This window comes from Eublepharis macularius, chromosome 5 (genome assembly GCF_028583425.1).
Source record: "Eublepharis macularius isolate TG4126 chromosome 5, MPM_Emac_v1.0, whole genome shotgun sequence".
NCBI lineage: Eukaryota > Metazoa > Chordata > Lepidosauria > Squamata > Eublepharidae > Eublepharis > Eublepharis macularius.
The window spans coordinates 61,552,970-61,697,148 of record NC_072794.1 but is presented as its reverse complement, the minus strand read 5'-3'; the positions used below and the strand labels follow the sequence as shown (position 1 = coordinate 61,697,148).

General features: G+C 42.6%; 1 long non-coding RNA gene across 1 annotated transcript; it reads right to left on the bottom strand.

Annotated features, from left to right (window-relative positions):
• Window positions 1-35,933: 35,933 nt before the first annotated feature.
• On the bottom strand, window positions 35,934-109,473 carry LOC129330995 (uncharacterized). The gene is made up of 3 exons (XR_008597089.1): window positions 109,374-109,473; window positions 36,628-36,734; window positions 35,934-36,073 (listed from the first exon to the last, which is right to left on the bottom strand). It is a non-coding gene; the product is annotated as an uncharacterized LOC129330995 (long non-coding RNA).
• Window positions 109,474-144,179: the final 34,706 nt, after the last annotated feature.

Below are 144,179 nucleotides of genomic sequence, written 5' to 3'. Positions count from 1 at the left end.
CACACCTGTTGTGTTTCAACTCTATTTACTTTAAATCATTTTCCTAATTGCCTATCTTCTAATAGTTTTTGTATGTAAGAGTAACCAAATATTCTTTGAAAAACAGATTATTGGAACATTGGAGTAAAATTAGGAATCGTAATTTTTAAGCTTCTTTGGGTTCTGATTTTATTGAAAAACATCATTTATCAACTGATTTTAAAATTTTTGTTTATGAGAAAATTCAGTCCAGGCCTTATCATTTTTACAATATAGACAAGCTGTTAATTGGAAAGATAATCTTATTGAGTTTTTATTTTGGACACGTTATCTCCAAAGGGCCTTAAGGATCAATTGGATTTGTATGTTTTTGTTTAATATGGCTTTTTTTACTATAGTCTCTACCTAAAGAAGACCTGAGTCATCATTATTAGAATTTTCCATATGATTGCTGATCCTTCCATATGATTGCTGATGCTAAGTGCATACATAAATGGCATTGACACAATTCTTTTTCACCTCTTTGCTACTTCAACAATTATGGAACTTTTGGGGTTCTCAATGTGAATTTCTTATCTCTTGTTGTTACAGTTTTCTCTTTCTTTTTATCATATTTTACAATGAATAAGTGCATGTTTTATATGTTGCAGATTTTCATTTCTTTAAGTTTTTATTTTCTTTATGATTGGCTGACACAATGAGTAAGTGTGATTTTCTGTTAGTGATTTAAAATTGTGTTGTTTTGTCACATGTTTATTTAATTACAGATCTACTAGTTTGATATCACAAAGCCAGGCTGCAAAGGCAAACAATTTTGAAAAGGTTTACAAACAACATATTTAGCCGTCAGACCATCAATTGTTTGCTTTTTGGACTGCAGAGCTGAATGTTTGCCCATTGAACCATGTAGCTAATATTCTGACTATAAGCTCTGTGTTTAATGTATGTCACTGTCCTGCACATGATATATATATATTTAATTTTTCGGTTTTTGGACCACATTGCTGATTATGCTTCTTGGGTTGTGCAGCCATTTTCCTGACTATAAAGTTCCTTGTTTAATGTATGCCACTGCTCTGCATATTATATACATATGTTAACATATCTCGGTATTTATTTCTTTTCATCTAATTATTCTTTCAGTCACTCCCACTTATCAATAATATTTATTCACATGCTATTCAGGACTCGTTCTTCTTTTTTCCATCATTACCTTTCGTACAGAGTACTTTCTGTTTTTGGTTTTTCAGGTGTTTTCCCCTCTTCCCCCCTTCTGTCATTACAACAGTGTGCATGTGGATCTTTTTCTCATCACTGGGAGAAAAATTACCAAATAAATGAATACAAGATAATGCTTTTGTAATCATTTTGTGTAACAATGTGGCCAAAAAAAGAAGCATTCTCTTTAAACTTAGAGAATTAAATTTTTAAACCTGGATTAAAAAATCCTATCAGAAAATTATAAAAATTTATATTTTTGAAAGGATGGTCTAGCCAAATAAGGAGAGGTTTTAAAGCAAGCTTTTAAAATAAAGATGGTTCCACAAATGTTATTTTTTGCAATTAAAGTTTAATGAAAACTGGAAGACACTTCTATATAATTATTCACCCAAGAGAAATTTACAACTACTGTATGTCAGGTTGTATCATAGCTGCAGTCATCACTCATGACATAATCATGGCAACTTGATGTGATATGTTTCCTGATATATTTGAAACAAGATCCATAGTTCCAAGTAAATCATAGCTTCAGAAAACGTTGTGAAGGGTTTTCTAGCCTTTGGACTTTTTTAAAGTCAGATTTTCTTTGTAACTTTCCCAGATAATTATTGCAACTCATGTGCATGTGCATGTGCATGTGGTCCTTTGACTTTTGGAATCACCCTCAAGCTTAGCTGAGTGATTTTCTTCATTGTAACCTCCAGCTCAGAATATGTGAGGTATGAAATTTGATACTGGTAGTTGGGCAAAGCTGAATATCCACTAAAGACTGCTGGAGGGGGGAGGAGTATGCCCTTATAGGAGGCTTCAGGAGACAGCAGTGGATAGTACATCACTTGCTGGTGTAAGATGCTGTTAGCCACTCAATAGCTGCATGCCAGTATGATGTTACAACTACATTAGCAATGCTTTAGTTGCTGCCTTCTAGTACCTTCCATTAGTGTTGGATTGAGGAGAACATTTTCCTTGCTATAGTGAGCCATCCTTCCCTATGCCTCCAATTTACAGCCTCCCCACTTTGGCCTAGGGTAGCCTTGGTGGAAGGGTGGCCCTGGGTTTAGGTGAATTCAGAAAGAGGCAGCCCCGAAGACTATTGGCCCACCAGGACTCTTCCTGGTGGTCTTACTGTCTAATCTACTCCTGCCTTCCAGTAGGGCATCAGTCCCCTTCAGTGGAACTCAGTGGTGGGAAGTTCAATTCTAGAAGTGCCTCACCACATAATACCATTTGATTTATATCCCGCCCTTCAGGACAACTTAATGCCCACTCGGACTGGTTTACAAAGTATGTTGTTATTATCCTCACAACAATCATCCTGTGAGAAGAGTGGAGCTGAGAGAGCTGTGCATGATCCAAGGTCACCCAGGTGGCTTCAAGAGGAGGAGAAGGGAATAAAACCCAGTTCTCCAGGTTAGAGTCCTGCTGCTCTTAACCACTACACCAAACTGAGCCATCGCTAATCTCCACAAAAGAGTGAAGTTTTGGTGAGTGGACTGAGGTGAATTTCTGATAAATAAACTTCTTATGTGAAGAATGAATATTACGTTAAGTATAAAATTAAAGTAATCATCAATGGCATGTGGTATATGCTTATTTTACATTTACAATGAACAAGCATTATAAAACAGGTATTCAAAGAATGGATGAAAGTATGGATTTTTAAATGAAAGCCCCACAACTGGATCCTTGATCAGCCCACTTCTTCCACTTCCAAACCCAGTGCTGTCCACTGTAGCACTATATCATTTTCAAAACTGGTTCAGTAATGCCAAGCTAAGCTGGGTTATGCCTTCTCAGCCAATTGCCTTCAGTCTCTGTTTAGGATTTCTGAAGCTGAAGGTGTTGTCCTATAAAGTTTGGGAAAAGGAGTGTTGGTTTGTTGGAGTTTAAAGGGCAGCCCCAAGTACAGCCTACCCATCATTTTTTTGTATAAAACAAGGAAAATATAGAACAGGTCCTTTTAATACAATATGTTTTCCCCAATGGCACAAGGTAGTTGCTTCAGGCACTGCTGAAGACATTATAGAGGCCTATAATGCACTATTCTGTTTTCCCTATCAAAAAAGCATTTAAAGCCAAGTCATTTTACGCTGCTCATGCAAAAAGCATATGAATTTTTGAAATATATATATAATAGCTTTAAGTCAGGATTTAAAGTTAAATGACACTACCTTGACCTCCATCTTGTTGTGATCCATAGGCTACATAGCCTGGGCCAGGGTCGCCTCCAGGGTGTTATGCTAATGACTACAAGGCTTACCATAGTAAAGAAAATTGTGCTTTTAATGGAACATTCTAGGTGTACATTATTATTCCTTAACTATTCATGGTGAGGTGCTTGATGGAATTCAATGCTCTCTATGCAGGCAGGCTTGAGCAAGATAGCTTAGCAATCTGTTTGATGCTTTTTACACCCATGTGTGAGCGAAAACAGATTTTCTCTTTGCACACTTAAGTACACTGTTGTATGAATAGTTCATTTTTGAAAAATGAACATCACCATCCCTAAAATGGAAATTACTTATTTCATTAGTTATAACTGTGCTATTAAATGCAGATGTGCTAGGAAATGGGGGAAAGGTGCATAAGCACAGGGAGGTATCATTGGGGAATCACTCCCATTTGTTCTCACACAGACCAAATTAAAACTATTGAAATCTGCTAAAGTGATCCCTGTTCAACTCAAGGCCTGTTTAGTAGCATTCTTTAAAATGCAATCAGAAATACTGCTTTAGCAGAACGTACTGTGGGGCTCTAGCTGCTTCTCCTAAGGGAGCATCATACGATGTGTTAAAGCTTCGACGTTTGTGAGCAAATTCAAGATCCTCAGCATCAGTTTATATCTAGCTGGTACAAAAGATACGGGGGTGGGGGTGGTCCTATGGGAAATGTCGAACTGCACATGAGTGATTGGTGAACTTTAGCTGGTGGAATTGTACTGTGGATGCATATATGTTAAACACATGTTCCACATTTGTGTGCATAGTGCACCCAGCAAAAGCATATCTATTATGTTTCCTTGTGCGGTTGTGTACATTTTTGGACAAACCTATCTTCTTTCTCCCAGTGACTAATCAGCCCCAGCCATCCTTCTCCAATTCACCTGCTCAATCTGAATGCTGTTACTGTGAACACAACTCTAGCTTGCATTCTTACCACCAAGCCACATGGCAAAGATGCAAAGCATCTGATCATCCCAATTACATGCTTAAGTTCTGAGAAGCATCCAATTAGATATCACACAACATGCTGCCCTTTTGTATGCAGGGCCCTGGGCCAGCAATACTATCCGGAGAACAAACAAGTGCATCTCATAATTGATAGACCAAATGACATCCATGTTTCCATAGTATCTTTCATGAGTATAATTCTAAAAGAGGAATTTTAGAAGCTGAGCTCAACATGTCTGAGGACAAGTCTAAAAGGAGCCACAACCACAAGATGAAAGCCAAAAGATTTGAGAATTACAGTAACAGAAAATAAAAAAGAACAAATTATATGCCTTGCAAGATGCAATATATTTGTTGAATAAACAAGTATGTTTTCTGCTTATTTCTTCTCTGTGTTTAACTAGTGATTCAGAATGGAACAAATTTCTCACCAGAAAGGCAGGCAATGTCTTCCCAAGCCTTCCTATCTTCCTGCTACAGCACCAACCTGGGGTTTATAACATAAAACAGCTACAAGAGCTAACATTGCAAAAAGGTGCCTTGTTTTCTCTTCAAGAGAAATGAAAGAGAAATCTTGCTCTTAAAAGAGAAAAAAGAGAATAAGAGGAAACAATAGCTCTATCTTAAAAAGTACATTTCAGAAAAAGCAGTTCCCCACTCCGTAACAACACTAGCAGCAATCATGAAGCTCAGTAGGCAGCTGCAGGGAATGCTCTGTATGAATGTGCCTGTGTATGCTCATACAGAAGGAGAAAGTTGTTCAACAAGCAGCTTTTCCTCCTCCCCATCACCAAACCTCCTCTCTGTCTCTTTGTCCCCCCGCCCCAGTTTCCCCTGGGAGCTTATTCCCATATTACATAATAATCTTAGGCACAATTTCCTGGATGGAAACCCCACTCAACAGCACAAGTAAACATGCCTAGGATAGGGCTGCAGGTCACTCTGGGAGGCAGAGGTATTTTAGGTACTCCACAGCTACGTCTCCACTGTTCTGACCCCTATCTTCTCCTCCTTGTCACCAGTTTGTTAGATGGGACAGAAATACTGTTGTATAACTGTGAGGTACTACCAAAAGATGGGTAGATATTCAAAAAAGGCAAAAAAATGACATTTTAAACACACACACACTTCTGAGACAACTAAGTTTAATCCTGCATAAATATCCCCTCTCCACTCTGTATAAAATAAAAAGACAGAAAATGAATTCCTATTGCCCTTGGTACAAACCACATTCAAAGCAGGCAGTTGGCTGATTCAAATGGTTTTACTGATTACTTTTATAGGGGATTCTTTTTCCCACTAGAAAAAAGCTGGATGATTTTGAGGTTACCAAACAAAGATATTACGGATTGTGACAGTAGAGAGCTAGATTACAGAAAAGATGTTCTTTAACATTTTAGGGCCCATAGATTGTTTAAAGAAAGAATTGAATGCCATCATAAGAATCTCAAAACCTTTATTGTGTAAAAGTAGATCACTTAATGATGGCTAGAAAGGATAAGAAAGGATGAAGTACATCTCTGGGACCATGAAGGATGACAGTTTTCAAGCCCATAAGTGCTGGAGATATTTTTCTTCTCATTCCTCATTTTTCACAAAGAAAGTGCTCTTGCTGAAATGGATAGCTAGTCTCAATGTAATGATTCAGACCAAAGTGATGGGGTATCTGGAAATAACCATTTCAGAATCATAAAATACCCCTAGTGATTGAGATATAAAAGAGTCACTTTTAAGTGTTTCATTAAAATCCCAGCAAACATGATGCATAACAATTTACAATACTTCACAGTGAACCCATGAAGCTGCTTGTTTAATAAATGAGGTTCATCTGTAGTAAATGACTTGGTGCAACACAAGTGACTCTAATCAAATTGGGGGACAGATGAATCCTGTAGCCTCAGTTTATTCTGCTAATTTACTACTGTTTAGCACTCATGGTGGATGGTCAATTGATATTATTTGTGACACAATGCTAAATAAAATAAGCAAAGGGGAAATAAGGTATGTGATGTATTACCAAGATAAATCACAATGCAGAAGGTGGGCAGATGAAAGCCTACGGCAGCTCCACTTAGCACACTCCATTTGATTCTCATTCGTCAGCTTCACTGCCAGTGGCTCAAAAGAGAATGCAAAGGTAAATGAGCACCCAGAAGTATGATTTACAACACTTGAAAAGAGTTCCAGAGATATAAATCAAAATTCTAAGATTTTGCAGGCATCTGATTGCTCAGAATATGAGTTTTAAAAAAACAATAATATATAGAAATCTCACAGACTTCTCCACAGTTCAGGATCTCTGCCAGGACATGACATATAGGCTCTGATTCCTTTTAAACCCATAAATATTGATGTATTAGCATTGCCTTAAATAGCATCAGCAGTGTCTTAACTAAAGTAATAAGGCTTTCTGGATGTCGGACTTCCGGTTTGGATTCACGGCGGTCTGAAGCAGCCTAAGACTTGGGCTGTCCAAGACACTGTTTTTCTTGGAAAGCGAGGCACCTCAATGCCCATTTCCACCCCAACTTCAGGGAGAAGTTGGGCTCAAACGCTACGCACCCCTGAGAGAGTGTGATCTCGGTGAGGGAGGGGGTTCTGAATCAAGGACTCCCACCACCACCTTGAGGTCCCCTCAGAGAAGGGTGAGCTTCTATCTCTGCAGTGCCTCAGGAGTCATTAAATTGGCATAAGATAGTCAGAACCAAGCTTCAGCAACAGCTTTTACCAAAGAATAAGCAAAGGAAACAACACAGACAACCCGCAGAATCGGCAAAGGTAAAGATCGTTATTGGACTTTTAAAAATGGAATGGCAGTAAAAAGACCAAGGGAAAATAAAGTAATGGACAGAATATGAAAGAAGAGACGTTTAGTAATAGAAGCAGAGTAAAATTGAAGGCGCTGGGGAAGTAAATAAGGACTAAAAATCTGAAAATAAATATTGTTGATACTTACTGCGGTTAGAACTGAGATAACCAGCGTGAGAAAGCAGAGGGGGGACTGGAGAAACATCGCGAGATGGGAAGTTAACAGCAGAGCAGACAATTGGATTCCTAGCAAGGACAGTAAAGCGAAAGGGAAGAGGATTGACGGAAAAAGGAAGCAAAACAAGTATACCACTGGGAGGCTACGAAGGCAACAGGAACAGGAAGTGCGCCATCTTAAGTAAGGTACGAAGCTAAGCCAGAAATCATAGAGACGTTGCAATGGTACCATAGAGAAAAAACACCCGACATTTTGGATTTTAAAGAGACTTTCCCCCCCTTTTTTAAAGAAATTTTAAGAAAGGGCAAGGTTTAAACGATTCAATACAGATTTGAGGAAAATAGCAGACACGTGGGGAGGCTCGAAACCGAGCCCCACGATGGCTGGGGGAAAAGAAGCAGATAAGGAATGGCAGATCTTGGTGGATGCTGCGATCGAAGGACTGGGGGAAAAAGTGGCAGAGAATCACAAAGAGTTGTTATAGAAGATGCAAGAAATGCTGGCAAATGGTTTTAAAGAGATGAGAGATGTTATTCAAGCCGATGTAGCTGCACTGGCAAAAAAGATAGAGGGAGTAAAGGAAGATTTGCAAGTGACAACTAAAAAAGTGGAGCAGGTGGAACAAAAGACAAATGATATAAAAGCAGAAATGAAACATGAAAATCAAGTGATTCAGACAAGAGTGGCAATGATGGAGTGTAAGGCAACGGAAAAGCAGTTAAGATTTCGTGGCATTCAGGAATCTGAGACTCAAACCATACAAGAGCAGATGACAGAGATATTGGCAGAATTCTTAGGGAAAGAGAAGGATGAAATAACAGCAAATACGGATTTGGCGTACAGAATCAATTCGGGTTTTGCACAACAGAGAAATCTACCAAGAGATATTATTGTGCAATTAGTGACAAAGAGAATGCAGGAAGAGATACTTAAGAGGCATTTTGAAAAACCCCTAATAAAGGAGGGGAGTAGAATTAAGATCATGAAAGAAGTCCCAAAACGGATTCTCCAAGAGCCAAAACACACGTTAAGAAAAACCTAGGTTCAGCACGTGTTCTCTTACCTCAAGGTTTGCCGGGATCTGTAGGAGTCCTGGAAGCTTAAAGTAGGCGTCCTGGAAGCTTAAAGATCTGTAGGGGTCCTGGAAGCTTAAAGTCCTGGAAGCTTAAAGGATCTGTAAGCGTCCTGGAAGCTTAAAGGCGTCCTGGAAGCTTAAAGCTTAAAATACAGGCGCCTGTATTTCCCTTTCCCTTTTTGCTGCTCTGTAAATGCTAAACTTTAAGCTTCCAGGACGCCTACAGATCCCAGCAAACCTTGAGGTAAGAGAACACGTGCTGAACCTAGGTTTTTCTTAACGTGTGTTTTGGCTCTAACCGGGTGTAGGCCATCTTGGGAATGGCTGCAACCTGGCCAGCTAGGCCCTCGGATCCCCACTCAAGCACCTGTTGCGCCCCAGCCGCCCAAGCATGAGGTTAGGCCTTGTTCCCAGTGATCCACTCAGGTGTCTGCCCTTCCTGACGGTAGCCGCCCAGGCATACCGCCCTAACAGCAGACCCTGTTCCCCAACCATGGGGAATGCCACAGGGGCTCACCAATTCGCACCCTAGTCCCCCAAACTCCTGCCACTGCAAGGGTCAAGCCTCTGCTTAGACCCTCGCGCCCCACAGGTGGCCTAGCGCCACCTGAAGCCCTTGCCGTAGGTCATCCAAAAATATATCATTGCCCTCAGGTGACAGATGGACACTGTCCCCTCTGTAGAGGTGGGCAAGGTCGGCCCTAATCTGGGGGTGTGGCAGGTAAATGACCAAGCCTTTCCCTAAAGCCTTCTTAATGTTGTGATTAGTCTTCCGGCGGGCCCTCTCTACAGCCCTGGGATTCAATGCCTCCTGCCAAACCCGACGTTGCAGCATCTCAGACCATATTATCAGTACCCCAGGCCATCATCTGCCTATGTACTCCATGTCTAGAGCTGCCTGAAGCGACAGGGCTCTACCCTGTATCAGCCCAAGGTCATTCCCGCCCAGGTGAATGACCACAATCTGCGGGGGAGGATGCAACCCTCCCCCAAACAAAAGGGGGAGCAGACCAGGCCACCTAAGGCCCCGCCGTCCCAACCACTCCACTGTGGCCACAGCGCTCAATCCCAATTGGGATCCGACCAGCGTGATCCTGGCTTGATTGGCCGCCCAAAACACCATGCTGTGGCCACATATCAGAATCCTCTTCATCTCCCGGCCCAACGCAGCTCCTGAGGAGAGAGCAATTAGTTCGCCTATTAAAATCACTGTACATCACTAATTACGTCCCCCATCCCAGCTCCCACAGTTTCTGTGGCATCCTGGCTGGCTGCCTGTCGGCCCACGGGGCAAGCTGCCAGAATCGTGTCATCTGTTGGCAAGACAAAGCGTCTGCCACACCATTGCTAATGCCTGGAACGTGCCTGGCCCTAAACAGTATGTTTAGCTGTAAATATTTAAGTACAAAGGCCCTCACAAGCCTCATCACCCTGGGGGATCTAGAGGTCATGGTGTTGACCACGTGTACCACCGCCAAGTTGTCACACCAAAAGTGGACAGCATGGTTTGCAAGCTGAGACCCCCACAGCCAAACGGCCACTAACATGGGAAAAAATTCCAAAAACATAAGGTCTTTGGATAACCCTTGGGCAACCCAGTCAGAGGGCCATTGGTCAGCACACCAATACCCCCTGAAAAAGACTCTGAAACCAGTGGAACCGGAGGCATCAGAGGTGACTTGGAGCTCCGCTTCTAGCAACAAATCTTCCCTCCAAAAGGTCACCCCGTTGAATGTGGCAAGGAATTCCCTCCACACTAACAAATCCTCCCGCATACCCTTATTAATCCGTAAGCGATGATGAGGGAGCCGTAAGTTCCCCATGGCATCGCACAGCCGTCTGAGAAAGGGCCTGCCGGGCGCAACTGCCTTGCAGGCAAAATTTAAATGGCCAACTAACTGCTGCAACTCAAGGAGGGACACTTTGTCCCTACCCAAGCAGGCCTCCAACCTCCCTCTAAGGTCTACCACCTTCTCAAGTGGCAACTGCAGAGTTTGTCGCATGGTATCAAGCTTGATACCTAAAAACGTCAGGATCACAGCTGGTCCTTCGGTTTTTTCATGGGCCAAGGAAACCCCTAGCTCCTCAGCAAGCTCAATGAAGGCTGCCAACAACCTGGCACACTGCCCTGTACCCGCAGGCCCAGACACCATAAAATCATCTAAATAGTGACAGGTGTCCTTACAAGCACAGCGGCGACGCAGCTCCCATTCCAAAAAGGAACTGAAGCGCTCAAAGGCAGAGCAAGATATGGAACACCCCATGGGCAGGGCCCTGTCCATATACAACTTGCCCTCAAAAGCAAAACCCAGGAGATTAAAGTCTCCTGGGTGCACAGGGAGCAGGCGAAAGGCAGACTTGATGTCGCACTTTGCCATCTCGGCTCCCACCCCACAGCGTCGCACCACCTTGCCTGCTTGGTCAAAGGAGGTGTAATGCACTGAACAGAGCTCATCGGGTATGCCATCATTCACCGAGGCCCCTCTTGGGAAAGAGAGGTGATGAATGAGGCGGATCTCCGCCGGCACCACCCCAAAGGAGAAACCCTGAGGGACGGGATGGGGGGGCTGCAAAAGGGCCCAATACCCTACCCTCAGCACATTCCTTTAATATCTTACTGCGCACCACATCTTCCATGCCAGCCACTGATTTAAGGTTGGCTGCCATGAAAGGTGTCCTAGGGCCCTGAAATGGAATTCGAAAACCAAACTTAAAACCTAACAATAGGTAAGCAGCGTCCTGGCGCCGGGGGTACAGTTGAAGCAACCGCTCAAGTACCCTCAGCTTTACCGGACTGGGTCCCTTTACCAGACCCCTGCTGCTGACTTCCCCCGCCTTGCTGCTGTCCTCCACCGCCACCAAAGCGCTTTCCGCCCTGTCCGCCCTGCCGGCCACTGGGACAGGCGAAATGGGCGTGTGGACCCCCACAGCTGGGGCATTCATGGCGAAATTTGCATGGCCACCTCTGACACACCCCTCTGGACATAAAGTCCCAGCAGAGCAGCCATGATTGAACCTGCTGCCCCGCAGGGGTGCGGGAGCCCGTTCCCTGAACTGGCCTAATAATCAAATGCCCACTATCAGTCCTATCCCCCGTAGTAGACTTAGAGGGTGTCATAACCTGCACCCAGAGCTGGACCCAAATCTGGTCCCATGGCAAGCTAGGAGTTAATGCTTCCCGCATCCGAAACTCCTCATCATAGCGCATCCAGGCCCCACCCTCGAAATCAGTGTAACCCCGGTATATAATATTAACATATTGAAACAGGGGAAGGGCCCTGTGTGGCTGAGCCCTGGCCAGGACACCAGCGTATACTAAAAACCCCAGAAGCCAGTGGGACCAAGATCTATCAATCCGCCAACGGCGGATCTTCTCCTTATCTCGGGCCTCGAGATTGTCTTTATCCCTCTTCTCCAGCTCCCTGAAGAGAAGGCTAAAGATGTCCACATACTCCCCCCGAAGAATCTTATCCCGGGTGGCCTGTGTCAGATGATCCCCTAATGGTAAGGCCGTATCCCCGGGAGGTAGGGCCCTATAAGGGACTGTGCCAAATGCGTGAGTCCCCTGTGTCCCATGGGGGGACAAGCTAAGCTGAGTACCATAACCATACGGCCAACCCGTGGATGAGGAAGGGTATCCAGGCCCTTCCCAGGCAGTGGCCCCACCCACCGGTGGTAGGGGAGGTGGCTGATGATACAGGGAACCACTGGTGCCGCGGGGCCAAACTGGTTGTCCCAATGGAGGCCAAACTTGTGCGTTGTAACCCATGGAAGGCAGAGACGCCTCAGTAGGAGCGGTCTGCCCAGCAGCACCCCATGGCCACACAGTACTCTGATGTGCTTGTGACTGTGAATGTTGCTGTGAATGTTGCTCCTTACTATCCACCACAGGGAAATCCAATGCAACAGCCACCTGCCCTCCGTCATCCGTTCCCAACAGGTCACCTGTCCCTCCAGTGTCGGGCCCAGTGGAATGATCCTGATTCGCGCTGGCTTCAGCCACCGGAACACCTGCAAGGTTTTCCAGGGCAGAAAGACAAGAAGCAAATTCCTTGTTAAAGCCAACTTTTGCAACCTGCTTGCCACCCTTATGAGTCTGAGGTACCTGTCCCACTACCCCCAAGCCCACCGCCCTCTTCTCCAGGGCAGCTATACGTTCCAACAATTCCTCCCTACTGGGGCCATCCTCCTCATCTGATGAAGACAGGGCTGGCGGCGGTTTCCGGGGTGCAGGCCGTTTTAACAGGCCATTTCCCTTTAGAGGGCCCTCCTCCTTTCTTGGATGGCATTCTCAACCGCAGACAGTAATAGCACTCAGGTAATGCCAATCTCTCCCAATAGGAGGCAACAGGATAAAAACCCTGGTCAGAGCAGTAAACCCAATTCCCCAACAGGTGTCACCCAAAACTTTGCCTAGCAACCGCCTGACTGAGTCCCTCCCCAACTTTGCCCAGCAACTTTGCCCAGCAACACCCTAGGCACGCCAATACCTGCAGAGTGCCACCAGGTCGCGCTAATCCCGCAAATAGTGAGATGTGGAGGGGGGGTAATGGTGTCCTGAAACCACTACCAGCCTTGCCAAGCAAAGCTGGGAGCCAGAAGCCAGGCCGCCCCAGGCCAGCGCAGGCCGAGCCCACCCAACAACAGGCGGCAAGGCCTGCAGGGAAGCAACAAACACCCCCCACCTGAACCGGGAAGCACACTCCACCGCCCTCACCACAGCAGTGGACAAACCCAGCACCCTCTGCCACCGTTACCGCGGCGGCGGACAAAGAATGAAAGGAGCCCCCCTGGCACACCCTGCTGCCGAAACTGCAGCGGCGGAGAAGAAGTTAAAGAAGGGGCCGTCCAGCAAGCGGCGGGCAAAGGCCTGGTGGCGTCGGGAAACGGAGCAAAGCACCCGTTTGCTCCGAGCGCTTCAACCGACTGCCCTGGGAAGGGGGCAGAGCACACGCAAATCAGCACCAAACTCTGCCCCCTCCCAGTACCCGGATGGGAAGGGAGGGAGTCTGTCTCCCTCTCCTTCCATGGCCGCAAAAACTGGCTCCCAGCCAACGCGGCTGACGCCGCAGCTGGTAGAACCACCTTGTTGTGGTTAGGCTGAATTGCCACAATTAAAATGAATGTACTGCCCAGAGTGATGTTTTTAATGCAAACAATTCCAATTGTGAAAGATAAGAAACAATTTGAAAAATGGCAGAGGAAGATATCAGAATTTGTCTGGGCAGGAAAGAAACCAAGAGTCAAGATGAAAGTTCTTTGTGACGCTAAGGAAAGAGGAGGAATGCAGTTACCTGATTTAAGACTTTACCGTGAAGCGATATGTTTGATGTGGCTAAAAGAATGGGTGTCTTTGACCAATCATAAGCTATTAATGTTGGAAGGATATAATAAATTATTTGGATGGCACGCATATATGTGGTATGGAAAGTATAATATGGATGCAATGTTTCAGCACCACTACCTTAGAAGAAATCTACTGTCAACCTGGCTCAAGTACAAGAAATTTATAGAGCTAAAGAAACCACTTTGGATTGTTCCAGCTGAAGTAATCAACCCAAATATGGAATATCGGGGAAAGGAATGGCTTACCCTCAAAAAAATTAACAGTATTAGAAAATGATGGGTTGAAACTCAAGCGAAACGAGGAGTTGCCATTTAAATATGGTTGTTTACAATATAGACAAATTAAAGATTTATTTGATTCAGAACATAGAAAGAATGGTTTTAGAATTAAAAATTCAGAACTAGAGGAACTATTATTGGGGGATAATAGTAAAGCAATATCTAAAATGTATACGTTATTGAAGTGGTTTACAGAAGATGAAACAGTCAAGGTGCAAATGGTAAAGTGGGCCATAAATTGTAATAAGGAAATAGCGATGGAAGCATGGGAACAATTATGGGAAAATACCTTTAAAATATCAACTTGTACCAGTATTAAAGAGAACGGTTACAAAATGCTGTATATTTTTTTTATAAGATTTTTTATTTTTGTTATTAGCTACATTGACTAACAATACAGAGGGAAAGAAAGGGGGCAGGGAAAGGAAAGAAAAAAAAACAGCAACATATAACAACACTACACTACACATGCTTTCCCTTCATACTGCCATTATTAAAGAATTAAAACTTTGTATGATATTGATGGAGTGGTTGGCCTTGCAAAATACAAATTACAATTCAAATTAAGTCTTCTTCCCCCCCCCCCCCCGGGCCTCGGACGCAATTCTCTCTGAGCAACTGCAGCCGCAGTGCTCATTCCCTCCCCCCCCCTTCAGACTTCGCCTTTTCTTCTTGCTTGGTGTCTTGCTGAAATTCTTGATTTTTGTCCTCAAAATCCCTTAGTTGATCTTCTGATGTTATCTTGTAAGCTTGATCTTTGTAACTGAACCAGATACCTTCCGGAAATAGCCATTTGTACTTTATTCCACGTTCCCTCAGAAGAGCTGCGAGCTTTTTATACTTAAATCTTCTTTTCCGAACTAAAAATGGGACGTCCTTCAGTATCTTGACTTTATTACCCAGAAAGTCCAGATCTGCATTGTATGAGTTGTATAGGATAGTGTCTCGGATCCTTTTAGATGAAAAATCGATGATGATCTCGCGAGGCAGCTGACGCTTCGTTGCATATTTTGAAGAAGCCCGACGGACTTCCAAAATGGCGCTTTTTACCTCTTCTTTAGTTGCCTTCGCGGGTGTCACCAATAGTTCCGAGGCCAGACCCCATAAATCCTCATTTTCCTCCTCTTTCACATTCTGGAGGCGCAAAATTGTCTGTGTTCGTTCCACTTGTAGCCCGATCAGCTGGTTCTCCACCAGCTTGAACTCTTTATTCGTTGCCCTCACGAGTGACGCATTTTCCCGGGCAGACTTCTCTGCCCCCCCGCTGTTTCCTTAATGGTTTTCACTTCGCTCTCAATTAAGCCCACCCTTTGATCTGTTTCATTCAGCTTGTCAACAAAGGGCTTTATGGCTTCGATTACCGATCTCTTCACCAAGTCCTCGAGCGACTCTCCTTTCCCCTGCAGGGCAGCTGAAATTGACTTGCCCAAAGTGGGACTCTGCTTTTTCGCTGCCATTTTAGGGGGGGGGGAACCGCCAACCAAATTCTGAAACTCAGCGAGGGGGAAGAATGAGCCTTCTTAGCTTCAGATCCCACCACTCCTTCGTGTGCGCTTGTAATAACAGAAGGGATTCGCTTACTTACAGGCTTCCGCCTAGTTCTGCTCTTTGCCGTTTTCCATGGCCCAGTAGCACTCAAGGTGCCGCGCACGTCTGCCGGCCTCCATAGGGACAAACGGGCAATTTACCCCCCGCATCGATTTCAGGGGGCTCTTCCCGCCGCGTCCCGGACCCTGCCTCCCTCACTGGGAGTCCTGGGGGCTAATCTTCGCAGATCAGCCACCCGGTCAGGCTGCTCGGGCGCTTCCTCCCGGACCTGCGGAGAGGAGTGCCCGACATGGCCAAGAAAACAAAACTGAATCGGTTACAAAATGCTGTATAGATGGTACTTAACACTGACTGTGAGTTATCACCTTAGCATGTGGTGTGTTCCAAGTAGTAATGCTGTTTTGCAACTGTCGAACTGGTATCCTGTCTATGCCAATACCACGTAGATGTTTAGTGAATCCTTCCAGAATTATGCCTAGTGGTCTTATAACTACTGGAATAATCATTATATGATTCTCCCAGAGATGCTGAACTGAAAATCTTAGATCTTGATATTTTATTATCTTTTTAATTCTTTTTTCTTTTATCCGACTATTACCTGAGATTGCCATATTGATCAGTTTGACCTTCTTACTTTCAACCACAGTAATAACTGGAGTACTATATTCTAACTTCTTATCTGTTTGGATTTTGAAATCCCACAAGATCTTAACTTTATAAATTTCAACAACTTTCTTAGGCTTATGTTCTCACCAATATTTCACAGATGGTAGCTCATACTTTTTGCATAAATTCCAATGCAGCATTGCAGCAACTTTATTATGGCGTTTTTTATAGTTTGTACACCCCGCTGATGAGACAGTCAACTGTTTTAGTCCTCTTTGTTGTATAATTTACACTTCTTGTAATTTGAGGTCTTTTCAATTTTTGCTTTCATACAGTTTGTTCTTAATGCCTGTTCTTGCATGGCTAAGATAAGTACTTCCGTCTTTTTTCAATATCCCTTGGGTTAGCCATTTCCAGTTGTTACTCTTGTCGATTTTACCTTCTTCATGTATTAACCATGGAGTGGTTTACTTTGCCATGTCTCCATGTGGTTTTTCAGCATTTCTTTCCTATATCCATCATTTGTACCCTTAACTTTAATTATTCCTTCTCTGTAAATGTGTCCCAGCATCTTCTCTTTCTTGATCTTGATATAATCATTCAACATCCTTTTTTCTTCTACTATGGTTTGTTTTATTTGTAACAATCCTCAACCACCATTACTTCATGGCAAATAGAGTCAATCTATGTCACTTCAAGGATGTAGGGTGTGATTTGCTGTCACAACTTCCTTGTTTAGTAATCTAGTGTATCCAATTTGACTTGTGTCCAATCTACAATTTCAGCACCATATCAAATCACTGGGATGCCCCAGGTGTTTATAGCACAAATTATATTTTCACCAATTTGAGTATTTTTTCAGACCCTTTTTATGTATTCAGTACAAGTCTTTTTACTATTGTATACTGAATATCATCATTACTACTACTACTACTACTACTACTACTACTACTACTACTACTACTCTTACTGTTACTAAAATTCACTTTCTAATTTGTATTAGCACTTATATCTTAGAATTCTTTTAAAAATGAAATTCAACAATATTTCTGTTAAATACTATTAGCTATGTTGGCTAAATAAAATATTCATGTATAGACAGTTTACTTCTGAATACCAGCTGTTGGGGGGGGGGGTAGATAAACAGGTGTGTGTTAAACAGGAAGGGTTTCTTTATTAACAGAGAGGTAAAAGATAGCCATACAGGAAAACACACCCAGCATACACACAGAGCTAGTTAAGAAAATAGGGAGGAAGAGGGAGAAAGAGTCAGGATTGAGCAATATTTACCAGTCCATAGAGAGTAGTGGCTGAGCGACTGGCACTTCATAGCAAAGAGAAGACTCAGATATTTGTCTGAGAGTATGTATAGGATCCCAGGACGCACACACTGAGCACATGGCAGGGTAGCCCAATTATACTGTGCAATATACCTTGAGGCAGGATCACATCATCTGCTTCAAGAACAATAGCTTAATGACAGACTCTGGTGAGATAATCAATTGGGAAGAGATTGATTGAGCATATCTGGTTGGAACTATAGGTAAAAAAGGTGATTTATGACCTGCAATTAGCAGAAGGGAAGAGTTATCAAGTCCCTGAATAACTCTGATTAGGAAATTGGGAGGGGAAAGATTGGAAAGGTGTGGATGAGATTAATTCCAGAATTTCTGGAAGACATCTTTTTCTTAAGTCTTTGCACATCTCCAGAGTGTGGGGCAGCTAGCAAGCCTTGCCTAGCCAGGACACAAGAGAAGAAGGGGTTTATGATATTACCATATTTATAAATTGCCCTTTCACTGTGAGGAAGGGTTTGACTGCTAACACAACTACCAACAGACACTTTTTGCAACCGCTCAGCTGGCTGGCAGGGAGAAAATGGTAGGAAATGTGGGGGATCTCAGCAGCATCCTGATGCACTAACATCACACCTTGTGCTCCAGGAAGTGATGTCAGGATGTTATCAAGGGTGCTTTGGCATTTTGGTAAAACTCCATGATTAATTTTGCTCAAATGTTGCACTGTCCTGGCGTGCCCAGTGACACACTCATGTCACTTCCAGATTCTTAGGGAATGATGTTAGCACATTGTTGGTGACACACAACCTGATAATCCCCACCCCACCACCGCCAGTTGCCAGGGTACCAGGCATCACTATCAGTTTCAAAGAGGCTTCTGGTTGGGGTTCCATCTAGGGCATACTCCAAAACAAAAACATATAAAACTGTTTATCAGGCCTGGCCAAACTAGCAAAAAGCAACGTGAAAGCATTCAAGGTCTCCTGAAGTTAGTCAAGGGATTTTCAATCAATCGATACTTTTATTGGCATAAAAACAGTGATAATCTACAGTCAGAGATAAACACAAAAAACCTAACTAAATAATAAAAACAAGAGCATAAAACAGTCAAATAAAATAATGGCCAATGATAAAAATGAATAAGTGACCAACAGTTAAGATACAATAGTGTGCTTGGACTTAATTTTGTAAACTTCTGCTAAAAATTTTGTGACATATGTAGTAATTTGGGGATTAACATGTTCTAGAAGATAAAATAAGGTTTTCCCTTTGGTAAGAGCGCTGTGCTGAAGATAATTCAATCAAGAATTGTTTATGTTGTGAGGCAAGGAGAGGACACTCTAGAATAATATGAGACAATGAATCAAGAACTCCTAAGTCACATGGATGTGAGGGCAATCTAGCTGCGACATCTATCACCTCATTCATCTCCAGGGTTCATTTGGCTGATCTGGCTGGCTAGGCGGGCGTCCCCTTCCTCCCTCACCGCTCCATGTGCATCCCTTCCGAAGCTGCACACTCGGTGGAAGAGGATGACCATCCCAGATAGAAGAAGTGTACCGTTCTTTGGACAAGGGATTTTAAGGTAAGCATCAGCACTAGAAATTTAGCTCAGAAGCCTCTTAGTAACCAGTGGTGCCCATATATAATGCTCTCAGAAACTAATACTAGCAGAAAATCTGACTTTTATATTCTGGATCAGTTTGTAGCTTTTTAAGAGCTTTCAACAACAGCCTTACGTTGAGTGCATTACAGTCTTCCAGGTTGCTGTCACCCATTTAGGAGGTTACCAAGGCATACACCACTGCTATTAAAACCTTCTATTCTAGGAAACAGCATAGTAGGGGAATCAGCTTCATCTAGGCCTGCTCTATTTCTGATTCATCAAATGAGATACAGTCTGCCAGCCACATAGAAAAACATATCATATGCCTGAGATGATATCTCCATCCTTACGGAGCTCCACAGAAGGGGGTAACTGGGAAAATTTGCCCTATTCAACCCACAAAACACAAGGTTACCTGTCTCAACTCGTGTGCATAGCATAGCCCCCTGCCCCAGCCCTCTCACATTGTTTACCAGAATTTTTGGTATTTTGCTTAAAGTTTTCATACAAATGAGGAAATGATGTATTAGACACTAAATTTCAGCAAGCAATGGTGACATAATGGGACTCATTCCCAACCATGATTTAATAACTTGTATATTTATTTGTGTGTGAAGCAAAATAAATTCTGATGGTTGTTGTGGGTTTTCCGGGCTGTATTGCCGTGGTCTTGGCATTGTAGTTCCTGACGTTTCGCCAGCAGCTGTGGCTGGCATCTTCAGAGGTGTAGCACCAAAAGACAGTCTTTTGGTGCTACACCTCTGAAGATGCCAGCCACAGCTGCTGGCGAAACGTCAGGAACTACAATGCCAAGACCACGGCAATACAGCCCGGAAAACCCACAACAACCATCGTTCTCCGGCCGTGAAAGCCTTCGACAATACATCAAAATAAATTCTAATTTGATACTTGTGATTGTTTAAAACATTGATTTGCATATACGTTGGAATAGGTTAAATTACCTTTCCTCCCTCCTTGTATGGGGTAATTGAAGGCAGCCCTGCTTCAGGTGCCTTAAACTCCCTCTACCATTTTGTTTTTGCATGTGTGCTGGGAGGCAGCAAACTAGGAGGAACAAACTACTGCTGGGCTGCTTCATGTGACCACGAAAAAGGAGGGGCCACCCCTGTTGTTGCTAACAATGTTCGCCAAATCATGTGACCACGAGGCTGTATTAGTTTGCCTGCATTACAGGTTGTGCAACCTGGACTGAAGTTTAATCAGAGAACATTTTAGGGCATGGACAATAAATATGCAATAACATGCAATAGGGAAAAGCATAACATTCCATTATATATCTTTTATAAAAGAAAAGACAAAAAAATCAACAGAAGTTTATCCATACAAAAATCAATACAGATTTCAATCAAAATTGCACACTCCAATCAGACAGTGGTATATGTAAATAATTCATACCTAATATCTTATTCAACAATATTCACCTTTCTTTTAATAAGCTGCCTGATTTCAGCTTATCCTGTATCTTTTTTGGTCTTGACTTTGCTTTTCCTTTATCCAGTATTGATATATAATCAAACTTTTCAACTTGTGACTGATGGGATATCTTAAGCAACTATACATTCATGTACACCATTTGTATTAGCACAACCTCAGTGGAGGTTGTGCTAATACGTTGAGCACATAAGGGCTTTACTCTGCCAATTCTTGTGTATGTTCTGTAGAATTTTTTAAAAAATTGTATCAAGAAAGAAGCCTTTCAGAATATGACAGTCAGTGTTGCAACTGTGTGGGAAAATGAAGTCTTATTTGCTTGGACGAACATCCCATACAGTATGGTGTTGGACTGGGAAGCCTGATGGACAGTGAGCCAATAGTCCATGAAATCTGTGAGTGAAGGTTTCTAGATAGTAAGTATTAATTCTATTGTTCTAGTCACTAGTAAAGTTTAGACTGAGATGATATACAAGAATGTTCTAAGAGCCCTAGTGAAAGGCAGAAATTGTATAAAATTGTAACTGGTCCTATGCCATGGAAGTATGGAGGAATTGTAGTTCAGTAATACAACATTTGCTTAGCAAGCAGAAGGTTCCAAGTTCAATCCCCTAGCATCTCAATTTAAAAGGATCAGGTAATATGAAAGACCTCTGCCTCAGACTCTAGAGAGCTACTGCTGATCAGAGTAAACAGTACTGACCTTGATAGAACAATGATCTGATTCAGTATAAGATAGTTCATGTGAGAGGTAAAATTTCATAAGTGTTTGCTTCAAAGAACTTTTCCATTTAATTGTAAACTGGAATGACAATTCAAGGATAAGATAGGGGAAGTGTACAATTTACTGAAGATAATATAAAAGATATTTTCTCCTAAGGTTTTGACACAAATGATGCGTTTATAGGCCATTCTGGAGTTACTTCTTGGACTTCTGAACCAAGATTAATGAGCCTGGAATGAATAAACATCTAGACTTTTGTACGCAAACCATCAATCAAATACTCAGCAGAATCATTAGCTTAAAAGATCAGGGTTAGAGATTGAGGCCAAACTATGAGCCATCTATAAACTAAATCAATAACTGTCTAATTAGCTGATGCCCAGTACTACAAAAAAAATTATGACAAGCTGACTGGAGACATGTGAACATCGATAAGATGCTTTGTGATTATAATGTACTTTGAAGCAGGTCCTAAAACAAGGAGGCCTCTGGTACAGCAACAAATTTCTGGGTCTTACTTGAAACAGACTAGTTAATAGCAGTTTGTGGGAATTTCATTTAAATAAAATTCATTATTTATTTGTATTGCATTGTGCCCTGACCTGGATAGCCCAGGCTAGCTTGATCTCACTAGATCTAGGAAGCTAAGCATGGTTGGCCTTGGTTACTAACTGGATGGTAGATCTCAAACAAAGACCAGGGTTGCAGAGTCAGGCAATGGCAAGCTGCCTTTGTTAGTCTCTTGCCATTGAAAACCCCACCATGGGTCACCATAAATCAGCTATGACTTGATGGCACTCTCCACCACCACCATATTGCATTGTAAAAGTATCTGGCAATTCTGATAGAACAGAACATTAGAAAGCAAAAGAAGGAAGGAAGATAATTTAACATATCTGTTGGCAAACAAATTTGTCTGCCCACTTAATGGAGCCAAAGACATGAAGTTAGTATGGGCTGATACAAACATGAGTGACGATACCTTGATTTGTCATCATTTGGTGACTTCTGAATCAATAGCATTTAAGATTATAAGAAGAGCGCTGCTGGATCATACCAGTGGTCTATCTAATCCAGCAAACTGTTTCATACAGTGACAACCAGTTGCCCCAGAGGGCTGACAAACAGGGTATAGAGGCCAAGGCCTTGCCCTGACGTTGTCCCTAGCACAGATATAGCCTTTATAGGCCTACATTGCTAGGAGGCCCTACCCTAGATAGCACAGTTTGGCCCAAGCTCATCAGATCTTGGAAATTGTAATGTGTACAAGCAACCTCTAGAGGACAGCTTTCTGCTTTGCATGTCCTTCAGTTTTGGTCCATCAAGGTTCCTGTAGCAAACTGGTAACTGCTGAGTCTCAACTGAGAGGCTGACTAGAAATGCAGGCTGAGCTCGAGTGAGAGTTGAATAATAAAGCTGGTGTGTCATGGTGTTCCAGATACAATATACGGCAGTGAAGATAAACTGAAGCCCCATCTTAGCAAACAACTGGCATCAGAAGGGAGCATTCTCTATTTTTTGGTAGATATTTTAAGTAATTGTTCAAGATAGGAGAAAATGGCTGCTACTGTGGGGACTGTGTCACATGATTTGATCTGCAGCAACAAACTTGGGAAGAATACTGTGAAATTATCAAACATTTATTCACTGCAAATGATGTAAAAAATGAGGATAAAAAGAAAGCGATTCTGCTCAACAGTGTTGGGCCTTCCACTTATAGTTTAATGAGAAATCTGTCACTACCTGAAAAATCCAGCAGTAAAACTTTTGGAGACTAAATTTGTTGAAAAACTACTTTAATCCTTCTCCTAGTGAGATAGTGGAGTGTTTTAAATTTAATTCACAATCCAGAAAGTCTGAGGAGTCCATTATAATAGTAATAATAATAACATTCAATTTATATACTGCCCTTCAGGATGACTTAACACCCACTCAGAGTGGTTTACAAAGTATGGTATTATCATTCCCCACAACACCCTATGAGGTGAGTGGGGCTGAGAGAGCTCTAGACGCTGTGACTGACCCAAGGTCACCCAGCTGGCTTCAAGTGGAGGAGTGGAGAATCAAACCCAATTATCCATAGGGGAATTGGTGAATGAACTGAGGAAGCTGTCTTAACTGCAATTATGGTACCACATTGACAAAGATGTTAAGAGATCGTTTAGTCTGTGGAGTAAATTATGAGAAAATCCAGAGGTGACTACTGTCTGAATCCACCTTGACCTTTGATTCAGCTTTGGCATTGGGCCTGCATATAGAATCTGTGATTAAAAATATACAGGACTTGCAGGCACCACCCCTATACCAGGATCTCATGCTAGGGATGCTTGAATGTGTTTTGAAAGTTGTCAAAGAATCAGAAAAGAGAAAGAAAGGTCAGGACAGCTGTTATCATTGTGCTGGATTCCATGCCTCCACAAACTGTAGATTTAAAAATGCAAACTGTTACAATTGTGATGTCACTGGCCACATTAGAAGAATCTGCAGATCTATGACCAAAAGTAATGTGAAACATCAATCCTTAACTCATAGGATGCGTACAGTAGAAGATGAAAATCCTGTAAATGTGGCTGAGGATGTAGCCTATATCATTTAGAATCTGACTGGAACAAAAATTCCTAAGGTGGACTCTATTTGCATTTCAGTGGATGTAAACAGGAAGGTATCCTTTGAACTGGACATAGATTACAGTGTGACTTTTATGAGTCAAGCCTCATTTGAGGCATTATGGCAGGAGGGGGAGGTGCCCTTATTGCAGTTAGTAAAATTAAATTGAGAACATATACAGGAGAAATACTTAAGTTACTAGTTGATGTTAAGGTCACTGAGTCCTACAAAGGTAAAGTAAAACTGTGACCACTGGTACTGATTTCAGGCAGTTGCTCCAATTTACTAGGAAGGGGATGGTTAGTTCATTTGGGGTTAATACACACAAAGGTCTCTTCAGGTATCATTGCTTACCTTTTGGAGTATCTTCTGCTTCAGCAATCTTTCAAAGTACCATGGAAGGATTGCCTCAGGAGATCTCTCATGTAGTCATTTACTTGAATGGCATATTAATCATGGGGACCACAACACATGAACATTTACAAGATGTGATGGAAGTTTTAAACAGAATGGAGGGGGCAGGATTGCACCTTAAGAGAAACAAGTGTTCCTTTTTGAAGTCAGAGTTGATCTATTTAGGATATAAAGTGGATGCACAAGGGCTACACCCAGTGATAGAAAAAATCCAAGCAATTCAAATGCTCCCAGACCAAAGAATGTTTCTGAGCCAAAAGCTTACTTAGGATTGCTTAATTATTATACTAGCATTCCTATTCATATCTCAAAATTCAGTCTGTTGAGATCTAGATGTGGATGAAATGCACAGATGTAGTGTTTTCAATGCCAAGAATGGAAGCAAAAGTCAAGATGTGAATGAACTTTCTGCATGACGCTGCAAGAGGACCATTTGAAACTAATAAATGATAAACAATAATTTATTTGTTCACAATCTTCATTCATGTTTCAACCTCTGAATGTAACATCCACATTCGACATAGATTTACTGTTACTGCTACATGCAGAAAGAGTTGTGAGAATAAAGCCCAATTGCCTTGTTTTTCCAGTTCCTGTTATATCATTTCAAACTTATTTGCTTTTGGTAATCGATTGTTTTCATGATTATTCAATTATTATGAATTTTTCTCATATACCTGCAGTACAATAAACATGATGGCCAGATTGATTTAATAAATAGCACACACACCATTCAAGTACATGTATATAAAGTGTTTGTGTTATATTAACAGAAGATCAATTTTAAACTTTGCTTATACACCCTGTACCTGTTTGGTGAATTTCTGGACCTGTGTATAACTTCTCCCTTGCCCCCCATTTAAAATATCACTTTATTTCCTGTTGATTGTCATATTTGCTGTATGTTAAACATCATAACATTATTGATTTTAAAAAGACATATCCTTTGAATCAGACCAAGAACATGGAAGTATACTAAAGATTAAACCCTCAGTATCTGATTATACAATATATTAAATGTAAGTTGAGTTGAGGAAATCCCCACTAAACTTGTGTTTAACATGTGACTCACCTTAAAAATAGCAGGGAGGGGGAATCTTCTCCTGAGTGCAGCATGGCAACAAGAGGGAATTCATCATTCCCTCCCTTCCAGAGGATTAGACTTTCTTCTTTAGCAAATACTTTCATCATAAATATCACTTTTGCAACATTTATTTTGCTTAAAGCTTGACAAATTGGAGGAGGGAGTCAATGCTGGGTTTTGCCTAAGAGTTCTGTGTTGCTTACCCACGGTTAGCAACGTGAAAATTTGGGATCAAATTATTATTAAATTTGGAATCAAATTATGAACACTAACATGCTCAGCTTTGAGAGTTAGGCCAGTACAATAAGCATGATGACTGGACTGCTTTTTAAAAGGCATTCATTGAATTGATAGTAGGAATGTACATAATGAAAAAGATAAACCAAAATTACAAAAATACTCACTTATTTGGCTTGTTAAAGTAGCTTCTGAAACACTGAACAAGTTCTGGGAAACTAAATTGTAACAAGTCTCTCCTGCCCAAAAGTGTTTGTGTTTCATTTTGGTTTGTACCTTCCAGCAGCAGAGAGGCACTGGGCTTGACTGGCAGGGCAGCAGCTTATTTTCCAGAAAAGCATTCACCAATCAGATCCCAAGGGGAGAGGAACCTTATGCTATTAAAGAACTCTCTTGGAAAGGGGGAATGAGACCAATGTGTGTGACATGAGTACATCTCAGAACCCCGTAGCTACCCATGAAATGGCATTCTCTGCCTCCCTGCCAATCAGGACTTCACAAGGGGAGACCCCACAACTGCCCTCCAATCAACTTTGGAAATGTTTGGGAGATGTCAATCATAGATTGCAATTCAAAGACACTTCCCTGGAAGTAAGCACCATTAAATAACATGAGACTTACAGGTCTGAGTCTGTTTAGAATTGCTTTTATAGTCTTTCTGGGATCTCTCTTTTTCTGAGTCAAATGCCAAACATGTACTCCACCCTTTCAAAAACATTCCTTCCTGCCCCATAGCAAAAAAAAAAAAAAAACTTATGGAAAAAGCATAGGTCTCTTTGGGAAGGGGCAGGGTTCAGCCAATCATACTGTCTGCCTGCCTGACTTGGGCAATGGAAAAGATTGGAAGCGAGAACGTGTCATTTTGCAGATGAACACTAAGCATCAAAAGTTAGGATTCTGATTCATTTCTCATTGTGGGAACAAAACTACAAAACCCAAGGAAACACAAAACCAACAAACAACATCAGAACGCAAAGGCAATATGTTGTTGGCGGTATAGAAAAAGAAAAAAATGAACATGAAGCAGGCTTGTTTTTAATGTTGCGGATTGCACTTGTTGGAGTGCTCTCCTGCTTGGAAAAGCCTGCTGTTCCACTCACCAACACTTACCTTCTATGGGTCTCTTGTTGTGTGCGTATGTTTAAAACCATTGATCCACTGAGTTTTTCCTCAAGCACAATGAGGGAGGACTAATGGTTGATGCTGTTTTGTGGTTAACAGTGAAAACAGTTGCCCCAGAGCCTTGCTTACCAACCTCCTTTAAAACGAAAGTGATCCATTTGGGTTTTTTTGTTTGTTTGTTTCATTCCATTGCATGCACGTTGGCTGCACATGCACATACACAAAAAATCCCAGAATGGATCAGTTCCAAGCCGGCACCGGTAGAACAAACTAGTAATGGGACAGAAGTGTTTCAGAATCCCCTGGAACTGAAACAGAAACTTTCTTGGTGCACACTCCTGATTATATTGGGGACAACAGGTGTTAGCCAAACTGCCTCAAAGATGGGGAATTAATAGGCAATGGGCATATATTATGGGATCATAACCTGTGTATACCAGGGTCAGAGTTTCCAGACCATGCACAATAAAGAGGGAGACTAACACTTTAAAATGAATCATGGCTTTTACTTAAGAACCTTTAAGCTTACAGGGTCTAAGAATCACATACACATTCAATACCGGACTAGGAAATCAAAGGGTGGAAAGGGTATAGAGACAGTTGCATTAGCAGGAAGTTTGTTGGTGGGTGATACGTACCTGTCCGTCAAGAAGCAGAGATTCAGCAGCAAGGAGCAGAATGCCTTCTAGAGTGACCAGTATTACATGAGGAGGAGAGGAATGGGAGTGAGATCTCGAGCATCTGATCTGTGACCAGAAAGGGTGATCTTAAATAGCCAATTTCTATCCTGAGGCAAGACCCGGGGTAGGTTTCACACTTCATAAGTGGTTCTCAGGCAATTTAACAAAAGTAATTAATGTATCGTAAGAAATCTGGGGTGGAAACTTTGGAATCTAATGTTTGTTTTTGTGACACCTCTGAAGGGACAAAAGGGCAAGGAAGAAGGATGAGTGGGGAATGATTGGGTTTTCTGATAGTCCATAGCTTGATGGGTAGAAGTGATTATCTCGATGTGTGATTAACAGAATCCAAAGGCTTCACATCTTTGTCTTTGGCTGGACAATGACATCAGCATGCCAGGAGGCACACCTGGAAAGTGGTGCCTGACAGGAGCCCTGGCATGTCATGGCTCCCACAGGAAAATAGTTGTCCTTTTTAAACTGTCTCTGGGACATGGCTTCTCCTTGGCCCACTACTGGTCCCTGTTTCGGTAGGGATCTCAGCAGCGGCTAGCATCTCGGCAAGTGGGCACGTCGATCTGGGTGCAAAGTGGCTACTCCAGAATGGGCCCAGGGAGGATTGCTTGTGGGCACTGGCTGGGGGGTGCCCTACCAGTCCCATGAAGTTCCCTTTCCATACATAGGATTGGCCTCAGTGCCAAGTTGTATACAGTTCATATAAAGTCCATGTCCAGGTTCTGGAAGGGGGTTCCAGGCAACACAAGAACTTGCAAATGCCAAACATTTGCAGCACAATGTAGAGCAATTTCAAGACAGTAGCTAAAATGCAAATCATTTTTGTTTGTGAAGTAAACATAGAAAAGCTCATCCACCCCTGAAGGAGCATAGTTTTTGTGGACATGGGTGATTGTGTTTGGGACAGAAGTAAAGCTAGCCTGGATTCCCATACTGAACAGTTGTGTGACATTGCCCCTTTTCATTCTCTCTCTTTTACACAAACATCATTACACCCCATTAATGATATTTTCAAATTATGTGAATCACAGTAGAACTGCTTCTTTTCAGCTAGTAAAGAGTAGAGTGGAAGTCAATGTGAAGGTAAAGTTGGAGAAAGACTCTGAAAACAGAAAGATCACAAAAATAATCTGAGGTTATTTCTAATGGATGTGAGAAACGGCTTTCTAGAACAATCATTGATTGTTAAGATTCTTGTGGTCTTAACAACAGCAGCTAATATTATGTTTTTCCTTTGTACTGAGACTGAGAAAAAGGTAACTTTCTATACTGTGTGCTTCATTGACAATAGGTAGTTTTGTTCAACATTTTTCCTATGAGAAAAAAATATGTTTCTTCTACCATGGTAAAAGCTTTGTTCTTCATAGGTATTATTAAATGATATTTTTACAGAGTAAAAAGGGCATGGCTTTGGACAAAATATGCTCTGTTTGCTCTGTTGGAGAATAAAGCACATAAAACACTCCATGTGTTTTTTTTAAAAAAAGAGAGAAGCAAAACTTAAAAATAAGGCCTGAGTGAAATCACCCTCCTACTCAGTTTATAAAAGAGAACAAAGTGATACATGTGATTTTAAAATGTGGAACTGGGAAATTATGCAGGTTGAAAAAGAAATGGAAATGTAACAAAGAGAAAATTGAATGAACGAACAAACGAATGAATGAATGAATTTGCCTTGCAATCTTCGTTTTAGGTCACTATTCTCATCACTTTACTGAGGAATATGATCATCAGAGAGAAAAAGACCTGTCTACTATCAAACAATGAAAATACTACTGAAGCTCTCTCAAGCTATTAATCAAAAGATACACTTAGACTGAATGGATCCCCAGGCTCTATCATCTGTATGTGTGTGTTATGTGCCATCAAGTTGCTTCCAACTTACGGTGACCGTATGAATGAACGAACTCCAAAATGTCCTATCATTAACAGACTTGCGCAGATCCTGCAAACTATAAAATGTGGCTTTCTTTATCAAATCAAGCCATCTTGTTTTAGGTCTTCCTCTTTTCCTTCTGATTTTGACTTTTCCCAGCATTATTGAATTTTCCAAAAAGTCTTGTCTTCTCATGATGTGACCAAAGTACAATAGCTTCAATTTTGTCATTTTGGCTTCTAGGGAGAATTCAGGCTTGATTTTTCATAGAACTCACTTACTTGTCTTTATGACCATGCAAGGTAACCGCAAAAGTCTCCTCCAGCACTAAATTTCAAATAAATTAATTTTCTTCCTGTTGGCTTTCTTCATTGTTTATCTTTCCCATCCATACATAGTAATGGATTATTTTGGTCCCTAGAGATACATCCTTATTTTTAAGGATCTTTTCTAGTTCCCTCATGGCTGCTCTTCCAAGTCTTCTTCAGATTTCTTGGGTGCAGTATCCCTTTTGGTTGTTGATTGAGCCAAGGAATAGAAATTCTTGAACAATTTCAATTTCCTCATTGGCAGCTTTAAAATTGTGTAATTCTTCAGTAGTCATTATCTTCTTGATGTTCAGATGCAATCCTACTTTGGTGCTTTCTCCTTTAACCTTCATCAATAATTGTTTCAAGGCTTCACTATTTTCTGCCAGTAATGTGGTGTCATCTGCGTATCTCAAATTGTTCATGTTCCTTCCACCAATTTTCACTCCACCTTTTCTAAATCTATTCCAGCTTTCCTTATGATATGCTCTGCATAGAGGTTAACCGGGCGGGGAGATAATATGCATCTTTGTCTGACACTTTTGCTAACTGGAAACCATTCTGTTTCCCCATATTCTGTCCTGACAGTAGCCTCTTGTCCAGAGTACAGGTTGCACATCAAAACAATCAGATGTTGGATTGGTTAACATACAAGGAAATATTGTTGATAGAAAAGGATAATATTAGAATGAAGAAAGAAGAAGATTTATCTTTTAAATATGGATGGCTACTATATAGACAAATTAAAGACTTACTTGAATTAGATAAAAGAAAAATAGGTTTTAGAAGAAGAAATTCTGAACTAGAAGATCTTTTACTTGGAGAGGGAACAAAGATAATATCTAAGTTTTATAAACTGCTACTGAAATGGTATACAGAAGATGAAGTGGTTAAGACACAAATGGTGAAATGGGCATTACATTTTAATAAAGGGATTACAATGGAGGCTTGGGAATATTTGTGGAAAAATACTATGAAAATATCTACATGTGTTAATTTAAAAGAGAATGGTTATAAAATGATGTACGGATGGTATTTAACACCGAAAAAAATTAGCAAATATGAGTAATGCTATGTCAAATAAGTGTTGGAAATGTAAACAACATGAAGGCTCGTTTTATCATATGTGGTGGACTTGTGATAAGGCAAAGCAATTTTGGTCTAAGATATATGCAGAAATGTTGATAATTATAAAAGGCAATTTGCCAAAAAGCCCTGAATTGTTTTTGCTTGGACTTAACATGGAAAAAATTAAAGTAATGGATAGAATACTATTATGGTACATGACGGTAGCAGCAAGACTACTTTATGCGCAATACTGGAAGCAAGAGGAAGTACCAGAAATTGAAGAATGGATATGAATGCTGTTGTACATGGTGGAGATGGACAAGCTAACCAGAAAATTAAGGGAACAAAGCTCAAATGAATTTTTAAAAGATTGAGAAAAATTTAAAGAATATCTAGAAAATAAGTGGGATGTAAAAGGACAGTTATGGTCTATAGATAATTACTGATGTATATATGATAATGGAACTAGAATATATGTAAGAACTTTACCTTGGAGAACTGGGAGAAGTAATAGAATAGAAGGGACTTGTTAAGAGATAAAAAGGTTTTAGTGCTGTTGGGGGTCTAAGGAGGGAGGGGGAGGGAGGGTGGGAAGTGCTTATATCAAATGATAATTGTAAGACAATTAGTATGTAGAAGATAAAAGGATAATGGATGATATATGTAATTTATAATACTTATTTTAACCTATCCAATAAAATTTTCTTTTAAAAAAAATCAGATGTTGGGTACCCTCATTTCTTTTAATTCTATCTGTAGCTTTTCCACATAGTCAAAAGCTTGATGTGATCTGATTTTCTTCTAAATTCCCCAGTATGTTCCATTAGCCATTGTAAATTTGCAATGTGATCTCTAGTGCCTCTTCTTTTCCTGAATCCAGCTTGAACATCTGGCATTTTTTGTTCCATATATGGTAAAAGTCATTGCTGTAGAATTTTGAGCATCAGTTTGCTTGCATGGGAAACTAATGCAATAGTCTGATCGTTTTAAATTTAAATTAATTTTAAAATTTAATTTAATTTATTAGATTTTTTCCCCACCTCCCTGGAAGTGGGCTCAGGGCAGATTAATACATTATACAGTAATACAATAAATTAAAACAACAATACACAATAAAAAATAAAATACACATTTTCATAGTTCCAATACAAACGTTAAAATAATTTTTTGGAATTGGAATGTAGACATAACTTTTCCAGTGTGTGGGCAATTATTTTGTTTTCCATATTTGTTGACAGATTCTTGTTAAGATTTTGATGGACTCCGTTTCTGTAGCTTGAAATAGCTCTGTTAGCATTCCATCTAGTCCAGGTGCTTTGTTTCTCCCAGCTGCTTTGAGGATAGTGTTTACTTCACTTTCTGGTTCTTCAGCAAAAGATTCTTCTTCAAAGGTATCTGCCATCCTTCTATCTCTTCTCTATAGTTCCTTAGTGTGTTATTTCTGTCTTTCCTTTATTTTGTCCTGATCAGATACTGTATTTCCACGTTGATCTTTCAGCATCCGAAGCCATGGCTTGAATTTCCCTTTGATTTCCCAGATTTTGTGGAACAGATCTCTTGTTCTTTCTTTTTTGTTTTCTTCTGTATTTCTTTGCACTGGTTATTATAATAGATTCTTTGTCTTTGCATACAAGTTGCTGAAAAACTGTATTTAGAATTCTATTTCTGTCACCTTTTGTTTTTGCTTCTCATCTGTCTTTAGCAATTTTAAGAGTTTTCTCAATCATCCATTTAGGCTTCTCCTTTCTTTTGGCTACAGGAATAGTCTTTGTACATTCTTCCTTGATAATATTTCTGGTTTTAGCCCATAGATCGTCTGGTTCACAATCAATTATACTTAGCATTGCAAATCTGTTCTTTACATGGTCTTTACAGTCTACAGTTCAATTTAGATTGTACTTTGGTAATATCATTCTTTTAGTGTTTCTCTTCAGCTTTATTATAATTTTAATATTAACAACTCATGATCTGTATCACAATCAATTCCTGGTCTTGTTTTAGCAGAGAGAATAGAGCTTCTCCATCTTCTGCTTCCAATTATGTAATCTATTTGGATCCTGTATTGGTCACCCAGTGATTTCCATGTATACAATTGTCTTTTTGGTTGCATGAAGCGTGTGTTAGCAATGAACAGGTTGTTGGCTTCACAAAATTCTAGGAGTCGCTCTCCTGTGATCCTAGTCCAAATTTTCTAACTATGTTTGATTCTGGTTTATCTCCTACTTTTGCATTCTAATCACCTATAAATATAAGCATATCTTGTTTAGCTGTATGATCAATTTCTTCTTGGATACTTGCATAAACGTTTTCGATTTCTTCCTCCTCAGCATCTGTAACTGGAATATAAACATGAATTATGGGTATGTTAACTCGACTTCCATGAAGTTTTATTGATATTAATCAGTAATCAGTAAGACTTGCACTGTAGCTCTTGACTGCTATGTCTCACCTCACTATTAGAGCAAACCATGTTTGTTGCTTATCTGACTGAAAATGTCCCAAGTTGGTCCACATTAGTTCATTCACATCCAGGATTGCAATGTTTAAACTTCCATTTCTTGATTTATGATTTCTGCTTAATGGCTTCATACTTCTCATGTTCTATGTGCCTATTATTTGTGTTACACAGCTTTGGACATTCTTTTTGCATCTATTCACATCCACAACTGGACGTCCTTTCAGCTTTAATCCAGTCTCATTATTGAGAATAGCGATATATGTACTTGTCTTCAGCTCTTCCCAGTAGCCAATTGAGTACCAACCAACCTAGGGTCCTATCTTCCAGCACAGTATCTTCTTTCATTTTGGATTGTCTTATCATAGGGTTTTCAAGGTAAGAGATTAGCAAAAGTGGTTTACTATTGCCTTCTTCTGCATAGTACTAACCAGGGTAGCTGAAGTGACACTACTGTTGGCTGTGAAAGATCCTCTGCCAATGTCATCTTCCACTACTGCTATGGTGCAGTAGCTAACCTTCAAGTATTCCTACACTCCCATCACCAGTGGAACAGTCAAATCTCTTCTGCTGATCTATTGATTCCTGAAGTGGGTGGATGCATCTTCTTCTGGCGTCTCAGCTTTGACTATTCCACTTTGAGTGACTCATCTAGGACATTAGACTCTTAAACAAGACTGCACTTCTGACTGTGTTGCTCTCAGCTTCACTGACACACTCAAACCCCCTCATCATGTTAAGGTGTGTATCTAAGATGCCTGCTTACAACAAACGATATATTAGTATTTCCCACTTAAAACACAGTTCTACAGAGGATGCCTCCAGCATGCCTCCTCTCCACTCAGAATAAACCTGCCTATATTCTTTAGTTAGAAATACCTCCAGAAGTCTGGAATTCCCTCCTATTCCACTTCAGCCAACCAGGAAGTATACTAGTTAGTTCACATGGATTACTACCTTTCATTCCAAGCCAGGAGAAAAGTGAATATACCTGAAATATAACTGAAACATAAATCTGTCCTCCTATATTGTACTTCTAGTCTACGGGGTTCTGTTGGCCCTCTACTCCTTCTATGTACCCTGAGGAGCAGTGCTGTGTTTTTACACAAATAAAGAGTTGTTTCCCACTAAACACTACCATTAACTGCTGAGTGAAAAAGTCCTGTTTTCTGTATGTTACATGTTGTTGCCTTTTTCATTGCCCTTGGATTTATCAATTGGCTTGTTTATTAACTAAACACCTGGATCTATGCTTTGGGATTTGGACTCTTCCTAAAATCTATTATAATCCAGATCCAGAAATCTGAGTGCATAGGTAAAGTATAAGGTCAAGGGGTTTTTTTTCTTTCCACCTCTTCACCTCTTGCCTCTCACACCACATTTTGATAGAATATTTAAACCATGTGTGAAGAGGGGTGTTTGTAATACTTGATACCTAACATGGGAGTTTAAGGTATTTTGCTGCATGCTGGATATTATTTTACTTGAGTTCATGAATTCTCCAGGCCAAACACACAGATTATTCCCCTTAACAAACTTTATTTCTGATCTCATGCTACCCCCACTGTATTCCTTACTAGAAGTGTTATAATTTTTTTTCAGTGAACCTACCTGGCAGTCAAATATACCCTGTTCACCTTTCATGATTAAAACCTGAGTCAGTCAAAGATATGTCCACCTTGCATCCGGCAACTTGTAAGGATGCTAAATAGGTTTGCAGCTCCTGTTGGTCAGATGCTGGCTCATAGTTAATCAAGGGATTAGCTGGGAGTTGAGTTCTGATCTCCCAGCACTTCTTTGTACCCTAGCCTTGTTGGGTACGAATGCAAGAAAACTTAAGGGGGGGGGGATCAGAAACTGACTCATAGCTACCAGTAGATCCCTTTTACTGTTTGTGTATGTCACTAAGGTGCTCCCTTAGACATGTGTAGAACTTCAGGCAGTATTTGTGTTAGCACACGAGACACTGAACAAGAGTTTTCCGCCTTACCACGTTCAGGCTACCCTAATGTGAATTTAGGCAAAATTTGAAAATCTTGTTTGCCTTGACTACACATGGTAATACTGAGCACATTGCAGCAGTATAGGAAGATTGTCTTTTCTATTGGAAGGCTGAAAGAAACAAGAATAAGATAAACTGAGGGATTGTGCCCAAACCAGGATTTGTACTTACATCTAGTAGGCGTGCCAGAATTTGTTGTATAAACCATGGGTTAGATGGATCCAGCCAGTTTTTTTTCTTTTTAACTGCATTTTTGGCCAGTTCTCCTTATTTCAGTACCCATTTCACATGGCTTTTGCTTATGCTTGTCCAATGATCCCAAACATATCCTGTTTGGTTGTCCTCCTTTTTTCACCAGTGGAAAAATTGTCTGGATCCGATTTAGAAACCAAAGTTTACTGTAAAATCTGAGTGCAGTTTAATACCAGATTGAGAATTCAACCTTGGTCTCCAAGTTCCAGATCCAATAATTATAAATAATAATAACATTTGATTTATATACCATCCTTCAGGACAACTTAATATCACACTCAGAGCAGTTTACAAAGTGTGTTATTATCCTCATGACAATGCAGCACTCCCAGCCAGCAGTAGAGCTGCTTTGGTTGGGGGGGGGCGCTATTTGCCTCCCTGGAGGAGGGGGAGCTAGGCAGCAATTTCCTGGTCATCTGGGAGCATTGTGAGGGGTGGAGCCAGAGGCCTTATAAAGCTGCTCTACCTCTCAGCGTCCAGTTGCAACTTGTGCTCAGTGAGAGATCACATACTCACAGCTTCCACACCCAGCGCAAGGCGATGAGGCTCAGACATTGGCTTCACCTTACAAATCCAGGGTCAGATGGCTTGTTAGTTGCATGGCTGCAGGCAAGGTTTTGCTCTCCATGGTGGCATTCCGGCAGCTGGCTCTGCTCTAGTAACCTAAATGGAACCCACACTCAGGGATAAATGAAAAGTTCTTCAACTCTACTTTTTCTACTAAATTTATCTCTATATGTGTAAAGTGCTAAGTGCAATTTATATAAATACAATTAATAAGTCTCATATACAATAAATACAATATACATAAGTCATCAACACAATAAATACCATTTACATATACATTCAATAATCCATTATTCCGTTCTGAGAAGGCAAGTTTATAAGGAGCAAATTTTCAAAACATTTAAAGGAAATCATTCCAAAAGGATCTTTCAGTGCTGGTTCAAGGGTCTTATAAATAAATAATAATTAATTCTTCAATATTTAAGTGACTGTCCTGGCATGAAATACTCCCATGTAGCTGCCAAATCAGTAAGTGTGTGGGTCCTTATAATGTATCTGGAATCCAAAGTAACCACTTCTTGCTTTGTATTCTCTATTTTAGGTGAAGCCAAAAAAGAGAGCCAGAGGACCCCAGAGGATCCCTCACTCGTCACAATCAGCTGTTATCTTGAGGTGGGTGTAACGTTGTGTCAACCAAAAGTAATGCTTACTCTATAATTTTCTTATAGGTTGAGCCACAAAGACTGGAAGGGGAACCCATGATCACCTTCTTTGGAACCCTCAGAGTCAGTGAACTTGTGCTTCAGTCCTTTAGAGCCTGGAGTGAAGAGCAGAGAATTAACAATTATTTATTGTTAATTAAGGAACAGCTCAAGCACCATAAAGTGACCAGAACCTGGGCTAACTGGCTGCCTGGATTTTTAATTTATGCAGGAGTCATCGCTCAGGACCAGCCCTGGAGGGCAGCTTCCCTGTTCCAGTATATGGATATCATTTACAGGGGATATTCTGACTTCACTGGCTTGGCTGCAATATAACAAAGAGTTCAGAATGCAGGCTGCCCTTAATCTTTTCATGCCCTGGGACCAAGTGCACTCGCTGTTATGGCCATAGGTGTAAACTACGGGGGGGGGGCTGAGGGCCTCGAGCCCCCCTGGATTTGGCTGGAAGGGGTTGAGCACTTCCCCGGGCAACTGGTGAACTACATGGGGGCTTAGGAGCTCAAGCCCCCTCGGATTGGCCAGAGGAGCAAGCAGTGACAAACTCACATGAGGGACTCAGTTATAATGGCAGATGAAACACAGTACCGTCCACTCTTCCTATTGTATCATATTACAATTTCCATGATTCTTCGGAGTTTTGTTCCTGGTTTTTGCTCTTATGTATTTCTGTGTTTATTACAAATTTATAATTTTAAAAAGGAGTTGCAGTTTATATAAACAATTTAAAAATAAATGTTACAGAAGAATTAAGAGACTCTGATGGAAGATATATGATTTTGAAAATCAGGCTCCTGGAAGGCAAGATTTACACACTAGCAACAATATATGAGCCAAACAATGCAAGAGAAAAAAAATTATGGAAATGTTTTCCAATTCATTTTTGATTTTCAAGAAGATAGTGATCTTCAGAGACATGAATGTACTAATGGATCTTTAAAAAAGATAGGTTAAAAAAACCAAAGAAGGCAAACTTCCCCAAAATGTGTTTAATTATATGGAAATGTTACAAATAGAAGATGCTTAGAGGATCAAAAATCTGAATACTGGAGACTATACTTTCTTTTCTGACAGATTCCAAACACATTTAAGGACTGATATGCGCTGGATATTTTAAAAACTTGAGTTATTTATATTGTTTATTATATGTTTACTCTTATCTTTTCTTTTTCTTTTGATGTAAATATAATTACACTATCATTTTTATTTTATTTTCTCTGTTCTGCTTATATTTATAAAAATAAATTTTATATAAAAAAAGAATTTTGCCTAAAAATACCTATGGCTATGGCTCACACTAAGTAGCTTAGTCCTTAACCCTCACTGGCTGCACCCACTTTCAATGTAGCAACAGTCAGATTGCAAGGCCTCTGTTGGACATAATTGCAACATAATTGCTTGGCTCCAATTTACATTTGGAAAACAAAACAATGGCCCACAGACTGAAAACGCTCAGTCTACATTACAATTCCCCAAAAAGAGGATGCCAAACAATGCAGCAACTATTGAACTATCACGTTAATTTCCCATGCAAGCAAAATTCTAAAGCAAAGACTCTTACCATATATGGAATGAGAAATGCCAGATTTCAAGCTGGATTCAGAAAAGGAAGAGGCACCAGAGATCACATTGCACATTGACTATGGCTAATGGAATGTATTAGGGAATTCCAGAAGAAAATCAGCCTATGTTTTATAGATTACAACAAAGCTTTTGTTTGTGTGGATCATGAAAAGCTATGGAGACTGTTAAAAGAAATGGGTGTGCCACAACATCTGATTGTTTTGATGCACAACCTGTACTCTGGACAAGAGGCTATTGTCAGGACAGAACATGGGGAAATAGAATGGTTTCCAATTGGTAAAGGTGTCAGACAAGGATGCATATTACCTACCTGTTCAACCTCTATGCAGAGGATGTCATAAGGAAAGCTGGATTAGATCTAGAAGAAGGTGGAGTGAAAATTGGTGGCAGGAACATTAACAGTTTGAAATATGCAGATGACACCATGTTACTGGCAGAAAATAGTGAAGACTTGAAACAACTACTGATGAAGGTTAAAGGAGAAAGCGCCAAAGCAGGATTACAGCTGAACATCAAGAAGACAAAAGTAATGACTACTGAGGAAATACACAATTTTAAAGTTGCTAATGAGGAAATAGAAATTGTCCAAGATTGGCTCAATCATCAACCAACAGGGAGACTGCAATGAAGAAATCAGAATGAGACTGAGACTTGGAAGAGCAGCTGTGAGGGAGCTAGAGAAGATCCCTAAATATTAAGATGTCTCTGGGAACCAAAATCAAGATAATACAAACTGTGGTATTTCCCATTACTCTCTGAAACAATGAGAAAGCACATCTGCATGAACAAAATTGGGGGGGGGGTGCAGATCAGAGACCTTTTAAAAATTTCCTTTTACCCTGTGTGCAGCCTGGAAAGAACATTGGCAAGAAATGTGCACTTAATTATGTGATTTTGTTAATAATGTCTTCTGAATGTCTGTGTTTTTAAGGTGGAGTTTTTAAGCAATGTGCTAAGAAAGCAAGGTATATACAATCCTAGGAAGTATAACTGAGTTTTTTTTGGGGTCGTGTGACTAGTACTGTTCTGAATTGCCTCAAAATGTGCTTGTACTCACTTATAGGATATGAGTTTGAAATGAGAAGAAGGAGATTGCTACTACTCTGAACTCTGTACATTGGTCAGAAAATGAGTGCACAGCAACTGTTTTGTATTCTGCCCTGGTTCAGACTTCAACCACACATTTACCAAATGAAGGCATCTGCGATGCCACAATTTAGTAAATTTCAGTATTAAGTCACCCTTATGAATAAGGCAGAATCAAGACTCCTGTAAATGAACGTCCAGGAAAACTTAAGAAATGTTCCCCTACAGGCTTTTCCATGTGACTTTCTTAGTGTCAAATTTGTGACCATTAGTTTGCCCTATGGTATGTATATTTTTAGATCTTAAAGTGACTATCCTAAAAGTGAATTTCAAAAACAGGACACAGCAGGAGATTGCTGAGATAGCACTATAACCACTGGCTAACTCCCACCTTTTCCTAGGTTTGGCCCAGCCCAGGGGCATTGTTAGGGGGGTTCCCATGGGGGTCCAGGTCCCCCTAAATTTGTAAGGAGCCCCTCCTTAAATCCCCAATGGCCATGTTGAAGAGCTATCCCAAATGGGCTGATGCCCGGTTCTTGCTGCAAAGTTTTAGGATTGGTTTTCAGATCCTCTTTCAGAGACCTAGATTTCCTTCATATCTACCGACCTGTGTTCTGTAGTTGGCATGGAGGAGGTAGTACAAGCAAAAATTGCAAAGGAATGTGCCAAAGGCAGAGGGTTGCGGCTGTTCTCTTCCCCACCAGACCCATGTTTGTGGGTCTCCCCTTTGTGTGTTGTTCCAAAAAAAACAGCCGGTAAGTTATGCTCATTCATCATCTTTCATACCCAAGGGGTGTGGGGGAGGTCCATCAATGATGCCATTCCTGAGCACCTGTGCTCAGTCTGGTATACCTCCTTTGACCAGGCGGTCAAGGTAGTAAGGAGGTGTGGAGCAGGCATGGAGGTGGTGAAATGCAACAGTAAGTTGGCATTCTGGCTCTTCCCAGTTCATCCTGAGGATTTTGAGCTACTGAGTTTTTCATTCAAAGGGCAATATTATATAGACAGGGCATTCCCAACAGGATGCTCCATTTCATGTGCGGCCTTTGAGTGCTTTGGCTCTTTCCTCGAGTGGGCTCTGCATCAGGTTGGGGGCAGTCTGCCCTGCTTCTGGAGGACTTTGTTAGTCTTACTCAGGAGTTGGACATCCTGTTAGCCCATGAGAAGATGGCCTGTCTCAAGTTTTAACATTTCTAGGGATTGAGCGTGATATGGTTCAGCAATCCTCATGCTTGCCAGCCAAGAAGCTGAGAGATCTCAAGGCCTGCCTAGACAGTTTGAAAAGGAATCAGAAGATCTTCTTAGTAGAGATGCAGCAGTTAATGGGTCCTTAGATGCCTATATGATGCAATGGGTGCCCTAAGGCTTCTGCAACATCAATTGCGGCTTACCGTAGACATGAGGGAAGACCTCAAAGTATGGGGCGAGTTTTTGGACTCCTTCAATGGGGTGTCTTTTTGGAGGCAGGACCTTTTGCTAGAGGAGGAGCTCCAGGTTTTCTCTGATGCATCCAGTTCCATGAGTTTTGGGGTATTTTTCTGGAGGCATTGGTGTATGGCTCAATGGCCATTGGAATGGGTGGAAAGGGGTCTCAATAGAGACCTGACATTCTTCCCAATCCTAGTGGTGGTTTTTTTGTGGGAAAGTGAGCTAGGCAACCACTCAGTGCACTTTTGGTGTGACAATCAGGTGGTGGTTCATGTGCTTAACTCCCTCTCATCTAACTCTCCCAGGGTTATGAGACTGCTCTGGGAATTTCCCTAAGATGTTTGCACCTGAATATTTTGTTCATTGCCAGGCATGTCCCTGGTTTGAGCAACGGAGTGGCAGACACACTGTATCACCGACAGATGGATGGTTTCATCAGCTTGCCCCCAAGGCCAACTTGCTGCTGGCTCAGAGATGCCCCAGGAACTTTGACAGATTGGGAATTTGAGGCCTTCAAGTCCACTCAGTTAGCTATTGCCCCTAACACCCAAAGGGTCTATGACTGGGCAGTCCAACAATTTTCAGGGTTCAGCTAGTCACGACCTATCCCCGTGGAGCACCTGGTACAGTTCTGCACGATGCAGAAAGGTAAGAGGCTGGTAGTCAGGTACATTAGAAGCCAACTGGCAGCTCTGGCATTTATTTGCAAAGCCTGTGATCTGGCGGACACCACAGGGGACTTCCACATTTGAAAGATGCTGGAGGGTTGGTTGTGAGAAATAGTGGCATCCAGCAATCAGAGACAGCCTATCTCACCAGTCATCCTTAAGGGATCAAAGACAGTCTGCCACTCTTAATTTGAGGAGGGGCTCTTCCATACTGCCTCCTTGATCACCTTCTTTGGAGCCCTCAGAATCAGGGAACATGTGCCTCAGTCCCTTAGAGCCTGGAGTGAAGAGCAGGGAATACTTTTACCACTCTTTTTTTTAAATTTTTTTTAATTTTTAATTACTAACATCAAAAACTACAAAAGGGAAAAAGGGAACAGGGGGAAAGGAAACAAACAACATATAGACTTCCAGTTTGGGATCCATGGAGGTCTAACACAGCTCTAAGTGCAGAGCTGACCGGGCTGCCGTTTCAGCGGCTGGCGGGGCACAACTAGCCCGCGGCCACCTGCTCTCAGGCGGAGAACAGGCAAAGAACGCTCAAGAACCTCAGGGCGTGTTGATCTCGGGCGAGGGGGGGTTCTGCACTAAGGACTCTCTCTCGTCCCTTGAGGTCCCACCCTAAGACAGGTTGGCTAAAATCTCTGTGGCAGAACCGGGGCCAGTGCGGCTGGCATAAGACCTACATGCCCAAGCTTCAACAGGGGAAAAGAAGGTGGAAAAGAATTTGAGATAGAAGCAGTGATTACAACCCAGAAAGACGCTTGAAAAGGTAAAGATCACTATCTCTCGAATCGGGATGGATTGCTTAAAGTAACAAATTTTTAAAGTGAACTTTTCAAACTGCAACAGATGGATTATAATGAGGGGAAGACTCGGCAAGAAATAGTTTAGAAAAAGGACTAAGCTAAACGAAGTTATTAAAGAAACTGGACAATTGTTTTTTATACCTATGGTTAGAAAGCGATAGCAGGCTGTGAGAAAATTTCTATCATCGCGAGAGCTGCAGTGGAGACTCGGAAAACAGGAAGTGCGTCATAGTGATAGAGCTGCTGGAGAGAGACGGCCCTTATCGGAGGACAGGAAGAAGGGAATCGCCATTTTTGAAAAGGGAAGGACTTTGACTTCAACAGGAGTGGAAGTATAGAAAAGTATAGAAAAACCATAGAGAAAAGACGCCCGACATTTTGGATTCTTTAAACATCTTTTTTTTTTTTTAAGAATCGGGACATTTAAATTAATTTAAAGGGATACTAATTTAAATGCCACGGAGTTAAGGAAACATGCAGACTCGTGGGAGCGAGGTAAATCAAGCCCCACGATGTCGAAAAAAGAGTGGCAAACGGCTATAGAGAACCTGGATAAAAAATTTTTTGAAATGTTAAAAGAATTGAAGGAGACAAAACAGGAGTTGGTGAGGGAAGTTAAAGACGTCAAAGAGACAGTAAAAAATGAACTGGCAGAAGTAAAGAAGGAGATGGAAACAATACAAAATGACTTGCAGGCAGTGCAGCAAAAAGTTAATGTTGTCGAGAAGGCGGTGGAGAATCTTACAGAGACACAACGAACGGATATGAGAGCAATGAGGGGAAGGATGGCAGTTGCGGAGAGCAAGTACATGGAGAAGCAGCTGAGGTTTCGAGGTTTGCCGGAGGTAGATGGAAAGACAGCACAAGAACAGGTTATAGAGCTGTTAGCTGAATACCTGGGAAAGGAGGAGGAGGAGGTTGTGGCTATCCTTGATGTGGTGTATCGAATAAATTCCAGATTTGCGACCCAGAGGAAATTACCAAGGGATGTGATTGTGCAATTTATGACAAGGAATTCAAGAGAAATGATAGTGAGTAAGCAGTTTCAAGATCCATTGATAGTTGATGGCAAGATGATTATCATCATGAAAGAGTTACCCAGATCGGTGCTGCTTGATCGGAAAAAATACAAAGTCTTAGTCCAGAATTTGAAGGACATGAAAGTAAGATACAGATGGGAATTACCGGAAGGGATATCCTTTGAATTCGGAGGAGTGAAAAAGCGCATCAGATCTGAACTTGAGATGGAAAAGTTTATGAGGGACAATGAAAAAGACTTACCAACAACCGGGCTATGAATATGGAGTGTAAAGTATTATCTTGGAATGTAAATGGACTTAATTCACCTAATAAGAGAAAAAGTATTTTCCACTGGCTATTAAAACAAAAATGTGATATTGTGTGCTTGCAAGAGACCCATATTAGAAATCAGGATGTAAAATATCTTAAACTGGGTAAGTTGGGCAACGAGTTTGTAGCGGCCTCAAAAAAGAAAAAAAGGGGAGTGGTATTATACATAAGAGACGAGCTACAGCTAAAGCTAATGATTAGAGATGTGGAAGCCAGATTTATAGCAGTGGAATGTACATGGAATTTAAAGAAAGTGTTGGTGATTGGAATTTATGCACTAAATGGAGCAAAAGAGAGCTTCTTTGAGGATTTAAGGAAGCAATTAGATGAACTTTCCTATGATCAGATAATCCTTGCAGGAGACTTCAATGGAGTTACAAATTTAGAACAAGATAAAAAATCAGCAACTGCACAAAAGAAAAGAGGATTATTACCAAAGACTTTTTTCGCATTAATGCAACAGGAAACTTTGGAAGATGTGTGGAGAATGCAGAATCCCACAGGTAGACAATATACATTTTTCTCCGCAAGGCATTCTACTCTATCACGAATTGACATGATCTGGGCCTCAAAGGACTTAGTGCTTTGGACTAAGGATGTAGAAATAATGCCTATGGTAGGCTCAGATCATAACCCAATAGTGTGGAAGTTTGGAAAAAGAACTAAGAGGAAAGGATGGAGAATAAATGAGGACTTGTTACAAGAGGGAGAAAATATGGAGATGTTGAGAAGGGAAACTAAGTTCTTCATACAGTACAATATGAATCGAGAAGTACCAACCAATAAGGTATGGGACACATATAAAGCAGTAATCAGAGGCATACTAATGGACTTAAATGGAAGAGCTCGAAAGAAAAGAGAGGAGAAGAGACAGGAGATTATGGAAAAAATAAAAGCAAAAGAAATACAATTAAAGAAAAGAACAGGGAAAAAGAAAATCTATCAAGATATTAAAATCCTTCAAGAGTAGTTGACGGCAATGAATAATAAAGAATTGGAATGGAATCTTAAGAGAATGAATCAAAAGTTGTTTGAAGGTGCAAATCAATCTGGGAAATATTTGGCATGGCAGTTGAAGAAGAGAAAGGAGAAAAAGACAATTAACAAAATATGCGAGGACAACAAAGTGCATCTGGAACAGACTGCTATTAGTAGAGCTTTTTACAAATTTTATGCTAAACTGTATGACAAAAGAGAAGTGAATAAAGATTCAATAGCGACATATCTGGGGGAAATCAAGCTTCCAGTAATTTCGGATGATTGGAGAGCTAAATTGAACAGTGAAATAACAGAGGAAGAGATAAGGAAAGCAATACAGTCAACAAATTTGGGGAAAGCGCCGGGACCTGACGGACTTACAGCTAAATTTTACAAGGTAATGGTTAATGACCTGGCATCATTTTTAAAAGAAGTGATCAATGGTGTTTTGAGAGATCAAAGAATTCCAGACACTTGGAGTGAAGCTAATATATCATTGATCCCTAAAGAAGGACAGGACTTGACTAATGTTAAAAACTATAGACCTATTACCCTACTTAACAATGATTACAAGATCTTTGCAAAGATCTTGGCAGAGAGACTAAAGGGATGGTTATCCGAAGTTATTGGGGAAGAACAAGCAGGTTTTTTACCAAACAGACAAATCAGAGACAATCTAAGGACAGTTATAAATGCTATTGAATATTATGATAGGCATTGTGATAAGGAGGTTGGCTTCTTCTTTGTAGATGCTGAAAAAGCATTTGACAACTTGAACTGGGACTTTATGTTTGCCACTAGGGGTGTGCAAGCCAAAAATTTTCGGCTATAGCCGAAAGTAGAAAGCCGAAAGAAGATTCTCTATCGTTAAAGCCGAAAGCCGAAACAAGAATCTCTTTCGGCTTTCGGCTTTCGGGATTCTTTCGGCATTATTTCGGCATTCTTTCGGCTTTTTTCTATGGGAAAATGCCTCCGTCTTCCAGGACGCCTGGAGGAGGCATTTTCCCACCGAATAAGCCCAAAATTGGTGGGGACCTTCCTCTAACCCTTCTCTAACAACCACCCAAGTTTCAGACAGTTTGAACTTTGGGGGGCCATGTTATGGCCCCCCAAAGCAGGTCCCCCCATCCTCCCATAAGAAAGCGAAGGAGCAGCATATTGTTAGCATGCTGCTGCTGATCTTTCTTCATTATTTCCTATGGGGAAAAAATGAAGAGGCAGGCTTCCTTTGCCAGGGGTGGCATTTTGCATGCAAAATGCCCCCTTACCCTCAGGGGCCCTTCTCCCACCCCTCCTCCCACCCCCCACCAAGGCTCAGCCTGCTCCCACTTGGGGGGGCATTTCATGGCCTCCCCAAGTAGGTGCTCTGCTCTCATCTCTACCACTGACAGCTGGGGGAGGCTTGTCTTGCCAGGGGTGGCATTTTGCATGCAAAATGCCCCCCAACCCTCTGGGGCCCTTCTCCCACCCTTCCTCCCACCCCCCACCAAGGCTCAGACTGCTCCCACTTGGGGGGGCCATTTCATGGCCTCCCCAAGTAGGTCCTCTCAGCCCCTAAAGTCCACCCCTTACAGCCCCACACAAACCCAATTCCCCCCCAGCTGCCACACACAGACCCAAATCCCCACATTAGCCCCTCACAGACCCAAATCCACCCCCACCTGCCCCATAACCCCAGGAACAGGCTGGCAAAGGCCAGCCCTCTCCCTTTGTTCCCTATGCTGGGAACTTCTAAACTCTCTTTCCCTGAGCAATTCTGCACAGCCCAGGGGTGCCACAATGGTGGGCACACTTCTGAGTGCCAGCTGGTCCCTGTGAAAGAGCACCTGAACCACAGACACCCTCCCTCAAATTCCCCCACCACCTACAGAGATGGCTGGCCAGCCAGCCCCATTGTTCCCTATGATGGGAACCAACTGCACAACAAAGAATAAAACAAGAACAACACAAAATAAAGTTTTAATTTTTTTTCTCCCTTCCAAAGTACAAGTAGGCAAAGCATTATGACACATTACACCAGCAGTCCCCCACACAGAAAAATAACACAACTCACTTAACATCAGAGAATCACTAAGCACGATTCCTGTCAAAAACACTTTATTTCTTGAACAGCTTTAGGTTACACAGCAGGGGGGAACACCAAAGGGCATGGCAGCACTATCTTACACAAAAATAACACAACTCACTTAACATCAGAGAATCACAAAAGCACAATTCCTGTCAAAAACACTTTATTTCTTGAACAGCTTTAGGCTACACAGCAGTGGGGGAACACCAAAGGGCATGGAAGCAGTATCTTACACAAAAATAACACAACTCACTTCACATTAAAGAATCACCCCAAAAATTGCTGTCAAAAGCACTTTATTTCTGTAACTGCTTTAGGTTACACAGTAGGAAGGCACCACAGAGCAGGAAAGCAGTGTACTACACAAAAATAACACAACTCACTTCACATCAGAGAATCAGACAAACACAATTGCTGTCAAAAACGGTGAAGTGGGTTGTATTATTTTTTGTAGTACATTGCTATCATGCCCTTTGGTGTTCCCCCCTGCTGTGTAACCTAAAGCTGTTCAAGAAATAAAGTGTTTTTGACAGGAATTGTGCTTTGTGATTCTCTGATGTTAAGTGAGTAGAGATGAGAGCACCTACTTGGGGAGGCCATGAAATGCCCCCCCCCCAAGTGGGAGCAGGCTGAGCCTTGGTGGGGGGTTGTTAGAGAAGGGTTAGAGGAAGGTCCCCACCAATTTTGGGCTTATTCGGTGGGAAAATGCCTCCCCCAGACGTCCGGGAAGACGGAGGCATTTTCCCATTGAAAAGTCGAAAGAAAGCCGAAAGAATCCCGAAACGTTTCGGCTTTTTTCTTTCGGCTACCCGAAACATTTCGGCATTCCCCGAAAGGTTTCGGCATTCCCCGAAAGAAGCCGAAACACTTTTGTTTTGGCATTCTTTCGGCATTCTGAATGCCGAAACGCACATCCCTATTTGCCACTATGGAACAGCTACAAATGGGAGAAAGATTCATAAGAGCAGTGAAAGAAATTTACAGAGACCAGAGTGCAGCAATTATGGTGAATGACGAGTTGACCAAAAAACTGACTATTGGCAAAGGTACCAGACAAGGTTGCCCGTTGTCTCCACTGTTCTTTATTTTGGTCTTGGAAATTCTAATGATACAGATTCAAGAAGACAATGCAATCCGTGGAATAAAGATAAAAGACTTTTCCTACAAGGTCAGAGCATTTGCAGATGATATAATGTTAATTGTGGAAGATCCAATTGAAAACATGCCTAAGGTAATGGAAAAAATTAAAGAATTTGGAGATTTGGCAGGTTTTTATGTAAACAAAAAGAAATCAAAGATACTATGCAAAAATATAACTAAGTTAAAACAGCAGCAATTGATGGAAGTAACAGATTGTGAAGTAACAAATAAGGTGAAATATTTGGGAATTGAACTGACTGCAAAAAATATAGATCTATTCAAGAATAACTATGAGAAACTATGGACTCAAATAGAGCATGATTTGATTAAATGTAATAGATTGAACTTGTCATGGCTGGGAAGAATTGCAGTAGTTAAGATGAATGTGTTGCCAAGAGTGATGTTTCTGTTACAGACAATACCAATTATTAGGGACTCTAAGCAGTTTGACAAATGGCAGAGGAAAATATCGGAGTTTGTGTGGGCAGGCAGGAAGCCTTGAGTGAAAATGAAAGTATTACAGGATGCAAAAGAAAGAGGTGGAATGCAACCGCCCAACCTGAGACTTTATTATGATGCAATTTGTTTGGTATGGTTGAAAGATTGGATGATGCTGAAAAATCGCAAATTGCTGACCTTAGAGGGATATAAAAAATTATTTGGATGGCATGCATACCTATGGTACGACAAAGTAAAAGCAGACTCTATGTTCTTGCACCACTACATTCGGAGAAGCCTCTTCACAATTTGGAAGAAGTACAAAGATTACCTACAAGAAGGAATTCCCTCCTGGGTGGTTCCATATGAAGCAATAGATCCGAGAACGGTTGACAATGAACAACAGTGCTTAACGTATAAGGAGATAACGCGAATAGAATTTTCTAAAATAAGAATAAAGACGCAGCAAGAGTTGTCTCCAAATTATGACTGGTTTCAATATAGACAAGTTAGAGATCTTTACTACTTGGACTGTGTGAAGGGAGGGATAAGAATGGAGAATTCAGACTTAGAGAAAGTAATTTTACAAGAAGATAAAAAGGAAATCTCTAAGATTTATAAAGTGCTGTTAAAATGGTACACGGAAGATGAAGTAGTTAAAGTGCAAATGGTGAAGTGGGCTATAAACTTTAATAAAGAAATAACAATGGAGGCGTGGGAATATTTGTGGAAAAATACATTGAAGATTACGACATGCACCAGTATCAAAGAGAATATCTACAAAATGATTTATCGTTGGTATTTGACACCAAAGAAAATTGCGCTAGGGAATTTGAATATGTCTAATAAATGCTGGAAATGTAAAAAGCATGAGGGATCTTTGTATCACATGTGGTGGACTTGTGAGGTAGCTAGGCAGTAGTGGGGGGAAATAATAAGAGTAATGAGTGAGATTTTACAATTTCAAGTTAATAAGAACCCAGAACTCCTGCTACTGAACTTGGGAATGGAGGACACTCCAGCACAATACAGGACATTGTTATTTTACATGACAGCAACAGCTAGACTTTTGTACGCGCAGAAATGGAAAGTACAAGAAGTGCCAACTATTGAGGACTGGATTTATAAATTGCTGTACATGGCGGAGGATAAAATGACAAGAAAATTGAGAGACCTTGATCCAGGACAGTTTAACACGGACTGGGAGAAGCTGAAACAATATTTGGTGAAAAAATGGGAGGTGGGAGGACTGTGGCAGTTCGAAAATTACTGAAATATAACAAAAGGAGAGGGGTGTGACTATACCGGGGGGGGAGAGAGTTAAGTGAAAAATTCTAAGCAATTACTTTATTTGATTAGTATGCATAGTTGGGTATTAATAGTGTTATTATTATAAGGATTATAAGGATAGAATTTAATCAATCTTTTTTACTGGTAGATAACTGTACAATGGAGAATGAATATACATTAGCATACAGAATGTGGGTCTAATTGATAGACTTATGCTGAACGTGTACATGAATTGTTTATTTTTGTTAGATAGTTTTATAATGGAGAAACTAGTTAATTAAAATGGATAAGATATGTAAAAGAAAGCAAAGAGCAACATATAGAGTATAAGTCAAATTGATTGATTTATAATAAATGTATGCAATGTTTATAGAAGTATTTGAAGTTATGTATAAGGAGGGACAAATTGTTTGTCCCATTTTGAAGTAATTAGAAAGAGTAAGATAGAGTACAGGTTATCAAAATGATTATTATTATTATTATTGAAGAAGATAAGTTAAGAGTGTTTTACTTTTACTTATTTGGGAAGGGAATTGGAGATAGCACTATGTTACTACAGATAAGCTTAGAAGAGTTTGAAGGTATATTACAATAAGCAAAATAAGTTTGAAATGAGTAGAGGGAGAATAGATAAGGGGTTGGAAAACTGTTGGAAGTCAACAAAAGGGGGGGAAGGGAGGGGGTTAGAATTGGAAAATCTAAGGGAATGCGACTGTAATAAATATTATATGTGTCTAATCCAATAAAAATTCTTTAAAATGGAAAGAAACAACATATAAAACACACACACTACATCTACAGGTATTGCATTCCCTTCATAATACAATTATTTAAAGTTAAACTTTCTAATATGCTATTAGATTGGTAGATCTTATAAAATATGAACTACAGTCAGGATCAGGTCTTCTCCCCCCCCTGCGTCTCGGTCGCAGCTCTCTCTGAACAGCTACAGTGGCTGTGCTCACTCCCTCCTCCCCATTCCCCCCTTCAGATTCTAAATCCTCTCCTTGCTGAAACTCTTGATGATTAAACACAAAGTCCCTCAGCTGTACTTCCGATGTTATCTTGTAGGATTGGTCTTTATAACTGAACCAGATACCTTCCGGAAATAGCCATTTGTATTTTATTTCACGCTTCCTCAGAAGAGCTGCAAACCTTTTATATTTGAATCTTCTTTTCCGAGCTAAAAATGGAACGTCCTTCAATATCTTAACCTTGTTACCCAGAAAGTCCAAGTCCACATTGTACGAATTATATAAGATGGTGTCCAGAGTCTTCTTAGATGAAAAATCGATAATAATCTCGTGAGGCAGCTGACGCTTCGTTGCATATTTTGAAGATGTCCGGTGGACTTCCAGAATATCGCTTTTTAACTCTTCTTTAGTTGCCTTTGCAGATGACGCCAAAAGTTCCGACCCCAAATCCTTTAGGTTTTCACTTTCCTCCTCCTTCACATTCTGAAGACGCAATACCGTCTGAGCACGATCCACTTGTAATCCTATCAATTGATTCTCCAAAAGCTTTACTTCTTTGTTTGTTGCTTTCATGAGTACTGCATTTTCCCGAGCAGATTTCTCTGCCCCAGACGCTGCATCTTTAATGGTTTTCACTTCATTCTCAACTGAGCCAACCCTTTGACTGATTTCATTTAGCTTATCAACAAAGGGCTTCATAGCTTCAGCGACCGACCATTTAACCACCTCTTCAAGAGACTCTCCTTTCCCCTGCAAAGCAGCCGGAACAGATTTGCCTACAGCAGGGCTCTGCTTTTTTGTCACCATCTTAGGGGGGGGGGGGAGTCCGCCAACTAAGTTCCAAAACTCAATGAAGGGGAAGATATCCGAACCTTCTTAGCTTCAACTCCCACCAATCCTTCGCATACGCTTGGGATGACAGAAGGGATTCGCTACTTACAGGTTTTCACCTTAAATCTGCTTGTTGCCGTTCTCCATGGCCCGGCACCATGTGATGTGCTGCGCAAGTCTGCCAGCCTCCATAGGAGCAAACGGGCAATTTATCCCCTGCATCGACTTCAGGGGGCTCTTCCCACAGCGCTCCGGACCCTGACCCCCTCACTGGGAGTCCTGGGGGTTAACCCTCACAGGTCAACCACCCGGTCAGGCTGCTCGGGCGCTTCCTCCCGGACCTGCGGAGAGGAGCGTCCGACATGGCCGGGAAAATGAAAACGAATCCACTTTTTTACCACTCTGATGGTTCCCCACTGACCAAGTACCAGTTTGGAATTGTTACAGAGAGAGTATTAACTGGTGCCTGGCAGGTGTTAAATTCAGCACCCATTCTTTCCGCATCAGGGCAGCATATATGGCAGCAGCTATGGGCTACATAGGGCCAGCCATTCAAAGGATATGTCAGTGGTGTTCCTCTGACTATCAATCTTATATTTGCCCCTTGAAATCATGGTGTAAACCCCGCTGATTCTATTTTTCTTTTAGGGGCTGCTGGTGTCTGGGAGAGGCAGCGGATCCTCATGTTGTGAGTCAGCCTTATCCTGTGCTCAGTGAAGAGTCATCATATGAAGAGCTGCCTGCAGTTCACCCCCAAACTGACCCAGTTGCATCTGATCCTGAATCTGATAAATAGCAATTGCTGGCAAATCAACTAGCACAGCCTTCATCTGTAACAGACCCAGCATCAGGGAACTCCAATGCAGCCAACAAGGCTGCAGAAGGCCTTGTTGTCTGCATCCTCCCCTTCCTCTTCACCAACACTTTTGCAGCACTGCCACTGTCAGAGATAGGTAGAGCTTCAAGAACACAGGAGGAGTGCCTGACTCATGCAGTGCCAGCAGCAACTGTCAAATGGCCAGGATGAATGAGTAAGTTCAAAATGTCTGCCTAGTAATTGACTGACAGTTCAGCTCATTAAGACTTTGCCATAAAAATGGCTGGAAGGAGCAGCAGGTTATGGAAGCAACTAGTACACTTTATAGCTGCTCCACTGTCCTTGCTATTGCCCAAACTCTGGAACTCTGACCCTTGGACTGCACCTGACTCTTGGCTTCTCTGGAACTCCAACCCTTGGACTGGACTGGACTCTTAGCTTCTCTGGAACTCTGATCCTTGGACTATACCTGACTTGTGACTTCTCTGGGATGCTGACCCTTGGAATGGACTCTGTTTATTCTTTGCTTCCTGGTCATGACTGGCCTCTGCAGTCTGGACTCTGACCCCTGGGGGACTATGCCAGTATACCTCATCTGTGGCTACAGCATGGCTTTTGGGGCAGCATATCAGGCCAAGAGGATGTCGATTGTGTCCCACTTTGGCCTCATCCAATGGGCCCCCATTGAGTGGTAAGGCCAAAGAGGCCTGAGATGGGCAGTGCTGCTGCCACTCTTGTTCAAGGGGAAGAGTGGTCTTCCACCTCACATCTTGGTCATACACCTGGGTGGTAATGACCTTGGGATGGTCAAGGGTAAGGCCTTTTTTTTGTCTCTGAGGTAGCTTTTTCCTTGGAAATGCCTTTGACAGGGAGTTATTGGAGACTACTCGAAAGGAAGGAATAGATTTATATCTGATAGTGAAATGATAGTAAAATACAGGTTACAATGTTTCATTTTTCTATGAGCTGCCCCCAAATTTAGTCTAAGACAAAATTGTCAGTAAATCAAACTAAATATCTCATAAAAATATTTTTTGTTACCACTGGAGAAATTGTACTGGTATTTCACATCTCTGTTAATTGACTTGCCTGAGACCCACCCAGTGAATCCATAGCTAAGGTGAGATTTGAATCTTAATCTGCATTTATTTTTGCATGCATGAGGCATTACATACATGTAAGGCATTACTCTTACACTGACATGACTTTTTAAAAAGTTTCCTGCAGCAGAATGATAAGATGAAAGCAGGAGGGGAAGGGCTGAAGATACAGAAGTATAAACAAAAGGAGAATGCAATGTTTCTTTTGTGTTTCTTTATCCCAAAGCAGAGTATTTGCTTAAATAATGGCCACATTTCCAAACAAGGTAAAGAGTAATTCCAAATCAATTAAAATGGTTACAGTCCCTTAAAACTCAAGGCCATGCAATATCCAAATGTGCTAAAGGAAGAGGAGGACAGCAACCAAGAAAATTAACAGATATTCACAAGTTCATTTAACTTAGAAGAGACCCTTGGGGACTGAAAAGTGGTGAACATAACAAAGTTATTTAAAAAGTGCCTGGAGACATAACAGGAAACCAGAGACCCGTTAGCTGGATAGACTGTGTGGAGAAAGTCCTAGAATATCAAGTGGGGAAACAGTTGAAGAAGCACAGCTTGATTAAGGACTGACAGTATGGGTATGAGGGTGGGTGGTAGAGAGTGAGGGTTCACAGCTCACTAACTTGTTGGAATTCTTTGTTAAGATTCCAGCCAAGGCAATCTGAAGGAATTGTAGAGATTCTTTTTGCACAAGCACTTTGATGTCTAGTAAATGACTCAAGCAGCTTTTTTCGTGAGGGGTTAACCTCTTTGCTCATAGTACTCTGAAGAGATCCTGAAATGAAATCACATACTGTGCAGGGATGAGTGAATCTTGCTTATTTTAAAAATATCATTAATGCATATGTTTGCATATCTTTCAGGTCTCCCCCTTGCATTGTGGCTTTTGTAGATTTGTTTCCATTGTGTACACACACTGCATGGTTCTACCTACTAACAGTAACACCTTCCTCTGATTCAAGGATTCTTTCTCCAATACAAGAGTGTCTTCATTCACTGGAAGGGTTTTGGAGGAAGGCAATGCTATCAGCTAATAAGAATGATAGAATTCAACCTTATGGGTTCTGTTTGGACAAAGGAGAGCCTAAATTGAAATTAAAAAAAATTGAAACAAAAAGTCTTGAGTTGAAAGATCAAGGATAAGAAATTTGAAACCATCCCTAATTCTATGGTAACTACAGGTTATTGGAACTATAAAAAGCTATTTATAGCCTGAACCTTAAGACTCCCATCATGCTTGAAAAAATCGAAACTGAAACTGTATTTATTAGTAATGTATATGTCATTAAAATGCTTAACATATCAAAATTCTTGGGTAAGTTTTCCATTTCAAGAAGCACCTTGCTAGCTAACAAACAAACCAACAGGCCTCGTAAGGACCCCTGTTTTAACATCTACTAATTCAGGTACATACATACAAACACACATACACACGTACATCCTCCTCAGCTGGGCATCAGAAATGGGTTCTGGCAAGTCAATAAGTAGGCCAGCTACATATTGCCAACTAGCACAAGTCAACTGTAAAGCACAGCATACACCTCTGAAACAATGAGTGGTTGCTTCACTTTCCTGTCAGTAGGAATGCAAAGTAGGACAGAAAAAGGAAAAGATTTATGTGCTGCTTAAATGTGGTTTTTTTCACAGTAGCTGATACCATTTCCTTATTCCTTTACCAGACGGAAAATGGAAAAAAACCTCCTCTGGTTTCTATTCAAAGTCCAAATGTCATCACCTTCTCCACACACATCAGCAATGATTCTGCATACATACTACGGAGCACCATGCAATACTTGGTAACTACTTTTTTTTTTTTTTGCAACAAGCTATTTTCAGTTCATCCTCCACATTTTCACTACACCCTCAGAAGTGTTGACATGTTCGCTTCAACACCGTATATCATATTCTCCAAAAGAGAGTGACAAAATGTGGTTAGGCTTTCCCATGTCTATTTCATTAGGCAAAAGTAACCAATCACATTTGGGGTATGAATTAACATGAAATCATTTAAACAATGGTCATCAATGACAAAATGCTTCCATTTCCTTTGAGTTGTGTTGAGGTGAATTAGATCTTTTATCGTTCTGTATATTGTTCACAGAGTTCCTTTTGGCTTAACAGTTATAATGCATATAAACTGGATTAATCACATGCCTAAGCATGAAAGATTCGTGCCTCTTCTCATTGTTAATTGTTCACATTATTTTTTAATAATCTGAAGTGGATGGTTCTGAGGTTTAATAGCAAAGATGATGTACCTAGCTGGCTATCAGGGTGTAACGGACACTACAAGGGGATCCTACTGAAAATGGTTCAGAATACTGCAGAATGATGTAGCATATCTCTTGATAGCCCTATGAAGATCCTATTCAAACTGTCACTTGGCAACCACACAGGCTACTGTTGTCTTCCAGGCCCATTTGAAGGTATTTGTTTTGTCCTTCAAGGTTCATTATGGTCAAGTACTGATATATGTACATTTAGAATCAACTGGTTTAATAGGGGGAGAACTCTCTATAATTCCTTTGTGATGGATTGAACATTTCTTGGGGAAGTATATACTAATAATTACTTGGAAACTCTGCAGGGAAAAGAGACCCATTCAGATGGTCTTCCATCAGAGGTTATTGGATCTAGATTGTAATAATTTTCTTTTTTACAACCTCCACCTTTGGTCCTTTAATTCACTTCCTCTTTATGTTACCTTAAACTGATACCTCAGGAGGGCTCTGGTAACTTTTTTCCCCACACACTCAGCACCTACCACTTCCCTCCTGCCTGCAGTGGCCACTCCTGCCCAAGCCAGCTAGGCCTGTCTCCCTCCACCAGCTGCAGCAGTCATCTTCCCTTAAGCTCCGGCAGCCCCGGCTCGTCTGCCATCTCCCCCGCCACCCGGTTTCTTCACTGGCCCAGAAATGAGAAGCATGGAGGCATCTTCTTTCCCACCTCCAGCTCTCGGGCGGGGCTGGCTCTTTTTCTACAGACCCTTCTGGACATTGTGATGCCATTTCTGCCACGTTTAATTTGGACATTATTCTTCTGGCTACAAAAACAGCAAGAGTCCAGTAGCAACTGGGAAGAGTTTAAATCGTGCTCTACTCTGCTCCACTCTGCTCTTGAGCAGCATAGAGCACGATTTAAACTTTAACCTCCTTCTCCAGCTGACTGGTCGCCTCCTTGAGCCAGCTGGAGAGGGAGGGAGTTTAAATCGCCCTCCGCTTCACTCTCAAGCGGCATGGAGCACGATTTAAACTTTAAACCCCCTATTCTCCAGCTGACTGATGGCTTCCCCAAGCCACCTGGAGAAGGGATGGAGTTTAAATCATTCTCTGCTCTGCTCTTGAGTGGCATAGAGCACGATTTAAACATTAACCCCTCCCTTCTCCAGCTGACTGTTGGCGTTGCTGAGCCAGCTGGAGAAGGGGGGGGGAGTTTAAATCACACTTTGCTCCGCTCTTGAGCAGCACAGAGGCCCAGTCAGCTGGAGAAGGAGTTTTTAATCCCCTTATCCAGCTGACTGGGCCTCCCCAAGCCAGCTGGAGAAGAGGGGAAATTTAAACTGCACTCCACTCTGCTCTCAAGTGGCACAGAGCATGATTTAAACTTTAACCCACCCACCCCTTCTCCAGCTGACTGGTGCCCTCCCCAAGGCAGCTGGAGAAGGGAGGAGTTTAAATCGTGCTCTGGTCCATTCACAAGCAGCAGGGAGCATAATTTAAACTCCCTCATTCTCCTGCTGACTGGCCACCAATCAGCTGGAGAAAGGCAAGCTGGGGCAGGGCCTGCTCCTGTTTTTCAGTGTGCTAAAGAGATATTGTGGGCTGCCAGGAGGGAATCAGGTGGGTGGGGGCCACCAGTCATGGGATCTTTTTTGAGGGGTGCCAGAACACAGTTCCGGTGCATTCGAGCTGAAAAAAAAGCCCTGCTTTCAAGGCTCCCATACGGTTTGCTTGACTCAAATTAGAATAACATCTTCCTGCGATATACAACAGCTGACTGAAAACCTCTTCCTTCATCAAACTTTCTAAAAATTGCAGTGCACTCTGCCCCCTAGGGTATAGACAGCAGCTAATCAGAGCAGACTCTAATCACCCTTTCAGCTCCCCTTCTTTTTTCCTCAGAGGTCTGCATTTAAACTCACAGTAACAGTTATTTAAAAATTCTACATTAGAAAGCAGATATGAAACCCACATAAAATATATTAATCATAGAATCAAAGAGTTGGAAGGGGCCATACAGACCATCTAGTCCAACCCCCTGCCCAGTGCAGGATCAGCCTAAAGCATCTCTGACAAGTATTCATCCATTATATTATATGCGAAACATGGATTATTTAGCTTTTTAAAAATGTCTTCCAACTTTGTTTTGGGATTGCCTTGTTCACCCTGACTAGCACATTTCCCTGGATAGACATACAATCCTATTGCTTCTCCTGAGCTTTTTGGTAACTTTCAGTACTATGAAGCAGAGTATTCTGTACGGGTGGCTGTGATGAGTATCAGGAACCCCACACCCCTGCGGTTCTGTTCCTATCTGGTTTATGGTTATTGTTATTATTTACAAAATGTATATCCCATTCTACTTAATCAAGGCCATCTTTTGATTTCAAAATATAATAATGGGGAAACTGCCTGGTTCCTTGGCACTTGAGCTATATATTCTTGCAGGGTCCCATGTTGATTTACCTCAACATAATAATATTAGGAGATGTCATCTGGAGGTTACCATACCTACTATCAAAAAGAGTCCATTAGCACCTTTAAGACTAACCAATTTTATTGTAGCATAAGCTTTCGAGAATCAAGTTCTCTTCGTCAGATGCATGATACAGAGACTGGTCAAATATAGAAGAGGAGGGAGGAGAAGAGGAGGAGAGAGAAGAGGCAATTAGGGGGGGAGGGTGTAACCAACATACTCACTCACAATTACTTCGAATTTGGTGACAACATATCTACAGATTAATGGCACAGCCATGGGCACACGCATGGCACCACAATATGCTAACATATTCATGGTGGAACTTGGAACAACACTTCCTCAGCTCCTATCCACTGGAACCACTACTATACTTAAGATTCCTGGATGACATCTTCATCATTTGGACCCATGGGAAGGAAGCTCTTGAGAGATTTCATCAGGACTTCAATAACTTTCACCCTACTATCAACCTAAGCCTGGACCACTCTACACAACAGGTACACTTCCTGGACACCACTGTACAACTACATAATGGACGAATAAATACCACCTTATACCGGAAACCAACAGACCGATACTCATATCTACATGCCTCCAGCTACCACCCTAAACATACCACTCGGTCTATTGTCTACAGCCAAGCCTTACGTTACAACCGTATCTGCTCCAATGCTCTCGACCGAGACTCACACTTAAGAGATTTACAACAAGCATTTTTGGGACTACAGTACCCACCAAATGAAGTGAAGAAACAAATCAACAGAGCCAGACTAGTACCCAGAAACAGTCTGCTCCAGGACAACCCTAAAGGAAATAACAACAGAATACCACTGGTTGTCACCTATAGCTCCCAGCTCAAACCCATCCAACGTATCATCAGTGAGCTACAACCCATCCTGGAAAATGATACCTCTCTCTCAGAAGCCCTGGGTGGAAGACCTTTTCTTGCCTACAGACAGCCCCCCAACCTTAAACGACTTCTCACTCACAACCATGAATCGGCCAGCAGAGTCACCAGCACAGGTACCAGGCCCTGCAACAGACCCAGATGCCAGCTCTGCCCCTATACCTACCCAGGAAATACAATTACAGGACCCAATGGCATCAACTACACTGTCTCTGGCTCTTACAGCTGCTCATCCTCCAATCTGATATATGCCCTCATGTGCCAACAATGTCCTTCTGCTCTGTACATTGGACAAACCAGCCATCCTCTACGCAAAAGAATAAATGGACACAAATCTGACATTAGAAATGGAAACGTCCAGAAACCAGTGGGAGAACACTTCAATCTACCAGGACATTCCATCAAAGACTTAAAGGTCGCTGTAGTTCAACAGAAACCTTTCAAAAACAAAATCCAACGGGAGGCTGCTGAACTGGAATTCATATGCAAATTTGACTCTGTCAAGCTGGGACTGAATAGGGACTATGAATGGTTATCACATTATCACAGGTAACAGATTTCCTTTACAGAGGCGGGGTCTGAGGGAGCTCAGTGGCACCTGGCGTGGGCTTTCAGGGACCACAGATCTCTTTGTCAGATGCATCTGGCAGGGAGAGCTGTGGTTGTCGAAGGCTCATACTGCATTGGAATTGGATGGTCTAGCTGTTTGGCTGCTACAGACTAACAGGGAAACTCCTTTGAAGCCAACTGATCCACACACCAAAAGGAGATGTTTACATATACTAGCAAAGGAATGTTTTGGTTGCACCCTCCCCCCCTAATTGCCTCTTTTCTCTCCTCCTCTTCTCCTCCCTCCTCTTCTATATTTGACCAGTCTCTGTATCATGCATCTGACGAAGAGAACTTGATTCTCGAAAGCTTATGCTACAATAAAATTGGTTATTCTTAAAGGTGCTACTGGACTCTTTTTGATTTTGCTACCACAGACTAACACGGCTAACTCCTCTGCACCCATACCTACTATGTTGATACTCAGTTCTACTTCTCCTTTTTAGATGAATTGGGTGACATAGTGGATGTTCTGAAGAACATCCACTATGGTTATAATGGCTAGATGAGGGATAATAAACTGAAACTCAGCCTGCTTAAGCTTCAGGATGACAATGCACTCAATCAGATGTTAACATTTCAGTGTCACTTGAAGGAAGTTGCATTCTCTCTAAAACAGTGCATTTGCAGCTTGGAGAGTCTATTAGATCCATGTCTTCAGAGAGAGGCATAATCATACTACCAGTTTTTTCTGGTACACTAGCCATGACCCTTCCTTGAAAACAATGATATGACCCCAGTGATTCATACACTTATCACATCTGGGTTAGATTACAATAATATGTTCCATGTGTGATTGCCTTGGGATACTGAAAGTTATAACTTGTACAAAGCACAGTAGCAAGACTCTTTTCTGACATGAGCTGAAGTAACACATTTCACCTACACTGATTACAGATTTACTTCTAGGTGCAATTCAAAATTCTGGCTATTAAATTTGAAACCCTAAATGAGGGGTAGAATACGAAAAAATTGCCTTGGACAAGGGTCCTGCCTCCAGCCCATGCAGGCCCCACCCCCATAGTGAGAGGAAAGGTGGATGAACCAACCAGCCCCACCTCTTGCACACCTCTGCTGAGCACTGCCCACAAATCTGCCAGACTCCATTAGGTTGGGTTCATCCACATAGTGGCTCATGTGGGCTAATAACATTCTGATATTTCTAGTCTGAATATATATTTTAAAAAACGCTTTATCAGTATTTTTGAATAATCAGGTTTTTCAGAATAATTATAATGAGGTCCCCCCACCAAAATCTGTAAATATTCAGGAATAGAGATGGGTACAAACTGGGAACATTCCAAACTGTGTGGTTTGTGGTTCGTCGTGTTTCATGAACTAAAAACCACAAACTTTCACGAGCTTGCCCAGTTCATGAACTAGTTTATTCGGTTTGTGAAAATGTCACTTCTGGGTCAGCTGATGGTCTGCAGAGTCCACCCCCCCCATTGCCTAGGAAACTGATTGATCAGTGCCAGGCTGTCTACAGTGACAAAATGAAACATGAACCAAATGAACTGGGCTAAAATTCATCACGGTTCATAAGAAATGAGCTCCCACGAACTGCCAGTTCACGAACCACAAACCGGCCCAATTAGTGATGAACTTTGGTTCATATTTTGGTTTGCATCCGCCTCTGTTCAGGAATATTCAAGAATATTTGAGGGCAGCATTTTAAGGCTCTTTTTTCTTCAAATTTTATAGGATTCCTAGGCAATATAATCCAGTTTTCTTGAAAGTTGCAGTGTTTTTAGCGGACAAGCAGGACTGGGCTCCCTGCAATTTTGGTGTCATTTGCTTAAATTGTGAAAAAAAGTCACTGGTGAGTTTCCTGTCCAGACCCCTGGGAAGTGACCCTCATGGAGAATAATGGACCTGAAAAAATTTGAAATTCCAAAAGGAAACAAACAAATGAAACCAAAAAAAGTAACCCCAAATTCCAAAATGGAACAGGTGACCCTAATAATCCAGATGATGATGATGATGATGATGATGATGATGATGATGATGATGAATGCCATTAATAGTCCATCTTTCTCACTGAGACTCAAGGTAGATTACACAGTGTGAGATTAGTACAGTCAATTTCAAGGACATTTTCATAAACAATGCCATAGGATAAGTGAATACAAGTTTACAAAGACATAGCATTAGTTAGAATCCAATATAGATTTGAAGAAATGCTGAAACAGAACATAAGCAATTCTAGGGCTGACATTAGACAATATGAAGCACAGGTAGCTCATAGGAACACATATTTAAAACACCAGTACGTAAGGCAACATAGTGGTGAAGTCTATGGTTCTTAACTCATTAGCAAAGCACCTGAGACTAGGGGTGTGCAAGCCAAAAATTTTCGGCTATAGCCGAAAGTAGAAAGCCGAAAGAAGATTCTCTATCGTTAAAGCCGAAAGCCGAAACAAGAATCTCTTTCGGCTTTCGACTTTCGGGATTCTTTCGGCATTATTTCGGCATTCTTTCGGCTTTTTTCTAAGGGAAAATGCCTCCGTCTTCCAGGACGCCTGGAGGAGGCATTTTCCCACCAAATAAGCCCAAAATTGGTGGGGACCTTCCTCTAACCCTTCTCTAACAACCACCCAAGTTTCAGACAGATTGGACTTTGGGGGGCCATGTTATGGCCCCCCAAAGCAGGTCCCCCCATCCTCCCATAAGAAAGCGAAGGAGCAGCATATTGTTAGCATGCTGCTGCTGATCTTTCTTCATTATTTCCTATGGGGAAAAAATGAAGAGGCAGGCTTCCTTTGCCAGGGGTGGCATTTTGCATGCAAAATGCCCCCCAGCCCTCAGGGGCCCTTCTCCCACCCCTCCTCCCACCCCCCACCAAGGCTCAGCCTGCTCCCACTTGGGGGGGCATTTCATGGCCTCCCCAAGTAGGTGCTCTAATCTCTACCACTGACAGCTGGGGGAGGCTTGTGTTGCCAGGGGTGGGATTTTGCATGCAAAATGCCCCCCAACCCTCTGGGGCCCTTCTCCCACCCCTCCTCCCACCCCCCACCAAGGCTCAGCCTGCTCCCACTTGGGGGGGCATTTCATGGCCTCCCCAAGTAGGTGCTCTGCTCTCATCTCTACCACTGACAGCTGGGGGAGGCTTGTGTTGCCAGGGGTGGCATTTTGCATGCAAAATGCCCCACAGCCCTCTGGGGCCCTTCTCCCACCCTTCCTCCCACCCCCCACCAAGGCTCAGACTGCTCCCACTTGGGGGGGCCATTTCATGGCATCCCCAAGTAGGTCCTCTCAGCCCCTAAAGTCCACCCCTTACAGCCCCACACAAACCTAATTCCCCCCCAGCTGCCACACACAGACCCAAATCCCCACATTAGCCCCTCACAGACCCAAATCCACCCCCACCTGCCCCACACCCATAACCCCAGGAACAGGCTGGCAAAGGCCAGCCCTCTCCCTTTGTTCCCTATGCTGGGAACTTCTAAACTCTCTTTCCCTAGGCAATTCTGCACAGCCCAGGGGTGCCACAATGGTGGGCACACTTCTGAGTGCCAGCTGGTCCCTGTGAAAGAGCACCTGAACCACAGACACCCTCCCTCAAATTCCCCCACCACCTACAGAGATGGCTGGCCAGCCAGCCCCATTGTTCCCTATGATGGGAACCAACTGCACAACAAAGAATAAAACAAGAACAACACAAAATAAAGTTTTAAAAAAATTATTTTCTCCCTTCCAAAGTACAAGTAGGCAAAGCATTATGACACATTACACCAGCAGTCCCCCACACAGAAAAATTAAAACAAAACTCACTTAACATCAGAGAATCACAAAGCATGATTCCTGTCAAAAACACTTTATTTCTTGAACAGCTTTAGGTTACACAGCAGGGGGGAACACCAAAGGGCATGGCAGCACTATCTTACACAAAAATAACACAACTCACTTAACATCAGAGAATCACAAAGCATGATTCCTGGCAAAAACACTTTATTTCTTGAACAGCTTTAGGTTACACAGCAGGGGGGAACACCAAAGGGCATGGCAGCACTATCTTACACAAAAATAACACAACTCACTTAACATCAGAGAATCACAAAAACACAATTCCTGGCAAAAACACTTTATTTCTTGAACAGCTTTAGGTTACACAGTAGGAGGGCACAACAGGGCATGATAGCTATGTACTACAAAAAATAATACAACCCACTTCACCGTTTTTGACAGCAATTGTGTTTGTGTGATTCTCTGATGTGAAGTGAGTTGTGTTATTTTTGCGTAGTACACTGCTTTCCTGCTCTGCGGTGCCTTCCTACTGTGTAACCTAAAGCAGTTACAGAAATAAAGTGCTTTTGACAGCTATTTTTTGGGGTGATTCTTTAATGTGAAGTGAGTTGTGTTATTTTTGTGTAAGATACTGCTTCCATGCCCTTTGGTGTCCCCCCCCTGCTGTGTAGCCTAAAGCTGTTCAAGAAATAAAGTGTTTTTGACAGGAATTGTGCTTTTGTGATTCTCTGATGTTAAGTGAGTTGTGTTATTTTTGTGTAAGATAGTGCTGCCATGCCCTTTGGTGTTCCCCCCTGCTGTGTAACCTAAAGCTGTTCAAGAAATAAAGTGTTTTTGACAGGAATTGTGTTTTTGTGATTCTCTGATGTTAAGTGAGTTGTGTTATTTTTGTGTAAGATAGTGCTGCCATGCCCTTTGGTGTTCCCCCCTGCTGTGTAACCTAAAGCTGTTCAAGAAATAAAGTGTTTTTGACAGGAATCATGCTTTGTGATTCTCTGATGTTAAGTGAGTTGTGTTATTTTTCTGTGTGGGGGACTGCTGGTGTAATGTGTCATAATGCTTTGCCTACTTGTACTTTGGAAGGGAGAAAATAATTTTTTTAAAACTTTATTTTGTGTTGTTCTTGTTTTATTCTTTGTTGTGCAGTTGGTTCCCATCATAGGGAACAATGGGGCTGGCTGGCCAGCCATCTCTGTAGGTGGTGGGGGAATTTGAGGGAGGGTGTCTGTGGTTCAGGTGCTCTTTCACAGGGACCAGCTGGCACTCAGAAGTGTGCCCACCATTGTGGCACCCCTGGGCTGTGCAGAATTGCCTAGGGAAAGAGAGTTTAGAAGTTCCCAGCATAGGGAACAAAGGGAGAGGGCTGGCCTTTGCCAGCCTGTTCCTGGGGTTATGGGTGTGGGGCAGGTGGGGGTGGATTTGGGTCTGTGAGGGGCTAATGTGGGGATTTGGGTCTGTGTGTGGCAGCTGGGGGGGAATTGGGTTTGTGTGGGGCTGTAAGGGGTGGACTTTAGGGGCTGAGAGGACCTACTTGGGGATGCCATGAAATGGCCCCCCCAAGTGGGAGCAGTCTGAGCCTTGGTGGGGGGTGGGAGGAAGGGTGGGAGAAGGGCCCCAGAGGGCTGGGGGGCATTTTGCATGCAAAATCCCACCCCTGGCAACACAAGCCTCCCCCAGCTGTCAGTGGTAGAGATTAGAGCACCTACTTGGGGAGGCCATGAAATGCCCCCCCAAGTGGGAGCAGACTGAGCCTTGGTGGGGGGTGGGAGGAGGGGTGGGAGAAGGGCCCCTGAGGGTTGGGGGGCATTTTGCATGCAAAATGCCACCCCTGGCAAAGGAAGCCTGCCTCTTCATTTTTTCCCCATAGGAAATAATGAAGAAAGATCAGCAGCAGCATGCTAACAATATGCTGCTCCTTCGCTTTCTTATGGGAGGATGGGGGGACCTGCTTTGGGGGGCCATAACATGGCCCCCCAAAGTCCAATCTGTCTGAAACTTGGGTGGTTGTTAGAGAAGGGTTAGAGGAAGGTCCCCACCAATTTTGGGCTTATTCGGTGGGAAAATGCCTCCTCCAGGCGTCCTGGAAGACGGAGGCATTTTCCCATAGAAAAGCCGAAAGAAAGCCGAAAGAATCCCGAAACGTTTCGGCTTTTTTCTTTCGGCTACCCGAAACGTTTCGGCATTCCCCGAAAGAAGCCGAAACACTTTTGTTTCGGCATTCTTTCGGCATTCTGAATGCCGAAACGCACATCCCTACCTGAGACTTCCTCCCTACAATACAAAAGACTTTTTTGAATAATTTGGTTTTGCATCATTTGCAAAATACCAGTATGGATACCCTTCCTGAAATCCAAATCCAAAATTTTTGATTTTTTTTTCAAGTGCACATCCCTAGTCAGAAGGTGCCTTCCACAGGCCAGGTATGGCTCACCCATCCATGGTGCCTCTTTCCTTGGATACAAGTCACCCAAGCCAACAGTCATCTTCCCTGAGCATATCTCACCAAAACCAGGAACTCCTTTCCTTGGGCTGTGTGTGGCTCACCTGGGCCAGGAGCGGCCTTCTTTAGGCCAGGTACACCTCACCCAGACCAGGAGATGCCTTCTATGACTGGGTGAAGCTCACCTCTGGAACATTCCATCTTCCCCAAGTGGTGCATGGTTCTTGTACTCTGGGCTGGACCTACTCAAATGGTGGTGGTGCAGGGGAAGCCAACAGCTCATCAGGAAATTTCCCTGTGTTTATAATTGGCAGTCCACCTTGTCCATAGGTCTTGGGGCAATGGAGTTTGAAAGACTGCCTACTCTCCTGTGAGCCTTTCTATTAGCTGAGATGTGCTTCTGCAGCTCTGCAGCAATACTGCACTAGTAAAGGCTTGGGGGGGGGGCGGTGGTACCAGAAGCAAGGCCTGTTCAGTTGTTTATTTGTTTATTTATTTATTTTTACTTAATTTATATTTCACTGTTTTCACCCCATGGGGACCCAAAGCAGCATATATTGCTTTTCTCCCCCACCCCCCAGTTCACCCTCACAACAACCCTGTGAAGTAGATGAGGCTAAGAGTGTGTGACTGGCCCAAGGTCACCCAGTGAGCTTACAAGATGGAGCGGGGATTTGAACCTGGGTCTCCTAGAGACAAGTCCAACAACTACACCACCCTTACTCTCTATATAGTTATGGGGATTCTGTTTGTGGACTGTCCCCTCCCTCTGGCTGTGAAGGTTCTTAAGTGTTCCCTCTCCCTCCTGGGGGACTTCACATCAATGCTTAGACTGCCTTAACTGACATGTTTCAGGTCCTCGTAGGTATCATGACAACAATATGGCTATCCCAAATAAATTTCATTTGTTCCAGAATATGATGGCTAGGTTGTTAACAGGAGCTTGGGCAGTGGACATATTTTAGGGTACTCAAAGATCTTCACTGGCTTCCCATGAGAGCCAGTTAGGTGTAGTGTTTAAGAGCGCAGGACTCTAATCTGGAGAGCTGGGTTTGATTCCCCACTCCTCCACTTGAAGCCAGCTGGGTGACCTTGGGCCAGCCATAGCTCTCTGGAGCTCTCTAGGCCTCACCCACCTCACAGGGTGTTTGTTGTGGGGATAATAACTGTTACCAGAACTGCTCTTTATTATAAAGGGGAATTAGCTGTAGCAGTCTGTAACTTAAAATTAAGCGCGGATCATAACCTATGTATACGGAGGTCCCGATCCCAGACACTCTAGTGAAAAAGAGGCAGACAACAAATAGGTTCCAAACACGTGTATTTAGTGTGGCGTAAGCCTAGCTTGCACAATCATACAAGAAACACACAAGATCTAGGAAATACAGAGGATGAAATACAGAGACGTTCGCATTAGCTGGTTCCCAACGATGATAGGGGGAATACTCACTTATCCTGGAGCGAAGCAGAGACACAGCAGCGAGGGTGGCCCAATGCCAGCACTGGGACCACAGACGGACAGCAAGGAGGTCTGGATAGGGAATGGCCGAGGCACCGAGTGGTCTGGGAGACCAGCTTAAATACCCCAAAACGTACCCTGGGGCTGGTGCTGTACTTGGTGGTTCTCACAGATTAAAACAAAGGGTCTAATGGGTTACTGAATGGCTTGGATGGGCCACTTTGGTAATCAGATTGTGATAAGTGACACCTCAGGAAGAGGGGACAAAAGAGGGAGGGGGAAATCCAAGTGGGCTGAAAGGATGTTCCAGCGGACAGGGCTTGTCCTGATGTCATCAGCTTCTGGAATGCGGAGGTTTCTTTGAGATGCATTCTCTAAGTGCTTGGGATGGTCGGCACTTAGTTCTTCTCCGGGGCGGCTCCTAAGATATGCAGAGCGGGGCGAGGGGCTCTCGCTGCGGACGTGGTGTGCCCGCTTCGCCGAAATGGCTTCCCAAAGCAGTCTTTTCCTCTGGGTCTTCTGGGTGCCTGAGAACATGGATGCCGGCTGGGCATAGCTGGGGCTGGATAGCAGGCTGCCCGGTAGCGAGGGCAAGCTCGGCGACCGGCTCGCGGGAGGCTCCAGGCAGGAACTGACCAGGGAGCGCCTAGCCAGGCTCGCTGGAGGTTTCCCCGGCAGGCGCCCGGCTGCTAGCAGCGGCTTGGGCCCATATGAGGCAGGCTTCCATGGAGGCAGGGGGAACAACACTTTAAAACACAGTCCAAGGCAGGGAACAGGCACGGTCCGTGGCAGATGGCAATGCAGGCACGGGGCACACAGTCCAAACGCACACTGAGAAGTCCAGATACAGGTCAGGGCAGGGTTGCCCAGAAAGAGAGTCCTTTGTGCAGTTATCCAAACATGGAGTCAGTAAACTACACAGTCTATTGCAGCAGCAAGATAATTAGCAAGCAGGCAGGAAACTGACACGTGTATCAGAACACACACGTGCAAAGCAGTCTTTGGTGCAGCAGTAAAACAGCAACGCAGGAGGCTTTAACACAGTTCATAGCAGGCTTTAAAGCAGGGGAGGGGGCCTACTTGGCAACAATTCCCCCCCTCGGAGACCCCGTGACGTCAGGCGCGCGGGTCTCCGAACTTGGCTTCAAAGGCGAGGTGGTCGGCAATGTCTGGTGGTCGAGCTTCGAGCGAAGAAGGAGTGGGAAGGGGAGGGGGAGGAGGCATCACTCAAAAATTTAGTTTGGAGAACCACCTAACCAAATAAGTGCAATTTAGATCAGCCAATGGGCTGCAGGTCTCTGGGTTTACACCAGGGGGTGTGCTAAGTGCTACAGTCAACATAGACAGCAATTCATAGGCAGCAATGAGTAATTCATGCATATAAATAGCAATAATTCATATTTGTGTACATTGATCAATTCATGGATGGGGGTAATTCATACGTAATTCATGGTGGATTAAAAGCACTAAAAACCAGGAACAATTCATATACATGGATTAATTCATAGGCATAGGATTAAAAGCAAAGGCAATTAATGGATACAATTCATGAATGTAAGAATAAAAGCAGGCTACTTCATAGGAAGTTAAAAGCAGAATTCATAGGTGAGGGAATAATTCATATAGGAAAGTGCAAGTCAGGCATAGACCAATTCATAGAGGGTGGAGCAATTCATAAATGGTTAAAATCATAAATACATATATAGGATTAAAACAATAATTCAGGAAGTTAAAACCAATTTCATAGATAAAAGAAGCAATAGTAAAAGCAAGTGCGGGGAAACAATTCATGAGGGGTAAGCGGCGGAGGGGCTCATAGGGGCAGAAAAATAAACTCCGCAATTAAAAGACCAATTCATACAGTCAAATTAAAACCAAATTCATACAGGCTAAAACCAATGTTTAAATACCCAGTAAAAGAGGCAGCACAGGAGGGGTCTCAGTTAAAACCAAATTCATAGGAGTTTAAAATCAGAAATAAAATAACCTTTAAAAGAGACTGCTCAGGAGAAGTCCCGGATAAAACCCAATTCATAAAATGATAAATAGGCTAGAATTACCTCGGCGGAGGGAGTCAGGTTAAAAAGGCAATCCATAAGGTTAAAATCAAATTCATAGGGATAAAGTTAATAGGGGGTTATAAAAGGGGTCCCAGTTCATGGGAAGATCATGGGCGCACTTGCAGTAGATAGAGGGAGGGACTAGTTCGGGGCTAAATTCATGGGAGTGAAATTCATGAAAGCAATGCAAAGAAATTCATAAAACAATAGAGCTACAAAGATCACAGACGGCTCAGTCCGCAGTACAGCTGCTAGACTGGGTTGCATATATACCGAAACAAGCAAACTTAGTCCATGTGTTCCAAAACACACTTCCACCCCCCCCTTGCTGTCTGCGTCAATCCGCAGAGCAGGGTCGGCAGGCGGTGAGAAGGGCTCCAGGCACACAGTTCTAGTCCTCATGGAGGTGGCGCTGCTGGCGGTCGTTTGGAGACAGGCCGTGGGCTGGGAGGCAGAGAGATATGTCCCCCCCTAGTCCACAAGAGGGCCTCGGAGCGGTGTCCGGCAGCAAAGCGTCCATGGGGCTGGTTCAGGATCCGTACACATAATAAAATACAAGCATAGTTCATACCAGCACAAGCAATAAAACAAACAAAGGCTAAAACGGGGCGCCAAGAACAACCCTTAAGGCAGAAGAAGGTCGGGGTTATAGTGATCCAAGCGGTAAGACAGCTGGAGTTGCTGGAGCTGTCGGCGGCTCCAACAGCCCAAATAAAGCAGTGAGGCACATAACAAAACTTGAAAGGCCAAAATAACAACGATTGGGTGCAAAGCCAAATTGTAAATTCCAGTGGCAGTGGGGCTCCAGCCAAAGAGGGTTTCCCACCACGAGTGCTCACCGGTGGTCTTAATTCGCTGGGCAAGATCCAAAATGTCCTTGCCGTTGTGGGACACAACCAAAGCAGTAGTGTCCCCGTCCCTCTGGATGCTCTGGAGGTGCGGTGGAGCTGGGGGTGGGTCAGGAGCTCGTGGATTAATTCCAGACCGATGCCAAGGGGAATGGGCTTCACATATCGATAGATGGAGGGTGCCACCAGGATCTCTTCTTGGGTCCAGATCGGTACCGTGTAGGTGAAGTCGCAGGCTGCCACCGAAGACAGGTTGCAGAAGCAGCGATTGACTCCCGGGATCACGGGCTTGAGCTGGAACGAGTTCAGGATCACAAAGTCGCAGGCCGTTCGCACGCAGGCACATCCTTTCCCAAGGTAGACCACAGTGGAGCTGTTCTCCCGGACGACCTCAAAGGGCACTCATTGAGGGCGTCGACTTGCGGGGCTACACAGGGGTGGTGCGGTGCAAAGGCTTGGTCTTGGCAAATGAAGCCGGTCTGGTCTCGATGCTGGCACCCTTGGAGGCTGATGAGCTGCCATCCGGTCGGGGTGAAGCGGGCCCAATGGTCGGGGTGGCGGGCGTAGAGGACTTCGGTGTCGCTGACTTGGAGTCCCAGAGGCACGACTGGATACACGTGGAATGACTCATGCGCACTGGCCGTTAATAAAAATAATTTAAGCTCCTGGGTGGTCGGTGAGAATGAGGAATTTACGAGAGACCACCAGGATTCAAGCTCCAGCTCAATGGGTGACAATTTGGGCGTAATCAATCTTTTAATTTCCAGGGGCAAGGGCCCATCCGTGGCTTGCCGAATTAGCTCCATGGCCACAGCCTGATTTAATTGTTGGGCTTGCATACATGCCATGGCTATTGACACGTTGCGTTCAAAAGACTGTGTTCCTTTGAGCAGCAGAGAAAAGTCTCTTTCAATTTGACTCTCCCAGTTAACTAAAATGGAGCTGATCTCGTGTTGCCCATTTGAAATGGAATTTAGGGACTGCACCACCGGTTTACCTAAGCCGGAGATGCTAGTCATGACATGGGCAAACTTATTAGCGAGAGTCTCAATATTGACCGAATCCATGATTGCTAAGCCTCCGGCTGCAGGAGCAGTCCAGTCGGCAATGCTTTGTCTGGCACGCGAGAGGGAGGGGGAGGGATCGATCCACAGTTGTAGCCATGCATTCCAACCCTTGCTACCGGCCTCCAGATAGGGAGCGCACTGCGGCAGCCTCTGGGTTACATTTAGCTCAGCTAAGTCTATGCGGATCTCTTTTAAAGACATTTGCGGGCGGACTAGAACTCTCTCTCGAATGTCAGTTTTCAAAACATGGGAGCCCACTATATGCGTGCCGCCTTGGCTTAATCGTTCATTGCTAACAATCAAAGGGTCAATTTGGATGGTGTGGGTCTCCTGGGTCCGGATCAGCAGGGAATAATTGCCGGGTTCATGAGTCAAATTTACAAAGAGCAGCCCAAGCCAGTGAAATTTCTCTACTAGGGGCTTGGTTTGGCATTCGGGCGTCTGTTGAACCAGTATCCAATCGGGTGGGCCGTGTTTGGCTAGGTCTTCCTCCTTTACAATCCAGGTCAGGTTCTCCCAGCGTTCTATAGCAAAGGAGAGAACTGTGCCTGAAGGGGGCGTGACAGTGACTGATGCGGATTCAGTGGTGGTAGTGCCTAGTAGGATGGTCATCCTAAAGGGGTCTCCTGCCTTCCATACTGCGGCCGACACTAAAATAACTTCACAGTATGGTCCGAGAGCCTCAGTGACAAATGGCGAGGTTTCGAAGTTGGCAGGGGTGGTATATTTGTCTACCACCGGGACTGCGGTGGGGGCAGGCCTGATACGGGGAAGAAACATACAAGGAATCGGAGCAAGTGGTGAAACTGTATCAGTAGGCGAGTAACATACTAATTCTTACATGGTTTTAACTCCTACACATAAAATAACAAGCTCTGGGGGTCGGATCCACTGCTCTTCACAACTGTGGAAGTTAGTGCGATCCGTAGGGGTGGTTATATTGCTCTGCTGCACAACCTTGCAGACCATCATTTCATTTCCTGCTAGGGTATTAATACATCTCCAGTGGGGGTAAGGCATTAATTTGGACGGGCGTCCCTCTATTAGGGTGCCTGCCAGCACGAGCAAACACAGAGTAGCCAGGTGCTTCATCTCCTGGCCTTCCTTTTCCTTTTGTAGTGAAAATATCCTGGGGAGACCTGCGGATATAAGTACAGGTTCCCTGAGTTTCTTGCAGGAAAATAAATAAAGCGGAATGGGGGGAAAAGGGAGGGCGTATTTCTGCCAGCACTGTATGTTAAGCGGGTTTCAAACGAGAAGTCCCAGGGGCACTAAGCGAGCCTTCCAGCTTGTTGCTCTGGGGAACTCCTGTGTGAAGGTTTCTTTTTCAAGCATGTATATTTCAGGGGGAACGTCTTTACATCGAGCAGGGGTCGGCTGTGCGTTAGGCGGCATTATGCAAACTTGCCCCAGGGGTCCCTGGGTGCCTAGACTATGTGGCCTTCAGGTGCCCCTTGCTCGGTGGCGGGCTACTTTTATTTTGCGGGCTGAGAGCTATCGGTCCGGCTCGGCCTGGCCTTGCCACTTTAAAAGGAAGAAAAAACTAGAGAGCGGTTTCCATCAACTATAAGGGTTGCTGCTAGAAGAGACCTTCGTTCTATTTTTCTAAAATGATTTTTAAGTAGGGGTGGTCAGGGTTGAAGGTATGTTTTATGATGGTTTGCTTTTGCTTTGCCTTTTTCCCTCTGCTTTTTTGCAGGACCTCTTGTATGTATTTCGGCGGACCATTTTTTCCTAGGATCAATTTTTGGAGGGACTCCCTCGGGAGGCCCCATTTTCATGTTAAAAGAAAGAAACACACAAAGCAAAAACACACGGGTGTGGGGTACTTTTAGGTTGCCCTTACTTGGGGTGCCTGGCAGGGCTTCATTATAACTTCAATATGTCTCCCCCCCTTCTTTTCCCTTGTACGGTACGGGCAAGGGAAAAGATTACGTGGGGCGGGCGGCTGCTGGCGGAAAGGGCCGAGGTGGAGCCAAAGGTGCTCGGCAGTGCTCGTCTAAGAGCGGCGGAGGCAGCCGAGATCTGCCAGCGCCACTGGGTCTGGGTTATTCGGGGGTCATCTTGGCGCGGGGGATCCTGGCTATGTAAATGAGGCACGCTGCCCCTTGTGCGTAGCGAACGCACCTCAATAACATATTCCAGGGGTAACATATTTACAAAGTACTGGCGGGTCTTTTACCTTTGCACTAAAGCGTACTAACTGGTGGCGCCGTATAGCAACTCACCATGACAGATATGAACATTAGTAAAAGAGGGATGTTGGGCTATCTGGGGGTCCTTTTCCAGGGGAGGCACGGCCCTCAAAGCCAAAGCCGACCATCATGCGAAAGCGTGGGTCTGACAGGTGAGACCCCGAATCTACGTAGATGCGGGATCTTCACCAGCACGGCGGGTGAAATGTTTTCAAATACAGAGATCACCTTTATTGGTGTGTCTCCAATATTGGAAATGCATTCACTCTTGGGCTAAAGCCTCTCCAACCACTTTCACACACAGCAAATCTCTATTGCCTGTGCAATTTTTTCCGAACATGCGGCTTAAAAATCCAATTAGGAATCACTTTCGGTGGTGGTCCTATTTGGCTTTGGTTGCCGTGTCTTCCCCAGGGGTCCCAACTGTGGGGCCCGCCTAATGAAGTTAAAGAATAGAACTGGAAAAACTTTTGACATTCACGCCTATATCTACATATTCTACTGTTTCTTTTACACTAAGGCTACAAAGGTCTGGTCTAAGGGGACACAGGGTATCTCTGGCCCAGGGTGAAGGGATATCTGGTGAATCACTGGGCAGAGGGGGGCTGGGCTGGTGGCGGCTCCCCCAGGGTCATACACAGGAGGGGCGGTTTGGAGCGGCTTCCCTTTCCATTCCTTTAATTGAGAGGCGTGAAAGTATTTTAGCCAAGTGCCTCCTGTCTTCCTCTGGATAGCTACCTGATAGACGGCTGGGGAGACTCTTTTCGTCATGGGGACTGGGCCTTGCCATTTGGCTGCTAGTGAATGCGCCTTTTGCGAGAACTTCCTGTACAGAACGAGCTGTCCTTCCTCCCACTGCCTGGGGTTCCTGACCCATCCTAATTTGCGGTCCATATCCTTCTGAGCTGTGCCTAACTTCTGGGCCACTTGCATGTGGACGGCGTGTATGGATGAGAGCAGGTCCTGGACCCAAGCGTCATTAATCACTACGGGCTGCATATCAGAAGGGAGCTGCGTATCTAGCCAGAAGGCTTCCGGGAGCTGCATTCTTCGCCCTGTCATTACCATATGGGGTGTGAGCCCGTGAACTGCGGTGGTGCCTCTGATGGCCATTAGGATTATGGGGAGTTTTTCATCCCAATCTCTCCCGGAGGAGCAAACCATCTTGCGGAGAGCCTCCTTGAGGGTCCGGTTGGTTCTTTCTATGGCGCCTGAAGCTTGAGGGTGGCCGGCTATGTGGAAGCGTTGCTGGATGCCTAGCGCCTTGCAAAGCTCCTGGGTGACTTCTCCGATAAAGTGTGAGCCTAAATCAGAGTCCATGACTCTCACAATGCCCCATCTTGAAAAAACATTGTTAAACAGTAGTTTGGCGGTGGTGGCTGCATTGTTGCGCTTACAAGGAAACGCTTCGACCCATTTGCTAAAGGGGTCTATGACAGTGAGACAGTAGCGATTGCCGCGAGGAGTGGGGGGAAGGGGGCCGATAAAATCAATCTGGATGCGAGCCCAGGGTCCGTCAATTCTCTGATGCTGGAGGGGAGCTCTAGGTCCGGTGGAGTCTGCATTGACCATAGCGCAGGACAGACAGTTGTCTACCCATTGCGCTACTTCGGTGCGCATGCCAGGCCACCATCCAACCTCTTTTACCCTCTCCAGAGTCAGGTCCTTGCCTCGGTGTCCCTGCTCGTGGACAAACTGAATTAAGTCGGCCCTAACTTCCAATGGCACTACCCAGTGGCGTTCACCGGCTGTATCTACTGCCCAAACTATGCCTTCCTCTTCTCGGATCATTAGTCTTCCTGTCTGATCTCTTCCTGCGGTTAGGAGGTCAGCTACTTCTGGGTCAGCTAGCTGCAGTTGTGCTAGGTCTAGTGTTCCTGCGATTCCCTGAGCCTGGCTGCGGGCTTGTGCGCGGGTGGTGACAGGGTGGAGAGGACAATCAGTGGCTAGTTCCGGTAGGGGAGCATTATCAGTGGCGGCTGCCTTGGCTGCGAGGTCTGCCTGGTCATTCCAATAAGCGGTCTCTGAGTTTGTCTTTTGGTGTCCTCTGACATGGGTAACCTGCGTTGGGCCTGAGCGGGACTGAAGGAGTGCTGCTACTTGCTGCCATAGCTGTAGGTGGGCTACGGGTTTCCCATCACTAGCTCTCCACCCTTGATTCTGCCATACCGGGAGCCAGACCGTGGCGGCTTTGGCCGTCCAATCCGAGTCTGTGTAAATGGCAAGTGGGCTTTCTGGGGGCTCAAACTCAAGCACTGCCAGAAGCGCTTGCACCTCAGCCGCTTGGCTGGAATGGGGGCGGGCTGGACCCTTTAGAGTGCATGCGTCGCTCACTCGCACGGCGCCGTAGCCTGTCCGAGGGGAGCCTCCAACATGAAAGGAGGAGCCGTTGCAGAACCAGCATGTGAAGCCGTTCAGTCGGGCTTCCTCTAGCGGGACTCCCCAAGTGACTGGCCAAACAACCTGCGGTGGCGGGTCCAGGGGGCACTCGTGCTCGGTCCCGGTCACTAACAGGCCATAGGGAGCTGGTGGCTCAGTGGTTTCCTTTTTAAACTCTACTCCGCGGTTGACCAGGGCCAGGGTCCACTGTGCTATGCGGGCGTTTGAGACTTGTCCATCTTGTATCTTGCCAGACAGAATATATTTGAGGGGCGTGTGGGTGGTCTGGACTATCGTGCGCGAGCCACCTATAATAAATTCCCAATGGGTCAGACTCCAAACTAGAGCAAGGCACGTCTTTTCGCATGGGCTGAACTTGGTCTCTACTGAAGTTAGGTTGCGGGAGGCATAGGCTACTACTCTAGTGGTTCCCGCTTGCTGCTGGGTGAGCGTGGCTCCTATGCTCTTGTCTGACACGGCTAACTGAATAAAGAATGGCTGGGTAACATCTGGATGGGCTAGGGCCGGGGCTGCGGCCAGGCTACGCTTCAGCTCGGCTAAGGCTGTCTGTTGATCCGGTCCCCACTCCCAGGGAGTGTTCTTCTTAAGGAGAGCATAAAGGGGGCGAGCCTTGTCTGCAAAGGACTCGATGAAGTCTCGGGAAAAGTTAAAAGTTCCTAGAAGGGCTCTGAGGGAGGGGACATCGGTGGGTGCAGGCAGCTTGGAAATGACCTCCATTCGCTGGGCATCCGGGGTGCGTCCCTCGTTTCCCAGGGTCAGACCCAGGTACTTGACGCTGGTCTGAACCAATTGGGCCTTTTCTCTGCTTGCCTTGAACCCAGTCTCGCGGAGGAGTTCCAGGACTTCCCTGGTGATCTGGCGGGCTAATTCTTCCGTAGGGGCGTGGACTAAAATGTCATCCACGTAGCTCAGTACGTGGGGCCTCGAGGAGGGTTGGAGGCGCTCCCACATCTGAACTACATGGGCATGACAAATGCTGGGGCTGGAGTGGAATCCCTGGGGTGTCCGCTTGAATGCGTATTGCTGGCCGCAGAAAGTGAACGCGAACTTGTACCAGCAAGACTCATGCAACCGGATGGAGTGGAAAGCGTTGGCCAGGTCTATGACCGAGTAGAACCGGGACCCAGCGGCAATGGCCGTCAGGATCTCATTGTACTTTGCCACAACCGTGGCAACTGGAGGGGTGGTGGCATTCAGGGCACGGAAGTCGACCGTCATTCTCCAGGTCACTCCATCTGCTTTTAGAACTGGCCACAATGGGGCGTTGCAGATGGACTGCATCGGAAGTATGACGTCCCACTCAAGGAGTCCTTCTATAGTCTTGGCTATCCCTGCCTCAGCTTCCGCTGGGTACTTGTACTGTCTTTGGGGAGGGGGGTCCTTTCCTTCAATCAGGACGCAGGCGCCCTTCACTATCCCACACTCGGCCTTGTCTGTTACCCACACTTCGGGAAAGTCCTGAACCCAGGGGTCTCCTGTGATGGGGGCGAGAGGAAGGGGGGCCTTAAGGGCTGCACATCGATGGACTGCATTGACAAAGTCTGGGCCTCCTGGGATGCGCCACAAGAGCCCATTTGCTAGGTCAATGGTCAGTCCCTCGGCACGGAAAAATGGCATGCCCAAAAGTCCATCATCTTCTCCCCAGTTTGCGCATGCCGAAATCCTGGTGGCCAGGTTCCCAACGGAGAGGGGGATGTCCTGCCAGACCGGGGATTCTTGCATGCCGCCTCCAAAACCGGCGAGCTGCATGGTGGTGGGGGTCTGAGTTCCCTTTGTGACTAAGGTGGGCCGGAGTATATTAAGTGAAGCTCCGGTATCTATGAGGAGGGTGGCAGGCTTCTTCTTTTCCCCGAAAGTCCCGATCCCTGCCTTTACTGTCGGTCTCCCCCATGTGTCCGGCTTTAGTTTGGCAACTATGCCCACGGAAGGAGACTGGGACTCGGGGCGACCCTATTCTGATCCTGCACCCTGGTCGGTGGAAGCGGCGCTTCCTCTAAAGGGGTTGTTGGGGCTCGGGCGTTCCCGGACCGCAGCTATCGGGGGACTCGAGAAGGGAGGGTCTGGCGGTAAAGGGGGCGCCGACGGGGGTACTGGGGGCTGCTGCTGGTCTTCCCACTCCATGATCGCCTTCATTAGAATGGACGTGGGCTTTCCATCGAATAGCTCCATGTTCGCTCCAATGTTTTTGAGGTGCATCCATAGTTCCCAACGGAGGGGGTCCCTGGACTGGGGCGTGCTGCCACGGTCCCGGTAGCCCTCGTGGTCGCCCTGTGATGCTCCCCAAGCGTTAGACTGATCTGGAGGCGGGTAGACCTGATGGTTGTACGGGTGTGATGCTCGCGAGTGAGAAGGGGCTAGGGGCGCATCCTGTGATCGGGGCTCGTGGGGTCCCTGCTGGGAGGAGGAACCGTAACTCGGGGTGGGTGCAAAGGAAACTCCCGGACGGTAGTCCCTTGGCCCTCTTCCCCGGTTGAAACTGCTGCTCCTTCCCCTCAGGATTCCTCCCCTTGCCTCCGAGTACGAGCTGCGTCCCTGCGGTCGGTACTGAGAGTGGGGGCCATGATTGGCATAAGTGACTGCACTTATCGGCTCGCTCTCCTTCCTACGGGAGGCCGGGGACTTCACATGACGGATGGCTCCGGTCTCTCGCAACAGGCCAGCAATGCTCCTGATGCGGGATTCCAGCTCTCCCCATGTAATGCTCCCGGGCTCTACTCCTGCTAGGGCTAGGCGAGTGGTGCTGTTGAGTCCATCTATAACTGCCCTCCTGAACTCTAAGTCATCGAAGTCAGCCATGTCGCTCAAGTCTAAGTCTACCTCGCCTGCTAGTTCGGCTAGGAGCTGCTTCCTGGCTAAATATGCCTCTGGGTCCTCTCCGGGTTTTTGAGATTCTGCTATGTATAAGGCCTTCAAGCTCTTGGTAGGCCAGAGGAAGGCGCAAAATTCCTTCATGGCACCATACTGACTGCGAGTGGCTAGTCTCCGGTTAGAAATATATGCGTTAAGAGAGGTGACTATTTCGGGGCTGGCACAATGGCGAGCCAGCTGAGCTACATCGGAGCCACTGGCCGAGGGCTGGGACATGGTCACGTGTGCGAACCATTGTATAGCTGAGTCTCGGTTCAGGGGTCCCATGCGGTCCGCTATGGCTTGGAGCTCATCGGGCCTCCAATTGCGGGTCTCTTTAATTATTCGGTCTGTCTTCCTGCCATCCTCGTCTGTGGAGACAATTTCTTTGGTAGCTATCGGATGGAGGGGCTGTGGAGCTTCCTCGGGCTGGGACGAAGGGGGTGACCAACTGTCGGTACTCCCTTCGGGGAGGGCCAAGAGGGCTGTGGGATGTACGGTGGAGATTACGGCCTGCTGCATCCCCAGGTGCTGCTTTAGGGCCTCTAGCTCCCTCTTACAAGCGGAGTGGTCTGCTGCGGCTATCTTTGCAACTTTCTGCTCTGCCATGAACTGGGCAGCATGGGTTAATTTGGCAATTTTCTCCTGTCCTTCAATTACTGCATGCTCAGCCATATCGGCACGAGCGGTGGCTACTTCAGCCTTGTGCTGGGCATCTTGGAGGGCAGTGGTTAGTCCCTGCTTCTCCAGCATGAAATTAACGCGTTCTGAACGCCACTCGGCTGCTTTTTCCTCATGTTCCTTCTTTTCTTTTCTTAGCTTTTCTATCTCCTGTTCCTGTTCTTCTTGAGCTGCCTGTAGCTTATTAATTAGGGACACGCTGTCCTGTAGGGCGGTGAAAAGTGCCCAAGCTCCATATCTATCTTTCTTACTGGTCCTAGGTTTCTCCTTTTCACAAAGGTCTTGGAAGGCGCTTCTAACTATCTGGAGCAGGTCGGGTCCCTTGAAGTAACCGGCTTCCCAGGGGCAATCTCCCTTCTTAACTAGCCACTTCTCCAGGCGGGGCACGGTGGGGGCTGCCCGGTACATTCTTCCTTTCGTTTAAGGCTGATCTCGGGGGAAGTTAAAGAGTGGATCAGCAACACCAGGGGTGGGACGATTTGAGCTCCCTATAAGTTTTCCCGTCTAGGGGCCGTTCAGAGGTTATTTCCCTTCAGGTCCTCGGGGATTCTTACACTGGATTCTTAGGGCTTTTTAACAACTTTCTTCTCTCTATGTTCCTTGTGGGAGGTTTATCCTTCCCTCAGGTCCTCAAGGGTTTTTACCAAGGGGGTTTTAAGGTTCTACTTATAGGTTCACAAGGGTATTTTTAAGGGTCCTACACTCAATCCTTCTCCTCTGGGGGAGAGGGGAAAATTCCTATTCCCATTTCAAGCTTGCCTACAAGCCACGGGACCAGGAAAAGTTTACTGGCTCAGAGGGTGCTCTCAAGCTCTCTAAGCCCAAGAACAAAAACGCTCAGTGCTTCCAAGCCTCTGCCTAGAAGCCAAAGCTCAGGGGTCTCCCAAGCCTATACTCGGAAAACCAAAAAGTGTCCCCAAGCCTCTGCTCAGGAACTGCTACTAAGGGGTCTCCTAAGCCTCTGCTCAGGCAACCAGAAATGCTCCCAAGCCTCTGCTCAGAAGCTACAATGCTCTCAAGCTCTCTAAGCCCAAGAACTAAACTCAAAGGTCCCCAGGCCTCATGCTCAGAGACAAACGGTTAAATTGTCTCCAAGCCAAGACCAAAAGACTAAAGCGCTCAAGGACTGCCTCTGCAAGTCCCCAAGCAAAAGTGCTCAGGAGTAAAGCTTACTGTACTCCCAAGCGAGGTGCGCTCAAGAGTTCTAACAACTCCCAAGCAAAAGTGTGCCCAAGAGTCCCACTGACTCCCAAGCGAGGTGCGCCCACGAGTCTGACTTAAAACTCGCAAGCGGAAAGGCACCCAAGAGCCTACCTTAAAACTCTTAAACACGGTGCAGCCGGCTGCCGCGGGGCTTCAGGAACCTGGCTTTAGATTCCCAAAGCTAACTGACTGAAAAAACGGACTATCGATCCCTTCACGTTTCCTCCGGAGCGGGGATTGAAGCCTAAGTGCTGGCAGGAACGGGGTTTGGACGGACTTAGGAGAGACGGGGGAGGGCGGAAGAGAATTTTATATGTGCTGCTTCAGGAAGTATATATATGCGTATATATCTAGAGCCTACTTCTCGGATCCCACCCACATAGACGCGTTTAGGCGGCCCGGAAGGTGGCCAGGAACTTCACCAGTTCAGAGGTCCTCATCCACAGTACACCGGTTATAACGGCTGGAGGGCCTCGCGGTGCACCACAAAAGGCAAGTAGTCCAAAGCTGGCTGAAGGAGGAAATGGGGAAAAGCCAACCCACAAGATAGAAATGCTCGCTAGAGCCACACACACTCACACTTTTAATTCCCTGAGCTAAATTGCGCTCTTTACACAGAGGTCTGGAAAATTTTCCTCTAAGTCAGTTCGCCGAAGACACACGTGTCGACTCACGTGCATTCACACGAACTGGGTTATGCCCACATTCTCCACCAGTAAACTGTTACCAGAACTGCTCTTTATTATAAAGGGGAATTAGCTGTAGCAGTCTGTAACTTAAAATTAAGCGCGGATCATAACCTATGTATACGGAGGTCCCGATCCCAGACACTCTAGTGAAAAAGAGGCAGACAACAAATAGGTTCCAAACACGTGTATTTAGTGTGGCGTAAGCCTAGCTTGCACAATCATACAAGAAACACACAAGATCTAGGAAATACAGAGGATGAAATACAGAGACGTTCGCATTAGCTGGTTCCCAACGATGATAGGGGGAATACTCACTTATCCTGGAGCGAAGCAGAGACACAGCAGCGAGGGTGGCCCAATGCCAGCACTGGAACCACAGACGGACAGCAAGGAGGTCTGGATAGGGAATGGCCGAGGCACCGAGTGGTCTGGGAGACCAGCTTAAATACCCCAAAACGTACCCTGGGGCTGGTGCTGTACTTGGTGGTTCTCACAGATTAAAACAAAGGGTCTAATGGGTTACTGAATGGCTTGGATGGGCCACTTTGGTAATCAGATTGTGATAAGTGACACCTCAGGAAGAGGGGACAAAAGAGGGAGGGGGAAATCCAAGTGGGCTGAAAGGATGTTCCAGCGGACAGGGCTTGTCCTGATGTCATCAGCTTCTGGAATGCGGAGGTTTCTTTGAGATGCATTCTCTAAGTGCTTGGGATGGTCGGCACTTAGTTCTTCTCCGGGGCGGCTCCTAAGATATGAAGAGCGGGGCGAGGGGCTCTCGCTGCGGACGTGGTGTGCCCGCTTCGCCGAAATGGCTTCCCAAAGCAGTCTTTTCCTCTGGGTCTTCTGGGTGCCTGAGAACATGGATGCCGGCTGGGCATAGCTGGGGCTGGATAGCAGGCTGCCCGGTAGCGAGGGCAAGCTCGGCGACTGGCAGATGGCAATGCAGGCACGGGGCACACAGTCCAAACGCACACTGGGAAGTCCAGATACAGGTCAAGGCAGGGTTGCCCAGAAAGAGAGTCCTTTGTGCAGTTATCCAAACATGGAGTCAGTAAACTACACAGTCTATTGCAGCAGCAAGATAATTAGCAAGCAGGCAGGAAACTGACACGTGTATCAGAACACACACGTGCAAAGCAGTCTTTGGTGCAGCAGTAAAACAGCAACGCAGGAGGCTTTAACACAGTTCATAGCAGGCTTTAAAGCAGGGGAGGGGGCCTACTTTGCAACAATAACAACATAATTTGTAAACTGTTCTGAGTGGGCATTACGTTGTCCTGAAGGGCAGTATATAAATCCAATGTTGTTTGTTATTGTTTCTGGTCACAATTCAAAGTGCTACTAGTAACTTGTAAGGCCTAAATGGTCTGAAACCAGGAGAGTCTGAAGCACCATTTGTATAGTGTCTCCTGTACAAATGTTGATATAACATTTGATATAGGAGACACTATAACCATGAGAGGTACCCCAACGAGGCATGACCATCTTTAATACTTAGGATGGTTTGATTGATTGATTGATTGATTTAGAAAATGTGTATGCCACCTCTCCAAAGACCTACTCAAGGTTGTATCTACCAGAGAGAAGGACTTTTCAGTAATTGCAATCCATTTGTGTAACTCTCTCATGACCAATGCTTGCCTGGCACTACGTTTGTTTTCTTCTGTGCTGTTTCTATGAGCTTGTAGTATTCATGTGTTTTGTTTCTTCTACTGCAGATTCCTGGATTTTAACTTGTACTGCTGTTTGAAATGTTATTTTAAATTTTGCTGCTGCTCTGTTTTATTTTGTTATTGTTTTAAAATGATTATTAAATATCCATGCAGCAAAAAGGTGCATTAATAGTGTTTTAAATACATAAATAAATATTTTACTTACTTTTCCACAATACATCTGTATTAGTACTGCATTAATTAGTTTTAGTCTTGTGTTGTAAGGGTGAAACTAAAAGATTTCAAATAAATAAGTATAGATGTTCATAGCATCTAAGGCACTGAGTCAACATAATAGTACATCCAGCCCTATATTTATTGGCCAAGTTCTTAACACTTGCTAGGCTCTTTGGAGATTCCAAGGATTGAACATAGGGCCTTACAGAGAAGAGAGCCAAGGCTCTCTCCAATCTCATAAAGATCTCCACATGGCAGCCATTTTGTATGAAAGAAACCTAAAACAAGGACAAATAGTTCAGCTGTCAGGACTCATTTGTCAGTTCAGCACCATACCTGTTTTGTCCATCTGTTGTATATTTGATTTGTCAGCCTTCTGGGCAGGACACCTATCACTTCTATACTCAGCATATTACCTGGGACCCTGCTGGTGCTAAACTCACTTTAAGCAGTAGTTATATGCATTCCAGTCCCTAACTCAAGGACAAGCATGCCAAAGGGAAAGCAGTGGTGCACATTATGCCCAGAGCTTGCTTTAAGGAGACTTAAAATGGTGAGCAAAATTCCTGCCAAGAATTTGAATTGATCCTCAGCATTCAGAAACAACTCAAGAAAGAACCTAACAACCAATATCATATTAGTGTGAAGAAGAGAAGTTAGTCATCTGCTCCCAGCTATCCCTGTTTTTAGAAGGATTAAGCAAGAAGTGAACTTCTTCCAGGTAACTATGCCCCTCTAGCAATGCCAACATCACACACAGGAAACAATAATCTTTCTAATATTTGCTGCTTCAGAGTCCTTGCAAAATGATACCACATGAGACTGAATGTGAAACATACAACCTTTGCTTAATACTATGCAACTCTTCCTCCAATCTGCAAGAGCTGTATGGCCTGATCCATATAGCTCTTGCAGTTGATATTTATATAGTGATTTAAATGCTACATGGGCAACATTAGCACACTGGAAGTATATAGTCTTGGCAGGTGTCACTTTGGCATGCTAGGTATTTTGCACACAGAGAGGCCAGTTTAAATGAAATGCTAGGGATGTGCAAGTGACATAAGTATGTTACACTTGCCTATCAGCATCATATTTAAATCAGACCTCAGTGTCCATGATGATGCAAATAATCATATTGATCATCAACAGGACAAGTTCACTCATGAGGCAAAGTAAGGCTGTTTGGGATTCCCCTCTGCCATCCCTGTGTCTTCAGAGCCTCTGTTTGTGCCCAGGGGAGCTCAGCTAATACTCCTCGTCTCCATTCCCCTAAATCATTCTAAAACCAGTGGACAAGCTATGCATGCTCCACAGGGCTTGATAAAACCAGTGTGGTATAATAGTTAGAGCATCAGACTAGGTTCTGGGGGACCCAGATTCGAATCCCCACTCTGCCAGGGAAGCTTGCTGGACAAAATGGAGGAAAGAAGAATGATGTAAGCTGCTTTATGTCCTAATTGGGGTGAAAGGCAGAGTATAAATGAAGTAAGCAAGCAAGTAAATAAATTATCAAGAAATCCCTTTCTTTCATAAGAGTTTGGCTGTTGTTTTGGTTGTTCTAATAATAACTTTGTCTTAGAAGTTCATAAAAACCAATGGTTTGGGGTACAGTACAATTCTGTTTAGGATGGCAACGTTAATATGGCTGTCACTGCAGGTGTGTTTACAATAATATTGGTTAGAGAATTGGTCAATCCTTGCAGTCCTTATAGTTTTGTTTTGGGGACTTTTATTTATTTATTTATATTATCTATAGTCTGCCTTTCTCACTGAGACTCAAGGTAGACAACATAGTATAACTCAATATGAATATTGGCTGGGTCATTTTCAGGTTGAAAAAAGTCTGAAATCCAAAACAGAGCTAGTGGAAAAAAATGCTGAACATAAAACATAAAACAGCATGGAACTGTCCAGTAGGAACATACTTACAGCAACAGAGATTATACAGTAGCATACTCTAAAGTCTCTATCCCTATACCAATGCATCTCTCTGAACCATTTCCTTATAGCACAGCCCAATCACCTGTGTAAAAAAAAAATTCCTGAATAATTCAGTTTTGTTCAGTTTGCAGAAAGCCTGGAGAGTGGGAGCTTTCCTGACCTCTTCAGGGAGACTCTTCCATAAGGTGCAGGACACTAGAAAGAATGTGTGAATACAGGCAAGTAGGACTTGCAGAAGGTCCTGTTAAGCTACTATGGTCACTATTTTAGCTGTGTCAGAATTTGTGGGTTAGGTATCTGATATCTGAATGTTTCAGCTATTCATATTCCAAAGATGTTAAGAGGTTTTTTTAAAGTCATGAATTGTGTCCCACAGTCAGCTTTAGAATTTACAATCTTGACAAAATCCACACCTCTTGTTACCCAAAGGAAAGGTCTCCTTGCAAGTTGGGGGGAATTAGTAGTAAGGAGAAGGCAGCAAGAGAGGGCAACTGAGGGATCTCCACCAATGTATACAAGGATTGTCTCAGCTAGAGAACACCTTTCAATAACCAAACAGATATTTCAACCAGAAAGGGGATTTTTATTGAAGGTAACAAGGATCAACAGCACACCAAACACACACACAACACTCATTCAGAACAAATTAGAAAGCAGGAGTGAAAGTTGGATATAGTTTGAGGGATTGGGTGATATTTACCATCCAGATGTCTGGAAGAGAGGAGCAGCATTGAGCAGCCTGCATTTCAAGCTGGAAGTACTTGGACAGAAGTTCAAGGGTGGATGCTGGATCCAAAGCATGCACAGTTTATGGCAGAGGGGCAGTATAATCTGACGAAGAGAACTGTGGTTCTTGAAAGCTTATGCTACAGTAAAGTTGGTTAGTCTTAAAGGTGCTACTGGACTCTTTACTATTTTGCTACTACAGACTTACACAGCTAACTCTTCTGGATCCATAGTCATAAGTAGAGATGGGCACAGACAGAAAAAAATGAACATGAGTTCGTTGTTCGTTGCCATCCACAAACAGGGACTCACGAACAACCACGAACATGGCCCTGTTCACGAACATGTTCATGGTTGGCTGTTGGTGGGGGCCAGCAGGCTCTCCTCCAGCCATCATCCAAGTCAAGATCCCCACTGCACCAATCCCAGAAACCTGACCTGAACAGGCAGCAGGAAAGGTACCAATAATAAATAATAGCTTGGTCCCAGAGCCTGGCAACAGCCCTGGAGCTTAAAGGGGTAGATCCCTATCCCACCACACACACAGAAAATTCAAGCTCCAATGCACTCTCTCTATCAAAATGCCAACAGCAACTGTCTCTCTCCCTCTCCACTTTCTGCAAAGTCAGAGATGGGAGCCCCCCTCCCCCCTGCTCTTTACTTCCTTGTTGTAACAAATTTGGAACTCCACACTTGAAAGGAAGACCTGCCTATCAAGCTAAATTGGGCTTAGATTGGGGTTTCCAGGGCAACAGCAGGAGTTCAGACAGAGTTCAGACAATCCCTGCCTAAGTTGCCAAGGGAATTGATTGCAGGTGCCAGACTGTCTGGCTGACGAACAGCAATGAACAGCAATGAACGAAGCTTGCAACGACCACCTGTTTGTTTAGAATGGGGCTTCACAAACAGCAGATTGGGCTGTTTGTGGCTTTCTTTGGTTCGTATTGCTGTTCATGCCCATCTCTAGTCATAAGCATTCTAATATTATTGGGCAGGTCTGATTGCTAACACTCTAAAGCTGAAGAATTCAGAATTCCAAAGGGGGAAAATGATACAACTTAGCCTTCAGGTTTTCTTTGTATAAAATGTGGCAAATGTTATTTTTCTGAAATGTGTAGATTTCAGAAAAATAACATTTGCCACATTTTCTTTCTTCTTTCCCATCAACTGTCTTCACAGTACTCTTGCATGGGGCATTTGTTAATTCTAGGGCTTCCTTTGCTCAGATGCTGGCTGTTGGTTTAGGTTTTCAAAAATACTTGAGTGCTGGAGGGCATCTATTTGTTTTTCTAATACTCCTAGAGCTTTCAATTGATTTGCAGTCACTTTATCTGCCCAGTGTCTATTTAATGCATTCTCCAGGATTAAGTCTCTTTTTAATCTGGTGGGCTCTCATTCTTTGTGCCACTCATGTGATTGTTAATAAGCAATTCACACAGCGCTTCAAATTCACAAGTTTGTGTGAACAGCTTTACATCACTCACCTCTATACTTCAAATGTAATGAAAACTTTAATTTTTCCTTATCTGCATTGTCATCTACCTGAAAAGAATTAAGTACCTCAGTTGCATCTTCATCTGCCACCTGAAGAAAAAGTTCTTCCTGAAGTCTCTCATCTCTCTTATCTGCTGTACTCATGATGTATTGCAACTGAAATTCTTGTTTCATCCGTGCTCAGTTCTTGGCTGCAATTTCTTCAAACTACAGCTTTCTCAGACACTTAACCTTGTCTAATTTTTTTCCTTTAGTGTTTTATTTTCTATTTCTCTACTGGCACCCTGAAATGTTTGCTTCTTCCAGCTTTAGAAAACAATGCCCAGAAGACTGAAATGTGGAACACACTTTATTAAACACTGTGCAAGTCTTACAAAATGGCTGCTGCTATAAACGTAAATTCTCCAGAACTGCTTCCATTTTCTCTTCAGCTGTACCATTTCAGCTCATTTTCAAAGTTTTGTTCCATGGAAATCCCCACTAAGTTATTTTAAATAATGGTTCCCCATCCCCCCTTTTTTTGAATAACAGAGGTGACAAGCTTTCTGACCCCAGTAGTATATACACACCTGTCTTTTGATTCTACAATTCTTATGGCGACACCAAAATTGTAGTTGTTGATTTCATAGCTATATAAGATATAGATGTATATAAAATTACCTTTGTTGTCTTAGTTGTATATATATGGAAAGTTGGAGGTGGTGTTGAATCCTACTAAGGTATACTAAATGGGGCTTACTCCCAAGAAAAGATTCTTAGGATTGCCCTGTATCTAATGCTTTAAGTACTTAACAACTCTAGGGTTGCCAGCCTCCAGGTGGTGGCTGGAGATCTCCCAGAATTACAACTAATCTCCAGGCAACAGAGATCAGTTCCCATGGAGAAAACAGCTGCTTTGGAGGATGGACTCTATGGAATTATAGCATGCTGAGGTCCTTTCCCTCCCCAAACCCTGTCTTCTCCAGGCTTTACCCCCCAAATCTCCAGGAATTTCCCAACTTGGAGTTGGCAACCCTATCTCATACTATACTATCTGGGAACATTATTTCAAGTAAGTATGTTCCAAACATAATACCAACACATGATGTCCTCTAGGGATGTGCATTCACAGCTGATGTTATACCTGAAATCAGCTGTTTTGGGTACTTGGGGATAGCTGTAATGATGAAAAACATTGTCAAAATTCCAGGAGCAACAAAAATTTATCTCCCAGAATTTCTGGAGCATTTTGGGGTTTGGGGAAGGTCCAGGAATAGGAATGGAAAGAGAGGAAGTCAGTCAGGAAACAGGTGTTAGTCAGCTGACTAACAGCAGATATTCAGGTAGACCTGGCCTCCACCCCCGGCCTTTTTAATTTTAAAAAGGCCCAAACTGACCCCAGGCTTACCATGCCAGCAATGTCTCTGCTAGAGTGTTATATTGATATTACAGTGTCTTGGTATATGTACCATGTTCTTTGAATTCTGAGCTTTCAATTTTTTTAAGTATGTAAGAAATAGCCACTGCAATAGTCAAGCCTTGCAGAAGTCTAGGAACTCACCAGGGCTGGTTCCAGACAGCCCTCCCCATGGCGAAACGTCGCGTGTCATCGCGTGGAAAACGCGAAATATCGCGTTTTCTCGCACGAGTTTTGCATGATGTCACGCAAAACTCGTGCGAGAAAACGCGATATTTTGCGTTTTCCACGTGACGACGCGCGATGTTTCACCATGGGGAGATCCGTCTGGAATCGCTTGCTGGGCATTTTCTGGCCGTGAAGCAAGTTCTGCTGCCTCTAATGCTGGGGGCAGGGAGAAGCTTCCAGAGGACAATAAAGTGTACCTGGAACAGACAGCTATTAGCAGAGCCTTTTATAAATTTTATGCCAAATTGTATAATAAAAAAGAGGTGAATAAAGACTCAATAGCGACATATTTGGAGAAAATGAAGCTCCCAGTAATTTCGGAAGCTTGGAGAGATAAATTGAATAATGAAGTAACGGAAGAAGAAATAAGAAAGGCAATACAGTCAACAAACTTGGGAAAGGCGCCAGGACCGGATGGACTTACAGCCAAATTTTATAAGGTAATGGCTAATGAACTGGCACCATTCCTAAAAGATGTGATTAATGGTGTTTTAAAGGATCAACGGATCCCAGACACTTGGAGTGAAGCTAATATATCACTGATCCCCAAAGAGGGGCAAGATCTGACTAACGTGAAAAATTATAGACCTATATCGTTACTTAATAATGATTATAAAATTTTTGCGAAGATACTGGCGGAAAGAGTGAAGGGATGGCTTTCTGAAGTTATTGAGGAGGAGCAAGCTGGTTTTTTGCCAAATAGACAAATCAAAGACAATTTAAGGACCGTTATAAATGCTATTGAATACTATGACAAACGTTGTGATAAGGAGGTTGGTTTCTTCTTTGTGGACGCTGAAAAAGCGTTTGACAATTTGAACTGGGACTTTATGTTTGCCACCATGGAAAAGCTACAAATGGGAGAAAGATTCATAAGAGCAGTAAAGGAAATTTACAGAGACCAGAGTGCAGCAATTGTGGTGAATGACGAGGTGACCAAGAAATTGACTATAGGTAAAGGAACAAGACAAGGTTGCCCGTTGTCTCCACGGTTGTTTATTTTGGTTTTGGAAATACTGATGATACAGATACGAGAAGACAATGCAATCCGTGGAATAAAAATAAAGGACTTTTCCTATAAGGTCAGAGCATTTGCGGACGATATAATGCTAATTGTGGAAGATCCAATGGAGAATATGCCAAAAGTAATAGAGAAGATTAAGGAGTTTGGAGATTTGGCAGGATTTTATGTAAACAAAAAGAAGTCAAAGATATTATGTAAAAATATGACTAAACAAAAACAACAACTATTAATGGAAATAACAGACTGCGAAGTAACAAGTAAGGTGAAATATCTGGGAATTGAATTGACTGCAAAGAATATAGATCTATTTAAAAACAACTATGAGAAACTGTGGACTCAGATAGAGCAAGATTTGATTAAATGGAACAGACTGAACTTGTCATGGTTGGGAAGAATTGCAGTAATTAAGATGAATGTGTTGCCAAGAGCGATGTTTCTGTTACAGACAATACCAATTATTCGAGACTCTAAGCAGTTTGAAAAATGGCAGAGGAAAATATCAGATTTTGTTTGGGCAGGCAAAAAGCCTCGAGTGAAAATGAAAGTGTTACAAGATGCAAAAGAAAGAGGCGGAATGCAACTGCCCAACCTAAGACTTTATTATGACGCAATTTGTTTAGTGTGGTTGAAAGATTGGATGATGCTGAAAAACCGGAAATTACTGGCCTTAGAAGGATACAAAAAAATATTCGGATGGCATGCATACTTATGGTATGATAAAGTAAAAGCGGACTCTATGTTCTTACATCATTATATTCGGAGAAGCCCATTCACAACTTGGAAGAAGTACAGAAATTACCTACAAGATGGAATCCCCTCATGGGTGGTTCCATATGAAGTAATAGATCCGAGAACTGTCGATAATGAACAACAGTGTTTAACATACAAGGAGATAACCCGAATGGAATTTTCTAAACCCAAAATAAAGACGCAGGACGAGTTGTCTCCAAGTTATGATTGGTTTCAGTATAGACAGATCACAGATCTTTATAATTCGGAGTGTGTGAAGGGAGGGATAAGAATGGAGAATTCGGAATTAGAACAGGCACTTTTACAAGAGGATAAAAAGGAAATCTCTAAGGTATATAAAGTGCTGCTGAAATGGTATACTGAAGATGAAACAGTTAAAGTGCAAATGGTGAAGTGGGCTATAAACTTTAATAAGGAAATAACAATGGAGGCGTGGGAATACTTGTGGAAGAATACAGTGAAGATCACGACATGCACCAATATTAAAGAGAATGTCTATAAAATGATTTATCGTTGGTATACGACACCAAAAAAAATTGTGCTAGGGAAGTTGAACATGTCTAATAAATGCTGGAAATGTAAAAAGCATGAGGGATCTTTGTATCATATGTGGTGGACTTGTGAGGTAGCTAGGCAGTACTGGGGGGAAATAATAAGAGTAATAAGCGAGATTTTACAATTTCAAATTAATAAGAACCCAGAACTCCTGCTACTGAACTTGGGAATGGAGGACATTCCAGCACAATATAGGACATTGCTATTTTACATGACAGCAGCAGCTAGACTTTTGTACGCGCAAAAGTGGAAAGTGCAAGAAGTGCCAACTATCGAGGACTGGACTTACAAATTGCTGTACATGGCGGAAATGGACAAAATGACAAGGAAACTGAGAGACCTTGATCCAGGACAGTTTAACACAGATTGGGAGAAGCTGAAACAATATTTAGTGAAGAAATGGGAGGTGGGAGGAGAACTGTGGCAGTTTGAAAATTACTGAAATACAATAAAAGTAGAGGGAGGTGACTTTACCGGGGGGTGGAGAGGTAAATGAGAATTTCTAAGCAATTATTTTATTAGACTATTATATATAGCATTAAGTATTATAGGTGTTATTATAAGAATTATAATGATAGAATAACTAATTATAAGGATAGAAACTAATTAATTTCATTTCTGGCAATAATTGTATAATGGAGATAATTTTATAATTGCAATGAAGGAATTTAAGTAAGGTGGGAAAATATATATTAAGGTATAGATCATGTATTAAATTGATTGAACTGGTTTGGAGGTATATATGGGTCAAATGGGTTGACTATTTTTGGTGGATAGTTGCATAAGAATAATATAATTATATAATTAAAACAGTATGAAGATAAGATATGTAGAAAAAGTAATATACAGAGTATAAGTTAAATTGGTTGACTTATATTGAATGTACTGTTTATAGAAGTATCTAAAATTATGCTAAATGAGGATAAATTGTTTGTCCCATATTGAAGATGAGATTATGATAGAGTATAGAGTACCAAAATTAGCCAAATGATTATTATCAAAAGAAAATATGCCAAGAATGTATTTAGTTATGTATTATTTAGTTGTTAAAGTAAGTAGGAAGACAGAAGGAGCACTGTGTTATATAGATAAGCTTAGAAGAAAGTGAAAGTTTACGTTTGATAGACAGAATAAATTTAAAATGAGTAAGGGGAAAAGGGACAAGGGGTTGGAAAACTGTTGGAAGTCAACAAAAGGGGGGGAAAGGGAGGGGGTTAGAACTGGAAAAATTAAAGGAAATTGATTGTAATGTATAATTTAATGATATCTAATCCAATATATATATATATATATTTAAAAGAGAAGCTTCCAGAGTGGTCGATGCCAGTATGTAAGTCCAGGTCTGGCTTCCTTTCTTTCCCTCCCCACTTCTGCTACCAGAGGGGGCAGGTAATGATCCCAAAGTTTTGAGACCCCTCTAAAAACCCAGAAAAAATCTCAAGCTGATAACACCGCTTCCAAAAAATCAGGATAACAAAAACAATCATAATCAAAAGCCAAATCTAAAATTATTATCAACATTTCTGAGGTGCAAAATTATTACATTTTTAATGCTAACTCAAGGCCTAATGCTCTCCACCAACAGGTGAATGCAACCAAAACATTTGAAAAACCAAGCATCCAATTAAAATGCAGCTCATTTAAATAACTTACAGCCCAGTTGTGATTATCTGGGGTGTATATACATAATCCAAGCAATCCAATAAATTGTGAGCATGCACCAGCAGTGGCTACCAGCCACACATCATACTGCGTAATGACTGTTCAGATGCAAAACAAATCAACATATTATTTGTTTATAATTGTGAAACTTCAGTGTGATCTTATGAGATGCTCCACTTGAGAGAAAACAGTCACTGCAAGCAAGGGCCATTTGATTTTCTAATGCCTTACTTGCAAAAACAGAATCATCACATGGGGGATGGAACTGGGGGAGAAGTTGTCATCCTGTCATCCGCTGGTGTGTGGTGTCCCTCAAGAGGCAATACTCTCCCCCTTGCTATTTAACGTATATATGCACCCCCTCACCCAGCTGGTATGGAGTTTCGGACTTGGCTGCCATCAATATGCAGATGACACCCAACTGTACCTGATGATGGATGGATGACCTGACTTTGCCCCAGATGTCCTGGAATGTGCCTTCGAAGCTGTGACTGGATGGTTGAAGCAGAGCCAGCTGAGATTGAATCCCATCAAGATGGAGGTCCTGCATGTGGGGCTGGGGTCCATGGGTGTGGGACTCCAGCTCCCTGCTTTCGATGGAGCACCGCTTACCCCAGTTTTGAGAGTTAGGAGCCTGGGGTTGGTCCTGGATGCTTCCCTGTCTATGGAGGAACAGGTCACAGCAGTTGTTCAATCTTCATTTTTCTACCTAAGACAAGCTCGGCAACTTGTCCCTTACTTGTTGACCTATGACCTTACGACAGTGATCCAGGCAATGGTCACCTCCCAATTAGACTACTGTAACTCATTCTACATGGGGCTTCCCTTGGGCTTGATCCAGAAACTGCAGCTGGTTCAGAATGCAGCTGCACAAGTGGTTGCCAGACTTCCAGTCATGGCACATATAACAACCATCCTCCGTCAACTGCACTGGTTACCAGTTGAGTACCGGATCCGGTTCAAGGTTTTGGTGTTGACATATAAAGCCCTATGCGAACTGGGTCCAGTATACCTTCGGGACCGCCTCTACCCATATGTTCTCTGGAGGTCACTTAGATCAGCTAATAAGCAGTTACTGATCGTCCCTGGTCCCAGGGAGGTCCGTCTGGCCTCTACCAGAGCCAGGGCCTTCTCAGTCCTGGCTCCGACTTGGTGGAACTCTCTGTCTGAGGAGACTAGGGCCCGGTGGGATTTGTTATCTTTCTGCCGGGCCTGCAAGACGGAGATGTTCTGCCAGGCATTTGGTAGGGGCTAGGCTGTCCTCTTGCTGGCTGTACCACTGAAGACCGTTCACCACCCATGCAGGAGCTCATAAAGTGTGACACATACTTATATCCACCATCTGAGAAATTTTATTGCACATGGATAATGTTTTAGAATGTTTATTTATAATGTTTTTATTGTTTTAAACTGTATGTTATACATTGTATGTTGTTACACCACCCTGAGCCCGTCCGATGGGGAGGGCGGTCTAGAAATGTAATAAATAATAATAATAATAATATGTTTTCACCACAGGAAAAGTAGCATCTTAATGGGGGGGGTGATATGGGAAGAGGTCATGGGGGGAAGAGTTAGACTTTCTTTTTTCAAGAATCTTGGCCTGGATTCAAATCACACACAGACAACCTACTTGGCTATTGTTATCCACTGGAACCTGAACTGATACCAGGTGAACTTTTCCAGCACTGGGGATTTCAAAACTGTTTTCATCCCTTCTGGATCATGCCAAGTGGTGAGGCACAGTAGCAGAAACACAAGATAGATCCCAGCTGCAAAACTGGCACCTGCCTTTCTTCCCCAAAGAAGAAAGCTAGACCTGAGCTAGACCTGTTGCAAAGATGTGGCATCTGCATGAGCTCAGTAAGCATCAGATCTACTGAGCCACACGGAAAGGACTGGCATATTCCTCGCCATCTCTGCTCCCACAGTGGAACATAATTACTTATTCACATAAACACACATGGAGCATATTGCAAATTGAAATTTCTCTTTCTTGTTGTTGATGATGCCATTTGTTTCCCTTCCCAAATGTTGCTTCTGCCACTGTCATCTCCACTGCCAGAGGCATTTATGTATAACCTGTCTGCTGCTGCCTTCATTTTGATACCGGAAAAAAAAAGACTTTGCTGGTGCAGGAGAAAGACTTCTCCTTCCCCCAATCCTTTCCCCCTGCTTGGGCTCTGTTTCAGAATGTTGTTTGTTTTCCCTGTTTGTAATTGAATGAGACTTTGTCATTTGTCAGTGTCTGTGTTCTCTCCTATAATATTTTGCTGATTTCTTGTATTTATCTTACTCACAGTGGTGGTGCCGAATGATAAACAAAACCTCGGTGTGCTGTAAGAGAAGGTTATTTTGTCAAGGAGTATTGCATACTTTTTATATATAATCATGCCAGTTCCTGTAATACTGCAGGCTCACAAGGGGCTCCTTTGATGTGGAAGACATTCTGGTCTGTATTGGATTCAGAGCTGTAAGTTGGAAGGAGAAAGCACCAGTATGGATAAAACAAATTTTGTAGATGGGGGATGTGGCTCTTGCTCATCCTAATGCCGGCTGGAAGAATAGGAAAACATTCAGTGGGTTCTATAGGCCAGTGCTACCATTGAGGCCTCTTTGGTTTCATTTTTCTCATATGCTAGAAGCCTGCCGCTCTCACTTTCCATGCTACATTAAGAACATCAACACTAGCTAGCCAGCTACGCTGTGCAAAGCTTAATGGGTTCCATTTGCAATGGGCTTGTGAAAACCACTGTAAAAAATGTCCAGTGTCTCCTCTGAATTTTGTTTACAATCCAGATTTGAAAAAAACTGAGAACACTCCATGAAACTCAGCTGAAGGGATGATGTTTGGCCCGGTTTCAGATAAATCGTGTAAAACTAGACACAGATGACTTCCATCATGGCTATGCCTGTACCTACAGGGCCATTGAGAAGTTGGAAAAATAGGACCCAATGCACACATTAAATTCACTCACTCAAGTCCTATGGTTTCCTCCTCTTCTCTGTTTTTATTAGATGCCTATGGTTTTCTTCCATTTACCAATTCCCCATTATTGTAGAGGTCCAAAAAGGGAAAGGAACTTGATGCAGAAATGGAAGGAAGAGGACCCATGATGAGCACCTGAAATGTAAGCTCCTTTCCTCCAAGTAAGTGGATTTAACATGAGAGCCTGAATGTAACATGTGGCGTCAAATAGAAGATATATGTGTGGGACCCAGGAAGTGCATTGCTGTGTAGGAACATATGAAAAGGTTTTCATGGTGGGTGGAAGGAGTGACATCCTCTTGTTGAAGCAGCACACTGAGAAGAACCCAGCTCAGGCAGATAATAATGGGGAATCAAGGAAAAGAATGGAATTCTCCTTAAAGCTCATCTCCCCTACTGAATTGATCCTGGGACATTCATGGCCATAACCGACTTCAAACAAATGAAGAGATGAGGTAAGCTGGAAGCAATGGCTATTGGGCACCTTTTCAATTTGTTTGAATTTAAATGTTTTAAATTGTTTTTATGGCAATGTAATATTTATTGTGGCTTTTAAATGATGTGATTCCCCTGAGCCCACTTGCAGGGAGGGCAGGATAAAAATCTAAAATAATAAATAATAATAAATAAATAAATTCATCCTGTCCCAAAAGAAGGGCTGAGAGAGCTTATTTAAACCTACTCCACTTCTTCTACTAAGATTTTGCTTGACATTTCACAGTCTCCTTTTCTAACATTGGCTATATGACTAACTAGTTGTTGCAGGGCTGAACAGGTATTGTTTGAGGACCCATCATACTGTCAGCTGTGAGTGGGTCTTTTTAGATAGTTAAATAGACCTGGTTAAAACTGGTTAGGCATGGACTAGATTGTCAGAAATGTGAATTTCCATTTCAGTTTCAGATCTGGGGTTTCTGAAGGAACTATGCACCATTTTTAGTTTTTTCCAGATGAGAAGTTGCCAGCTCGGATCTAATCCATTTGGTTTTTTCTTTATCATGAGTTTCAGCCCCATTCTTTGCAAGGAGTACTTTCCAGGCTCTTTTTACAGCTATTTTTGCACTCAACAGCTCTAAAATTGGTGAGGGGACACTATGGCAAAAACTGGCGGGCAAAGAGGTAGTGGGACGGCAGCCACATTAAAAACAATCCTACTTTATGTTAACCTTTTTCCTTTTTCTATAATGGCAATATATTATTACCTTTGTATCCTGCTGTTGCTTGTTGGTGCCGTGTATCTTTGTGCTTCACAGTTTTGTTTCCACAATGAGTGAGTATTCTCAAATTAATTGCCACTAATCTCCATCACTGAAGTGCAGGAAGGAAAAAAGCATGATTGTCTGATACCCCACCCCCTAACCTAAACAGACCTATGCTTTTCCTTTTGCTGTGAGTAGGCAGGAGTTTTTTGAAAGGGCAGAGTAGGCCAATGTCTCACAGAATGAGAAGAAGCAATCCTAAATAGGTCTACTCACATGTAAGTCCCATATTATTCAATAGTGTTAGTCCCAAGGATGTGTCTTTAGAAGGGCAGCCTAAGTTTTCTGGGGTTTTTATGAAGTTTGGTTGATTGAACAGACCACTTGCAACACCTCCCACCCCGGCACTTTTCCTCAAACTGACCGTACTAGTGCCTTGATGGGGGTGGGGGAGACAGACTACTGCCTGGGTAGCACCACAAAACAGAACAATATGCACCTCCCTAAACAGCTCTACTCAGATGTAAGTCCCATGTTAACAATAGTGTTTACTCCCAGGGAAGTGTCTTTAAAATTGCAGCCCATTTGAAGTCTGCACATTCCTCCTTCCAAACATTTCCAAAGTCAATAGTTGGAGAGGGGTGTCCCCTTGTACTTGATTGGCAGGGAGACAATGCCCGAGTAGCAACAAGAAAAAAGATGCACTCATGCACATAGCACTCATTCCCTCTTCCTGCCAACAGAGTTATTTAATACCTTAAGGGCTCTCTCCCCTTGGAATCTGATTGGCGAATGCTGTTAACAAGATGCTGTCATGCAGGCCCAGTGCCTGCCTGCTGCTGCACTGCAAGGTAAGAACCAAAATAAAACAAAACACACACACTTTTTGGTGGGAGTGTCATTGCAATTGGGTTTCCTTGATTTGACTCACCATTCCAGAAGCTGCTTTAACTAAACAAAACAGTGACTGCTGGGTGTATTTCCAGCTAGTATGTTTCTTTTTGCACACTCCTAATGTTAATATTAAGTTCTGGTAGGTGTGGAAAATCGGGAACCCACCCTGCCATCTACAGAGGCACCTACAGAGGAAAGGAGTTACCCATGCCAGATGGTTATTGGCTATACAGCCAGGGATATGTGGAGAACAGAAGGACATTTGGAATCACCATATTGCTGCATAAACAAAATACCACGATTTTATAGCCATGATCTTGACTCTCTAGAATATTTGGGTGAAAGGAAAAATTGGATGAGAGTCAGGAATACTGTACTTGCTAGAGCCACTGATTTAGAAGGACTGACTCTGTGGCACAGCTTAATATGAGAAGACCTGTTTTATCACAATATCCATCATGAAAGATATCGAACAACTTTGCTGATGTTGTACAGTTGAAAATAATTTGTGGGGTGCAAGGGGCAGTCTGCTTCTCAGTATCTTGGTTGAACTGAAAAAAGTACGACCACATTTTTTAGACCTAATTTTTTTCCTGTTCAGTTTCAATTAAGAAGTCTGGACTGGCAGGAGGAGACAGCGTATTTCGAACAGCCCATTAATTACAGAGTATTACTTTGGGGAGTAGGATATGTTCCCAGGGCACATTATTATGGAAATGCAAAGAGCTGAAGGAAACCTGGCACTTGAGCGGCAGCAGGGAGAGTTAGCCATGGAAAGAGAACTAGCTCATGCGATAATGACAGAAAGCCCAATGAAAAGGGAATCCCTTAAGCAAAATATATACTGAAAATACAAAGTATCATTTGTTTCTTTTCTGAGTCCAGTTTTCTATACAAACTTATTTTTTTAAAAATCACCTTCCCTCTTTTCTTCCCTTTGCATACTTTACCCAAAGCTCAACATGCACTAGTCAGTTCATCACTAATAGTGACAACAAGGTCCTCTGTTCTCTATATTCTCATGAATGTACATTCTGACCACATCATTAACTTTGCTAAATAGTTCATACATGAATATCTTGCTCTTCCTTCATGGTGCTCAGGATGACATACATGATTCTCTTCTCCTTATGTCATGTTGTAATTGTTTCCTTTGTTACAGGTAACTTGCCTATTGAAGGGAGACGTAAAGCCTCTCTGCTGCAGCCTGCAAAGGAACCAAGGTGCTTTTTGCAGGGAGATGTAAACATTTTGCTTGTACCAGCTGACAGGCAGAACCATGCCTATTGGGAAAGGGAAGAGAGAGGGGCAAAGACCCAAAGTAGGCAGCACAGTCCTACCTGTCAGCTGGTGCAAGCAAAATGTTTGCCTCCATCATCCCTTCCAGTACAGTAGCCCTATCACAGTGATGGGTGGTGGTCTGGCTCTCTGCCTCCACCCCAGTCTGTGCAGATCCAGATACAATGAAACCCAGCAAATGCAGTCTCATATAACGGAGCAGCTCAAACAAAACAAAATAAAATAGGACCTGAATTCATGTAGAATCAGAAATCCCTCTCAAAACCTGAGTATAATGATTGGCAGTAAGTGGAAACACTGTGCACTGAAGCTTCTGTGGACTGTTATGGTTGGATAACACCCCTGATAGATACATATCTGCTGAATCTCCCTGATTGCATCCTCTGCTGCCCAATTAACTGAAACCAGAATTTCAGGAAACCACCATGTCACAACTACTCTTTTTTTTATTGCGTGGTTGTGTCTTTAACATTTTTGTTATTTCTCTCTCACCCTGGATTTGTAACACTGCCACCAGGAATTTAATTCCAATCTGATTGATTGACCTTTCCCATAGTATTGTGTCCAAGCTTTAAGGCTCCTTCATTAGACTATGTGGGCCTGAGGATGAGACTGTTGTATGGGAATAGCATATGAATCTAGGTCTAACCATAAGCAAAATAAAACTTTATTTGTACAAGAAGCATATTGACTTCAGGATGTTTAGCAACTTTTCTTCAGTAAATAAAACAGTGTATGTTAATAACTTTGGACTGGCATATCACAATCTTTCATTTCACAATCACCCCCGCTCTCAAATCTTTCTCTTCAGAATGTACTTTGTTCAATATTTTATTTTGCTCAGTTAATCTCTCCCCTTTTAACTCAGGTTTATATCAGCTTTCCCCCCTCACATTCCTATAATACTCTGACAATATTAGGATTTGACTCTCTCTAGTCCCTAAAATGTCCTCTATAAGTATTCTACTTTCCTCTTAGAGTCTTAATGCTTTTCACAGCACTATGTGGGATTCTAATCACAAGATTGCTTTTCCAGGCTCTGTAGACTGCTAACTCTCTAACTGTTTGATGAGGACTCTCTCTTCCCCACACACTTCTTAGTTCCACCCATATACTCTCAGGGCCAAGCTACACATGACGAATGACACTGGAACAGCAAGTGGATTGAGTGGAGGGCAAGTGAACAGGGAGAAATACACTTGCTGTTCAAGTGTCATTCGTCATGTGTAGCTTGGCCCTCAGTCACCAACCAATCATCTCACTCACTCATCCCCCTCTTTCACTCCCCTTGTTCTTCTGCAACTTACCAAGCATTTAAAGAAACACAGACTTAAAACTTTAAATCATTACACTCCAGCATAACCATTTGATCTGCATCAATGGCTTGGATCTTAAACTTTAAGTTTATTTGCACGTCCTTGCTCATTGTAGAGGTGGTTCTGTGCTGCACAGAGCTTTTCTCTGCCACCAGCTGCTTTGTGGCTCATTGAAAGATGCTGATCTTGCATGAGAAGATCCTAGTGCCAGAGAAACACACTTCACAGCAGAAGACAGTTGTAGAGGCAAGAAGAAGTAGAAGAAAAATTTAGAATCCAAACTTTGATGTTTTATTACCATACTAGTAGCAAAGTCTGTTGTGGAGGGAAAATATAACAGCCTCTAGAAAGAGCAGGGTAAGTGGGCCAGGCATTAGTTCCCCTGGAGAAAATGGCTACGTCAGTGGGTAGAATCTATGTCATGTTAGGTTGCCAGCTCCAGGTTGGGAAATTTCTGGAGATTTGGGGGGTGGGGCCTGGAGAGGGTGGGGTTTGGGGAGGGGAAGTGTTATGTATTGCTAGAGATGGAATGGAGGCTTCTGAGGCCTACAAGCCTATTGGTGTTTGTGCAAGGGACTGCCAATTACAACTTTATCACCCAATCACTGGGCTGCAAGTAGTTACTTTGTAAATAGTTCATACAAATGACGGATTTTAGCTGCTTACTTTGTATTGGTTGTTGTTTAGGGTGGGTGAGGCTTCTGTGAGTATAAATTGAGTCCTGCTGATCCTAGCAGGCTGTTAAGGCTGTTCTAGTTTCAATAAAGATGTCTGTATGGTTAAGAACTGTTCCTGCCACTATATAATAGGAAGTACCTCATTAGGGTATAATTTCATATAATAACCTCCAAAGCAGTCATTTTCTCCAGGGAACTAACCTCTATGGCCTGGAGATCAGCTGGAATTCTGGGAGATCTCCAACCACCACCTGGAGTCTGGCAACCCTAGGCATTACACATTGCTGAGGTCCCATCCCCCCCCGACTCTGCCCTTTCCGGGCTCCACTCTCCAAATCTCTAGGAATTTCCCAAAGAGGAGCTGGCAACCCTAAATGCCATGAAGTCCTCCTCCATAGCAGTTATTTCCTCCAGGGGAATTGATTTAGGTTACCCGGAGATTGGGAGATTCTGCAAGATCTCCAGGCCCCATTTGCAACCCTGCAAGAACCTGTTTCCCCAAAAACCCTACACACAAGGGCTCAAATAGGCCAAGACCTTCCCTGGCTGTTGCCCGCCCCTAGGTAGACTGCCCCTGACCATGGAGGCTTCACCATCAAGTGGCCCCCTCCTTCTCTGCCTCCCATGTTACCCACTGCTTTTCACCAGTCTCTAGCATCTCCTAGCAACTGGATGGAAAGCTTGGCTGGCAGTTTCCATGGTTACCCACACCACTACGGAAGCTTCAGCAACCAAGGCTGGCATAGCTTCATGTTCAAAGAAGGTAGAGCTGGAAGGGCTTTAAGGGACCATTGCTAAATTACAATAGGCTTTTAAAAAAGGAGTTCTTTTGTTCCCTCAACGTTCACTCGCAACCTCCGCCTCTCACTCCCAAGCACCTCTGATTGTTTCTGAAGCTCAGTTCTCCTCTCTTCTTCACCTTCTCCCCTTCCACCCACCGACCACAAAAGGAATATTTCACCGACAACTCCCTGAGGTGACCTTACCTGGCAATGAAGCCTAGTCCCACCCCCTCTGCTTTTGCCTGAGCCAAGTGCACTTGCATACTATGTCTTGTGCTGGAAACCTTGTGATTTTTTCTTTTTTTTTGCTTTTCTTTTTTGTTGGAGGCTGAACTTTTTGCAAACTATGCTTTATTCATTTGTTTCTTGCATCTTCTCACATCTTTGCAAAGTGAATATGAACATGACGATTGCAAAGAGCTGCACTGGCTTCTCTCTTCTGAATTTCCTCACGATTGAATTGTTTTTCTGAATTTTCCCACAATTGACCCTACTAGTCCTAGAATTGCTTATGCTCTGTTTCAGCTTTTCTTTGATTTTGAGCTGGAATCAGCTGGAATCAGGAGAGGGGCACTGCCGGAGAGAAGAGGGTCAGGAAGACTGGTGCATTGCTGCAACTGGCAGCCACCTGGTTCAGTCCATAGGGCTGAATTGGGAAGCTGGCACAGCGGGAGCACTGCTGGGGGGAGGAGAGATAGGCAGCCTTGCCCAGCAGAGAGGCAGGAAGGGCAGGTGCTCCCATCACCACTCCTCACCCACAGATCAGCTAGGAGAAAGCCTCGAGGAGGCAATGGGGAGGAAAACCATTTTGCCCCCGCATGCGCCTTACCCCCACGTACTGCGCATGTGCAGCATACTGAGCATGTGTGGGAATAAGAGGTGAGTTGTCGACAACACAGTTTGCCTTTTATATAGTAGGATGTCAGATATTATTGCAGTTCTATCATTACTGATGTTATTTGACTGAGATTTTGATTATATATCATTCAAACATATATCCCTATCACCCTAAGATCCAAAAGTAGATAGCTATCCCTATACTGTAACCATTGGGACTAACAGGTATTCAGTGGATATTTGTCCTTTCTTATGGCCCTACCTGACTGGCTACATTGTCATGACCAGAGACTGAGTGTCGTCTATCATGTCAATTGTATGCCTCTGCCACAGGAATAGATGATCTGACCTGATGGTACTGTCAAATTCTCCCTTTGTACTTTCTGTTGTGCTGTCGTCTCATGCTGTTTCCAATTGTGTTTGTATTTATCACTTTGATATTCCTCACTTTGCCTATTGGCTATGTTCTTGCCTGTTTCTGCTAGTTCTCCCTCTGTGGCTCTCAGAACTTCCTTTTTGGCAGAACTTGGAGAGCTGCTGTAGTATAGTAGTTAAGTAGTTTGGCTGCAAATCAGCACTCTCCTGGTTTGAATCCCACTACTGCCATGAGCTCAGCAGGTGGCCTTGGGTAAGCCATTCCCCTCAGCCCCAGCTCCCCAGCTGTATTGTGGGGATAAAAATACCACTGACCTTTTTCATCGGTGGCACTAATATATCCAGAAGGGAAGTATATAAGCACAGTTGTTGTTGTTGTTACTGGTCCATTAACTTTGAATCTGAAAGGACGTGGAGCACTTACATAAGAAAAACCCTTCATTTGCTTTATTTCCGTATTCAGTGAATTTATATACTGTTCTTCAACACAAGGATTCTCAAAGTAATTTTATGGCCTGTTTTTATGTTCAAGACTGGTTTATGCTGCTTTTTAAAATTGACTGTTGGTTTTAACACATAGATTGTCTTTATTAAATTGTTTTTCATTGATTCATTGTTTCACATTTTTCTCTATTTTGTTTCCTTTTTCCTGTTATCTGTGGAGAAGGGTTATAAATGGGCAAATAAATAAACAATAAACAATATGAAAGAATTAAAATGTTGTAAAAAATCCAAAAGATCATGAATAGGGGTAACATAATGGCAGGACGGCCTGCTAACGCCCCCTTCCCTCAGTAATGGCTTCAGCAATGGCAACAGAAATCAATGGGAGGGGCTCCTCAGCTGATTCAGGCATGACAGACAGATGCTTGTCTCTTCCCTGCCCTTAGTCTAATGGTTCCCATTTATGGTGGCTGGAGGGGAAAAGGAAGAGGCTTTCAAATGGAGCTGGATCCAGGCACACTGACAGTGCATTACTAACAGAGTTACACCCTTATATACCCATTGAACTCAGTGGGTTTAGAAAAGCATAACTCTGTTTAGGATTGTACTTTTAAGGGTACCTCCCCTTTTCTCCATCCCGTGACCTCCTTCAGCAATAGCAGTTAGAAGCCAGAAGGAAGAGATCTTCAGCTGGTGACTGGTTTTGGTTTTGGTTTTCCTTAGTACAGTTCCCTCTTCTGCAATATCCAAATCCCTGTTTTGTCTTATATACACAATTCCCCCATCCATTTCATCACCCCTTCTTGTATCTCAGTTTCTGACTAAACATCCACATTCTGTAAAGCACCCAACTTGTTCCAGTTGAAATAAGTCATACAAATTAGATGTACAAAAATATGCAGTTTGCATGATGTATTTCAACTGCAGTGTCTGTGGAGTTTGTTTTCCTGTGTCAAGTATGGTTTGGAAAAGATTTTCATATGTGTAGCCCTGTTGATTCCAGTGGTATCTTTACCAACAATGAATTAAATACATTTCCCTCAAAATTCAAGAGGGAAAATTAGCTTATCTTTTTGTTTCCTTCCACCACTGCCAACAATAACAATATTCTGTGCCCTCTTTTTAGGCTCAAACTTTGAAACATTCCTTAAAAACAAACAATAAAAGGTAAATAACATTTTACAGTCCATAATCTTGTCACATCTTTGCAGAAAAGCAGCTGTTTTTGTTTTGGACTGAAAATAACTGTACAGATGGATTCAAAAAAAGAATTCAATGCTGGAATCATAAGAAGACTCTGATAATAGTAATAATCTTCTTTCATTTGAGCAGCATTTTACCTTGAGAAGAACCAAAATAGCCATCTACCCCCATTCACACTCTCAATTATACCTTTAGGAAGGGGCTGGACTCTGTTCCAAGAATAACAACGCTGCTCCTTTTCTTACACAACGAGCTCCTCCATTGTACAGAAAGTCCATTAGCATCTCATTGGAGTCAGCATCTGAGAAGAGCCTATTTCATACAATGGGCAGTCTTTTGCCTGGAAGACTGAACTGAAGTATTTGATGGAGGCTCCCTGCATGACCTTGTGCTAGTTACCCTACCTTATACCACAATCCTGTTCATGCTTATTTGGAATGTCACATTTATTTTAATGGAGCTTTCCCTAAGTAAACTCCATTAAAATTAATGGGACTTATTCCCAGATGAGCAGGGCTCATTTCGAGGGGGAACGTGCAGGAATGCAGTTCCGGTAGTTCCCTCAAAAGGTCACATGACAGGTGACCCCCACCCACCTGACTCTCGGCCATTTTGGGCCCGTTTCAGCCTGGATTGGGGTTGAAACGGCCCGGATCAGGCCTCTGATGGGTGGTGGATCACTCTCCCGCTCAGCAGTGGCCCAATACTGACCATTTGGGCCCCTTTGGGGCCATTTTCAGCCCCTTTTGGCCATTTTGGGCCCAATTTCGGCCCTCAATGGCCAAGATTGGGTCCAAAACAGCCAGGATAGGTGATGTCAGGGGGTGTGGTATATGCAAATCAGTTATGCTAATGACACATTTCCGGTGCTGTCAAGGGGTGTGGTATATGCTAATGAGTTATGCTAATGAGTTCCTCCAGCTCTTTTTCTACGAAATGACCCCTGCAGATGAGCATGCATTGGATTGGATGGCATAGGGTTGTCATGCTTAAAACAGGAATCATAATCATCTAGTGGGACTTTGCATGCAAAGAAGTCTATAAAGTGTTCTAAGAGTACCTGCAATGTTTTCCAAGATTACTAATATGGGTTTGACATACCCACCAGCTACTGTAGAAAAGGTGTGTGAAAAGTGGAAGGAAATTAAAAGATGCCAGTTATTGCTAGTTTTGAGCTGGACAGTTTAAGAATTTGTGGAAATATATGCACTAGAGATGTCTTTATGAAGAGATCCTCGAAAGGTCCACAATAGTTGATTCTTTAATAACTCTTTTAAAAAACGGTTCTAGCTATTTTAGAAGACTGAACTTCACTTGTGTGCCTTTCCCCCCCTGTATTTTACTTTATATCCTCTCTAGCATTTTTTATGCATCAAACAGTAACACATCTTGTCATCAGTATTAAGGATAAAATAGGGCAAAGGAAATGGCATAAATAAAGACTAAAATGGGACATCTGTCTTCTGGCTGTCTTCTATAATCCTTCACAGAAAAGTGTTCATGGAACGGGTCAAGGACACCTTGTGAAACAGGAGTCCATTAGCATGCCCTTGCCAAAGCTGAATGGCCTCTCAAAGGAACAGAAAGGCACCCTTGCAAACAAGGAAGGAAAAGCATAGCAAGAGGCATGGAAAGCTGGTCTTTCTCTTTCAGTCAGTGGTTTCTATGAATCCATAAAGGCCTAGATTTAGAGATGGGCACGGACTGAAAAATGGACCAAAATTTGACACAGACTGGCTCAGTTTGGCATTTGAGAGCAGGCGGATTGTGGGATGTGTGTTTTTCACCAATGCAACAACTTCGTCCATTGGTCTGTGAAACCAGACATCCTGGTACCGAGCAATCAATTCCCTAGGCATCTGCAGACTTTCTGCTGCCTTTGGAACACACCAATCTTAGCCCTGAAAACCTTGATAGGCAGCTCTGGCTGCCAACCTGAGAGCTCCCATTATTCTCTATAAGAGCAAGCAGTATATATAATACCCAGAGCTGTGCCGCTGTTTCACTTTCCAGCTGGTTACCAAGGGAGGAACTGCTTGTTGCGGGAGTGTTTTTGGATTTTATGAGAAGGAGCTTGGGGCTTGTGCTGCAGCAAGGCTCTAGGAGCAAGCTCATTGGGTTTCCTTGGTTGAGGGCTCACTATTCTATTTAATATTTTTTTTTAATTTCAATTCTTATTTGCTTGTGGGATGGTGGGCTAGCCTAGGACTCTGCCCCAACCCACTCTCAGAGCAATGTTCTATACCTCCACTACATTCTCATTCTCTAGCAAAGGTTTCGCATTTCTAATATTACATTTGTTAGCTTTTATTATAGGTTAACTATATGAATAATTTTACAAAGGTTATAGAAATATTCATATGTATCCAAGCTTTTCTATCTAATGATTTGCTGTCCAAAACAAATAACTGTGTCAATGGTAACCCATCACTATACTGGAAAAATAGCCTGAGCCAGGGTCCCTTGTTCCCATGAAAGCACCCAAAGCCTTAACTGGGCATAGCTGGGGGTCCCCAACATCACATGATGCCCTCTGCCCATTGGACTTGCAAATTACTAACAACACCACTTCTGCAAAGAGTGTCATATCTGTTAACTACAGGGCCCTCTGGGAAACCTCCTGCCTTGCTTGAACTTCCTTGAATTAAAAGCCTCATTCAGTCCATGGTAAAAGGATGCCTTTTACCATGTGTGTCACTGGGACTTCCCTATTCCACATTCTCCTGACTCTAATATTGACCATATTTTCAGGCCAACCCTCAGGCCTTACCTTAAAGGTTAAGACCATCAAATATGGCCTTATGTTTTTTACTGCCAATCCACCTTCAAATATACTGTCTCATATGATTAACTGAAGGACAAACGGGAGCCCGGGAAGCTGGGACAACTCAAAATACAATAGTCCGGGGGACAACAGTAGATAACAAACAATTATAAATAATTTTTTATATTTTACATGTGCAGAGTGCTAAAGTGCAGGTGCATACAGAATAAATATATATAAATACAGTATGAAATGCTAATAGTAAAGAGGTCTGTCAGTCCGTCAACAATTCCAAAATATTCTGTATAATATCAACTGGTGGATGAAGAGTACACAAAAGTGGTGAGAAAGCATCCCACTTGTGATGTAAGTCAGACCATCAGTCCAAAGATGGAGCTGGACGTGCCAAAGGACACTCAGCCGATGGGCTTATGCGCAACTTTCCATTTCCCATTTCATTGTTACTTCTTCTTGGGCATAATTCAATGGATGGTCACAAGCGTCTCTCCTCACACCAAATGCAGTTGCAATTACAATAAAGCTGCAACTGCGTTTGGTGTGAGGAGAGACGCTTGTGACCATCCATTGAATTATGCCCAAGAAGCAGTAACAACGAAACGGGAAATGGAAAGTTGCGCATAAGCCCATCGGCTGAGTGTCCTTTGGCACGTCCAGCTCCATCTTTGGACTGATGGTCTGACTTACATCACAAGCGGGATGCTTTCTCACCACTTTTGTGTACTCTTCATCCACCAGTTGATATTATACAGAATATTTTGGAATTGTTGACGGACTGACAGACCTCTTTACTATTAGCATTTCATACTGTATTTATATATATTTATTCTGTATGCACCTGCACTTTAGCACTCTGCACATGTAAAATATAAAAAAATATTTATAATTGTTTATTATCTACTGTTGTCCCCCGGACTATCATATGATTAACTGGCAAATGTCAAACATGCTCCAAACCTACCAGCTCCCTAGCAGCTTCAAACCCCCTGCAATGCCTTACATAAACAACCCTCATCTTCAAAGCAGTGCAGGCCAAATGCCTGCATAGGAGGAGATGAGATCTACTTTAGTAGCCTCCATCCCTGCTGTAATAGGCTGGACATGCCAATCTGCCCAGCCAACCTGTGCCTGTGCCTCTTTTGAACTAAAGAAAGGGCCAGTACCACAGGAGCCACAGTGATATTGCTGTGAATGTATCTATGATGATAGGCATCTCAGCAGTTGTCCAGAGATTTGGATAAAATTAAAGTGTTATTATTAAAATTATTGTTGAATAAAGGCTAAGAAACAGAGAACTTCTACTATAATTCTAGTTTCCTTTATTCACTGGCTGATGAGAAAAAAAGAGCAATAGATTCTCTCATGGGGGAGTTGGAGATAAGCAGGCTGGGGGTTTCCCTGTTCTCACCAACACCACCACCAATCTAAGTTCTCCAGTCTATCTACTGGCAACACTGGGACATTACATTTGGGCAGGGAAAAAAAACCTTCTCAGGGCAACACAGTTGCTTTAATAATATTCATCTTGCACACTAGCTAAAAAGTTTAGATTGAAAGGCTTTAATCTTTATGAATTGAGGGGAAATGAAAGCCCTTTCCCAGGTAAATATACTGGACTGTAAAACCTGTTGGGGCCTTTGTTTACTTTGAAGGAGAACTCCACAGCTCCCAAAGGAATGCAAAATGCTGCTTTTTAAAGTGGCAGATTGACTGGCAATGAAAATGTCCCAATTTTCCTGTTTCCAGCAGAGGCTTTTCACTGCTTTCCTCATGATTGCACATAAATTACTGCTTCCTTCAAAGTCAAGCTGTCTAAAAACACACACACCACCAGTTTCTACATTTCCTTCCATGTTACCTGCTGTGCTTGCCTTTGGACCAAGATTCACCTCCTAAGGTGCTGACTATCCCACGGTTGCTCCCAGAAATTGTTCTTGGCCACGGTTCCTCTGCTTTTCTGGAATCAGCTTCCCTCTTCTGACTTCAGGTCAAAGTTCTCTGTCCTCACTCACTAATAACCTGTGCTTCAAGCTGCTGTTTGCACAGCGTCATTGTCTGCCCAGCCAGTCTCCTATGTATATTCAGGCTGTCCTCCAAGTTCCTTCTCATTGTGAAGCTAAACTGGTTAGACAAAAGATCATAACACCCAGCCATGCCCTTTACAGCAAGAGAAAATGAACCTTTCTGGGAATGAAGAGCAGGAACCATCCCCTCATAGTTCAACTTTTTCAAATCCAAGACCCACCTTTAACCCAAACCAAGAATAAGGAATCTATGGCTAAATTCTTGTATCATATATGTTTCTCTTTCTCCCTTCTGACCAGTTTTTGCAGCCTTTCTCTTTCACACACAGAGAGATAACTTATACACTCCAATTAAAATATGACTCTGGCAGACACAAGTTACTTGTGTGATGTTGTATGTGCTCAAATTCTTGTCTAACTTGACCCTTAGTGTCACTCTAGACGTTACTTGTTTTACATGTTCACCACGGAGGCAACCCATATTCTGCACAGTCACACAGCAGCTTCAGGGAATAGCTTCTATTTTAAAAAGGAGCGTGCAGATGGGCTCGGAAAGCTGTCACAAGGGGAGGGAGGGCTCCTGCCTTTCCCCCAATCTTTTTCCCCTGTGCAAAAACAGAGTTTTCCTATTTCTGCTGTCCCATGTACACACAATACCTCCATGTCGAGCAGCAAAAATGAGGAAATGTCTTCCCTCCACACTTTTTCTGCACAAATTCATGTAAGATAAGTTCATAATTGGCTATTGACCATGACAGTGAAATAGAACCTCCATGTTGAGAGACAGTTTACCTCTGAACACTAGGGGTATCAGAGGGGTGGGGGGGTAGAGTTTGGTTTCCATACCCAGATTGTAGGCTTTCTAGGGACATCTGGTTGGCCAGTATGAGAAACAGGATGTTGGACTAGACAGACAAATGATCTGATCCAGCAGGGTTGATGTAATTTTCTTATATGGAAGTTGGCTTGAGAAGGATTTGAAAGAGAAGATGGGGTCACATTCTTCTCAAGGCTGTACTTATTCTTCTTGAGCTATCTATGTACTCTTCTTTTACATGGGTGATATATTCTACATCACTTCTTATCTCATTTCTTTCTGCTTAAACACTTCCCCCTTTAGACTGATGTATTCCTAACTATAGTGGTGTTATTCTTGCTTCCCCTAAATGTCAATTATTTGCTCCCTTCTGTAGAAGCAGCCTGGTCTACATTTCTGATTAGTCTTAATTCACAAGGATAAGATGTGGATATCCTAAAATAGGGGGGAAGGCCTTGTAACTACTTATTCTCCCTGATTTGTTGCACAAATAGTGTAATATATTCTTCCCTTCAAGGAGGCTGCAGGCTAATCTGTTCATATTTCTGTCCTATCCACAGGCAATGTTCTATACCTCCACTAAGTTCTCATTCTCTAGTAAAGATTTCACATTTCTAATATTACATTTGTTAGCTTTTATTATAGGTTAACTATATGAATAATTTTACAAAGGTTATAGAAATATTCATATGTATCCAGCCTTTTCTATCTGATGTAGCTGCCTTTTTGAGGTCAGGTCACCTTGCAGCTAAATTGCTCTCTAGGGTTGTAATGGGTGTCTTGGTTTGTCTTTCCATCAGCAGCTGAGCTAGCATGTAACCAGCAATTATTAATAGTGCTGGTGAGTGTGCCAGCTTGGAGATTAGAGTGATCATATTGCAGAAGGGGCAAGGTTTCTCCAATTTAGGATTCTGAAGCAGAGCTTCATTCAGCAGGTACAGATGGTCAATCAAGGCCACTTGTGGAATAGCTGCCCTCTTCAGGACAGGAGCTTTGGTCCTTTGGGGACATGGTGTAACAGAATGCAAGTTGCAGATGTTTCCATTCAACTGCAGGGATGTGAAATTTCCCAGGTGGTCCAAATCTCAAACCAAAATGTTCAGACTTCTTCCATCCTCACCCTCTACCTCAAGAAGTAAAAAGCTTTCACAACTGCCACTAGAATGAACAAGCAGAAATGTATAGTTTTTAGTTCTGCTACCCTCAAAATCTCCATTGATGTATTCATGTATTGATCACAGACATTTTTGTAGTCATCTACTCCATTTTACCCCAGACATAGGGGAAAAACCTTGTGAAATGCTTGTTTTGAAATATGTCCTTTCCAGGTAAGAGTCTTCTCAACATTTACTTCCACCATGGCTTGTGTGAGATAAATCAGGCTTTCATGTGGGCATGCAGTGATCACAATAGTACAAAATTCATAAAAATGTAACTCTTTTTAAAATTAAAGCTATTAATTAAAGAAAAAAACATAACAGCAAACAGAGTTGTCTAACAAGTACTAAGCAAAATAAAAACAAAATGAATGGTAACTGCAATCCTCTTTTCCTAGGTCAAAATTCATGGTAGTGAATTAAGAGACAGGAAGAATAATTTTATTGTTATCCAGTTTCAGTCCTCTGCTTTTTGTGCTGGTGTTCTTTAAGTAACATTCTTGAAGCCTTTCCTTCTGCCATAAGCTCTCTTCAAAAATTCCCAAGAATACTCACTTGATAGTCCTCATATTTTAACACAAAACTCTCCTTAAAGATGTGTCCTTGTTTTGCCTGGTGTCCTGATTCCACCAAGGTTCCTATGTGACTATTCCCCTGTATTTACAAGAACCCTGTGGCCTTGCTGATTACCTCCCATTAACAGATCAATTGCCATTCTCTCCACCTTCGTGGACTGATATGTAGCTTGAAAAACTTCATCTACAGCCTTTACCAACCACAGATTTCTGATTTAGGTTAACTTCTGAGCCCTCCCTGAGCCCTTCGTGGGGAGGGCAGAATAGAAATTCAAAGTACATAAAAATATATAAATTAGAGACCAAATTATATAGTCCTCTTTCAAGTTGAGGGGTGGTGGTCATATGACCTGGTCATCCTGTTCATAAATGTTCTTCTCCCTTATCTGGTTCTTCTTACATTGATATTTATTTCAAGATAATGGAGATTGGTGCTAATGTGAGAAAAATACTAAGGATCTGTCCATTCTTTACAGAATAAAGGAAGTAGTGATTTAAGTGCAGCGTTAGCAACTGGGAGGCAGATGCTGAACCTTCTCTACCACCATGCTCTTCTTCAGGAAATTTTTTCAAGTCAGGGGTATTTCTGGTTTTAGCAACCTACTAACAGAAAATGGCTTAAAAACTAATTTTGATGAAAAAGTGCATCTCTTCGTCAGAGAACTGTGATTCTCGAAAGCTTATGCTACAATAAAGTTGGTGAGTCTTAAAGGTGCTACTGGACTCTTTTTGATTTTGCTGCTACAGACTAACACGGCTAACTCCTCTGCATCTACAACAAAAGAAAGGCATTTGACTTCACTGTAGATACCACATATAGTTGGTCTAATATTTTTAAGCTCTGAGATTTTTAAAAATCTATCTAAATATTGTTACATTCCAGTTTTTATTTTAGCACTTTTAGTAGTAATTTTAGAGAATTAGGGAAAAAATCTCCAGCTTCAATTCCAGTTTCATTTGGAATAAAAATATCCAGCTTACTGAATTGTTTTTCGCCCAGATACTATCATTACAGTTTCTGCTTCAAAAAGTACAACTATCATTTAAGGAAAAGAAATGGACTCAAATACATGTTTTCTCTGACTCTTCACATCTTAAACCTTTCTGTAATTCATTCCCTCATCTTCCAATGTGGTTTTCAGAAGAAGTCATGGTGCGATCAGATGCATGTTTTAAAGCGAGAGTGATGAAAAAACAGAAACATTTCCAACTAACAGGGTGTTGTGTGTGTGTGTGTGTTCACACACGATCATGTGCACACATGGCATTTTCCATTTCTATGGATGATGTAAAATGTCTAGCAATCAGTAACAATCACACTTCAAGCAACAAGAATACCTATCATATCTCATGTCAGATTTCCACTAGTCCTTGCTATTTGACACACTCAAAATAACACACCAACAGATTTCTGAAGTTTAGAAAGGTGATCTATTAAACAACCTTTATTTCTAAACGTCTAAATATGTTTATTTCACTTCAAGAAACAAAACTTGTATAGAATGCATGCATGTATAAACCATGAAGTACACTATTACCTTACTGAAACTTTAGCTACAAGTTCTGAAGAGGTCACCCATTACAAAAGTCATAAACAGTCAGCTACATGTTAGCACTAGCTCGATACTCATGCTTCGCTATGATATTTAACTACTTTAAATCCAGTTGCCGCATTTCTTCAACTGTCTGCAGTTTCTTGACCTGATTTTTACCTCAGAACACAGAATTCCTCAACTGACCAATCAGAGAGAGGGGCGTGCAATCAGGCAGGAGCCTGCCAGCCACACAAGAAAGTTAAGCCCACAGGGAGATTGACAGCCCTAGTGAACTTTGAGAGGAAGACTGGGAGGTGCATTTTACCTCAGGACACATTCAATGACTCCCAATAGCAACGGCAGACTGTTTAGAATGTAGGGGGTGAGGACCAATCAGGCCGTATATGCAAATGCTCTTGAAAGGTTGGCCCAATCAGGGAAGAGTGGCTAAGCTGGCAGTGGGCTGGGGGGTGGGGGGAGAAGCAGGCAGTAGCCTGCCAGCCACATAGGTAAGCTGTATCCTTTTGGGGAAACACATTTGACCCCTTTTGACCCCCCCTTACGGGGTCAACATCCCTTCTTAGTCGGTGTTTACATCATGACAGGAATGTTCTCCCAAAAATTCATGTTTCTAGGTCCAGGGGTTTGGGCTGGTCGATGATGAGTCCATCAGAACACTTGCCTTTACATATATAGATTTATCCCTTGTATAACGCATTCTGTTCTGAAAGTCTCCTCCCAGTTGGAGTAATGAGATTTCAGGATTTCAAACACAGAGAATATTCTCAAATTTTATAACAGGAGGAAAGAAATGGAAAATAATTCTCCAAAGCAGACAACCACATGAGATCTTCAGTAAAAACACTATCACTTTAGTTCTCTTTTCCTGTTTCCATTACCATTCAGTAATGAACTTAAGTGGATATTGAAGGGAAATGTGATCCTAATAATCAAGAATTTGTAGTCACCCATTGCAATCATCTGTGATCTCCCAGTCATATTGTGGTGGAAAGTAATCTCAAGTCATAGCTGACTTATGGAGACCTCCCCCCCACACACACACACTGGGGGTTTTAAGGCAAGAGACTAACAGAGGTAGTTTGCCATTGTCTGCCTCTGCATAGTGACTCTAGTCTTCTCGGAGGTCTCCCATCCAATTACTAATCAAGACCAACCTTGCTTAGCTTCTGAGATCTGATGAGATCGGTTTTGCCTTTGCTATCCAGTGCAGAGCTCCAGTTTTATTAGGAGCACAGGAAATTGCACTTTACTATCAACATTTGTTCATATAATATTGTGTCAATGATTCTTTGTGGTCCTAGGTATAGAAAGGGCTTTTACAGCACCAGCAAACTAAGATTGTTTGACTGGAGACACTAGTGCCTGAACATGGAATCTTCTATATGCAGAGCATGTGCTCTTCCTCTGAACCATGGCACCACCTAGCCATCTACTCCATACAAGATCTACAATTCCTGAAAATTCTCATAGTTTATCAGTGACATTTTATGGCTAATGTATAAGGTCTAATAAGATCAACAGATTCCTTCATCCACATCCAAGTAAATATTATTGGCCACAACCACAATCTTAGTTTATCCTCGGGATTAAGAAATATGTTATTTACACAGGAGACTGCAGCACTGAACAAAGACCTTTATTTCCATAGGCCAATTCTTATAATGATGCTACAAAGTTTCTGCATCTTTAGATTTCTAATCCACACTTGATCCTCCCCAGGAAAGTTAATGGGAAAGAAAAGAAGAGAAAACAATAAGGAAATAGAAGCTTGGTTCCAAAATGAATTGTGGCAACCAGAATAACTTTGCAACTTTTTCTGGCCTTGTAAATAGAAATCTAGATACATTCTTTGTGTATATACTGATTGTAGCCAGTGAAGTAGGGTTACTTTAAGTACCACCTTATGTATCCTATGCCCCAGATGAAATTAAATGGTAGTGTTTTCTTCACAATCAAACATGGAAGTTAATGTTCTTTTGCACCCAAGATGTCCCAGGATGCTCTAGAAGTTCATGTAGCATGTTCTTATTACATTGGAGCTGCCAGAGGATGATGAAAAGCAGTTCACTTGCAATTCCATATGCATGTACCATTTTCAGAAAGAACTCAGATCCTGCTCCAAAACTGCTCACATACTAGCCTGTAGGGATGTGCAATCCAGGTTTGGTATTCCTTTAAAAATACCAAATTTTACCTGATTTGGTAAAATTCAGTATTACCAAACTCAAAAGGGAATATCGAATCAGATTCAGTATTCTGAACTCAAGTTTAATGAATTAATTCAGGTTAATTTGGTAAACTTCAGTAATAGTGGCTGGGCTGTTCGTTGGCTGTTCCTTTGCTAAGAAACAGCAAAGAGGCACTGTTTCCTGCCTTTTTTTACCTGATGTTGGGGGGAGAATGGAGAGGGGAATGAGGCAGAGGCAGAAGGGGGGGAGGAGGAAGAGAGGAGGAGTCGGTGGCCAATCTTTGCAGGAACTTTCCTTCTCTGGCCAATGGAATTCTCTAGAAGGAGAGTGTCTTTTTAAAACAGAAACACCCAAATGAAGCTACAGAATGCTGTTGTGTAATATAATGTATGTAATGTGTTCTAATGTTAACTTAACTGTTTTCATTGCAGGGGTGGGAAGGGGCCAATGATGAAGGCTGTTACAGAGAAAGAATTCCTTGGATTTTCCAAGTACCTCACTGTCAGTTTCAGCTTGAGGCCATGTGGGTGGGAGCCATCTTAAACAACTGTGCTTGCTTGCCATTGTCTTGTGCTTGTGGCTGGATACTGCTTGGTTTTGTTCTGTGGTGCTCGCCCCTCCACGGTTGAACCCAGTGTTTGGCTGCTGTGAATTACACTGGTTCTGTTGGGCTAAGTTGCAAGAATGTCCCTTGCTTCAGTTTGGTTTGGGTGGAATGGATGTGATTCTCTATTGTGAAGTTGGTCCCCTTGCTTCACTTTGGTTCTGAGGAAGATTCCATGTCCCTTCTTCAGTTGGCTTCTAGTTGCAAGATTGCCCCTTGCTTCAGTTTGGTTTGGGTGATTCTCTGGTGCAATGTTGGTCCTCATAAGTAACAAAGGAGAGTGGCTGGTTAGCCTATTGGGGGGAGGTGTTGGTTTTTTGTGGGGAGAGTTTCATTTTGGTTCTGTTGGGCTTCTCCAGGGATGAGCTTGCATTTAGGAGCACACGTTGGCTGTGGCATCCTTCCCCTGTGGATATGTGTCAAAAGTTCTCATAATTGGGAACAATAGAGAGTGGCTGGTCAGCCTGCTCAGAAAGCACTGGGGATTTGGGGAGGATGTCTGTTTGGTTCTGTTGGACTGTTTGGCGTGGAGCTTGCATTTGGGAATGTGCCTCTGGTCATGGCAGCCTTGGTCCATCTGTATCTGCAGTAGGAGTCAGCTTGAAGTTTTTTTCCCACATTAGGAACATTAGGAGGCTGGGGGCACCTTGTTCAGGGGCCCACAGAATTGAACCCTGGGGTCCAATCTTCCTGAAACTTGGGAGTTCTTTAGAGGACAGTCAGGAGTAAGTTTCCTGCAAATTTGGTGGATTTTGCTTGCAAAATGCCACCCTCAGCTTTCCAGATTCCTCTCCCCCCCTGATATTTTCCCTTTAGGGAATAATGGAGATTGGAGGTGGCTGCAGTCACATTCTTTGAGGGGGGGGGACGATAAAGTGCCCCCATGGGAGTCCAATCTCCATGAAACTTGTGGAGTCTTTAGAGGACAGTTAGGAGTAGGTCCTTTGCAGAGTTCTGGTGAGGAGGGCAAGGAAGGTGGACACCCAGCTAGTGAGCTGAGGGACAACACTGCTAATTTGCCATGTGGGAGTTTTTTCCACTCAACTATCTGCTTGGATCAAAGGACAGATCGTGAGTTTATCCCATCTGCATTCCTAAAACTGCTTGCTGGAGGGGGGGGGAGTTGCTGAGACGGAGTTTTCGGCATTGGTTCCTGCTGCAGCATTTGGAATCTGGGAAAGTTATCTTCACTCTTAGCAGTGCTGAAGCCGATAATCGATACCAAGCCTTCTGCTCCTCATTTCTTGATGTTAGAAGAGATTAAGTTAACAAAGAGAGATTTTCTCCAAGACAATGAGATAACATCCTTTGGGGAGAGAGCCTTTTTTAAAGGAGATATAAAGGATGTTTGAATAAATCTTTCTTATTCCGGATTTTTGGAAGATTTATAGACCTGGGAAGTGAAAAGTCTAAAGACTGAATGTTTGTTCAAGATTTATTAATGTAGATTTGGACATTTTTAGGGGGAAAGTACTTTTGCGATTAAAAGCATTGCCTAGTAAAGGAACAGTTAAGCTGGGAAAGTGAAACTTGGAAAACAACTGTTTGTTTTGGCTATCCAAGATAAGAGCACCTGGACTGTGTTATTGTTTTCTTTCTGTTGCTATGGCAACAGGACTTGGAAGAGATACCCTTGCTGTAGTGAAGGAGAGACACTACTAAGAGAATTTTAGACATCTACTGCCACTCTGTGGCACCTTCTGGCAACTACAGAAATACCTACAAAGTCATGGCAACTACAAAAAAAACTCGCCGTGGATCTCTAGATCTTCCAGAAATGGATAAGTTGGGGAAGAATTTGGGGGCCAAAATGACTCCCTTGAGATACAAATAGACAAAAGGATTGCTGCTTTGAGAGATCAGATGACAGAGCAAGTTCAAAAATTGGACCAATCTATGAAATAAGTCTCTGTAGAAGTGAATCAAATTAAGGAGAAAGTTGAGACAATACAAAACATTCTCTTCTCATGAGTGGATTCTCATGATAGTCTGATTGAAAAACAACTAGACAGCCTGGCACTGTTATAAATGCAAGAAAAAGAATTTGCCCTGAGGTTTAGATTCATCCCAGAAGAAGATAGTGAGGACATTCTAGACAAAATGACTGTGGCTTTGGCGGAGTTTTTGGACTGGGATCGGGATGCAATGCAAATGGAAATTGATCGCATATATAGAATTAACTCTAAATTTGCCAAAATGAGAAAACTCCCAAGGGATGTGCTGGTCTACTTTGTAAGAAGAAGAGTGAAGGAGCAAATTCTACAACAGCATTATACCACAAAATTAATAAGTGGTGCCCAGATTATAGTTTTGAAAGAAATTCCCATTCGATTTCTGCATAAATGCAAGGATTATAGCTTCCTGGTGGAAAAGCTAAAACAGAAAAATACTGCTTTTCGATGGGATACTCCAGAAGGTATGATTTTTACATTTCAATGGCAGAGATTTAGATTGAGCTCAGTACATAAAGCCAGACACTTTTTTGAAAAATATAGGCATCAATTGGAGCAGAGTAAAGAGGAGGAGGAAGTAGAGGCCCATATTTAACTCTGCTCTTTACTTTTCCATATATTGGAATCCCCCCCCCCATTTTATTACATTTTAAAATTTCACGGCGCTATGGATTACAAAAGTACAAAGTTAAAGCCAACACAGAGTTCAATAATCATTATGTAAGGCGTGCAATCCTGAGAGTATGGAATAAATACAAACTTAGGTTTCATTCGAAAATACCTCTCTGGCTGTCATCGCAAGAAGCTCTTTTTAGAAGGGAAATGGTTAGTCCACCTAAATGGATAACTTATCAGGATTTATTGGAATTCTCTCAGGACCAAGTTAAAATTAAATCAAGAGTGGACTTAGCAGCAGAAGGGCACACCTGTCAGTGGTTTCCATATATGCAAATTTTGGAGAGATTCAAACTAGAAAAGAGTCATTATGACTCTGAGAAATCTAAAACTGAATTTGAAATAGCCCTTTGTACAAATGATGAACGTTATTTCTAAAATGTATAAACTTTTGTTGAGGTTTGAGATGAAAGAAGAGCAAGTAAAAGAATGTATGATTAAATGGGCAAAAAATTGTGGACATGATATGTTAATGGAGCAATGGGAAAATATGTGGACAAGAGGGCTAACATTTACATTAAGCTCCAGTATTAAAGAATTTTTTTACAAAATGATGTATCGTTGGTATATGACTCCTGAAAAAATGGCTAGAATGTATAAGGGGGCATCAAATGCATGTTGGAAATGTGCTAAACAAGAAGGGACATTTTTTCATATGTGGTGGACATATAAGAAAGCAAAGAGGTTTTGGTTGCAGATACAATCATCGATGCAGAAGATTTTGAAGATTAAACTTCAGCTAAAACCAGAAATTTTCTGTTGGGAATAATGGACAGCCAGTTGGGAAAAAGTTTTAGAACACTGTTTTTATACTTTATTGCAGAAGCAAGAGTACTTTATGCACAAAAGTGGAAAACTACAACATTGCCTACAGTGGAGGAAAGGTTGACAAAAGTTTTGGAGTTTGCGTTAATGGCAAAAATTACTGCATTAATTAGAGAAAGGACATTAGCTAACTTCTTGACTGAATGGAAACTGTTAATAGACTTTTTGCATGAAATGGATAACAAGGATTTGATGACATCTGGATTTATGGATTAAGAAACAGGAACAATAGAAAAAAGAAGGGTTTTGTGACTAATTTAGAATAAGTGGTACTCTAGAAATGATATATACTTGTGGAGAAAATCGGAACTCAACTTGTAGTGTAATTTAGGGGGTTATTTGTTTTCTTTTCCTCTTAATTTTAAAGATATATGTATTGTTAGTGTGTCATGTTTAGAATTGTGTGTTTTTTATTATTCTCTATGTTTATTGTTTATTATGTTATGGTGTATAGTTTATAGTTTAAATAAGGAAAATTTTAACAAAGGAGTAGGTCCCTTGCAAATTTGGTGAAATTAGGTCAAAAAATGACCCCGCCCCCCAGCCACTGGAAAAACCCTGAATTGAGTTTCCCATAGGAAACAATGGATGAATTTTACCAAATTTGCTCTGTAATACTGAACTGAACTAGAGAAAGAATTCAGTATTTGGGGGAAAATATTTTTTTCCAGTTCAGTATTACTGAACTGAATTTACTGATTTTTTTCCCTGTGCACACCCCTACTAGCTTGTACGAAACTTCTTTACTCCCAGTAAAGAAATGCATCTGACGAAGAGAGCTGTAGTTCTTGAAAGCTTATGCTACAATAAAGTTGGTTAGTCTTAAAGATGCTAGTGGACTCTTTACTATTTTGCAACTACAGACTACCATGGTTAACTCTGACATTCAGGAACATTCTTATTTTCAGACTTTTCTCCACATAACAAATAATTGACAGGATTCAGCACTAGGTTGGGCAAGGGAAGGCAGGGCAAGCAGCTCGTGTCCATTTTAGGATCAGAGTGCCATGGTGTGGTGAGGGGCAGCTAGGATGCCATCTTCCTCCTGTGAAAGGGGGCAAGAGCTGGAGGAAAGTGGGGGCAGTAGAGCACAGAAGGCGCTGTCTCCTCCCCCCCCTGCCACTGACACAATGGAGTGAGGCAGTGAAGCCATGCCTCCAGCCAGCCAGCAGGCCCACACATCTAGGGTTGCCCAACTGTGCACTTGTTCTGAAGAGAACCTCTTGGCCATCACTTCTAGCTTGGCCCCTAGATTGGAGGAAGGCATCAAGCTTTGATCATTGAAGTGGCAGGATAGAGGTAGGATCCACACTAGAGGCAGCAATGAACCAGAATATGAACTGAAGTTCGTCACGAACCAGGCCGGTTCATGGTTCATGAACCAGTAGTTTGTGGGAGCTCATTTCTCACAAACTGTGATGAGTTTTAGCCCAGTTTGTTTGGTTCATATTTTGGTTCATCACTGAAGACAGCCTGGCACTGATCAATCAGTTTCCTAAGCAACGGGGGTGGGGGGATGGGCTCTCTTCAGACCTTCTGCTGACCTGGAAGTGACGTTTTCATGAACCAAATGAACCAGGTTGCAAACCAGGGCAAGTTCATGAAAGTTCGTGGTTCATGAAATGCACGGTTCGGAATTTTCCAGGTTTGTGCCCATCTCTAATCCACACCACAATGTGTACATAAATTTTCTGCTATTAGGTGATCTCAAGGGCTGTGTGTTAAATTTACCACTATACAAGTAATTTAGCTTCAAGGATGAAGTTCATTTAAAGGCTATATTTTGGTGTTCTTAGATGTAGAAGTGATGTTACGCAACAGAGTAGAAGTGTAGTTTGCTAGAAGATGTAATTTGGTAAGACAAGAAATAAGAAGGAGAAGGGAAGAGTTGTCTGCTTAAATTGTATGCAGTCCACTTGCAAGTCCACTTAAAGGAATATTGTTTTAATGAACCCTCTGACAGTGACTGATTGAGATGTTCTGATACCATAGATTGAGGCAGGTGAAGTGAAGGATCAATAGCTCTATTGGCAAAACTGATGAGACAGTTAAGAGTCTTTGTCATTGGCCAATCTTACCAAGACACAGGGCAAGCAAAAAGGCTTAGAGAAAGAGGGAAAGGTGAAGCAGAAGGACAAATGAGTTTTAAGAGAGTGGTGGGCTACAGGACATGGGAGATTACTATGAAGATGGAGCCGGAGGTATTTCAGAGATGAAGGACAGATTGGTGAGTGACTGTGGCAAGAGTGGGCAAGATACCAATGACCAGGTGCTGCAGAGGTGAAAAACTGATGTTTACATATGAATCAGCTGCAGAGAATAATTTCAGACATTAAATAAACTCCTCGCATCTCAAACACCCATCAGCTATTACAAAGAAAGACAATGCCCTTGTAATGGCTTTCTCAGAAATTTTGTTGCCTTAAAAAAAAAGCATTTTAGAAAATTAATACGGTTGTGAAAAGGAAAGGGATGATGGAGGAAAACTGGCAGGCAAGAGGGATGGCAATCGTGGCAGAGTTCTCTTTGCCTAGATATTTCCAAGCTTTGCAGGATTGTTGGGAAAAGCCCAATGCTGTATTATATTTTTAAAAATGAGTTTTTTCCAAAAAGGCTTAGAAAGACCCCATCTGTTCCCAATCATGATGGACTTGAAATCATCAACTATCGTTGACTACAGGCCTCTAGTTGGGAACATGAAGTGATAAGGAGCCTTCCTTTCACTTTTGATGTGCAACTTTACTGTTCGTTTCTGGGAACGTTTTAAAAAGAAGCCTCTCTCTGTAGCTGACCAGCAAGTCCGCTATGCCCTGTCTTGATTATCCCAGGCTCCTTCAATGGCTGATATCCCAGCATGTGCTGAGATCACCATAATTAAGATACTGGAATTTCCTGGAAGCAAGCCAAAGGGGCATGAACTGATTTCAGAGTGGAAGCTGTGAAAACCCTTCTCTAAGCCAGTGAGTGTTTAATGATCACAGAGTGACATAATTTAAATTGGAACAAAAAGTTGCACTGTGCAGGTAGTAATCCAGCTAAGGCTGTGCATTTAAAGCCTGAATCTAAAAGTATTTTTTTGCACAGCTCTAGTAAATCCTTCTATTGTGAATAATTAAATTACTTGGAAACGCAGAACACATGGCTGTAAATCCACATTTTCCCCTTTAAAATGGATTTAGAACATTCCCCCACAATTCCATAAAGAGTAGATGTTGAAATGGGAGGGGGGCTCTTACAGTCCTAGGCAGATATTTCAAAAGTAAGAAAGGCAGCTATCCATAGAAGGTAAGGAACTACAGTAGAAATCTTGCCCCACATGGCAACCAAACAGCTGTTTATCATTGGCCTAATTATCAAGTTAATGAGATACTAATTTCTATATTCATAAAGTATGCATGAGCAAACATGAGCATATGCAAAGCAGAGCTTACTGACAAACTTAATAAATAAAATAACAAGGTATTGGTAAATAAACATTAATGAGCTTTAAAGCAAAGATTGGAGCTTTATTTTATGAGAGTCTTGCCTGTACTAGGCTCCAAACCAGCCAGACGTTTGGCAATGTGTATGTCAATTGCATCAATCATTCATGGACTTCAGTCTGTATTTATGGACAAAGGCATACATGTTAAGAAGCTTGCCTCCCATAGGATTTCGATCTATGGTGAAACAAGCTTCCCTTCCAAAATGGAACGATCCCCATAATTTACGCTGGAACTTCCAGGGAGAGTAAAAAAGGATGTTAGTCTTGCCAGGATCCATCCCACACTAGGTCAGTAGACAAGGAATATGGGCTACCATTTGAACACAAACATTCCTAAATTACCCCAATCCAATGGAGCAGCTGCAGCTGCATACACAGAGCCTTTTTTTAAAACCTAAAATCCCACTGATCAGCTATTTGGCAGAAAACAGTGAGTAGAAGGAATTATTGGATCCAGCCCTGTTTCCCCTCTCCATATGCTGAAAGCCAGCATGTTAATTTTTTCTTAATAAAGAGCACTACCTGCACAATCTGCTTGATGAGTTAAAGAGAGAACTCTGTGCAGAGCACCTTGATGCTGAAAATTCTGCGTCCAGATAGGCATGTTTGTGTAGAAAATTGTCTTCACTGTGTATAGTGTGCCTTGCTAGATTATATCACGGATGCACAGAGTGCCTTTCCCTTGGTGTAAGGTAACGCCCAAGGTCAACTGTGTGAGCTGATTGGAGAAACCAGGAGAAGTAAAATCTGTGTAACATCTGTATATATTGTGGAGGAGAGTTCTACATACCAGCCATTGCACTAGCCCCACACCTGGGACAGTACTTCTCTGGAGACCTACCAGGGAAAGTGACTCCCTGATTTTGTGGAGGAAAGACTTACAGAGTCGATCTTGGGCGTTACCCTACACCAAGGGAATTTACTTTTCAGGATATATAAATAGTAACTTGTAAGACTCAGTTCATTTTGGACTTTCGACATCTGTTGGACTGTACTGTAAAAGGATATGGATGTATGTAATAACACGATATTTGCACTTTGACAATATTTGGAATATGTGCATAACGTTCATTTTTGTAATTTTTGTAGGAGAGTTGACTTTGTTATAAGAGGAATAGTAACTGTTGGATATTAATGGTTGCACATTGCATTTTGTATTGAATGAAATTAGTAGTAACTATATGAATTTTGTTCATCACTTATTGCATTGATTATTGTGTAAGAAGGACCTTTTCTGTAGCTTGAGACACTCTTTCTGTAAGTCTCCCTAGTGCTGATTAAAGACAATACATGACAAAATAGCACTGAATACAGTCTTCCTAATCCTAGCTGTCAAAATGGGAGGAGGCTGCTGGTAACTGGCAGCCACATGACAAAAAAACAGGTCCAGGATTTTAGCAAGAATTTATTTGCCATCTTTATTTGTTTGCTTTTAAAGAAAAAATAGTGGGCATGTAACTGGTTTGTGTGCTTATGTGAGAGAGGTAAGCATACTGTTTGCAAGTTGACAGGTACTCACCCATATGCTCACAGGTAGCTAGATTTTTCTGCCTGCACTCAGGCAATGCAGTTAATCATTTTTTGATTATGGAGTAGTAGTATTTACCTGGTAGTTGAAGGCAGTGATCCATTATAACTTTGCTTTCCAAAACTCTCCTTATATTCAGCCCAAAGTAAGCAATCTCTTTCAAATGTTGCATGGTGCCTTACATTGCTGTGGCAGTTACAATTTTCTGAACACAAGGGGGGAAAAGAATCATTTCAGAATCAAAGCTGTTATTAAAATAAGACTGTGGTTCTCAAAGTATCTGTTCCAAGGATGATGTGTGTCCTTTTAAAGAAAATATAACCCCAGCTGAGGAGCTGATTTTTAATTTCTTGTCCCTACTGCCTTATTTAATTTATTTAAATACTTTACCACCCCCTCCCAATCCTGTTTAACTCAAGATCTCCTCTTTCCATTTTTCCTCAGCTACATCTGAACCAAATGTTTGATTCCTTTTCTGTTTCCTTCTCCTAGTAATTTTTTCCTGTAAAATATACATATTTTTATCTTATTTCTGCATTTCTGCATATAGTATGCTATATGGATAAATTATATATATTGTCAAGATAAACACCATCCAAATTGGGTATAAAAACCATGCAGCATCTATAAATCTATGAACCCATTAGCAAAAAACCCAATTTTGTGACAAAAATATAAATGAATATTAAAAATGATGAAATAGGAAGCATTGACTCATCATTACCTAATTCTCACAAAGATTTCTGATTCTATAAAATAGCAGTTATCAAGAAACTTTATTTCTATGCAAAGCAAGAATATTCAAACATATATGTTCCAATGTGGGAAACAACTAAGGCACAGCTTATCTTACATAAAAGATGCTAAATGGAAATTGTATTTTTTTAAGTTTGAAAGATAACTGAGATTAACAGTGAAATCCTAGGAAGAGTTACTCCAGTCTAAGCCCATTAAAATCAATGAGCTTAGATTAGAGGAACTCTGTTTAAGATTTCACTGTTAAAATGTTTTTAAGATGAAGCTGAGACACCTTTTATTCTGGAGTGAGTCATTTGTGAATGGTGTTACGAGGGGATAGAAAGCAAAGTATCCACTTTCAACTTGACTAGATAATATAGATTATACATAAAAATAATAGACATCAGTGCAAAAATGGGATTTGGCACTGTTTGTACAAACACTCTAAGACTGAAAGATCTGGGTTTGTTTTATATAATAGTTAATATGATGCAATCATCTCCAAGAATGTGCAGATCTGATGCTGAGCTTCTAGCTAGTCTATGCTCACCTGGAAGAGCATTTGCATGACCTGTATTTCCATGGGGGAACTGTACATGCAGCTGCTACATGATATTATCACACTGATTTAGAAGTAGCCATCACAGTAGTGGAAATTAAGATGATCATGTGTCGATTTTCTATATAGGGACAGCGGTTTTAGAAGCACAACCTCCATATAAGCTCAGTCTAGCTGTGATACTGTCAATGTCCCCTATAGTAACAGAAGTGATCACATGTGGTCCACAGCATTATGAACCAGGTCCTAAGCAAATGGACTTTAAAAAAACTTTTCCTGAAAACAGTAGGACTGGCCCTCCATTTATAAGTATGTTGATGTTGATAAGTCTTTCTTATGTTCTTTTCTGTAGTGGGTAAGCTAGGTTAATATGCACTGAGCTACATCAGTGAACTCCACCACTATCTTATATATAAAATAGCAAGAAATCAGATTCTTATAGTATAGGGCGGTCCATGCAATCCCCTCCAGAAGCACATGGTAATCAATAAGATCATGATGATCATGAGAAAATATTTGTATGAACACTCAATCCCAAATGAGGTATATATATGACCACTATGATTTGTTTTAGCTGTTCATTGAGATCACACAGGAGGGGCTGATGATATGTTTACTAGGCTCTAACAATATCCAACCACTTTCAAGCTGCCAGTGTCACACAATCTATAGGCCAGGGCAGTGAAAAAGAACCATCTCAATGGCCCCATTTGGACCTGAATCTTGCTCTTCTACTATAGACCAACACAGTCATCCACCTGAAACTATCCCCAGCTGCATGGTTTCTCATTTATGAATATGGGAACAAGCCCCAAGGCACCAAACCTAGGTTTATGTCAATTGGCACACAAATTGATTCTGATATTACCAGAAAGGTATGGAAAGAATGCACAGCAAGCACTCCATTGCAATAATTTAAAAGTGATGAAGAAAGCTTACCAAATAATTGTTCATAGTTGATGAGTTCCTTATGTGACAGTGGAGGAACATGCAAGGCCACTTCTATTCTGTGATTGCAAAAAACATCATTTTTACTTACAGAAGAGGAACAGAAATCTTAGATGAGTGATCTTCTCTGATGTTATCTAAATAGATCATCTGCATAAATACTTATTTGCACTGGTAAGGCTGTGTAAGGAGCACATTAACCAGGTACAAAAAACAAACGATATATTGCAAGAAACATGAGGTTTCTGTTGACCTATCCCTTTTCCTCTCAGTAATATTTAATTAAAGAAGATGTGTGGTGAGCCACAATGTTATGTCTTCTTTATCTTTAATGAAATGTTACCAGGGAGACACAGATCCGCAACTGTCACAAATATGAACTGGGCCAAAGAATCTGACCTTACAAAGAACTCTGGTCCAGTGGATATTTTTAATCCATTTCATTCCCTAGAAACAGAATGACAATAATGCTGGCTATACAATAAAGAAATTCAGCAAAACAAGTCTCCTCTCCACCAAGAATTTAACTCTGATGTTCCTGTATTTAACCTACAGTTCATTCCAAAATCCACAGACATTTTACCTCCTGAAAGAATTTAATCTTCCTACTTCAAGGCAAAAGTTTGCAATTCAAATCCATATGTTTGCAAATTGATTACTAAGAGTTCCAAATCAAGCTCACATTCCACAGAACACCTCTGTACAGCTTTAACTTAGCTCTGGGAAAATACCATTTCCTGTCGGTCTTTTTTATGAACAACATCTGCCCTACCTGCACAATAGCAATGCTATCATTATTGCTTGATGGCTGGGTTTTGTGTTGTTTTGGTAAGAAATCATTAAATTTGTCATAGATAGTTCCTGGGTTTTTTTTGCCAAGTATCTTCCTTTAAATATCAGTTTCTGGCCATGTTGATTTTAGTCCCTATTGTTGATAAAATAATATGTAAAACCTTGTAAAATAGTTTTAAATGAGTTTGATGTCATGAAGTGCAGTGTGTGACTCTACACATAAGATTATACTGTCAATTACATAAACCACTCTTTGATTCTGTTGATTATTTTAGGGAAATGAAAAGAATGATTCAACCTTAGTAAAGCACTTTTAACCGTGCAGAAACTAAGCAGTACTTAATTTTATAAGAATCATGGTCTACTCCTTCTTTTATTAATTTTTGAAAGAATAAACATGACAGTCAAGACAACTGATAGCATTTTTTAAGCAGCGACATTTACAGTCTTATCTACCATTTTACAGGCTATTGATACATTGAAAATTCATTTAGATTTATTTTTCATGGGTTAAGGTCTGTAGGTTAAAAGCAGTATAGGATATTGATATTATTATCATTATCATTAATATTATAATTCTGCCTTTGTCACTGAGATCCAAGGTGAATTTACACAGTGCAAGTGAAAATGCAATATAATCAACAGCTAGGACAATCACTGAGCAAAGTACAATAAAGAACAAGAGTAAGAACATTCAGTGAAAGAGATAAAATAGGGTATGGTAGCAGTAAATTTGAAAAACAAGCATAAAGCCAAGCATAGAGATGAAATCTTTCTGAAACAAAGCATAACTAATTTACGTGTCATATTTAGGAATGTGGAAAACTAGGGATAGTAGGCACATATCTATATCAGTGGAGTTTACCCAACAGAGTAGTATATAGTCCCTGTTCTTATGAATGCATCTCTCTAAGATACTTCTTATGACACACACTATAATCTGGGCATAATCTGAATATGGGTATAATATGAATAATTCTGTTTTGCATAGTTTAGGAAAGCCAGGAAAATGGGAACTTTCCTGACCTCCTCAGCCAGGCCATTTCTCTGTGGTAGCTCTGTGGAGCTACCACAGAGAAAACATGTATGCTAACTGCAGGGTTGCATCTGCAGAAGGCCCTGTCCAGATGAGTGAAGCTGCCATGGTGGAACAGTGATGGAGAGGCAGTTGCACAGACACAAGGGGCCAAGGTCACATAGGGCTTTGAATGTGATAGTCATGACCTTGAATTGAGTGCTGTAACTGATAGGAAGCTAATGGAGTGACTGGAGAATGGGGGTGATATGCATGCTCTGTCTAGATCCTGAGAATAAACAAACTGCAGCATTCTTCACCAGCTGGAGTTTCGGAATGGACTTTAGTGGGGGAGGACTATGTAGAATGCATTACAGTAGTCTAGTCTCGATGTTACTATGCCATAAATCCAGGTGGCCAGATTGACTGTGTCAAGGTAGGCAGCCATCTTCTAAGCTAGTCTGAGTTGTGAGAAGGACTTTTTTGCCACTGCGTTCACTTGCTGCTGTAGCAGCAGTGCTGGATCTAGGGTAACCCACGGCTCTTAACTGAGTCAGCCAGGCTCAACCGAACCCCATCAAAGGTCAGAAGATAATGTCCTTCAAGATCTCTGCTTTCCAACCATCATCACTTCTGTCTTATCTGGGTTCAATTTCAATTTGTTTGCTTCTAGTTGGTTGACAACAGCTGTCAAGCAGGGACTCAGTACCTCTATTGCATCACTAGAATATTTGGACAATGAGATATAGAGATATAAACAAAGGCCTTTGTCCCTTCAGCAGTAACAATGACCTCCGTGGAAACTTCAAAGAACCCCTTTCAGTGTATACATGGTTCTCTCCAACACGTGTGTGTTGCTTTGTTCCATCATGGTCACAAAGGAAAAATGCAGTGACTGACTTTAACTTGGAAGGCTGTCAACCATCCTCCAAAATAGCAACTGTTAGGTAAAATAACATAATATTCCACTAAGAATGATTATATCATAATACTAAAAAACCTGGAAACAGTCAATACTTTTAGAACAGTAGATGGTGGCATGACAAAATTATTACTTTTCATAGTGCAACTAAAGCATCTCTCAGTAATAAGCAAACTTTTAAGTTCTTCAGAATACTGTAGGTGGGATTTTCAGTAAAAATTATAAAGAATCTAAAACGAGTGGAATAGGAGAAAAAGATATTTGATGCGTGGTAGAAAAGCTCAATAGTCTATAGTTTGTTTGTAATAGTCTTAAGATGCAACACAAGAGATGTTCTGTAGATGTGCAGTTCAATACTAAACATATTGAGAGGTAAGTCCCACTGAATTCAATTGTGTATATAGCAGTGCAGCCTTAATTAGGCAAGATGCAAGTTTGGAAGGTTTATGGAGCAAATCTTTAACAGACCTAGGTAAACAAAGTTGCCTTTCCTATTGTAGAAGGACAATTTCCATCCCTTTCTCCTTTCAGCTGCAGACAGACCACACAACACCATGCCCAGCATTTGTGGTGATAAGGTGGGTTGCAGCTGGAGGAAACGGCAGAGCACCACTTGCAGGTCAGTAGATCCAATGCATTATCTTCATTTATTTGATCAATATTTTTGCCTTTCTTCCATCATGGAACTCAAGGCAACATGAAGAGGGTTCCCTGGTAGACCCACACCTGCTTAACTTCAGCAAGATTGCTGCATCAAATGCCTTCAAAGCATAACTCAATAGCAGGATGGTTGTATGCTGAGAGGCAATGGTATCTTTTATAATACCTCCTTCAGATCCAGCAGTGGATTGGGGTCTGGATCATAGGGAATATCCCCTCTCCCCCCTCCCACAGCCACTGAAGGAAGAGGGACAAAACACCTTACTAGAATATGTCATGAGGGAGCCACAGCCACAAGTACAACACTAGCAAACTGAGGAGCGGAAAGGTCCCGCCCGGGAGAAAACAATTAACACGGATAGTCAATTAACCCACAAAGTCATATAATTGTAAAAATCATACACTAGCCTGAGACAATTATCAGTGTATAAGCTACAAGCTGATATCCTTCTGTATTGTATAATTATAACATATGAACGACATATACATTTTCTATTGACTATCCTCATCCATTCATATAGATAATCAACAAGTAATGATTAGAACGAGAGTCCTGTACAAGAGACCCCAGGGGTGTAAAGGCAATTTATATCCAGGTGAGTCTGTATAGTTCAATAAATTAGAATAAACGTGTCTTCTTGTTTCTTTACAGATGAAACACGGAGAAGATGGAAATCCAAAGAAGATGCCCAGAACTAGGGCCGGCAGATTTTCACTCAGCTCTTCGTCTACAATGACTTCATCAGGGGCATTCAATCTATCTCTCTATGTAAAATATATAAAATATATATACAACAGACTTAAGTATTATAAGCATAGTTTTAAACCCAAATGAGGCATTTCACCAACCATCTGCTTACCCATGTTGGTCTCTTCCATAAGCACACCATTTACAGCACCCGAAAATGATGTGGAGCAAATCCAATGTGCCATTCCCAAGGAAGCTTACACCTATATACTACCAGTAGTCAGTTACATTAAAGCGACAGTACACACCAGGCATGTCGGCACTAACCCAAGAAGCACTTAAGGGATAATTCGTTGTTTAGACCTTTTGGTGTCATAGTATCTAGTGTATGTATCCACATAGCTTCTTTTCGTAAGAGATCCTGTTGGTATCCAGACTCCTTGGAGGCAGCGTAGAGACCAATGACCCTCATGTCCATTGGGTCATGTTTCCTATCTAGAAAGTGCTATGTCAGGGGTACCTTCCTCCTTCAATGGAACTTTGTGGAAGGGAGCAGGATGTTCCTTGAGAACCACCCTATGAGCAGCTGCAGTTCAGCTCTCTGGAGAAAACTATTGCCTGCCTCCAGCAGAAGTGTTATGAATGGAGCCCTATTTGGGAGGCTAGTACAGAACAATGAGTAAAGTTACATCCCAGTCCTGCTGCATATCTGCATAGACTGCCGTGACAAAAATAGTCTAAGGTGCTTTTTCGAGCACCAGTCTGAGGTTTTCTGCTTCAAAGGTCAGCTCTTGCCATATGTTACAATGGCTAGAAAAGAATGAAGGAACTGCAAAGGTCATGTAGGTCAGCAACCACCCAGTGCTTGCCATGAAAAAGCAGTGGAGAAGTTTTCTCCACCCACCCCCCTACACGTACAATATATGAGAATTCATTCCGTGCCCTCTGTTGTCACTTACACTGGAAAAAAAATGTGTAAGCTGGATCAGTGAATTTGTAAGGATCATGTTTAATGGAGATTTGAAAAAGACCTATAATGAAAGAGCCAAAGATGACAGCAGTTCCTTTTCTTAAGATCAGAATTCTTTGCTGTATTCATCGCCAGGAGGCCTGAGCACCCATTGTCTTTTGATGGCTCCTTAGCGATGACATATTAAATATCTTCGTTCCTCTCTGCTTGGTGCCTCTTTTTGTCCATCTGTTTAGTATAACATTTGGGGGGGGGTCCCAATTTTCTATATGTAAAGTAGACTTCTTTGCTGCCCTCTCTCTGGGTGGTAATCTTGTTTCACCAACTTTACAATAATTTGGAAGTCATATTGGTAAATCCCCTTCTTAACATCCTGACAGCTGAGAATAAGAAACCCCATGCTACTAAGAAGGCTCTTTCTTGAAAAATACCTTTGAATTTATTCCCACCCCCAAATGGGATAATACTAGCTATTGTTAATTGGAAAATTTCACTGGGGGGGGGGTCTGTATTCAGTGACATCATATTACGCTGATTACTTCCTTCTCAAAATACCCGAATTGAAAATTACATGATAGGCTCAGAACCAGGAAGGTAAAAATCACCATATTCAAACAGGGCAAAACTGCAATGACATGAAAAATTATCTTGGAGTTGGGGTAGGGAGGAGAGGGGAAAGAAAGAACTAAATACCTAGCAAGTCTGCATTAAGCAAATGTCTGGAAATGCTTTTATCAAGATTGGATGCCAGTAATGTAGGAAAGAGCTTCAGGAGAAAAAATAGCTATATTGAAAGTGTGTGACAGAAGAATGAAGGGGGAGGACCTTCCAATACACCCATTTTTCATTCTTGTGTCATGGGGGTGGGATTTTTAGGTGTACTGGAACAGTTTGAATTGGACAACAAGAGCGCCATGCTTTTTACTGGAGACATTTGCTGGTGGAACATTTCCTGGTGGGACGTAGTAACTAGAATCACCTGCAAATATAATGGAATTTAAAAACATTGTATGCTTTAACATGAAATCCAAATCTTGGAAGGCTTAATTATCTCAAATGATGTGCACATCTGCCCAAGAGATGATCCTTGGAACTGCAGGTGTGCTATATTCTGAATATCAGGCTCCTTTAATTGAGTTAGCGATCATAAATGTAACAAAATAATTTCAGTAAACAAGCACCTGGTATCCTGAAAGTCTCAGTTCTTCCTGTCCTCCACTTTCTCACTGCTGAAATTATGACAATGATGATTTACTAGTAAATTCAGCATTCAGGGATTTTGTTTTCATATTCTTTGAGTTTTCAAAATGTCCTACATTATTTGTGTACAACAGATTTGAAATTATGTTGACTTCTACAAGTTTTGATATTCCTGATGAGAACAGGGATGCTTGACCACCCATTAGTTCAGCTTATGTTCTATAGTTGCGATAAACAAGATCAAACATTTGCCAAATTAGTCATCTACTCAGACCCCTGAACACATTGATTGAACACATTAGGAAGTATGGTGGGAGCCTCCTTGCCTCCATTGATCACTGGGTCACCTGAATGGTGCAAACACATGAGGAAATGTCTGCATGCATGCTCCCTCCCAGTGATTGAGGACTGCCATAACCCCTTCTGACCAACCCTCTACCTAGCCCAGTGACTCTGATTCAGAGTGCTCAGAGGCAGAGTCTAAGGAGGCAGAGCAGGATGAGGCCAAGGAACAAGAAGGACCAGAGGGATCAGGAAGGCCCTAATGCTGCAGTGGCACCTGTTGATCAGACTCCAGCAGCACCAGAGGCAACCCTGCCAGAGCCTGCAAAGGAGACCTTGCCACCAGCCTCAAAGATAACCACTAGGCATCTGATAGCCAGGACATGAACCCAGGTCTGTAAACTCTCAGGACCTAATCCCACTCCTCAAGAGTGACATTGGTAGAAGATCTGGGCTGAGATAGACAAAAAAGGCAAAGTGCCAGACTGGCAGTACCCAATCCAAGCCTGGACCCAGAACAGGGCTGTTTTCACATGCTGTTAATGTTGTGCAATGTTGTGCAATGTTGTGCAATGTTGTGCAATGTTGTGCAATGTTGTGCAACATTGCACAACACTCACAGAACGGTGGCATCTTCATGGCGTGATTTCTGGCATCACTCTGTCATGATTCCGTTTTCATGGCGCGATAATGTCAGAAATCCTGCCATAAAGACACTAGTGTTCCGTGAGTGTTGCATGATGTTGTGTGATGTTGTGCAATGTTTGAAAACAGCCCAGGGCTCTGATAATAGAACTCCTTTGCAGGATCCTAAACCAAGGCAGAGCTCAGTCTCAGGAACCTCAATTCCTGCCAGCAAATGCAGCTGAGCCAGATTAACTCTCAGCCTATTTACACTGAGGCTTGAGCCAATTACGTTGCTTGATCATCCAGTCCACTACATGTAAGGTCCAAGATTCCTGCTTTCAGCTCCAGGCTCCAGTCTATTTTCCCAGAGGAGCCCAGACCCTGCCAGCATGCAAAGCACAGGACAGAGGTGCAACATTGTGAATGTTGCTAATCATGGGACAGAGCATAGGTGCAGACACCTCCTCCATGCAAAGGTGCTGTGCTCTATCCACGAGGCAGACATATGGGGCAGGGCCACTGCTCTGAGGCCTACACTTTCTCTCCATGTATTCAGTCAGTAATGTGTGGAGGGGTCATGTGTACAAGGCTAATAGAACGTAAGAAGAACCCTGCTGGATCAGAGCAGTGGTCCAGCATCCTGTTTCATACAGTGGCCAACCAGTTACTCCAGAAATAAAACAACAGAGCGTAGAGGCTTAAACCTTCCCATGATGTTTTCTCCTGGCACTGATATTCAGAGATTTACTGCCACAGAATGTGTAGGTTCTCTTTCATCATCATGGCTAGACATGGGCACGATCTGAATTATGATTTCAAAAAAACCCCGATTTTGGCGTCTGCGCCATCGTGACTCAGATAATCGGTTCTGTCCATGGAAACCGATCCAGCAGTCGGGGGTTTGCTTGTTTGGGACTTGATCGGATATATCGGTTTCTGTTTGGAATTGTAGACACACAGGCGCCACTAATTTATTCCCGGGGCAATGGAGCTAGGGGAATGAGCTGTGTTTGCCCTCCTTCTATTGCCCTCAAAATACGAATGGAAGCCCAGCTTTCCTTGATTAGCAGGCTTCCTTCCAACCACGGAGCAGCAACCCAGAGGAGGGAGGGGGAAGGGGTGTTCTGAAGCCATGGGCACAAAGGAAGGGCAAAAGGCATCGCGGGAGGCTGGGAGGCCACCTGCGTCATTCGTCTTTCCCCAGGACAAGGGGCGTGTGGGCAAGCCAGCCGCCCTTGTCCTGGGGAAAGGCAAAAGGCAGTGCGGGTGGCTGGGAGGCTGCCTGCGCCATTCGTCTTTCCCCAGGACAAGGGGCGCGTGGGCAAGCCGGCCACCCCTTGTCCTGGGGAAAGGCATAAGGCAGCATGGGAGGCTGGGAGGCCGCCTGCGCCATGCGCCTTTCCCCAGGACAAGGGACAGTCGGCTTGCTGCATGGGCGGGGGGGGGCGACACAGGAGCGTGCGCGGGCGCGCGCGCAAGAGCCTTACTACGGTTGCCCTGGGTGCTGGCAACCATAGATCCGGCCCTGAGAATGTCCCCTCCCTGAGGGAAGGCAGCTCGTTGCCGGGTTAAAAACTTCTCCCCCTCTAAGTGTGTGTGTGTGTGTGAATGTCCCCTCCCTCCCTGAAGGGAGGCGGCTCATCGCCACCACCTCCTGCCTGCCGGGCCTGGCGGCCGCTGCCACCAACCACAATTCCTATATCACTGGAAACAGCGGGGCGCCCTCCCACTTTGGCCTTCCCGATTCCAGACCGGAAACAGGACTTGATCTGTTAGAATCGGTGGCCTGGGTTCGGCAGCGGCCCGGATCCACGAACGGCTTAATTGGTATTTTTGGGGGGATCGTGCCCATCTCTATTCATGGCTAGTAGCCACTAATAGACTTATCCTCCATGAATGAGTCTATCCTTTGTAAAGCCATCTATGTCTGTGACCATCATTTATGGTTGCCCTGCCCCCTTATCCTCCAAGTGGCAGGGGGGAACCAGTTTCTTCTCTCGGCTCCTTGTGCACACACAAAGTGTGTGCACCCATATGATGACAGCACTTCCAGTGACATCACTTTCAGTTAATGTCATTGCACAGGCACAGCCACAGGCACACACGCCCTTCGCAGCGGGATGATTTGGGCCCCAAATGAGCCCTACTTGACCAGTTTGGAGCTCAAATTGAATTGCTTCAAACTGCAGGAATGCTCTCAGGGTGGCACAATGATGTCACTCCCAGGAGTGATGTTATCGCACCGCCCCAGGAACACATCCAGATGGCCTGTTCCCATGCCTCCCCAGCCCCACCAGCCAGGTAAGTGCAAGTGGTGATGGTGAGAGTGGGTATCCCTTGCCCTCACTGGGGGACCAGGGATCCCTACCATCATTACATCCTCGGGTAGTGAATTCCACATTTTAATCATTCATTGAGCAAATCATTCATTGTCTGTCCTGAATCTACAGTCCATCAAGTTCATTGGATGTCCATGAGTTTTAATATTTGGGGAGTGGGAGAAATGTTTTCTGTGTCTATTGTCTCTGATGATGGAGAGTGCCCTCAAATCATAGCTGACTTCTGGTGATCCCTGATGAGGTTTTCAAGACAAAAGACTAACAGGAGTGATTTGCCATTGTCTGCTTCTGTAACACTGGTCTTCATTGGAGTTCTCCCATCTAATTACTAACCAAGGGCGACCCTGCTTAGCTTCTAAGAACTGATGAGATCAGGCTCACCTGGACTATCCAGGTTATGTCATTTGTTGTCTCTACCTTGTGCATAATTTTAGAAACTTTAGCATGTTTCCTCTTAGTCATCATTCTTTTCAATAAACTGCAAAGTCCCAGACCTTTTTATGCTTCCATCCCCTTCTGACTTAATTTAAATGGCACTGGAGGCATTTTTAAATTAAAAAATAATAAAATTATTTTATTTAACATAGATAGGAAAGGTCAGGTGAAATCAGGGTTGAGAAATTCTGAGATAACTCAATATAGATAACTCAAAAGTAAAATCAGTACATGAACAGACTTGAGGTCTAATGTTTCACACAAATGAGAGTTTCTTAAGCTCTTTACTTAAATGTTTATGTTAAGAGGCTCTTGTTCTAGTATTTTCCCAAACATTCTAGTACACTTCCTTTGAGTATTCTCTTACTCTTTGTGGTTTCCAGAAGGCTGGTACCCTCTTTCCAGTATCCCTTTCCAAATCCCTTCTCTTGAAACACCAGTACTCGTCTTCAGTTTTTATCTGACTCTTAAGGTCTCCAAAGGCAGTTTCTAACTAGACCAGACCAGGGATCTCTTCACTCTTCAGAGCTAACTTTGTCTTTAACTGGGTAGGGAAATTCTCCTCTCACTTGAAAATGTTTCCCCTTTCTTTGACCGCAATGGGAGTCTGTGCCTACTTCCCAAACTTTCTTGCCAACTTATCCCCAGTTTTCCTGTCTGAGTTAAACTGCTCTCAGTCAGAGCTGAATCTCGAAGGTGTCAGTACTTGACTCATCTCAGCTAGGGCTCAAATCAGACTCCCTTCTCCCCAGCATCCAGTTCAGAATTTTTTCTCTGTTTAGCTCATGCTACCAAAACAGATTCCTTGGAGTAGCCTGTCACTCAAAGCTCTTCATTTCTGTGAAGTGTTAACCCTTCACAGTCCTTCAGCTGTTTGTACAGTCCATCACACCTTTCTTCATAGGGAAAGTGCTCCAACCCCTTAATTATCTTGGTTATTCTCTTCTGTATTTTTTCCAGTACTGCCATATCCTTTTTGATATACAGCAATGAGAATGCTACACAGTATTTCAAATGGGGCTGCACCATAGATCTATATAAGGGCATTATAATATTGGCTATGTTATTTTCAGGAGTGATTTGCCATTGCCTGCCTCTATAACCCTGGTCTTCATTGGAGTTCTCCCATCTAATTACTAACCAAGGGCGACCCTGCTTAGCTTCTAAGAACTGATGAGATCAGGCTCACCTGGACTATCCAAGTTATGTCATATATTGTCTCTACCTTGTGCATAATTTTAGAACCTTTAGCATGTTTCCTCTTAGTCATCATTCTTTTCAGTATTTTCAGTGCTTTTAATCTGTGTTGCAATAGTTCACAAACTTTCAATTGTGCTTTGTGGTGGATCACCAAGGACTAGCTCTCGATGACCAAAAATGCTTCCTAGTAAATGGTTGCCTTCATGTGCTCATGCTCCTGTAGTATATAAGTCAACTTATACAGGAAAACATGTAGAAGAGGCTACAGTGCAAGTGGAATTCACACTTTAAACAACACATCCAGTGAGGCACTCAACTCTCATGCAAACAAACAGTTCAATCACAGTAAGATTCATTGTTGATTATGTTCATTTCAAAGGTTGCTGCATTTTGCAAGAAGAAGACAGACGGAGAGAAAGATCTGTTTTAAGCCCTAGTTGCACCTGATTTCTGGTATCCTAAAACATATCATTTATTTATTTAGGGGGGGGGAACTATACTACTTCTCCAGTGACCTGCTTGAAATGGATCACACAATTAAGGTATAAAAAAGCCATTAAAATTCATTAAAGCAGAGCCTCAAAGCCAAACCCACTAAAACAAATCACTAAAAACATCCAATATCATTAAAACAGCCTGGACATAACAGCATAAAAAATACATTAAACATTCTAAAATACTGTAGAATACTTGGGCCCGAAGCAGACTATAACATAAGAGATAAAACCCATTCTTCACTTGGACCTGATTCAGCTAGCATCATCAAACATATCCAAGCAATCAATAATAGCTTACAAAGTATATCTCAGACTTTCAAATTATCAGTCCCCCTCATGATCAAGAAAAGGAGACCTCTGCAGACTTTACCTCTTGACCTGGTCCCCAAGGTTTCCATGCTGAGACAGGCAAACATACGAATCCATCTTTGCTGTGCATTCATGCAATATGTCTCCTCCCAAGTTCTGCATTTATGTTTTACAGGAATTGTAGACAAAACTTTACTAAGTTATCAAGTCTGATATTTCAGAGCTGTCAGCATTTACTTTTTTCATTCCAAGACATCTTGAATACGCTTCTAATGTTTCTCACAGTCCAAAAATTCTGATGGTTTGGTGTGGATATAATTCCAGTACAGTTACATCCTTCCGCTCATATACACACACATGCACCTCTAACCCATAACAATATATTTCTGTGGAGGGAATGGGGACATTGAAACAGAGGTCATATAGTCTGCAAAGAAGTGATGATGCAACTGCTAACTAAAACCCTAGAATGACAAGAAGGAGTGCAGACTGTTCAAAGAGAATGAGAAATGAAGCAGCTGGTAACGCAGAGACAGGCTGAGCAACTTGAAACGAGGAAGCAAGGTGATTGATACCAATGTTGGCTATCCTTGCTATATCTTAGTCAATTAATACATATTAGAGATTCCCAGCTACAGGATAAGATAGCAGACATACCTACATCCTGACTATTGTAATATACAGGCATCTTTTTGATTTTCCATCAAAATAATGATATTACCATGAGTGTCAAAACAGAGAAAAATATTAAGATAATCCTAGTTGATTGCATAAGAACCACAACTCTTATTTAAAATAGTAATTTTGCAGACCAAATTTCACTTCTGCTATTATACTAAAAGCATCTCTACAGAGAGTTGCTATTCTAAGCACTAATATTTGCCATTTAAAATAAATGATAATTTTGAAAAGAAACAAGGATGATTATGTTTTTCACTGTAGTTGACTTTTTATTTTTACGTTTTTGATATTAATGCAAGGGAGGAAATTTGGCAAATGACAGAGTTTTTTTTGTTCTAAATGCTAAAGTACTATAATTACCTTGCTTATGATCTCAATGAGTCTTTTCAGTCTCAGGAGCTTGAGAAAATAGTTATATTTGTGCTGAGTTATGGACAAATCTTTCCTCTCTCATCTGTATTTGCCTCTGGGTCTGATCCAATGCCCCTTTAGACAAATTGCCTTTGGCAGCTGATTCAGAAATCCCACAAAAGACTCACTTTCTTAAAGCTTGTATAGAAATTCATCTTTCATTTGAATTCTGAACTAAGCTTTATGTTCTAAACATACAGAAGGACAACACTGTTAGCCTTTATTTATTTGTAACCCTATGAATTGGAAAACACTGACCACACTTCAAAGAAGGTGGTGGCTATTGACCTGAGTAAATTACATAGGTGCTGAAGGATCTCTTACACTTTTGAAACAAAAACTGAGAAATTGTCCAAAGAGGAAAACCTAGTTTTAGGGATAGGTGGGTTATGCTGCAAATTTATGCAAGTAACTTCCCACTGGTGATTATTTAGAATCAGTAAAAAAGCTGGGGGGGAGCAAAAGCCCCCCCACACACACACACACTGGAAGTTCCTCCCTAGTAAATGTGTTTAGGATTGTAGCATAACTCACCTATTTCTAAAATTGTCAGATCTCTGAGCACGTGTTGAGCTGCAGGTCTTTTTCACAGCTGATAATGTAGTGGTTACTAATCTAGCTGACAAAATAAACAAGAAGTCCAGTGGTACCTTAACAAGTAACAATCTTTATTCAAGCATAAACTTTGTTGATGCCACTTGTATAGGGGGCAAGCCCTTCTTTCCTGCATGTAGCAAGCTATCTTGGGGTGGTCAAGAGCTTTACTCCACATTCTGGTGAAGTTTCTGGTCCCATCAGCTGCCTGGATGCTGGAGGATGACCCTGGCCTGACACAGACTTGGTAGGAGGTGGTATGGCTGCCATGGAGATGAGCATGGGGGAAGGCACAGGTGAGGGAAGGCAGAAACCTGCCCAATCTGGAAGGGTTTGCATGCCCCTTGCAATAACTCTGTAGCCTCCAGGGGTCCCCAGCCCACAGGTTGGGAACCACTTCTCTGGGTACATTTAAGAATATGCAACACAGAAATCACCCAATGAATATAAGAGCCAGAGTAGGAGAGCCTGGTGTGTTCACAGACTATAGTGCATCTACATGAAAATTGTGGTTCAAAAGACATCAGCATAATTTTGCAGTTTACTGAGGTTCTTCTGTCTATTAATAAATGTCCCAGATCAGCCACCACTCAAGCTCCACCTTCTGGGCCAACTGCACTATTGCAAGAGTCTGAGTCATTAAAGTTGATGGCTTTAGGTGTGAACAATGTTAATAGTCTTCTGAAAGTATTTTATCAAAGGAGGGTAGAATAAAATTGGAAGGTGAGATGACAAATTATTTTCCACTAAATCAGGGTGTTTTTTTTAAAAAAAAAACAACCTATAATGCCTTTGCAATATTGTTCTGAAAGAAGAAAAAACAACTACAAATGGTTTCAGGTATCTTGTGAATCTGTTAATGAAGCTGCACCGAAATGCTTGAAAACATTCTAGTTCTAGTTTTAATATGATGCTAATATCAGAAATATTTGCCACATCGGGCAATTCAAATCCTTCAGACACCAAGTTTCACAGACATTATTTATAATAATTGTTCCTGCTAGCTCTTTCTCCAAGGGGCCAAGAGGTATTTTAATGTTCATAGTTGTGGTCTTAGTGGATTTTTCAGCAATATGATAATGGCAGCTTTACAGCAGTTTTGCAACACTGTAAATCAGTGCACATATACATACATATTGCTTTCAGGAGTTGCCAGTGACTAGTTTCATCTAAAGCTCACAGGAAAACCTAAGTCCCAAAGACCAGCTGGAATAAGGTAACATTGCTATTTGATTGTACAAATATAAGTTTTGTCCCTGATCATCCAGATAGTTTTGTAAATAAATATTTCATTGTTAAGCACAGAGGTACTTTAGATTGCATTTGCCTTTCCCGCAACACAATTGTTGAGATTATATTCCTTCTTTCTAGTTAGTTGAAATTTTTCTCTAACGGATGAAACCTTCCATAGACAAAGGAAGCCTTCTTCTATCATACGTTCTCTTCTGTTGGATGAAGGCAGTCAATGGATACAACCCAGCATTCACAACCCATGATACAAGTGAGGCTGTGAGATAGCGAACTGTCCCAAGCTACCAATGAGCTTCAGGTTCTCTGAATTGTCTATATCCAGGTTCTGTTCTCAAGCACTTGCAAAATCACAAAGAAGAAACAGGACAAACCTGTTCATTTAAGTTTGCTTTGCCAATTTGATTTGAAATAAGAAATTTGATTAAAAGAATTGGGCTTAAAAATGGATCTTGATGAGTTGTCATGTGAGATGGGGTGGGGTGGGGACAAACCAGTGTGTATCCCATCAAGGCTAAACTATTGCCAAGAAAACTGTAGCAAAAATTGTGATTATACTGTATAATGGTTATGTTTATTGTCTTCTAGTTCTGTCAATGGGACATTGGATAGTCTTATTTTATCCAGACCTGTATTACTTAAATAAACATCTGTTTTTTTCTCTTGTCCACAACTGTGTGGCCAAGGAATGGTCAAAGATTTATTGAATATGAAGAAAACAGGTGTATAGGAGAGAAATGCCCAATATATTCCCATTTTGTTCATATACTCTAGTAGTTAATAATGTACACCAAACAAAAGTACAGGCTAGGGCTAAATACAGATTAGTATTTTACCAAACATCTGCACTCATCTTGATATGTGGTACAATTCTCTTACCATATGGCAGAATCATACTATGGCTGAATACAGAAGACTGTTTACTATCACAGTACTCATTCTCTGGCTTGCAGAGAGCCACCTTCACAGTTAATATACCAGGTATGATGTATGCACCTCAAGGAGACTTGCTTGTTTCTCTGGCAGTAGCTGTTTCGAGGTGAGAACCACTTCCCAGCCACAAGCCTTGCCTACTTTTCTGAAACTTGAAACTAGATTGGGCAACAAAGCTCACAAGAGCCACAAGTTTCATTTTGGATTGTCTCATTATAGCGTTTTCAAGGTGAGAGGTGATCAAAAGTGGTTTACCATTGCCTTCTACTGGGCAGGACTAACCAGGGTTAGCTGAAGTGTCACTGCTGTTGTCTGTCTGTGAAAGATCCTCTGTCAGTGTCACCTTCTACTGTTGTTGCTGCCCAGTCACTACCCTTCAAGGATTCCTCCATCCCCATCACCACTGGAAATATCAGTTGTCTTTTGCTGATTTGACTGTTGATTCTTGAAAGGGATAAATAGATGCATCTTAATCTTGTGTCTAAGCTTTGACCATTCCACCATGAGAGATGCTGCTAGGAGATTAGAATCTTGAATGAGTCTGTGGTATTGTTCTTAGCTTATTATGTTAAGGTTTGTATCCAAAAGAGGGACCACTGGTTTACTAAGAGACAATTTACCAGTGTGTCCATATAATCACTATTAGAATAAGTCCTTTAAATACCTGAGCAGAAAAGGCAAGAAGATGAACCAAAGTAATGTAAGAACACTTTTTCACTATGTTGAGTAAGATCAATGATTTATCTAGCTTGGCATTCACTTTGTTTAGGGCATTCAACCAAATTTTCTGAGGAAAGTTCTCTAGTAGGGCTGGGCTGAACATTTTTCATCACTAATGCTAGACTTTTATAGGCTTCTGAATGCAGAGTCATAGCATCCTCTAAGCTTGTACTTTTGTCAGCCTTGAAAATAAATGTTGAAAGGTTCCAGAGAATAGCATTGCCTCTAGGTACTTTGCTGGAAAAAATGACAAGGGTGCTAGCACGCTGAGTGGAGCCCTCCAAGACATATTTCAAGAATAATGTTGTCTGTCAGTTCCTTTAAATCTTTTCCCTCTGTGTCACTGGTGCTTTGAAAATTGGTCCCCACATCTCAGGAAAAGTACTGCAGTAGTTGATTTCTTTTGGTTTTGTTTGTTAAAAGCAAAGAAATCTTGCTTTTTTATTTACTTAGATTCATTCTTATTAGCAAAGTGAGTACTGAAACAAAAGTCAGCTCCTAAAAAAAATT